General features: G+C 42.5%; 3 protein-coding genes across 3 annotated transcripts; all 3 read left to right on the plus strand.

Moving 5' to 3' along the window:
- Nucleotides 1–15,349: 15,349 nt before the first annotated feature.
- On the plus strand, nt 15,350–71,704 carry LOC121478774. Its single transcript, XM_041734069.1, has 14 exons — nt 15,350–15,744; nt 17,298–17,424; nt 24,648–24,743; nt 28,261–29,846; nt 38,438–38,594; nt 43,342–43,594; nt 43,901–44,092; nt 44,428–44,566; nt 45,285–45,433; nt 46,418–46,592; nt 50,669–50,836; nt 52,245–52,371; nt 60,043–60,138; nt 66,969–71,704. Exons 1-14 carry the CDS (start codon nt 15,715–15,717, stop codon nt 68,576–68,578), a joined length of 4,905 nt encoding a protein of 1,634 aa, XP_041590003.1. The 5' UTR covers nt 15,350–15,714; the 3' UTR covers nt 68,579–71,704.
- Nucleotides 24,649–47,042, plus strand: AURKC (aurora kinase C). Its single transcript, XM_041743780.1, has 7 exons — nt 24,649–24,743; nt 43,680–43,773; nt 43,901–44,092; nt 44,428–44,566; nt 45,285–45,433; nt 46,418–46,592; nt 46,768–47,042. The coding sequence occupies exons 2-7, from the start codon at nt 43,751–43,753 to the stop codon at nt 46,936–46,938; spliced, it is 849 nt and encodes a 282-aa protein (XP_041599714.1). The 5' UTR covers nt 24,649–24,743; nt 43,680–43,750; the 3' UTR covers nt 46,939–47,042.
- Nucleotides 71,705–83,251: 11,547 nt separating the features above from the next.
- Nucleotides 83,252–98,985, plus strand: ZNF543 (zinc finger protein 543). The gene is given in 10 exon segments (XM_041743759.1): nt 83,252–83,303; nt 83,748–83,892; nt 85,778–85,904; nt 90,944–91,039; nt 96,449–96,532; nt 96,535–96,747; nt 96,750–97,121; nt 97,124–97,212; nt 97,214–97,370; nt 97,373–98,985. Coding segments are annotated over 8 exon segments (1,536 nt in total). The 5' UTR covers nt 83,252–83,303; nt 83,748–83,892; the 3' UTR covers nt 97,771–98,985.
- Nucleotides 98,986–125,964: the final 26,979 nt, after the last annotated feature.

Below are 125,964 nucleotides of genomic sequence, written 5' to 3' on the forward strand. Positions count from 1 at the left end.
GAAAGTTTTTTAATCTAGAGAATAATATACTTATTGGGAAACTTTTATACCATATTCATGTAAAACAGTGATACCTTGTATATTACTCACCTCTGTATATTAAATCTTTTCCACTATTTTTTCCATCAAATTTGTCTGGAAACATAGAGCACAATTTTCTGCCATTTGTATTTATTAATATTTCTATTTTTGATACATGTTTTCATGTATACCTATTTGGGTTTAAATATCATAACTTGTATGATTTGTTAAGGAATATAAATTAAATATGTTATTAAATATTATGTTATACTTACTCCAATTAAATATTGTATTTATTTTAAAATATATATTTTAAATTTATACTCAAAACTTTGAGTATAAATTTAGTATAAATTTAAAATTTACTAAAAATTTTGACTATAAATTTTGAGTATAAATTTAGTATAAATTTAAAATATATGTGGCATCTAAAAAGCCACCCAGTGTGATGTTTGAAAAAAGAAAAATAAATGCAAAATGGATCAAAAATGTAAGAAGCAGTTGTAAGTTTAACTAGAAAAAATGTAAAACCACTGAAAATTATATGTCCAACATTGACATTGTTAAAGCAGAATTGTCACCAAATTCAGAATTAACTAAATAATGTTTTTCTCAAGTGAGGAAAATAATGAAGAAATAAAAATACTAGAATTTCAGGAACTACTAAACATAAAATATAAGTAAGAAGATATTATTTGAAATAAATTTTAATAATTTTCCATTACAGCTTCCAATCCCCAATAAATATAAATGATTTTAACAGAAATGTATCTGACCCAGGACAAGATGCAGATTTTTAGAGAAGCTACTTTACATGATGGCCACCAATTTCCAAAAAACTGTTGTTTTATAGATGTTCTAAGACAAGCTACTTTGTCATGACTGGTTCATATATATTCCTAAGAATCCTTGCCTTTATTTTGTTTTCCATTTGCAATTGAAATTCATCACAATTTCTAATTTTTCTACAATATTATGTATCACCTATGTAATAAAAGTGAAGAGTATTGGGAATCTGTAAAATCTCCTACAAATAAGAATAAGACATACAACCAGATAGGAAAATGGGCAAAAATATATAAACAGTCATTCATTCATACATTTCACATACATTTCTTGAGTTTCATCAGATGATGAAGAAAAAACATATTTCAGAGTAAAACATATGTAGTATATATATATTCAGAGTAAAAATTAAAGAAAATGTGCAAAATTGAGCAAAGAGTCAACATCTAATAAGTCTATATATCTAATATATATATATATAGTCTACCCATTGTCAAAGATCAATGAAGCTGAACATTAAAGCAGTGAAAACATTTTGTTCACTAAATACAAACAATAGGATAAAGAGCTGAGCTCAATTCTGATTTGCAAGGAGATGACTGGATGTTTTAAAGGGAGAACTAAGGGATCCCTGGGTGGCGCAGTGGTTCGGCGCCTGCCTTTGGCCCAGGGCGCGATCCTGGAGACCCGGGATCGAATCCCACATCGGGCTCCCGGTGCATGGAGCCTGCTTCTCCCTCTGCCTGTCTCTCTCTCTCTGTGACTATCATAAATAAATAATAAAAAAAAAAAAGTTAAAAAAAAAAAATAAAGGGAGAACTAAAAGAGTAAGGAGAGGACCAAGCAGGACTCAAGTAGATCAGGGAAGTGACAAATGACAAAGATGGTTTGTGCAAATGTGATTAAACCATCAGCCTCCATAATAATATGAGCAATCCCTCATAATAAATATCTTTCTATATATTTTTATTTTTTTATTGTTTCTCTGGAGAGCCCTAATTAATATAGGTTTGGGTACCAAGAGTGGTTTCTAGAGGAATGGAATTTTAAGGATGAGTTTCCTGAATTGATTCTGGGGCTTCTGGAATTTGCTCTCAAATATGATTAGATTTAAATACACTAGTGATTCTATTTCCAGTAGTAAACAAAGCACTGACAGCATGGGGTGAACTGTTTATGGAGATACGTAAAATACCTGCATTGGATGCTCCTAATCAATCACCTTTACGAGCAAGGTACTAAGTGATTCTGTATATGATACTTCCAAATACTTTTGGAAAATTAAGGAACGTAATGATGTTGGTTGGTTTCTCCTAATGCTGCTTGACAAAGTGGTGAAAGAAAAGAAGGAGTTCAGGAATTTGAATTCCCAGCTCAACACACCACGTAAATAATCCAAGGGCTTCCCTGTGTGCTCTGTAGGAGACCCTTATCTCCTGTAGACACAGGGCTAAAACTGACAAAAATCAAATGTAAAACCTCATCCTGTGATTGGCTGAGTTAGAACACAAGTTGAACTCTCAGCCTCACAGTTGTCCTCTCTTAGAGTAAGAGCATTGATAGGGAAATAATGGGATCATATAAGTTGGAATGTGGATATGTAGGAAAACCTTGATGAAAATGAGGTCACTGAGATCCTAAATTCTGATGAGTCTTTGCCATTGGTAGAGATCTTTCTTCTCTAGTAGAAGTAGCCTCCCAACACCCAGGGGTATCTACCTCTGAGGGAATTAACACAGCATTGCCTAAGGAAATGTTGACAGCCTTTCCTGAGGCGTTGCCATGAAAAACAATGCTGATTTTCCTCAGGACCTACCTCTTTGCTTTTAGACTTACAACTAGACTCGAGAGTCATCAAGCTCCTAAAGGTGAGATAACAGAATGTCACCTAGCAGGAGATACATTACACTTCCAAAGAACTGCTTGAGTTTTCTAAATTATACAAGCAGAAATCTGGGGAACAGGTGTGGGAATGGAAACTAAGAGTGTAGAATAATGGTGGAAGGAATATAAATTTGTGCCACATAGAATTTATTGATATGGGCCCATAAAGCAGATTCTACATCTAATTGTTTCTGAGTTGCATTTGCAATTCAAGGAGTTAGCCCTTAACAGTTTGTTTGGTTTGTTGGTTGAACCATGAACCAAAAAGTGGCTCACCAAAAGAGAACTGGAAATACTCAACTTCCAGGGTTTACTTACTGAAGAGGAAGGGATTCAAAGGCTTAGGAACATTTGAATGTTAAAGTGTATTTGTTGGGGATCCCTGGGTGGCTCAGCGGTTTGGCACCTGCCTGTGGCCCAGGGCATGGTCCTGGGGTCCCAGGATCAAGTTCCACGTCGGGTTTCTGTGTGGAGCCTGCTTCTCTCTCTCTCTCTCTCTCTCTCTCTCTCTCATGAATAAATAAATAAAATCTTTTTTTTTTTTTTAAGTGTATTTGTCATTTAGGACCTATTTAGCCATACTAGGAGGAGGGTCTATAAGATATACCTTTTACCAATACTTTGAGAAATAAATTAATGAGAGAATCCCCAATATCCTTGAAGAGCTCCATGGTTGTTTTTGTAGGCCACACCTTACAGTGGAAACTGCAGCCACTCAATTAGAAAACCTAAATGTAGTGAAAGTAATTGGATCTTGGGATGGCAGGGGCAAAGAGGAGTGGGGAGAACAAGCAGGGATCAAGTAGAGCAGGGAAGTGAAAAATTATAAAAGTTGGTCAGGCCAACTGTGTCTGATACCTGCTAGTTATCAAAGTTAGAATTCTGTCCTCCCACAGAGAGTGGGAGACAGAGGTCCCTGAAGATAACATTTCAAAGAAATGGCTTTCATATCCTTGAGAAAGACACCCCAGAATTGTAGGAGGTACATAAAAATCTCAAAGGGAGAGAGGAAGAATTCACAATTATAAGTCCTTTTTAGTAAATGCTCTAAGAAAGGGAGATTAAGGGCCTGTCTCAGCTATTGGCCTGTTGTGTTTTGTTAGGCAGGCATTTTAAGGGGAATCTGGGGTCACGTTGAGGACGTAGCCCTAAGCTACAAGAAGCTATGTAAAGAGTTTGGTCGAGTATCTTGGTGCAGAGGTTTGTATAGAGTTATTATTTGCTGAGTTCTTTAAAAAAAAAAAAAAGATTTTATTTATTTATTCATGAGAGACACAGAGAGAGAGAGAGAAAGAGAGAGAGAGAGAAGAGGCAGACACAGGCAGGGGGAGAAGCAGGCTCCATGCAGGGAGCCCGACGTGAGACTTGATCCAAGTCCCCAGGATCACACCCTGGGCCAAAGGTGGTGCTAAATCACTGGGCCACCAGGGCTGCCCTATTTGCTGAGTTCTGTAGTTCTTACCAGATATGTATATACAGTTTGCTAAGCTATTTTTCATGTATCAACATATTGACACCCTTCTTATAAATAAATGTATATACAATATTAATAGCTTTCTTACAATAATATGTATTTCTACAATGTTATTAGCTTTCTTATAAAACTAGTTCACAATAGGGATGCCTAGATGGCTCAGTTGGTTAAGTGTCTGACTCTTAATTTCAGATCAGGTCATTATCTCAGGGCGGTAAGATCAAGCCCTGTGTCATCGGGCTCTGTGCTTAGCAGGAAGTCTGTTTCTTTTCCTCTCTCTCTCCCTTTCCCTCTGCCTCTCCCCCCAACATGCTTGCTCACTCTCCCTCTATCTCAAATAGGTAAATCATAAATTAAAAAAACCTAGTTCAAATATACCACATAAAAACAGATCCCATTCACATAATAGTAATTTTTTTAATTCTTGGAATTTAAAGATAAAAATAAAATATTTTACACATATGGAAAAATATTTGCCACATCAGGTAGACAATATAGTAAAGTGGTTATGAATATAGATCCTGGGGATCCCTGGGTGGCGCAGCGGTTTGGCGCCTGCCTTTGGCCCAGGGCGCGATCCTGGAGACCCAGGATCGAATCCCACACCGGGCTCCCGGTGCATGGAGCCTGCTTCTCCCTCTGCCTGTGTCTCTGCCTCTCTCTCTGTGACTATCATAAATAAATAAAAATTAAAAAAAAAATGAATATAGATCCTGGAACCAGATACATGATTCTAAATATTAGCTTTATACTTAAGTTCTGTATGACTTTGGAAAAATTACTGAACCTTTCTGATAAGCCTTCTGAAAAGCATCACTGATTAAAAGGTCAATTTGAATATATTTTTAAAAATATTTATTTTAGAAAGCATCATCATGAAACATGGAATTTTCACCATCACATAGTTTTAAAACTATTCCAATTTTTAAAGATTTATTTATTTATTTATTTATTTATTTATGAGAGAGAGCGCACGCGCAGATGGGAAGGGACAGATAGAGAGGAAAAGAGAATACCAAGCAGACTATATGCTGAGCTTGGAACCCAACACAGGGCTCCATCTCACAATCTGAGATCACACCCAGAGCCAAAACCAAGACTTGGAGGCTCAGCCAACTGCGCCACCCAGACACCCTTCAATTATTCCAATTTTTAAAACCTTATTTGAGATGAAAATGTTTGATTCTTTTGCATTACTACTGAAATGTATTCACAAAAAATGAAAAAAGATAAATATTCTTTGGAATAAGTGAGCCAGTCATGACCAATTGATTTGACATCAGCACATTTAAAACAAACAAACAAATATACTTTTGAAAATCCTAAACCTAAAAAAAAAAAATAGAACTGCCCTACAACCCAGCAATTGCACTGCTGGGGATTTACCCCAAAGATACACATGCAGTGAAACACCAAAACACCTGCACCCCAATGTTTATAGCAGCAATGTCCACAGTAGCCAAACTGTGGAACGAATCTTGGTGTCCATCGAAAGATGAATGGATAAAGAAGCTGTGGTATATGTATACAATGGAATATTACTCAGCCATTACAAACAACAAATACCCACCATTTGCTTCGACGTGGATGGAACTAGAGGGTATTACGCTGAGTGAAATAAGTCAATTGGAGAAGGACAACATTATATGGTCTCATTCATTTGGGAAATATAAAAAATAGTGAATGGGAATAAAGGGGAAAGGAGTGAAAATACCAGTGAGAGTGACAGAACATGAGAGACTCCTAACTCTGGGAAACGAACAACGAGTACTGGAAAGGGAGGTGGGAGGGGGGTTGAGGTGACTGGGTGATGGACACTGAGGGGGGCACTTGACTTGATGAACACTGGGTGACATGCTATATGTTGGTAAATTGAACTCCAATAAAAGAAAAAGAAAAAGAAAAGAAACTAAAAAAAAGAAAATCATTGGCCATTGTGAAAAAGATTTTCTCAAACTTTTGTCAATGAAAATCTTTGAGTTTGTGGAGATTACATTACATTTTAGAATAGAGGAAACACAATTAGGAAAGATGAGGAGATTCTCAACCTCATCAGTATCTGGGACAAGAAATCATAACTTCTATTAAATTCTATTTTATACTTATTTCATTGGCAAAATATGAGAAGTTTGACGATTCCAAGTATTGAATAAGGTTTGAATTAATAACATCTCTTATGTCTTTCCAAAAATTTTGAAAAAAAAAAAAACAACTTGGCATGATCTTTAAAAACTGAAAATCTGTGGACTCTCCCCTGATGTAGCAATTTCCATCTTGATTACACACAAAACAAAACTTTTCCACATGTTCACTGCAGCACAGTTCCTTTTTTCAAGATTTTATTTATTTATTTGAGAGAAAGTGAGAGAAAGAGAGCATGCACACAGTGGGGTTGAGATGCAGAGGGAGAGGAAGAAGCAGACTTCTCGATGAGCAGGGAACCCAATGTAGGACTCAATCCCAGGACCCTGGGATAATGACCTGAGCTGAAGGCAGATACTTAATGGACTGAACCACCCAGGTGCCCCTGCAGCTCTGTTCTTAACAGCAAAAAAATCTGCAAACAATCCAAGTGTCCATTGAAAGTGGACTGGTCATAATGCATCGCGATATATTCATATGACAGGAAATCATATAGCTATGAAAACAAATAGATAAATCAGGGTAACATAATGTTGAATCAAAAAGCAAGGTCCAGGGATCCCTGGGTGGGCAGCGGTTTGGCGCCTGCCTTTGGCCCAGGGCACGATCCTGGAGACCCGGGATCGAATCCCATGTCGGGCTCCCAGTGCATGGAGCCTGCTTCTCCCTCTGCCTGTGTCTCTGGCTCTGTCTCTGCCTGTGTCTCTGGCTCTGTCTCTCCTTCTATCTCTCAAGAATAAATAAATTTAAAAAAATCTTTAAAAAAGGGATCCCTGGGTGGCGCAGTGGTTTGGCGCTTGCCTTTGGCCCAGGGCGCGATCCTGGAGACCCGGGATCGAATCCCACATCGGGCTCCCGGTGCATGGAGCCTGCTTCTCCCTCTGCCTGTGTCTCTGCCCCTCTCTCTCTCTCTCTCTGTGACTATCATAAATAAATAGAAATTTAAAAAAAAAATCTTTAAAAACAAACAAACAAACAAACAAAAAAAACAAAAAGCAAGGTCCAGGGACCCCTGGGTGGCGCAGCGGTTTGGCGCCTGCCTTTGGCCCAGGGCGCGATCCTGGAGACCCCGGATCGAATCCCATGTCGGGCTCCCAGTGCATGGAGCTTGCTTCTCCCTCTGCCTATGTCTCTGCCTCTCTCTCTCTCTGTGTGTGACTATCATAAATAAATAAAAATTTAAAAAAAAAGCAAGGTCCATATATCTCACTTTTATTGTTCCAAATCAAGTAAACCAAACTCTCGTCTAGGCACACACGTGTATACATATGTAATTTAAAAAAATAAATAAATAATCCACACAAAATCTATGGCAGTGATTATCTCTCAGCTATATTTGATACAAATGATTGGTAGTGTTCTAATTTATGATTCAGATGGTAAATTCACTGATGATCTTTACAGATGTATTAAATTTTATTAAATGTAATGGGTCATGAAAGAACAAAAACAATGATGACAATGTATCATAAATCAGTGATTATGATTTATCAAATTCTATGTCCTTGAGGCTATATTAAAAAGGATAAACTATTATTACCACTTGAAGCAAGGATTTTTTCTTCCATTTTGTCATAGGACGTCTCCTTGCCAATATTTTAACTTTTTGCTGAAATATAATACAAATGTTGGAAGTACACATATCATAAGTACAAAGCTTGGAGAATTTTTACAAACTGAACTCCCCTATCACCAGGTGCCAGATTGGTATTTTTTTTCCAACATATTGTTATATTCGTTGTTTTTGGCTTTTATTTTATTTTATTTTTAAGATTTTATTTATTTACTCGTGAGAGACACAGAGAGAGATACACACACACAGAGAGACACAGGCAGAGGGATAAGCAGGCTCCATGTAGGGAACCGGACGTGGGACTTGATCCCAGGATTCCAGGATCACACCCTGGGCCGAAGGCAGGTGCTAAACTACTGAGCTACCCAGGGATCCCCTGTTTTTGGCTTTTAATTTAAATTTTCACATATAATTTCAGGAAAAAATGTAATATGAAACTTCCATTTTATTCATATTTTTTCTCTCAAACCTATTCACACACTACATAATCAATCTTTTATTCTTTTTTAAAGATTTTATTTATTTATTCATGAGACACCCAGAGAGAGAGAGGCAGAGACACAGGCAGAGGGAGAAGCAAGCTCCATGCAGGAGCCTGATGTGGGACTCGATCCCAGGATTCCAGGATCATGCCCTGGGCTGAAGGCAGGCACTAAACCGCTGAACCACCCAGGTGTCCCTATAATCAATCTTTTAATCACTGTAAATCTAATCCTGGAAACAATGATATCTCATTGCTCTATTTTTTTTATTTGAGTATTAATGTGTTTGAACACTTTTAACTAAATATATTGGTCATATTTTATTTTTTTGTTTCCTTGATTATCTTTTCAGATTCTTGGCTTATGTAGAAGAGGCAAAATTTTACCTCTACCCTCTTAGGATCACTGGATGGGCCTGAGATTTAAATTGACATAAGGCAGATTAACACAAAAGTTTATAGACAGATAAGACAGAAGTTTATACATTTATTTAATGTATGTTTTACCTGCTACACAAGGCTTCATAAGGAAATGAAGATCTAAAGAAGTAGTAAAACCTAAGTGCTTATGTATTAGGTAGAGCAAAGAGAGGCAATTGTACAAAAGTAGCTAAAATATATAGGAAGACTAAAGGAAGATAAAAGTTATTTAACAGGGTCTATTTGTATGGACTTTTTTTTATTTAAAGGATTTTATTGGGCAGCCCTGGTGGCTCAGCAGTTTAGCGCTGCCTCCAGCCCAGGGCAACTGTATTGAAAAATTGAAAGAAAATGGAATCCCGCTATTCATTAAAATAGAAACAACAACAAAAAAAATAAATACATGTTAAAAAAAAACCTGTCAGGGTTTGTTTTTATACTTGTGTATTGGGCACATAATGGCTGGTTAACCATAATAACTATAAGCTGGTTAATGATAAGCCTAATTTTTGAAAATGGAGAACAAGATGCAATGAGTTTTATTTATTATTCCAGGTACTAATATTATTCCCATATTTTTAATGTGTGAGGAAACAGACCCAGGAGGAGAGATAATCTGCCCAAGGTCAAGCAGTCAATAAATTTGGAGTTTTGGGAACCATGTTTTAAATTTTGAAAAATTTATACATATTCCAAAATTTCTTTTTTTTTTTTTTAAGATTTATTTTAGAGAGGGAGCAGGGGCAGAGGGAGAGAATTTCAAGCAGACTCTTCTCTGAGCACAGAGCCTGACTCAAGGCTTGACTTCATGACCCTGAGATCATGACCTGACCCTAAATCAAGAGTCAGATGCTTAACTGACTGAGCCACCTAGGCACCCCAATAAGTTGGTACTCTTTGTAAAGAAATTTTCTCATCCTGTCCTTTTTAAATTAGTTAATTCTCTTAGAAGACACATGGACTCAAGAATCCTTCAGGATTCTTGTTTTATATGGCATATTACCATCCTTATTTTATCTAGTGTGTTATAATCCATTCCTGTCATCATTTTCTACTCATTATCCAGAGTTAACCTTTCCAAGCTAAAGTGGGCTTGGCTATGGCAGCAGTAAGGCAGGCCAAGCATTAGGGGGAGTGAGGGATGAATAATAGGTAGAGCATGGAAGGTTTAGTTAGGGCAGCAAAACTATTCTGTATGATATTATAATGGTGGATACATGTGTTTAAACATTTATTAAACCCATGAAATATACACCAAGAGTAGACCCTATTGTAAGCTATGGATGTTGGGTGATGATAATTTGTACATTCATCATTTATAACATGTACCACTGTGGTGTGGGTGTGTTTGTAGGAGGGGTTTTGCATGTGTGGGGATAGTGCACATGGGAACACTGTACTTTCCATTTATGGTATGAACCTAAAATTCCTCTAAAAACACAAGTTGGTTAATTTTTTCAAAAAAAGGGAATTGGGAGCACCTGGGTGGCTCAGTCATTTAAGTGTCTGCCTTCAGCTCAGGTCATGATCCCAGGGGCCTGGGATTGAGCCCTATGTCAGGCTCTTGGCTTAGTGAGGACTCTGCTTCTTCCTCTCCCCCAAGGCTTGTGCACTCTTTGTCTCTCTTGCTCTTGCTCTCTCTCAAACAAATAAATAAATAAAGTATTTTTTAAAAAAAAGGAATTGAAGGTCTAGAGAAAAGAAAGAGCACGGCAAATTGTAGAACCCAAAAGATGTTTGCTCTTCACTTAAATGAACAGGAATGGTCATGGTCTTCATTTATCTGAGCAATCTGCAGATTCATTTTTTTGTATTGGCTATGTACAAGTGAAATGCCATGACTGCACTTCTAGCTAACAAATTGATTAGGGCTTTATATCTTTAAGAAAAGAAAAATAAATTCTATTACCATATCCAGGATTATTAAGTAGGGAAATCAACCAGTACAACAGACCTTTCAGAAGTCAGGGGTTACTTTTCCAATACATATATATGAATTGTAAATTCATATGTAACTCTTTTCTAAGCATTTGCTTCTGTAAAGTTAGATGACTATATCAGCTTCCCTTGCAGGTACGGGGAACCAGAGAATATTGTCTTCTTTTTTTTTTTTAATTATTTATTTTTGATAGTCATACAGAGAGAGAGAGAGAGAGAGAGGCAGAGACACAGGCAGAGGGAGAAGCAGGCTCCATGCACCGGGAGCCGACGTGGGATTCGATCCCGGGTCTCCAGGATCGCGCCCTGGGCCAAAGGCAGGCGCCAAACCGCTGCGCCACCCAGGGATCCCGAGAATATTGTCTTCTTATCTTGCAGACTCCATTTGCAGAAGTTTAAAGGGCCTATAGCTTTTAAAAACAATGTGGACACCCTTCATGTGCTGGTATGGAAATATCTCTGGGATATAGTGTTAAGTAAAAAATATATAAAGTCCAAGGCTCTGAGTATGTCATGCTACCCTTTGGTTAATACAGAGGGAAAATCTTTTTTAAAAGCTTTATTTATTTAGAGAGAACAAGTGGAGTGAGGGCAGAGGGAGAGGGAGAGAAATCCTCAAGCAGACTCACTGCTGAAGGAGGAGCAAGACGTGAGAATCAATCCAAGGACCCTGAGATCATAACCTGAGCCAAAATCAATAGTTGAACCAACTGAACCACCCAGGTGTCCTGAAGGAGGAAAATTCTAATGTATTTATTTATCTTTCCTTAAAGAAAAGCCACTCTGGCAGCCCGGTGGCTCAGTGGTTTAATGCCGCCTTCAGCCCAGGGTGTGATGTGATCCTGGAGTCCCAGGATCAAGTCCTGCATCAGGCTCCCTGCATGGATCCTGCTTCTCCCTCTGCCTGTATCTCTGCCTCTCCCTCTCTCTCTCAATCTGCGTCTCTCATGAATAAGTAAATAAAAATATATATATATAAAAAAGAAAATCCACTCAATTGCTTACTTGTGAGTAAAAGAATAGGTAGGAAAGAAGCTTCCCATTGCTATTCTTATATCATTTTGGTTTTGTACCATATGCATTCATTTCCTATTCAAAAAAATTTTTAGTTTTGGAGTGCCTGGGTTGCTTAGGTGGTTGAGCCTCCAACTTTTGATTTTGGCACAGATCATGATCTCAAGGTCTTGGGATTGAGCCCCTCTTGGGGTCTACACTGGGCTTGGAGCCTGCTTAAGATTCTGCCCCTCCACTCAGTTGCTGTCTCTAAAAAAAAAAAAAAAAAATTGCAAGATCAACTACATTGCTTAAAAAGACATAACTATTCAATATTGTGAACCAGTGTTCCATTCTATCTTACTGAAATATCTATAGTGTGTCTGCTTTGTGTGAGATATTTTTAAAATTTGGGGGGATACAGCAGTGATCAGGAACAAAAAAAGACCTTTGCCCTCATGGAGCAATACCTGGAAAGGAAAACAGAAAATAAACAATAGTTATAATAAGTAAAGTATCAGAAGTTAATCAGTGATACATACACAAACATATACTTATTTGTAAATAATTTAAAAATTACAGAAAAGTTTCTAGACTAGCACCAAGAAACTGTATATCCTTCACACAAATTTACCAATTCCCATTTTTGTCACATTTTTTCTATCACTTTTTCCTTCCTATTATTCATCAATTTATATTTTCCTGAACCATTTAAGAGCTTCATACTTCATGTCTCATATTTTTTGTATTTTCTGAGAGCAAAGATATTATCTTACACAACCAGAGGACAATTTCTAATGTCATAGAATTTAACATTATTGGATCAAACACTAATTTAGGGTTGCTGTGAAGATATTTTATCAATATGCTTACCACCTACAATTGATTGGCTTTAAACCAAGGATTTTATTTTTTTTAACATGGGTGGGCCTTATCCAATCAGTGAAAGGGCTTGAAGGGTTTAAATAAGAGTTCCTTGAGAAAGAAATTCAGTGTCAAGACTACAGCATTAGCTTTGTCAGGAGGCTTTCCAGCCCATTAGCCTACCCTCTACCTTATGGATACGGTAAAATTTGCCATGCCTCACAATCACATAAGTGAATTTCTTGAAACAAATCTCAGATACATATTACACCTACATATGTATATGCAGTACACACACACATATATATATCATACATATAGTTATAAAAGATATGCACATGTGTTTATAAAACTTACATATCTTACTAGTTCTCTGCAGAACTCTTAATACATTCTTCATTCCTTGATGTAATTAATAACTTATCACTATGAATCTCTCTCATCTTAGAAATATTAAATCTCAAAGGCTTTTTTCTCTTAAGATTTTATTTATTCTTGAGAGTCACAGAGAGAGAGGCAGAGACATAGGCAGAGGGAGAAGCAGGCTCCCCACAGGGAGCCTGATGTGGGACTAGATCCTAGACCCTGGGATCACAACCTGAGCCAAAGGCAGATGCTCAACCACTGAGCCCCAAGGGCATTTCTATACTCCCCAATTCCAGTGCTCAGTCTGTATGCATCCTGAAATCATCAAAGATGTATTTGATTCTCTTAGCTTCACAGTTATGAAAAAAAAAATCACCAATGCTAACTTCTAAAATGTACCTCTGGGTGGACATTAGAACCCCTAATGTGAATTTGTTGGTTTCTTGACATAAACCAATTAACAAAGTCAGGCTGGTCCAGAGTTCATGCTCTGTCCATTCTCTTCAATGTACATTCATTCCTCTTAAGGTCTTACCTTGTATCATGATTTGAAATAGCAGTATATGCCAACAATTCCCAAATATATGGGAGTGTCTATACAAAATAAACAAACCTTTTTTAAATTTTAAAGAGAAAGGAAGAGAGTTTTATTTAAGCTCAAATTAGGAGAGCTGTGCAATATATACAATCTTAACAACGAAAAAAATGCTCTGCGTAAAAAAACATTCAGTGCAAGGTTATATATGGCTTTTTGTGTTTTTTTGTTTTGTTTTGTTTTGTTTTTTTACATAAAAAGTTACAAATCAGGACACGTGGATGGCTCAGTTGGTTAAGTGTCTGCCTTTGGCTCATGTCATGATCCTAGGGTCCTGGGATGGACCCCCACTTGGGGCTCCCTGCTACGTGGGGAGTCTGCTCCCTCTCCCTCTCCCCCTGCTTGTGCTCTCTCTCTTTCTCAAATAAAAATCTTTTTAAAGATATATTTATTTAGATAGACATAGAGAGAGAGAGGCAGAAACACAGGAGGGAGAAGCAGGCTCCATGCCGGGAGCCCCATGCGGGACTCGAGGATCGCGCCCTGGGCCAAAGGCAGGCGCCAACCCGCTGAGCCACCCAGGGATCCCTTCAAATAAAAATCTTTAAAAGAAGTTTCAAATTATCATGACCAAGGACATTCCAGAAAGTTATAGACTTTGTCTTATGTTCTTATGTGCTAAACTGTATAACTTTAATCTTATGGGAACCAGAGAGGGATTTTTTTCCCCCTTTTCTTACCTCTATATCTGGAATGCTCCTTTTTAGTTATTTTTTTCAACGAAGCAGATGTGCAATGTATGCTTGGGGTAGAAATAGAGCCCATGCTTTGAGGTTTTGCCAAGTCATTTTGACCTTGGTAAATGTTAAAGTATAGCTTCCCTGGGAGCCCAAGAGCAGAGCCCACAAACATGAAAAGTTGAAAATTTCCTTTATTTTATCAAGGCTGAACTCTCTTCCAAAGTTCAGTCATTGGTTGAAATGCCTATGTAACACATGCCTTGTGGTCTCATTGCCATTTTTTTTTTTCAAGATTTTATTTCTTTATTCATAAGAGACAGAAAGAGAGGCAGAAACATAGGCAGAAGAAGAAGCAGGCTCCCTGTGGGGAGCCCAATGCAGCACTTGATCCCAGGACCCCCAGATCATGACCTGAGCCAAAGGCAGACGCTTAAATGAGCCACCCAGGCGCCCCTCATCAACATTTCAAATTGACACTGCTGGTAACCTGAGTCTTTGAGTTTTCCTCCAAGCTTCCTCTACCTGCTCCTCCCTACCTCACAGAATGGCAAATATATTTTTTAGTAATCTGGGCCCATTACAAGAGAAAGAAGTTCATTCATTATATGAAAAAGGTCCTGAGCCAAAAAAGAAAAAAAAGGGGGGGGGGGCAGGAGAGTGTGCCATTCGTGAAAGGGACCTCCTTGGGAGGATTTTTTTTTTTTCCTTTGGGAGGATTTTTAAACTACTTTTTTGTCTGCTCCCTGAGAAGAGGATCCGGGAAGGTGGCACCAAAAAGGGGAAGTCCCCAGGCCAGCCTCGAGTGGAGGGCGAGTTCTGTTCTTTGTATTGATCTCCATCCTGATAAACATTCCTGCCTCCCGAGCCTGAATTTCCCAGGCACAGAATGGAGGCTCTCGCTCCTCCCCACTGGTGCTAATGAATGGTGCCCACTATTAAAAGGCAGCTAGGGTTGCTCAGTTGCTTGTGCTCCTTTCCCTGAGAGGAAGACTCCCCCTGAAGACCCGCCTTGCGAGGTGAGTTACAGAGGAGGGAAACCACATTACCCAGAAGGCACCTGAGGCGGCGCAGGCCAAGACAGCCCCGGGCAGGAGTGTTTCCTTCCGCGCACGTGGGCGGGACTTCCGAGTGTTTCCCTGCCGCCGCCATTTCCCTCGGCGGATCGCACTGGGACGGCCTTGACTTGCTGAGGACTGGGCGGGTACCGCTTCTTCGGCCTTTCGTGGGTAGCGAGCCGGCAAGAAGGCTAGGACTCGCCTTCGCGTTCTGTAGGCTCCGTGACCCTGTGTAGCGGGGGTGCCTCTCCCCGGCCTCTCGCCAGGCCACGGCCCTTGCAGCGCCCTCATCACCGCGGTTGCCACGGGCGGCGCCCCGAGTCGCGGTGCCTGTTACCTCGGGGGCGCTGCCGCTGGACTGCCACCAGTCGCCAAGTCTCCGGGGCACGCGGAGCAGAGGTGGGGCTAGCAGCGACCCCGGCGCTTGACCCCAGGGCCCGCGATGGCGGCGCCGCCGACCGGCCAGGCCCAGGTAAGTGGACGTCGCTTTCAGGGTTGCTGCTGCTCTGCGAGGGCGGAGGCCGGCCTGCAGGGGCCTGGCGTCCAGACTTCCCGCGACGCGTCTCCGCAGTCGTGTGTTGTGGCGTGCGGGGCTGGCGTGCCACCTGACCGACCTCCACGTCTGTGAGGGGGTTGGTCTCTCATTGCTCAGTAAGTTGTGGGAATGAATGATGCTTCTGCCGTTCTTAGAGTGAATTCCACCCCCTACCGCGACGCTGTTCCACCTGACCTCCAGCGGGCGACCTTGGGCGTCAGGGGGGGACAGCTTTGCAGACACAGAGAAGTGCATGGACAGAGGCCGACTTCGGTGGTTGTTTAGGGGTCTGGGAGGGCTGAGAGGTTGCCCTGGGTCCTCTCAGCCGCGGAGCCCCGTTGGAAAGGCGAGATCCTGCGGGTGGTTTGCAGGAGGCTCCACTCACCCTTAGCCAACAAACTTTGTGGTCAACTCCCCTGTTATATGTAGCCTTTTGTGCTCCCCCTCCCTGAGGTATCCTGGCCTCAGGGGGAAGTGGTGTCAGAGCTCAGGAAGGAAAAAGATGCCAGTGGTTCATTGTGGCACCTCCCCTTAGCTTGGGAGACCCAGGGGACATCACTGCCCGCCATTTACCCAAGGAACTGCCACCCCCTCAGATGCCTTACCTGTGAGGAGAGTGATGAGGGCGATGCTCCTCTGTCCATGTTCACAAATATATTGGGGGTAGAAGCTTTATAAACTCCTTACTTTAATCACTCTGATTTTGGAGGAGTACCTCGATTACTCTTAAGTCTGTGCTAATTTGTGCTAATCTAAATCTCACCTCTGGTTTGTAAGATGCAAGACGTTGGGTGAATTGGTGGAGCACCCTTAGCCTATCATTGACTAGTATGGAGGTGATGAAATGTTTACCTCACAGGCTGTGGAAGAAACAATGAAAATCCCAGAACATGCAGAGCACTGAGTATTTTTTGTCTAAATCTCACAACTGTTATTGGTGAAGTGGGAACTATTATTGTATTGATCCAGAAACTGAGGCTCAGAGAAATGAAGTGATGTCTTCAAGGTAACACAGCTGGCAGAGTCGGGTTTCAAGAGTTTGGATGCAAGCCACAGGAGACTGACTTAAGAACTGAGGACTTGTAGTCCCTGTAACCAGGATGTGAAACCCTCAGCATGGGGCAGGCAGCTAGCAGGACCACTGAGGCTCAGGTACTGCTGTTGTTACTGATACCGTTACTATCATTATTCACTCACTCCTCTGATGTCGTAGAGCCCTTGCTGTCTGCATCTCCCAGTCCTCGCGTCATTTCCATTGTGTTGTGTGGCCTTCCAGTGGCTCCCAGGGAGGAGGTTCCTCCCATACGTTCCTATATTACATCCAGAGCATTGCCCACCTCCCCCTTGAGCCCTGCACAGAGTTTGGCCCTCAGGAGGTACTCGGTGATTTGAGCCTTGATCACTGCATCTTTACCAGGGATGTAGAGAGGAGCTGTGATCCCAGGCAACAGCCCCCAGGCCAACGCTGCTACCTCTGTTTGACTTTCCAGGTATCTGTGACCTTTGATGATGTGGCCGTGATATTTACCCAGGAGGAGTGGGGGCAGCTGGACCCGGCCCAGAGGACCCTGTACCAGGAGGTGATGCTGGAAAACTGTGGACTCCTGGTGTCTCTGGGTAAGTCCACCCGACTCCTCCATGGGGGTCCTGCCACCTCCTTGTCAGAGCACCCTGTGGCACCAGGCCTGGCTGGTCAAGAAGGCCTCTGGAGCCTTCCCCTGCCTCCTGCCTGCAGCTTCAGTCATTTTCTAGACTTATCTCTTTGTGCCTGCTCTCCTGTGTCTCTTTGGGCAAGAAATGGTTCTTCTTTGGCTCCTAGAAAGTAATGGGAGGAAAGGGGGCTGTTGGCAGAAGCCAAAGCCAGGATTCCAGCTGGGCCCTCTGAGGGGCTGATAGAGGAACTAGGAACCACCATGATTAGGTCCTGGCTTCTGGTCTCTTGTCCTGGCTTCTGTCTCTGGCTCTCTCTGCTCACAGCACTATACACAGAAAGGTCTTTTCTGCCTCATCAGGTTGTGCCAGGACTGGCCCCCAGATTCCTCGTTTCCGCATCTTTGCATGCTTATGTTGTTCTCTTTCTCTGTCTGCTGCTGGGCTGTGTGGGGTGTCCTTGAGACAGGGATGGCCGCCCGAGCCGGTACTTGTCAGGACTTCCCACCCCAGTGCTTGGTACACACTGGCCTCTGTCTGAGGTTCTTATTTCACATTCCAGAGAGGGAGCTGACTGTGTGAGCCTGATTGGCTCAGGTGTCCTTAGCAGGGCTGTGAGTGATGGGATATTCTCCAAGAAGAGAGTGAGTCAGGCAGGCCTCCAGAAGGCCTTTGCCTTCAGTGCCAACAGGTATTATTCTAAACAACGTGATCTCTTAGAAAAGTTGGATAGGTTAGTATTTCGTCACAAAATGTTTAAGAATAAAGAGGCCCCTCTGTCTTCTGCTGACCTCATCACTCACCTTCAGTGTTTTCCCTGGGCTCACTCTGCCCTGGCCATGCTGGGCGTCTAGTGATTTCCCCACACACGGACCAGCCTCTGGCCTCTGCTTGCTGTTGTGTCTGCCTGGTTGGTGTTCTTGGGCATTTCAGCCACTCACAAGGTCGCCCCTTCTGTGTAAAATGAACACCTCGCCAGCTGTGTCCTGACCACCAGATCTCGTAGAGGCCCCTCCCCGATCCCTCTCACTTTCTCTCGTCATTCTGATTATAACTCTCTGTGCCCCTGGTTGTCATCCCGGGATGATGTCATCCCCCAGGGACACTGGGGCAGTGTTGTCACAGGTGGGACAGAGGTGTGCCTGGCACCTAGTGGGTGGAGACCTGGAATGCTGCCAGACATCCTTCAAATGCTCAGGACAGTTTCCTCCCTGCTTTCCTAGCAAAGCATTATCTTGACCTAAGTAATCATGCCCATGTAACCCGAATAGTTACGCCAGGTTGAGAAACTTGTTTCAGAGAGGTAGGAACACTTCATCAACTGGCATTGAGGGACACCCTGACATAATCGTTTCCTGCCTTCTGATTGTTTTTGATGACAAGTCTGGATTTAGTGCTGAACCTTCTTCCCTCTCCTTCCCTCCAATGGTTGGTACTTTTCCCTTTAAAACAGTAGCCTTGAGTTTGCAGCCCCGAATAGGCAGTATGTGCTCACTGGGACTTAACATTTGTATTCCATTGCCGAGTTTTCGTGGTGACCTGCTACCAAAGGAAGTGACTCTACGTTTCCCATTTACTGGACTGATGCAAGATTTCTTCTTTGAAGAAAATAAGAAAAATTAAATATGGGTCATGTTAGAAAGCAGTTCGTAATCATCAGCACAGCTGAGATACCCTGAGCACTGACTAAGCAGGACTGTTTGGGCTTATTGGTGCTCTACTCATTTAAATTCCCACAGTATCCCACCTGTATGAGTTTGCACTTCTAAGGTTTTAATTTGTAGAGATGACTTAGGGACAGGCAATACAGGGAGATTAATGCTAGTGTACGTTTTACATATTTGTATGTATGTATTTAGCGTACGTACATATTTTGTGTGTGTACACACACGCACTCGCTTGAGCACACCTGTACATACATGCCTGTGTATGTGTGGTAGTTGTATGTATAAGACAAAAATGTTTTTCCTCTACTCGGCAACAGTTCTTGATATCAAAATCTTGTTTTCCGCACCATGAGTTGTGACATAACTACCTGGAGTTAGCACAGATCCCACAGGTTGGGGCTCAGTCTCCTAGGACAGCACCCCCACAGGCACCCCCGCACAGTCCACTTCAGATGCCAGGTTGTCACCTGTCCTGATCAACTGGCTGTAAATCAGAGATATGACCCCCTCCTCGGGGTTGATAATTTGTTAGGGTGGCTCACAAAACTTAAGAAAGCACTTCAGTATTATCTGTTAATGGGACGCCTGAGTGGCTCAGCGGTTGAGCATCTGCCTTCAGCTCAGGACATGGTCCTCGGTCTGGGGATGGAGTTCCGCATCGGGCTCCCTGCAGGGAGTCTGCTTCTCCCTCTGCCTGTGTCTCTGCCTCTCTCTCTCTCTCTCTCTGCGTGTCTCTCATGAATAAATAAGTAAAATCTTTAAAAAAAAGCATATTCCCTGTTTTTTTAAAGGATTAAATTCAGAAACAGCCAAATGCAAGAGATGCAAAGGACAAGGTATGTAGAACAGCACACTGAGTTTCCATGGCCTCTTGGCTTGTCACTCTTGTGCCATCATGATGCGTTAACCAATCTGGCAAGCCACTGAAGCACTTTACTTGGGGCTTCTTGTGAAAGCTCCTTACAGGGGCCTGACTGATGAAATCATTGGCCGTTGATGACTGAACTCCATCTCCAGCCCTTCTTGCCTCCACAGAGGTTAAGGGATGGAACAGATTTTCTAGCGTTCTAATCACATGATTGCTTTCCCCGGCCCCTCCTCCTCAGGAGTTTTTTAAAAGTCACCTCAGGAACAAAATAGGATTCCTAATGCAAGAAAGCAAAAAGGTCCTGTGTCTAATTTCGTCTTAGGAGAGGCCATCCATGGACATCTGCTGGGGTTGAAAGTTTTAGCCAGAGGGGGTGGAGTTGTCTTCACCATGAGGTGCCAGTGTGGGACCATGTTGTCTGGTTGTGTGACCATGGTATCCTTTGCAAGTTGATGGGGTCCTCAGCTTTTGCCATGTTTGGTTGAAACAGTGTGTTAATGTGAGGTGTGAGTTGGCCAAGAGGCTTCTTACTAAGGCAAGAGAGAGACCCATTTAGGGGTTTCTCATATTGGAATTTGGAAAGGAGTTATTTGAAGCAACCCTTATGTCTTTTACTTAAACCAGGTTTTGGAGGCATGTTTGGGGCATGAAAGTTCTGTGGAATATCTCTTCCCAGAGCCTAGCCTTGCATAATTCGAGAAATGAAATGTGTGTGTCTTACAGTATTGTCTGCAACTCTGAAGGGAGTAAGGAATACAAGTGCCTTGTATTGTGGCCCTTTTATGTGTAGAGATGTGTGGTTTTGATTTTTGTTTGGGGTGTCTGTGAGACAAGAGAGTCTTAAGAGTTCTTTATCCCAAAGGAGACCATTTTTAGGCAGTGACTCAACAGTTTATAATGAATTTGGAGATGGGACCATTTGTTCATCAGTGCTAAGATACCCCTCCCCCCCGCCTCCCCCGAAGTTTGGCCAAGTAATGTTTCTCAAGTAATGTGTGATGGATAGTGGCATCCTTCTTATGGTTCATGAACTCCTGTAACTGTTCTCTCTGTTAAACTCAAAGGGCTTTCCAGATAGCCAAAGGGCCTGGAGGAGGGCTGGCCCTCTCCAACACCAAAGCATCTGGCAAGGGACAGAGGATGGGAGAAGCTGCCACCTCCTACAAGTGGAGTTCTGCCAGAGGGCCCAGATTGGGTTCCGTCCTGTCTTACAGAGTCCTCAGTAGCTGTGCTGAGCTCGTGCTGTTCACAATATTTTGAGTAGACCTTAGTCTTTGTTGGCAAGAACCCCATTTAAGGTGGACTGATTTGTAACTAACAGTACCAGTGAGATAAAATTTATAAACGAGCCCCCAAATAATACTAAGTGTAGTATTAGCTGAAACTAAACTATCTCTAATATTAGTACTAGAGATGTTGGATTTGTATGTCCGTAATGAATGTGTGGAATGAATTTCCTCGGACACGGTTGTCATCGATGTGCCGTCATAGCTGTGCTACTGGAGGAAGGTGGGTGCAGTGAAGATCTTGTCTGCAGAGATCATGTGCAGCGGCAGAGCTGTGGAGCCACGCTCACAGGCAGCCTGGGGAAGAAGTGTTCACCTTCGGGGTAGAGGCTGGCTGGCTGAGAAGTTGTCCAAACAGGTGCTGAACAGAACAGGGTCAGCCAGATCTGTAAGCTCAGAACAGTCACCGGGTTGTTGATTGGATAATGTTATTGATTTATTCATATGGGGTATTGGGTGTGTGGACTGTGTGAATCAGCTCTGGCTGCTTAAACAACAGCTTTGTTTTCACGTCATTCTGGAGACTGGAAGTCTCAGACCCAAGGTGCTGGCAGACAGATGATGATTTCTTCCTGGCTGCCACCTTTGTGCTGTGTCCTCACATGGCCTTTCCTCTGGCTTTTAAGGTCACCAGTCCTACCAGATTGGGGCCACATCCCCGTGACCTCATTTAACGTTAATTACCTCCCTACAGGCCCTTTCTCCATGTGTGAGCACATAGTAATGACACCTAGGGGCAGGCACACTCAGTGCAGCAGGAGCCCTCCTGGATGGGCCACCCTGTTAAGATTGTTGGAACCCACTGTGAAGTGCTTTTATTGGCCCCGGGGATCATTACAGACACAACTAGGCTGTCAAACAGAGAAGTAGTGTGGCAGTCATTCCTTTTCTGATTAGCTTTTATGTGAAGTTTTACTCTCTGGAGTCTCTTTTCCAGCTTCCATTGGGCCTATCACTATCTTAACTGGTTTTTGTGGGTCCCATTGTACCGAGTCCAATTAAGCACCAAAAATTTACTTAATTGTGTCAGAGCATCCTTGCCCAAAGTGGGGTATTTTAGGACAGTGGTACTCTGAGTAGTGGAAGTATAGGTGAGTCTATAGTTAGAGTGAGACATACCTATTTTTCCCCTGTATTTAGCTACTTTTTCAGTTTGGGCAGAGCAGTATTTAAGTTTAGCGGAATCTCCAGGTATAACTATGATTTGAGCCCCAGTTTTGATTAAATTTATGAAGTTTTGTCAGTTGGTACAATTTAGCAAATTCTGAAGTTAATTCAGAACCTGTATTGTGGAGTCAGAGAAGTCCGTCAGTGCCGTGTTTTGTTTTGGTGATACAATTTTTTTTGGAATATAAGTTTTGTTATGCTGTACATAGTTATTATATGTAATTTATCATATATGTTTTTAATATATAAATTTTGCATTTCCCATTGGGTCAAATTATAGACAGTGTTTTATTTTATTTATTTTTTTGTATATTTTTTTATTGGAGTTAGATTTGCCAACATACAGTATAACACTCAGTGCTCATCCCGTCAAGTGCCCCCCTCAGTGCCCATCACCCAGTCACCCCATCCCCCCGCCCACGTCCCCTTCCACTACCCCTTGTTCGTTTCCCAGAGTTAGGAGTCTCTCATGTTTTTATAGACAGTGTTTTTAGTTCTATGTCTTACTTTGTTCTCTTTTATTTTTTCCTCTCTTTCTAGGAGTTTGTTTTTATTACTATTTTTAAGTCATTAAATAGTTTAGAATGAGTATTATATTTTCTAGGCCTGGTATTTCTTTGGTACATAAGTTCTAAAGTAGACCCCCCTCCTTTTTCTCTTGGGGCTTTAGCTTCCTGAAGCCCCATACTGACTTTGTCTCCTGCTGGTGAGAGGAGTGGGGGAGGTCCTGGGGCCTCTGGGCAGCAGCCTCCCTGAGATGGGCCCTGGTCTACAGCATAATTGTTTTTGTCACCTCTCTTGTCTCTGGTCATTTTCCTTTTCTTTGGATATTTACCTGATAAGCTTCTGGCAGTCCCAGGGGCTGGAGCTTACCTCTAGGGCAGCGGTGGTGGTGGCATCAGTATCCTGATTGTGTCAGTTTGGTTTTAAGGAGGAGACGCGTGACGTGCCAGTGGGCAGCAGCAGTCAGGAGTCCCCAAACTCATTGGCCAGGGGTTGTAAAGCCTGGAAACATCCTGAGGTATCTTAAGAGGGAGCAGGAACAAGATATTCCAAAACGTTTTTTCCTCCATTTTATATTGAACCCCGGGTCTCCACGAATGGGGTCTTTTATTCCTTGCTGGATTGAGAGTCACACTACAACAGTTAGGTAAGCAACAAATGGGAGATTTGTCCTCGAAGCAATTTAAGCCTGTTGTGCCATGGCATCTGAGGAGGGTGCCCCACACTCTGTTGGCAGTAGGTCCCTTATATCACAGGGAGCATGACTCCTGATGGCTGAAGGGAGAGCTTACTCCCTTTCCACTGCCTTATCACCAGACCCTGTCCTGAGTGGGTAGCAGATGTGAGCGAGATTTGCTCAGTGACAACTGATAATCTTGGGCTGTGGTTCAGGATCTTCCAGAGCAGCCTTCTGTGGGTCCTGGTGCCTCTACCCTTGACTCCTTGCAGAGTGCTGTGTCGTCTTCCCCTGCATCTGTGTTTGGCTACATGTGACAGAGCAGCTCAGTCTTCATCCTGAAGGAAATTTATTATCTCACATTGGTGGGTGATAACCCAGCTGTGGGTTTCTTTACTTCCTCTCTGTGTTCTAGATCTTATAGGCAGGTTCCCTCACAAAAGTCCTGGGATGCTGCCAGACTACAGGAGCAGCAGATCCCCTTACTCAGCCATCCTGGAATAAAGCTTTCTAAAGTTGCATACCTCTAACTGTTGGTGATTGAGGAATGCCACTTGCAGGTTGGTAGAGACTGGTTTGTAAATCTTCCTTTAACGCCAGAATCATGTGGGGAGGTTTTAAAATCTACCGATATCCAGGCCTCACCAGAAATTTCCTTTCAGTTGGACGTGAACCCGACATCCCAGGAGATGTTGATGCACACATGGTTTGAGACTCACTTACCTGGGTTAATTAGAAAATATTTTCTGGGAGGGGAGGGGGTCATATTCCCTGGGATTCTGTGTGCTGGCAGTCAAAGGGAATAGGTGCTGTCTACACAGCCAGCACTACTGTCTAAAGTCTTTGAATCCCAGCACTGGACTTTGTGCCTGTTTCCAGGTGATAGGTTAGTATTTTGTTTGTGTGGATGGGGGTAGCTTCATTCCGGGTCATATCCACATTCTGAAATCCCAGACTAGATTGAGAGGTTTTATTTCTTTTTCACAAAAATCCTAGTGTCGTCTTTCTTTGTCTGTGAACAGGGTGTCCTGTTCCTAGACCTGAGCTGATCTACCAGCTGGAGCTCGGGCAGGAGCTATGGATGGTGAAGAAAGACCTGTGTCAAAGCACCTATCCAGGTAGGAGCCAAGATGTGGGCAGATGGGAGACCCTGCAGGCTGGAGACTGGGAGGAGACCACCAGCCCTGGTCCCCTGGGGAAGCTTCCTGTTCTGGCCTCTTTGGTGGTTTGGAAGCCATGGAGCCCTTTAACCCAGAGTCGTCAGCGTGCCCAGTAAGGGACCATAATGTTGGTCGTTCCTTCCACCTCCCAAGTTTCAGTGAATGGTCCTGCCACTCAAGCAGGTTAGAGGCTGGATACAGCCTCAGAGAATTCCTTACACCTCCACCTCCCTCAGTCCCTCATCCAGCCATTCCCCAGATCCTGTCCGTTTCACATCCTGTACATCTCCTGAATGCATCAGTTGCACTACCTCCATCAGAGCCATCCCCATACTCGACCCACGCTCCCATCTTCTCTCTGGGGGATGCTGCTAGTCTCCTAACCTGTCTCTGCATCTGCTTGGTGCCTCTAGTCAGCTCCGTGTCTTGCATGAGCTAGCCCAGGTGCTCAGACTTTGTCCCAGATGCTTACCCAGTCGTGGATGTCTCCGTATATGACCCCTAAGGTGTCAGCAGGTCTTTATGTTGAAAGCACAGTCCACCACCTCTATTGTTTGATCCTCCACCCCACCACCCTCATTCGGGCTCTCGTGTCTGCAGCTTCCCCTTCCATCTAGCGGGAGGGGTCTTGCTCCTGGCCCTGGCCAGTCCCTTAACCAGAGTCTAGAGCACACCTTTTCAGGAAAATGTTTTCTTCATTCATACTCTTATTTCTTGTGTAATGTAACTTCATCCTTTCTCCACTCAACCTGCATGCTCTTGATTGTAGGGATTTTTTTTTTTTTTTGTATCTTCCTTATATTTACCTCATCAGTTAATAGGTGCTGCAGATATAATTTTCTACTTTTCTTTTTTTTTTTTTTTTTTAAGATTTTATTTATTTATTCTTGAGAGATAGATGGAGAGACAGAGCCAGAGACACAGGCAGAGACAGAGCCAGAGACACAGGCAGAGGGAGAAGCAGGCTCCATGCACCAGGAGCCCAACGTGGGATTCGATCCCGCGTCTCCAGCATCGCGCCCTGGGCCAAAGGCAGGCGCCAAACCGCTGCGCCACCCAGGGATCCCATTTTCTACTTTTCAATATTGTTTTTTCACTCCTTTAAAGTACGTTTTATTGAATAGAGGTCTTATTTCAGTGTAATTTATGCCATTTCTTATATAAATAATGTTTTTGTCTTGTATAAAAATCTTGCTTTATCCCCGACATCAAAAAGATACTGTTGAGGGGATTCCTGGGTGGCTCAGAGGTTTAGCTCCTGTCTTTGGCCCAGGGCACAATCCTAGAGTCCTAGGATCAAAGCCTGCATCAGCCTCCTGCATGGAACCTGCTTCTCCCTCTGCCTGTGTCTCTTCCTGTTTCTCTCATTCATAAGTGAATGAATGAATGAATGAATATTTTAAAACAAACAAAAAGATACTGTTGTTTATTTTATGCTAATAATTTTTAAACTTTGGTTTTGTTGAGGAATGATTGACATACATGCAGGTTTCCCCACTATGAGAAAGTAGAGCATCCTGTTAAACTTCTCGTTAGCAGAAATGGCATTAAAGTTTAGAAGAAATTACCATTAATTTAAATGGAAAATGTTCTGACCATTTGTGGACTCAAAATAATTTTTCTTAGAGTTTTCTGATACCTTTCATCATCTTGCTAACATATTCACAAAATAAATTGAAATGAAAGTTCAGATGCTCACACAGTTCAAATCTGTGGTGGCTTGATGTTGAGTGTAGTTTTGGTGAAAGAGCTTCCCCAGGTACATGCTGCCTCTAACAACTTGCTGCAAAACAGATAATGATAATAATGCTGAGCCTTATTTTTGTTTTTTGTGGTTTTTCATAAAAGTGAAAATCCTCTAATTTCTTTCAGTTGTAAAAACAGGTACTTATGTAGGTCTAAAGAAGAAAATTAAAAAGGAAAAAATTGGTCTTGTGAGAACTGTAATGATTTACTCTCTTCACTCTCTTGCACATCGTAACAGCAATGTTAGCTTGTGTTCCTTGTGTTGTTTATTACATTCCTAGTTCTGGAGTGTAACTGGAAGTTTATACTTTTCAGCTCACTTTTCTCCAACTCCCCTATCTGCCACATTAAATTCTTCATTGATATAGTTCTTCTTTGATGTCTTTTAGTATTCTCATTTTCTTGTCTAGATCATGTGTATTTTGTGAGTTTTTTCATCAGAGTGCTCCTCAGGCAAACCAGACTCATTATGTCTAGTCCAGTCCTGCTCACCTCCTGCTTATGAGCCTTGTCCTGGGAGGTCTCACTGTCACTCCCATCAGAACCTTAGGAATTCTGTTCCCTTCTCTCCTACCCATTCCTGAATCCTTATTAGTATCCTCTTCATGTGGTCAGTCTCTTTGTACATTCTGTCTCCTTAGGCTACTCTGCCCTTTGTACTTTCTCTTTTGTAGCAGTTCCTTTTATACCAGTGGAAGTCGTCACATCATAGGCACCTCCTATTGGAAAACTCTTTGATCACTTTCTACACAGTTCGCCAGGCAAACTCAAGGCTAAGAACACAGAACTCCAAAGACTGTCAGGTCTGCCCAGGTCATCCAGAACCACTGAAATTTCAGAGATTTCCCAAAACTACTCTCAGGTAGAGAAACTCAAAAAACTTCTTAAAGTCTATTAAAGTATATACTCTCAATCATGTTTGTTATAGACAAAGGTACAACTTAGAAGAGGGGCCAGAAGTATTCAAAATAGAAGATTCCCATGTCTTTGGTGACTTGTTACGTGCTGGCTGGCATCCATGTGTGACAATAAGTGCATGGATATTACCAACCCAGGAAATTGGCCAGAGCCTCAGTATCTAGACTTAATGAGCTTTCATTGCATAAGCGTGACTGATTGAATCATTGCCAATGGGACTCCGTCTCTAACCCTTTTTTTCCTTTCTATAGGTGCAGGTGATATCTCGTGGCTCAAAGCCCCAACTTTCTAATTATACAGTTGGTTTTTCTGATGTGGCCAGACCTTACTCTGAATCATCTTCTTTAATATAAACTGTATAGCCATGATGAGTTATGTGTTGTCATGAATTATCAGATATATTCCTACATGCCCACCGTAAATAATAAAGATGATATATCTATTACTCTGGAAGTATGCAGGGTATAGAGGTTATTTCCTTAGAGCTGGTACAAAGACCAAACTTCTTTTAGGGGAGAATTAATCTTGGATTACTTTCTCTCTTCTATCAGGGCTACATTAGGCCCTTTCCTACTGTTCTTATAGCAGTGTCCTCGCCCACAGGAAGTAAAACATACCCTTTCATGGTATCAGCAGTCCAAGGTTCAGGGCATAAAAAGAAATTGGAATCCTTAGATTCAGAGGTAATAATACATAACAGACAGGCACTATTTTCACCTATATTTTTCTCACTGAAATGCTGATTTTGTTTTTGTTATTTTTTTCTGTTTTCATAACTAACAGGCCATTTTGTGTATTGGGTTTCTTTCAGGTGACAAGGGAAAACCCAAGACCATAGAACTTACCACTTGTGAACCAGCCCTGAATAAGTCCCCTGAGGGGCCCTTATTCCAGGAACTAAAACAGGGAGACCCAGGGAACTTCCAGCTGAGCCAAACCAAGGATCAGGGTGGCCCATCAGAAATGCAGGAAGGACACTTGAGACCAGGGTTAGAACCCCAGAGGGAGAAGCTCCCTGAGAAAACAAGCCCTGAACATGATGGTTTAGGGATAGCTGATGGTGTATGTATTGTCCATAAACGTGACTCATGTGAATCAGGTAAAGATTCCATGATTCAGGAAGAGGAAAATACGTTTAAGTGCAATGAATGTGGGAAAACTTTTAATAAGAAGCACCTTCTTGCCGGACATGAAAAGATTCACTCTGGAGTAAAGCCCTATGAATGCACTGAGTGTGGGAAAACATTTATTAAGAGCACTCACCTCCTCCAGCACCACATGATCCACACAGGGGAGAGGCCCTACGAGTGCATGGAGTGTGGGAAGGCCTTCAACCGCAAGTCCTACCTTACACAACACCAGCGGATTCACAGTGGAGAGAAGCCTTATAAGTGTAATGAATGTGGAAAGGCCTTCACCCACCGCTCCAATTTTGTCTTGCATAAGAGGAGACACAGTGGAGAGAAATCCTTTGTGTGCAAAGAATGTGGGCAAGTCTTTCGACATAGGCCAGGATTCCTTCGACATCACATCATCCACAGTGCCGAGAATCCCTATGAATGCTTTGAGTGTGGCAAGGTCTTCAAACATAAGTCATACCTTGTGTGGCACCAGCAGACTCACACCGGAGAGAAGCCCTATGAATGCAGTGAGTGTGGGAAAGCCTTCTGTGAGAGTGCAGCCCTCATTCACCACTATGTCATCCACACTGGGGAGAAGCCCTTTGAGTGCCTAGAGTGTGGGAAAGCCTTCAACCACAGGTCCTACCTCAAGAGGCATCAGAGAATTCACACTGGGGAGAAGCCTTTTGTGTGCACTGAATGTGGAAGGGCCTTCACCCACTGCTCTACTTTCATCCTGCATAAAAGGGCCCACACTGGAGAAAAACCCTTTGAGTGCAAAGAGTGTGGGAAAGCCTTTAGCACTAGAAAAGACCTCATTCGACACTTTAGTATCCACACTGGGGAGAAGCCCTTTGAGTGCTCAGAGTGTGGAAAGGCCTTCAACCGCCGCTCAGGGCTCACAAGGCACCAGCGGATTCACAGTGGAGAGAAGCCCTATGAGTGCATGGAATGTGGGAAATCCTTCTGCTGGAGCACAAACCTCATTCGACATGCTATTATCCACACTGGGGAGAAGCCCTATAAGTGCAGTGAGTGTGGAAAAGCCTTTAGTCGCAGCTCCTCCCTCACTCAGCATCAGAGGATTCATACTGGGAGAAAGCCTGTCAGTGCAACAGAAGTGGGAAGACCCTTCACAAGTGGGCAATCCTCAGTCACCCTACGAGAACTGCTTTTGGGGAAGGACTTCTTGAACGTAACCACTGAGGGGAACCTTTTGCCAGAGAAAACATCAACTACAGCATCTGATCGGACATACCAAAGAGAAACCCCCCAAGTATCTTCACTTTGAGAAGATCTTCCATCCCAGACCATCAGTAGTCCTGTAGAGATGCATTTTAGAGGTTGACCCAGCCCAGAGCCTTACTGTACATCTGAGAATTCATTTGTGAGGGAGAGAGCAGTGTTTATTGTGCACGGAGTAAAACCTTCAGCTACATGTTTCTCCTTAGTTTACACTGCAGTAATATCTCAGGAATTTTTGTTAGAAGAAGGTGGAGATGTAGAACAGCAAATGAAATGAAAAACTTTTGAGATTTCTCTGTCAAGCTTATAGCACTTTGTCATGGATTCTTTAGTTTACTTGGGGTCAGGGGATGTTTCAGAGGCAGTGAGCCTTGACCACCCTGTATGTGTCATGTATATACATTCATTGCTGTCCAGTGTCAGAAGAGTTAGACAATTGCAGACAGGTATTAAAATGATAAGTATACATATAAAAACACATTGCATTAGTTAAGACTTTAAAGCTTACATATTCAGAAAACAAACTGTTCTTTATATGGTTTTAAACATGAAACAGACTTTTCCAGAATTGTTTTTGATCCAATTTATTTAATTTCTGTAGCTATATGGTAAATCTCAAAATTGGGTAAAGTGATTCCTCTCTCTTTATTCTTATTTAAATTGATTTAGTTTTCTGTAGTTCCTTTGACTACTCTTATAAATCATAGGATGCAAAAAATCTTGCATTTTTATAGGAATTGGTTGAAATCTGTAGATCTGTTTGTTGAAAAGCAGCATCATGAACACTGAAAAATTATATACACTTCAGTTATTTAAGTAATTCTTGATATTTCACTACTGTTTTATAATTTTTAACATACAGAGCCTGTACATTTTTGTTAAGAGTTCTATCTAGGGTTTTTTTGTTTTTTTGTTTTTTGTTTTTGTTTTGAGTGATGGTGTTGATTTTTACACTTATTTTTCCATATGGTCTTTAGTAGTACACAGATAATTGTTTTTTGGAGTGATATTTTGGCATCCTGCAACCATACTGAACTCACATTATTTATAGCCATTTCTTTGGGTAGAATCCTCAGGCTTTTCTGCAAAGATATGTCAGCTGCATTAAAGTCTTACTTCTTCTTCCTTCCCATCTGTATTCTGTTACTTTCTTTTCTTTCTGCACTAGTGGGCCTTCCAACATGATGTTGAATAGGAGTAATAAGAAAGAATGCCCTTGACTGATCCCTCATATTAGGAGGAAAATGTTCAGGTTTTCATTAGGTAGATATGATGTTAGTTGAAGTATTTTTTTCCGAAGTTTTCTTATCAAGTTTAGAAAATTTCCATCTATTCTTAATTTGCTGAGATTTTTGTTATTATGAATGTTAGATGTTGTCAAATACTTTGCCTCCATCAATTGATGTGATCATCTGATTTCTATAGCTTGTTGATAAAATGTATTATATTGACTAGTTTTGAATATTGAACCAGCCTTGCATCCTTGGAATAAATCCCATTTGGTTGAAGTGTATGAATTTTTTTTGTATATCATATATTAAAACATTCCATTTGATTGTATTTTGTTGAGGAAGTTTTCCTCTAATTTCTCTCTTTTTTTTTTTTAAGATTTTGTTTATTTATTCGTGAGAGGCAGAGACATAGGCAGAGGGAGAAGCAAGCACCTCACGGGGAGCCCGATGCAGACTCGATCCTGGACCCCTGGGATCATGCCCCAAGCTGAAGGCAGACGCTCAACCACTGTGCCACACAGGCGTCCTTCTAATTTCTTGAATTCAGAATAATTTTGATGTTGGATACATTTGATAGTTTGAACTTTGTCCTGTTCGAGGAATTGTTCCATTTCATCTAAATTTTCTGGTTAGTTAATAAACTTGTTTGAAATATTTCCTTATTACCATTTTAATGGGAGCAGTATCTGTACTTATAATATCCCATTTGATTCCTGATTTTGGAAATATGTTCACTCTTTGTTTTATTTTTGCCCATTTTCTTTGGCATTTATCAATCGTACTAATCATTTTGGAGAACTAGCACTTTATTTCATTTATTCTTTTGTTCCCTATTGCTGTTGATAATTTCACTAATTTCTGTTCTGATCTTTATATCTTCTCCTTTACCTTGGTTGTATTCTAACGTAAGCATTTAGTACAATAATGTTTCCTCACAGCATTGTGACTTCATCCTGCAAATTTTCATTACAGTTTATTCAGCTCTAATGATTCTTGATTTCTTTAGAAACTCTAATGGGTTCATAGATTATTGTTTAGTTTTCTAGTGTTCTGGAGTATTTTCCTTATCTTTTGATTTCTAGTTTATTTTATGTTTGGTATGTTTAAATTTGTTAAAGTATTTATGACCTAAGATATAGCCTAATTTATTGAATATCCTAAAAGACCTCCTGAAAAGAATGTGTGTTCTGCTATCATTGAGTGGAATTTCTGTCAATGTCTGTGTTGTGCCCAAGATTGTGGAGAAACCACCAAGGAGCCGACACCGATGCAAATGCACGAGGGTTTATTTACAAGCTCGAGCTTGGGTCCAAGTATACCCGACACAACAGACCATGGGCTTGGACCCAAGGTTAAGAGGCATAGCAGTTTTATAGAGGCCAGTGGCCAATGAGGATTATAACATACAGAAAGTTACATGGTCATGTCGGTCCACAAGCAGGTGACCAATTGAATTACAATTCACCCCCTAGAGTCCGTTTGAACTAGCCTGTTACTCTGGTCAGAATTGGCACACGAGTTTGGTGGGCAAAGGGCGGGGTTTATATTCTTTGGTGGTTGGGTGTTCCACATTCCTATATGAGCCGGTGGCTTGTCTAGAGTGGGGGAGTGGTTTCTTCCTGTAACAGGGATGGTGTCCAGTTCTTGGTCTGAGATGGCTGACAAAGTATAATATTAAACCCAACGGCCCCAGTTTCTCAGCCTTCACAGTCTGGACAGTCCTCTTGGTAGTAGTCAAATTTTCTATATCCTTACTGACCTAAACTGTTTAGTATTTTTGTCAATTCCAAAGAGAGGGATGATGAAGTTCTGATGTATAGCTGTCCTGAAGTATAACTGTTCATCTTTTGAATTCTATCATTTTCTATTTCGGGTATTTTATTACTATTTTTTAAAGATTTTATTTATTCATGATAGAGAGAGAGAGAGGCAGAGACACAGGCAGAGGGAGATGCAGGCTCCATGCTGGGAGCCTGATGCGGGACTTGATCCCGGGTCTCCAGGATCACGCCCTGGGCCAAAGGCAGGCGCTAAACCACTGAGCACCCAGGGATCCCTGTTTCAGGTATTTTAAAGCTCTGTTGTTTGGTGCACTAAATGGTTCACATTTAATATTGGTATGTTAACCCTTTCATTAAGTAATATCCTTTTTGTACCTGTTCATTTTCTTGCCTTTGAAGCATACTTTGAGTGATTAATATGGTCCCTACTGCATGTTTTGATTAATATTTTGCATGGCTTATATCTTTATAATTTTCAACCTTATCTGTATCATTATATTTGAAGTAGTTTCTTATAACAGCATATAGTTGGGTCATACTTTACTTTTTAATCCATTCTTGCTTCTTTCTATCTTTTAATTGGTAGGTTTACTTGAAATTTGTTTTTTGTTTGTGTTCCCTTTATATTGTACGTCTTGTTTTCTGGTTGTTTTTGTTATTTTGCTTTTCTGTTTTGTCTTTGTTATTTTGCTTTCCTGTAGGTTACTTCAGCATTTTTTAGATTTCCATTTGATATATCTATAACATTTTTGAGTGTTGTCTTAATTTTTATATTCTAAGTATTATACATAACTTACCACAGTTTAATATCAGCATTTTAGCACCTTGATGTATAGAAACCCTAATTCCATTAGATTCCTTAACATTTTCCATTTTTAATTATTCTAAGTACAAAAAAAAATTATTCTAAGTATTTTCTCTTTATACATGGAGCACTATGTTGGATGTTATAATTTGTGCACCACCTGTCAAAAGATTTTCTACAAAATTCATGAAGTATATGGTCTGTTTACCTCTATTATTAACCATTCCTTTCTTTCTCCCTTCCTGAAGACCCAGGCCTTCTGTTAACATTTCCCTGCAAATTTCCTGTACCCTTTCTTCTGAGGTAGGTCTGCTGTTGACAAAGGACTTTGTTTTCCTTTATCTAAAAAGGTTTCTATGTCCCCTTCATCCCTGAAGGATGTTTTTTGTGGGATAAAAGACTTGGGGTTTACAGTTCTTATAATAGAAGAGAAACATGTTACCTCCCTCTGTCCTCCTGGTTTCAGATGAGAAACCTATTGCTATTCACCATTGTTACCCTGTCTGTAATGCATCCTTCTGTCAAGGACTTTTATGGTGTTTTTATCTATAGATTTTATCAGTTTTATGTGTTGTGCTTTTGGCTTTCCAGTAAGGTCTTTTTCTTTTCTTTTTAATTTGAGAGAGTGCAAGCACATGAGTGAGGGGAGGGGCAGAAGGAGAAGTAGATGCTCTTGCTGAGCAAGGAGCCCAACATGGGGCCCTATCTCAGGACTCTGGGATCATAATCTGAACCAAAGGCAGACACTTAACTGATTGAAGCATCCCAGTTTTTTTCTCAGTTTAAATTCTACTTATTTCTTTTTTACATTTTCTATTTCCTTGTCTAGTATCTAGTGTATAATTCCAAAGAAGGACTCTTAAAAAACAGGCTATACTGTGTAGTCCAAAGTTGTGATTCTCTAGTGGTTTATCTTGATGTTGGAATAGAAGTCCTAACATATCTGGAGAAATGAAGATCCTGTTATCCACAAATATTTCTAAAACTGATCTTAAAACTGAAAACTGCAGATTATTCAGGGTGTTAGTCTCCATGGGAAATTGTGTGTAAAATTCCCCAGGTCTCTAAGCCTTGTTACAGTCCCAGAGGAGGTTTTCAAGGGTCACTCTTGCTCGATGCCGTTGGACAAATATCTCCAATCTCTGATTTTTCTAGGACCTATTTTATAACCTCACTGCTTGGTCTTTAACTTCTTCTTAATCCTCTTCTATCCTCTTTTTTTTTTTTTTTTAATCTTTTTTTAAAATTTTTTTAATTTATGATAGTCACACACAGAGAGAGAGAGAGAGGCAGAGACACAGGCAGAGGGAGAAGCAGGCTCCATGTACCGGGAGCCTGATGTGGGATTCGATCCCGGGTCTCCAGGATCGCGCCCTGGGCCAAAGGCAGGCGCCAAACCGCTGTGCCACCCAGGGATCCCCTCTTCTATCCTCTTAATCTATACTTGTGTACTGGTCTCTAGTGTCACCCCAGGTGCTTTCTGCCCCACATGCCCAGTGAGCTCTGCCCTTCTCTCTCCTAGACACACCCTGTGTAACTGTTCTGTCCACTGTCTGTCCCCACCTTCTCATGTCCCTTCACCCCACTGACGACTAAACCATGGTCTCCACCACTGTCACTGGACTTAAGCAAGTCTCACAAAGTTCCCTCTTGTCCCCCCCACTCCCCTCCACCCAATACACACACTCTGGACCTTTTTACTGCTGCCCACCTCTTTGACTTGAAAGAGGGACTTTCCTGGTTTCTGTGAGCTCCTGCCCTACTTCAGAGGGTCTGCATCGTCTTCTATCTATTGCTAAACAGTTGTGCTGCTCAGAATCTGTCACCCTTGCTCTCTCATTTGTAAGGTGTTCCATGACTGAGTTAATTCCCTCCTTGAGGCATTTTATGCTCAGTGAAATACAGAGTTCCCCAAATGCTTGTCTCCAGGTTGACTGTTTCTCTCTGGTCATCCTTCCACGCCTTGTCAGTATTCTTACATACTGAGCCTGTATGCATGTGTCATGTGGTCACAGCCATCACCTTGAGGATGCACCCCTAATAATCATGGGAGCAAGCAGATATGGTATGTTATTATGTTTCCCTCATTGTTTTGAATGCTCTACACCTTTATATACATTAATTCTTTTAAATTTTGTGATAATTCTATGTGGCAGATTATGTTATCCCTATCTTACAGCTCAGAAAACTAAGGCACAAAGAAGTGAAAAGCGTGTGTCGAAGGTTTCATAGTTGATTAGGAAGTGTGGGATTTGGGATTGGAGGTCAGGTAGACAGGCTGCAGAATCCATGTCCTTACCACTTTACTGCCTCTACCAGGGCAGGTCTATGCACTCCTTCAAAACAGAATAGATTGCTGTCTTTGTCTGCAAATTATTATTCTCATTTGCCAGTATATCTTGACTATCCCTATACGTTGGATAAATCAAACTCTTTAACAGCTGCATAATCTGTTACAACTGTGCAGAAAGTACAGAGGAGAGCTTGAGGTGGCAGTGAGGTAGAGAGAAGCTAAGGCATGCATTTGGTTTTTAGTGTTGTTTGAGGTGTTCAAAATCTCAGTGAATGTTACCGTCTTCTGCCTTGTTGCCCAAGTCAGACACTTTGCACCCATTTTTGGTCATCCCCACTTCTAGCCATTGTCTCATTGTGTTGTTCATTTTACCTCTGCCCCCCCTCCCCTTGTAGACTCAGTATGTGTGACTTAACGATGGTGACACAGCACAGGGTGTTTTTTATTTTATCGTAATGTTTGGGTCTCTCACAGACTGTTCACACAAAGCTGTTTGTATAGTTGGCACAGTAAATAACCTGTTGACCTCAAAGAGAATCTGCACAGGCCTGTATGGCCATATTAGTAAAATTTTAGAAATCCCAGTGAATGCTTGTGTCAGGAATCTTCAAGATCATCCCCAGTTGCAGTGATTTACTAGGAAGACTCATAGGACTTGACATTTTATCAGACTCAATGGCTATGACTTATTATAGCAAAAGGAGAGAAAGCAAACACAGCCAAGAGATGAGATACAAGGACTGAGGAAGGCCAGAGGACATGAGACAAGCATCCAGAGTCCTGTCTCCGGGAAGTCACACAGGACAGGCTTAATTTGAGTTCCATCAAAGAGTTACGACCAGGAAAAAAAAAAAAAAAGGAGTTACGACCAGGATTTTAAAAGTCTTCTAGGGGAGCTCATAAGACAGTACCCAGGTTTTTTGTAGGGGTGGGGCTCTCCTATCATGTAACAAGCTCTAGATTTCCAAAGGGATGGCAGGCGTTCAATGTAAACCACATTGTTTACCCCAGAAACTTGGGCACACTGAGATACTCCTGTCCCGGCTGCTGGGAAACCTACTGATACCTAAGTTCTCAAACCTCAGCCAAGGGCAAACCTTACAAACTCAGAGGAGAGTTGTTCTCTGACCTGCAGTGTTCCTTCCTTATACAGACTGAAATGGTTTAAAAAAGAAAAGCTGGGCAGCCCCGGTGGCGCAGTGGTTTAGTGCCACCTGCAGCCCAGGGTGTGATCCTGGAGACCCGGGATCAAGTCCCACATCAGGCTCCCTGCATGGAGCCTGCTTCTCCCTTTGCCTGTGTCTCTGCCTGCCTCTCTGTATGTCTCTCATGAATAAATAAAATCTTAAAAAAAAAAAAAAGCTGATTAAATTTCTGTAACAACACAAAGGCAGTTCTTACAGCACCAAGTAAGAGTCATATATTTGGAGGCTTATGAGCATAACACACCAAAACCAAAAAAACAGACACAGTCGAACTTAGAAACAAGCCAGGATTTAAACTAGTGAACACAAGGTACAGGGAAATCTGGTGAGAAAGGACTTTATTTCTTACAAATACTGATTGTGTGTATACGCACCACTAATGACTATATACACACATATGTATGCACCTGAGATGTATGTTACATGTATGTGTGTGTATATATGGCTTCAAGTGGCCTGACTTCCAAGTATACCCATTTATTACCTTTATAAAAATAAGCCAGATTGATGTGATGTGTTTTCTATAGTACATGTCAGCAATAATCTCATTTCTTTGTTCCTGCTGCTCATACTCCACCTCTGACTTTAACAAACAATACCAAATATGTGTATCACTTGAGATTAGTGTGTTGCAGGCATCATCAAGTTGATGGATCCTTCAGTGTGACTGGGAGGGAGTGGAAGCATTGGGCTCCAGCTGAGAGGGCCCTCCACAGAGACATGATGCAGGAAACCTGTGGGAGTCTGGCCTCTGGGAATCTGCAGCTCCCTCTCCTCACACCCTGGCCCACAGACAGCCTTCCCTGTCTCAGTTGTGGCATGCAGGGATGCATCAGGAATGCTCAGTGATGTCATCCTTGAGTTTTGAGAGTCAACGACCTGTAATCTTACAGACAGGTTACACGTCTCACAGTTGAATGGTTTGAACTAAATAGTAAATAGGCAGCTCTTTTTGCCTTTCTTGTAGCAGTGGAGCATTAAGAGCATGGGCCCCCTCGTCAGACTGCCTGGACATACTTCCTGGCTTGTTGTTAGCTGCTGGATGACTTTTATTTTTTTTTTTAATTTTTTAATTTTTTATTTTTTATGATAGTCACACAGAGAGAGAGAGAGAGAGAGAGAGGCAGAGACACAGGCAGAGGGAGAAGCAGGCTCCATGCACCAAGAGCCCGATGTGGGATTCGATCCCGGGTCTCCAGGATCGCGCCCTGGGCCAAAGGCAGGCGCCAAACCGCTGCGCCACCCAGGGATCCCTGGATGACTTTTAAAAGTCCGTTTATTCTGCTTCTATTTCTGTGTCAAACAGGTGTTTTCCCACTGTGACCTTGCTGCCATGCATCCACTGCCATCTCCCTGGTCCATCCAGACATCATCTAACACCTCAGCTTCTACTTTACCTTCCACTTTTATCCTCAAGTTGATTCTCCACCCGGAAGCCAGAGATAGGGCTCAGACTTGGTCGTGTAGGGCTCACCCCCAGCCCTTTTCCCCAACATGTTTCATGACTTCCCTTCACTCTGGGGAGAAAAACCAAATCCTTCACATGGCCCATCCATAAAGCCTTACTGGGGTGAGATGTGCCTAATTTACTACCTTTTCTCTTGCAAGACTCTGGTCTCCACTTCCTGCTTCCCTTTCCTTCATTTTTGCACCTGCTATGGCCTTTTTCCCTTTGCCTGCTGCACATTTAGTGCACATTCATCCCTCCCATATAATCTCAAATGGCATTTCATCAGGGAACCTTGACCAGAACACCCATCTAGATCATAATCATGTACACATAGGGTTCTTTGCTCCCTTAAACCACCTTCCTGCTTGATGGTGTGCTAGGTGGATTCGCTCGACTCAGAACTGCTTTTACATTCACAGTTATGTCTGCTACAGCACAGGGACACAGGTCAAGGTCACCAAGGTCAAGGTCACACAGGGTAAAAAGTCCAGGGGAAACCAAGCACAAGCTGCCAGGTGTTCCTTCCCAGTGCAGTTGTACAGGGGTTTGCTGAAGTCTTTGGCAAAGATGTGTGACATTATGTGCAAATATCACCGATGAGGGAAAGCCACACAAGCTTCAGTGTCCAGGGATTCTTGCTGAGGCATGCAGTACCTTCATGACTGAACACAGATGCTCAGTGGGGTCGCAGAAGGCAAAGATACAGAGGCTCAGGCATACAAACTGGATAAATCTGGTCAAACTGATGCAGCGGGGCTTGCAGATAACAGTAACAGCCATAAAGTCACTCCTAACCCATCAAGATACTACAAGGACTCAGGTTGTCTTCCTGGAGCTGCTCAAGGTCCAGTCCTTTGGAATGTGTAGCATTTGAGCCACCAAAGCCTGTTCAATTAACACTTCCTGCACAGTCCACCTTGGCCCTTGGTCTAGGCTCTGTGACAGAACAGTGATCTCTGCATGGTGTTTCTGTAGTAAAGCATTTCTATGAAGGTAACTGTAGTATCAGAAATCTTATTTTTGAAGGGGGCAGTGTGGAGTATGGGTAGAGCTAAATAACAACCATATTGCAGAATAATTACATATATATTCATAAGTTTTGTACTAATTTGATTATTTGTCTCTTTTGATCAACTGATATTTGTACTTTGTGATAGACCACCTCCCCTGTCTGAATCTTAATTTAAATCCTCATCCTCACCCATCTGGAAAATAGCCTAATAGATCTTCCCTTTTCATGCCCCTTCTATGGTTTAATTTCCACACAATACCCGGATTGATCTTTTAAGTGACATGAACCAGATTCCATTACCATTCAGCTCAAACCTCCCCCCCCCCCCCCGCCCCCAGGATGGTTATCTATTTCACAGTGTACTAACTATATATTTTTATTTCTCTGTGGTCTGGCATCTGGAGCCTTTCTGCCTGGGGAGACACTATCCCATTCCCCCCACTCCCACCTCTCCCCATCCCCCACCAGGACTAGCTAACAGCTTTTCCAGGACCTCACTATTCATATGCAAACTACCTACCTCTCCCAGGCTCCCAAACTCCAGGAGGCAATATTCCTCTGCCCTGAAACTCCAGGACCAGGTACTAGACAGGAAGTGACACATGCTCTAAAGTCCCTCCAGTATTATTCAAATAAGTCAGTCCTAAACTGTTTACCTGTCTTGCCTTACCTTTCCTGCCAAAACAAAACAAAAAACCTACACATAATAAATGTGCTTTCTACATCACTGCTGTCGCCTCCTGACCCACCCTGGTGCTTCTCCATACCACCTTGTGTGGTATGCCTGATAAAAAAGACAGATGAGCTGGAGGCAAGGATGGTCACAACATCCTGCCTATGGCTTCCAACACCCCAGGGCTGACAGATCTCGAGCCACGGGTGCAGAGCCCGTGCTCTCCTCTTCCACCAGTACACTAGGGTAACCCCTAGGGTCATTATAATGCATTTGCATTGCAGTTTTGTCCCCTTCTCCCCCATGAGAGAAGGTTGCCAAAAGGGTTCTGATACAAATCTCCTAGGGTCGGGATCCCTGGGTGGCTCCGCGGTTTGGAGCCTACCTTTGGCCCAGGGCATGATCCTGGAGTCCTGGGATCCAGTCCCGCATCAGGCTCCCTCTATGGAGCCTGCTTCTCCCTCTGCCTGTGTCTTTGCCTCTCTCTCTCTGTCTCTCATGAATAAATACATAAAATCTTAAAAAAAGAAAAAATCTTGTAGGGTAGAAATCTCTCCCTCCTAACCAGTGGGAGGAATCTCCCAAATGATTGGAAGTAGAGACCACTCCCTCCCTGAGCCATGACCCCCATTTACTTAAGAAGATCCCTGTAGCGTTGGGAGTGGTCACCTCTGGACCTGCCTGCTCTCCCACCTTGACAGTGTACTGTCCTTAATAAACTGCTTTGTGCTTGCTCCCTTCCTTCTTCCTGTCTTTATCTGAGAGTAGATCCCCAAGTAAAACTTTTGTGGGGAATCCAAGAACTGAGATCTCCACATATACAACACAGAATCTCCTACCAGTAACATGCCCTAACTCTTATTTGTGAGGGATGTGGGAGCATAAACTTCCTTCATGACAACTACTTCTAGGTCTGCTGCCTTACTATATCTGATTAAACAAATCACAGGTACATTTTAGATAACATTCTGGAGCATTTACAACCTCCTTACAAAGGCTGATATGTTTCTGCACAATTTGTCTCCATTTATCTCTCTAACTCATGTAATCCCAGTTGAACCCCTGCAGTTGCAGCTCTAGACACTAGCCTTCTGGCTTTTCCTCAGGCACCCTGTGCTCTCCCAAACCAAGAATGTCTTTCTCAAAAGACTTAGGAGCTATCTCTTTGAAATGCAGACATCATGGGAGAGAGAATCCCTATCTCCCAGTTCCTCTGGGAAGGTAGATACCTAACTTTGGTGGGCACCTTGCTCCAAGTTGCAAAACAAGATCAATCAACCCTGCAACTCTGCCAATGAGAAACTGTCATCACCTTGAATTGTTGCTTTTCTCCAATGGGTTTTGTTCAAAACAACTGTCCCAACTTCCTCTTCCTTCATAAAATAACTTTTCTGTTAGGTTTGCCTATGGTTTTACCATAGCTTGCATGTTTCTAGTTGCAATTCTATGCTATTTCCAAATAACCTCATTTTTTGCTGGTAAAATAACTTTTTAAGGTTAACACTACCTTCTACCCTCAGGTAATGAGAAGTTTGTTTTCCCTTATAGAAAGCCAATGTAGCAGCCAATTTACCCCAATTTTGAGGTAAATTGAGGATGAATTATGTATAACAAATGGTGCTGTCATGTTTTCCTACTTGAGAGGACTAATTATTGTCTATGTTGAAAATATGTAATGGGAGACATTGAGAAAGCCGGTGTCTGCTTGGATGTATGAAAGGGTATCTTTCTGACTTTGCCATCTCTCAGCAATAATTTGTGATATGGCATCACATTCTGGTTTAAAGCTATTTCAGTAATAAACTTTTTTACTTGTCTACTATCTTTGTGGAGTTTTCTGGGTTGGAAAAATATTTTTTTTCTTTTTAAGTTATATTTCTCCAGCAACTTCTATTGTTATCTAAAAGAATTCCATTTAAAACTTTTTGAAACTTCTGTGTTTGCCAAACAAATAAACATGTGGGCTGATTTTACTATTTGAGACCCCAAATTAAAACTGATTACACGGTCTGTGAAAATTAATAAAAGGAAATTTCACTAAAATGGAGTCAGGAGGCCAGAGCAGAAGCTCTCACATGTGGCCTACGGATGTCAATCACAGACCCCAACAGAAAAATCCACAAAAGGAAAAAATCATCAATAATAAGCCCCAAGAAGAAAAGATTGCATTTTCTATAAGAAGTCAACCCCCACCCTCACCCCTTGCAACTCGAACAATGAGAAACTGCCTTTTACTAAAGTGTTTGTTGCTTTTCTCCAACGGACTTTCCTTCAAAACAACTCCCAAATTTCCTTCTCCATAATATGTGTTCCTTTCCTAGGTTTGAGGGACTAGCCTATGGTTTTTGTTATAGCTTCCTTGTCTCTAATTGTAATAGTTTGTTATTTCCAAATAACCCCCATCCTTTTTCTTTTTGCTGGTAAAATATTTCTGCTGGTCCAACACACACGGAGGCAAGGGGTGAATTGTGCGTCATCGCGCTGAATGAGCCTGTAGTCCTGGGATGGGGGTGGGGGGCTGGCCTCGGGGGTTGGGGGTGAACTGGACAGAGTAAGAGCTGCAGGACATTCGGGGAGGAGGCAGAAATATTGGGAAGCGTGATGGAGAAGGGCCCTGGAGAACAACCCCCGAGTCGGACACGTGGGGGCCGTGAGGGCGGCGCACACGTGGTTTGAGGGTTTGCAGACGCCACGTGGGCACCCCGGCAACTTCTTGCAGTTGGTGTCTACTCATTCACACGTGCACCGTGTCAGTTCATTAATGCATTCGTGCTTTCATGGAGTCCACCATGTAGGCCTCATCCAACGAGACCATTGGCAACGTACCCTCTCCGTGGCCCTCAATTCTTTCGTTTTCTGAGGCTCCTGAAGCCCCAGCTTCCGGTGTCCCCCCGCCCCCCGCCGGTCTCTTCGCTAAGCTTGAGCTGAAGCTCCCATTCCTGCCTCCTCTATTGGAGACGCTGCCTAAGCGCTCATAAGCCTCCACCAATGGGAGTCGGCCAGGAACTGTCGGCTCAGCCAATGAGTGGGACGCTGGGATAAAAGCCCACCGGCGCCATCCTCCGGGTATCCTAGGCGTTGGTGGATCCAGGGACCCTCCTCCGGGGAGCCTCCTGGGGTGCCTTCTGTGGGAGCACGCAGGCCGCGTGGAGCAGGAGCAGGGTGGCGTCCGAGGAGCCTCGCGCTCAGTGCCACCTCCCCTGCGCCTTTCCACGAAGGCGTCCTGCGCCCTCGCCTTTTCCCCTCGGGAGTCGCCCGGACACCGTGATGCTGTCGGGCAGCGCTCAGCCCGCAAGCGAAGGCGAGAAGACCCAGGAACAGAGCAAAGGTTGAGAAGGGCTGCTGTCAGTTGTTGGGGTGGAGGGTGCCCAGAAGGAAGTGCTGACTTCTGTCTGTTCGTCTGTCTCACGTAGATGCAGCAGGCCACGTGGAGCTCCGCGCCCCGCCCGGGTGAGAGACTGGAGAGGGAAGGTGGAGCAAAGAAATGAAGAGCTGGCGGCACGTGTGGTGTGTGGGCTTCTGGCCTGAGCGCTGTGCCCCGAGAAGGGCAAGGGGCAGGGGCGGGGCCGGGGGAGACTCCCCGCTTGCCCTCCACCCACCTCCTAAACAGGCTCCTTTCTTCCACTCCTCTCAGGCGGCGCCTCACCATCGATGACTTTGAAATCGGGCGCCCTCTTGGCAAGGGAAAATTTGGGAACGTGTACCTGGCTCGGCTCAAGGAAAGCCACTTCATTGTGGCCCTGAAAGTCCTCTTCAAGTCCCAGATAGAAAAGGAAGGACTGGAGCACCAGCTGCGCAGGGAAATTGAAATCCAGGCGCATCTACAGTAGGACAGTCTGCATGAGAATCTGGCACTGGCTTCCCACTCTTCTGTTCTCTCTTCCATCTCTGGAGTCTGAACCCATTTCCCCCAAACGACCCTCAAATAGGCCACCTTGATTCCACCTTGAAGATTTGTTTCTGCATTTCATTCCACTTATACCACGTATCTTCCGTTTCAGATGCCAAAATCTTGATGTGTGCTCCGGTTGTCTCACACACTCGAGTATCAAACTGCTATTACTCTGGTCCCAGCAGTTTGCCCCTTGTGTGACCAGTCACTTGTAATAGCATCAGGAGTTGGGTCTTACAAATCTGACCTTTCCTCTGTCCCTTCTCCAGACACCCCAATATCCTACGCCTGTACAACTACTTCCATGATGCACGCCGCGTGTACCTGATTCTGGAATATGCTCCAAGGGGTGAGCTCTATAAGGAGCTGCAAAAGAGCCACACATTAGATGAACAGCACACAGCCACGGTGAGGTGGAGGCCTGCGGGCTTTGGGGCCCATGAGTTTACTGTGGACTAGTGTGTGTGGGGGGGGGCGCATCACTACTTGTGGTTGTCATTAGTGTCCAGTGTTTTTTTTTTCCTTTATTTCTGAATTCTATACCTTTGATATAATGATACATATATCCCATAACTTCAAATTTTGATACTCTAATTACCCCAGAATATTAATAATTAGTGTGTATGAATTTGGATTCTTTGGTTGTAAGCAAGACAATCTAATTCACTACTTTATGCAGAAAAGAATGTTGAAAGCCTATGGAGGATTTCACTGAATAAGTGAGTGGAGCCGGCTTAGAATAGGAAGCAAGAGATTTCTAGAGGGCTCCAGATGGGAAATCAGCAACAATTATCCCAGCAGATGGGTTGGGTCAACTTGCTATCTGAATATTCTTGCAGTTTTCCTCCTGTTTTTGTATCATTTCTTCAGGCCTCAGGACCTGTGTCTAGCTACTTGCTGTGGTAGGGCAAAAGGGAGGTTCTGTATACTTTAGCATATATCCTATAAGACTTCATAAAATGAGATGAATCCCTTCCCCACCAATAATTGTGGTGCCATTAAGGAAGTAATGGTTGGTAAGCAGGAAATAAAAAGATTCCATTACAACTATAAAATGCATGTGAGTATTTTATCTCATGGAAATTGTGGCTGGCTTCATTTCTCGACTTTTTCTTTGCTCACTCAGATAATGGAGGAATTGGCAGATGCTCTGACTTACTGCCACGAGAAAAAGGTGATTCACCGGGATATTAAACCAGAGAACCTACTGCTCGGGTTCAAGGGTGAGGTGAAAATTGCAGACTTTGGCTGGTCTGTGCACACACCATCTCTGAGGTAGGTCAGGTGATGGCATGGGCCCTGGGTGCCAGTTAGGAATGATCCAATTTAATTTATTCCACGTATAAGACACAGATACAAAGTTAGGTTTGTATTTGAGTACTGCCTTTTACTTTTTTTTTTTTTTTTAGTACTGCCTTTTTCATATGCGTATATTTAATGTACATTTGTAGATTGAAAGAATGTGACTCAACCTTATCTTTTACCTTTTGTTCTGTTAACATAGAATTTTCCCAGTTAGCTTCCATGTAAATAAGAATCATTGCTCCATAATTCCAGGAATTTTACTTGGTCCCTCTTGATGTATCATGAGTTTGTTCAAAATCTCTATTGATGCCCAGAATATTCTGAAAATATTCCGGATCATGAGCATATGATCATAACTATATGAATAATTCCAAAATATGAAATTGATAGGTCCCAGTATTTTCCTCTCCTAAAACTTGACCCTTATTATTATTTTTAAAGATTTTATTTATTCATGAGAGACAGAGAGAGAGGCAGAGACACAGGCAGAGAGAGAAGCAGGCTCTCTGCAGGGAGCCTGATGCAGGACTTGATCCCAGGACCCCAGGATCATGACCTGAGCTGAAGACAGACGCTCAACCGCTGAGCCACCTAGGAGTCCCCCTTGATCCTTATAAAAACTTGGTGTTTCCAGGGACACCTTGGTGGTTCAGCATTTGAGTGTCTGCCTTGGGCTCAGGGCATGATCCCAAGGGACAGGGGCTCAAGTCCTGCATTAGGCTCCTTACAGGGAGCCTGCTTCTCCCTCTGCCTGTGTCTCTGCCTCTCTCTGTGTGTCTCTCATGAATAAATAAAATCTTTAAAAAAAAAAAAATCATAGTATTTCCAAATTCCTATGCACAGGAAGGGACTGCTTGGACTTTTTAGGGTCTCCCGTCTCACCAGAATCTAGAAAAGGAGGGTTACCCTTGTTCTGGGCCTCTGCACAATGGTCCCTTCTCTGCTGTCTTCTAGGAGAAAGACAATGTGTGGGACTCTGGACTACTTGCCCCCGGAAATGATTGAGAGGAGAACATACAATGAGAAGGTTGACCTGTGGTGCATTGGAGTACTTTGCTATGAGCTGTTGGTAGGATATCCACCCTTTGAGAGCCCTTCCCATAATGAGACCTACAGACGCATCCTCAAGGTAGGAAGTCTACACGCTGGGCATTCACTGGGTAGCCAAGACTGCAGGGCCTGGGGTGCACACAAAAGTTGTCTAATAAGATCCAGAACAGTGCCTTGAATGGTCTCAAGGAATGGAGAAAACACACAGCACACGAATTAACCACATTCTCTTCTGTCTTCTCTGGCCTCATCAGGTAGACCTACGATTTCCCCCATCATTACCTTTGGGGGCCCAGGACTTAGTCTCCAAGCTTCTCAGATACCAGCCTTTGGAAAGGCTACCCTTGGCCCAGATCATGGAGCACCCCTGGGTCAGGGCCCACTCGAGGAGGGTGTTGCCTCCATCTGTTCAAATGGCTTCTTGAGGCCTGTCTGCACCTGTTTCATTGTGTTTGTTCAGAGCTTTGCTGGCTCTCTTATCTTTTGTTTCTTCTAAGATGCTAATTAATAAAAGCTGAATCATTTTGTACTAGTTGTGTATAGTTATTTGAGTTGGCGTGTGACTGGGCAAAAACCTTATTTCTTGTAGAAACTCTTTCCCATGAGAGTGTCCCAAGATGATGTCCCTCCTGGCCCCCAGGGATGGTGACTCAATTATTCACCTTAAAAACTAGTAACTATTTTGTACAGATAACCACTCTGGTGGTATATAACATACTACCTGTTACATTGGCTTCTAGACTTAATTTACTATACCCCATATTTTCAGGAGTATGCCATTTGTAAAACAGGACTCTGATTAATCCAGAGGTCCACCCTCTTTATACTGACATTCAGCATGCTACCATCCCTGAGATAAAATGTTTCACTGCACAACAATGCCACTCAATTCTCGAATTCACTAGCACCTCCATGGTGTGTCATATTCTGATTGCATGAAATAAATCATCTCCTAACTTAAAAATAGTTTATATGGAGTTAATGTTACTTCCTTCACCATATTCTACATGGTTTCCTCAATGTGAAATGTCCAGCACATGCAGGACCACATCTCTGTGTATGACCAGACCCAGTAATATAAGTCAGCTACTTAACTCTCAGATGGACAGCCCCGCTATTGTAGATCTGTAATTTAAATGCTCCAGGATGCTGGCTCATGAGTTTTCATCTGCACCTCCAATGCCCATATTTCTGTGCTCTCTAGCTTTGTCCTATCAGTGCTCTTTAATGAATATTTCAGTTAAACACCTGGAAATTCCTAATTAACTGGTTTGTTCATAGGTACCTGCAATATTACTCAGTTTGGTGCTGGACATCACTGGGCACATTTTTGGGAGGTAGATACACAAAGAAAAGTCAACTAGGGCTTCCACATTGACTATCAGGTGATTTATGTCTAAATTATGAAAACTCTCAGACATGCTTTACAATAGGGATTTCAAAGTTTCTCCAATAGCTACATAGTTTTCCTCACCACTGATTCCGGACATTATGCCTCCTATGACACAGAATATAAAAATCTTAACTTTGCTATCTGATGTACATCCTTTCCTCAAACCATTTAATTAAACCGTGTCAGCCACATGTGAAAAAAGTCTTTTTCAATTTGGTCAAATTACTATGGCCAATGATGGATCACACTGTTCCTTGTGTGCTGATTAAGTCACATTTCTCCACGACCTCCTTTTATAAAAAGCGTCTTCTAGGAAATTAACTCCATCCCAATCCTTGATTCAGTCACTATGCTTTTTTCTACTTTTAAAATTGTCTTTTTTTTTTTTTAAATTCCAGCTAACATACAGAGTAATATTAGTTTCAGGTGTACAACATAGTGATTGAATACTTCCATACATCACGTGGTGCTCATCACAAGTGCACTCCTTCAACCTCATCACCTACTTAACCCATTCCCCACCCACCTCTCCTCTCTATAGTTTGTTCTCTATAGTTAAGAGTGTTTCTTCGTTTTCCTCTTTTTTTTCCCCCTAAGATCACTTGTTTTGGTTCTTAAATTCCACATATGAGTGAAATCATATTTCTTTCTCTACTTATTTTGTTTCAGAAAATACACTCTATTTCTATTCATGTCATTACAAATGGTAAAATTTCATTCTTTCTCATGGTTGAGTAATACTCCATAAAATTACATCTCCACATTTTCTGTATATTGTTTCCATTTTCATAACCATATGTATTCTCAACTCATTAGAAGTGAGATTTTTTTTTTTTTTAAGATTTTATTTATTGGGCAGCCTGGGTGGTTCAGTGGTTTAGCGCCTGCCTTCCGCCCAGGGCATGATCCTGAAGACCTGGGATCGAGTCCCACATCGGGCTCCCTGCATGGAGCCTGCTTCTCCGTCTGCCTGTGTCTCTGCCTCTCTCTCTCTCTCTCTCTCATGAATAAATAAATAGTCTTAAAAAAAAGATTTTATTTATTTATTATTGAGAGACAGAGAGGAGAGAGAGAGAGAGAGAGAGGCAGAGGGAGAATCAGGCTCCATGCAGGGAGCCTGATGTGCCAGTTGATCCCAGGTCTCCAGGATCACGCCCTGGGCTGAAGGCAGATGCTCAACTGCTGAACCACCTGGGCTGCCCTAGAAGATTTTTTAATGATGATCACTTTATTATTTTTTTTTAGAAAAGTTTATTCTTAATTGTACAACAAAATGTAAGACAACACTTCATTCCAGCCATAAGTGGGAACAGATGCTATGACAAGGAATCCAGATGTTTTGTTTTTTTGTTTTTTTTTTTTTTTGAATCCAGATGTTTAAACAGAAATGGAATTAAGGATCACCAATGCCTTGGGCACAAGGAGATTTCTGTCAGATTTCTTTTTTTTTCTGCCAGATTTCTTAATTCCACCTGTGGCCAGAGGGCCTTTTCTCTGCAGCCATTGCTTTTAGCTCTTCCAGTTTCTTCCGCCCCTCTGTTTCTGCTTGAATGCCTTATCTTCTTTGTCCATTTCCTTGGCCTGCTTCTTGACTACTTCAGAGGCTTTTTCTTGCCATCATTTCAGCCGGACACACCGCCTGCTGCCCCTTCCTCAGACCCTGCCCAGAAGTGGTATTTCATTCTCTTACTTTCATAGTCCTGAGAAGAAAGCAAAAGAAGTCACTGATGGTGACTTTTAAGACTTTACCAATATAATTCTGAAAGGATTTTTAGGATTCCTAACATGACTTTGTTGATTTCTCGTCTAAAACTACCTAATGCCGGGTGGGTTCAGGGTTCACCGTGTCCATTCCTTCCTCCATCTATTCTCTCTGGTGGAGACCTGAGGTTGCAGTACACGCCAATAGTTCCCCAATCTCCATATCCACGCACGACCCTTCTGCCAGCACTCAGACACAGGTCCAAGTAAGTGCCCACGTCAAACAGACACTCACAACTGCCCCTGCTACACACAGGAGTTCTGACCGCCCCCAGCCTTGCTTACGCTCGGCCTTCCCACCGGGTTCACACATGGATCCTCCAGTCCTCGGTTGCCTACTCCCCAAGTGGAAGCCCTGCAGCACAAGACGCTGGTGCCCTGGCAGAGGATGCCCCAGAGGGGTTGGGCGATGCGCATGCGCCAAGGTGCAGGGGCTTCCCCGTCCTGGTCCTTGCGGTCACCCTGCCACCAGAGCATCCGTCCTCGCGAGGCACACGGGGAAGTCAGAAGCCAAGCTAGGGCCTGGTTATAGGACCCGGCAAATGCCTTGACCCGGCTCCTGAGCCTCGACTTCCCCGGACAGGCGAGGGACTGCCTCGCCCTTTCTCAGTACTCGCGAGTTGTGTTCGCTGTGAAGAGATGGGTCTGACAGCGAGCTCTGGGCCTGATAATTCTTTTATTTTTATTTTTATTTTTTTATTTTTTCTGATAATTCTTTGAGGCTGAGGAAGACAGGCCCTGGAACACAATCTTCGGCTCCTTTGTAGAACAAAAAATACATTGCCCAGAAGGCTGTGCGCCGGGCGTCCCTCTTGGTGGGGGCGGGGCTTCCGGTCTTCCGGTGGCGTACGTCATTAGTGTGCGACGGTTCCGTCCACGCCAGCTGTGGGGAGGGGGATTGCTGTTCTGTGGCCACTTCCAGGGAGGCTCTTTGAAGAAGAGCAGAAAGGAGGCTACGACTCACCTCCGCGCCTGTGAAGGAGCGGTGAGCCTCGTGGTGATCCGAGGGTGCGAAAATCAGCCGAGGCCACTCCTCCCGGGGCAGGGGAGGAGTGGCGGTCGGTCGAGCCCGCGGGACCCGCCTCTGTGGCCGCCCCCCCCCCCCCGCCCCGGTCCTGTACGGGGGACGGGGTCCCATGATGGCGGCGGCCTGGATGGACCCTGCGCAGGTGAGTGGAGGATGCTCTGGGCGCTTCTCCGTCTCTGCTGCGGGACGGGAACGGGGGGCGGCTCCTGGGCAGGCTGGAGGTCGAGAGAGGCCCTCGACTTCTCTTCGAGGTGTGTTCGCGTTAAGACGGGTGGAGCAGGCTTGTCACTTACTCGATCTCCAGCCTCAGAACAGGAGATATTGAACGTATAGGTGGACAGTTGGCAGGCCGCATATAAAGTAGAACTCTGACCCAGAGAAGCTAATCCCTTATCGACCGTAAGCGACCCAGAAAACCAGTCCGCTCTGACCCTCTTCCCGGAAGCCAGATTACTAGCGCTACTCACAGTCCTGGAAGCTAAAAGGGACTCCGTAGGAGTGATGGCCCCAGATGGCAGGATTTGGTGAATAACTGACCCTCCTTATTTTTCCTCCCATTGTCCACTTAAGACCGACCACAAAAACCCGTCTCTGCATCCCCATTCCTTCATCTATGATGCTTGGTGAGTGCATGTCAGAGTTCTCATAATTTACACATATACCACCAGGTAGTCAAATGGAGGCCCTCCTTGACTTTTCTGTTTATCTATCTGTCGAAAATGTGCCTGGCAATGGGAGTTTATCGAGCACCAGAACTGAGTAATATTGCAGGGTTCCTATGTAAGAACCAGTTCATCAGGAATTTCCAGGGGTTAAATTGAAATAAAATTCTAGAACACTATTAGGACAAAGCAAGAAAGTGAATATGAAACACCATGAGCCAGTGTCTTGGAGCATTTAAATTACACATCTATGGTACTGGGGCTGCCCATCTAACAGTGGAGTAGCTGAGTTTACTTATAGTTACCCCTGGGTCTAATCACATGTGGGGATGTGGTCCTCCATGTGCTGGACATTTCACATTGGAAAACTGCAGAATATAAGGAGGAGGTACAACAAACAAAACAAAACATATATGAAGTTTTTTTAAATCAGAAGGCAACACTAGTGGAAACCTAAGATAACTTAAGAACTGAGGACTTGTGGTCCCTGTAACCAGGATGTGAAACCCTCAGCATGGGGCAGGCAGCTAGCAGGACCACTGAGGCTCAGGTATTGCTGTTGTTACTGATACCGTTACTATCATTATTCACTCACTCCTCTGATGTCGTAGAGCCCTTGCTGTCTGCATCTCCCAGTCCTCGCGTCATTTCCATTGTGTTGTGTGGCCTTCCAGTGGCTCCCAGGGAGGAGGTTCCTCCCATACGTTCCTATATTACATCCAGAGCATTGCCCACCTCGCCCTTGAGCCCTGCACAGAGTTTGGCCCTCAGGAGGTACTCGGTGATTCGAGCCTTGATCACTGCATCTTTACCAGGGATGTAGAGAGGAGCTGTGATCCCAGGCAACAGCCCCTAGGCCAACTCTGCTACCTCTGTTTGACTTTCCAGGTATCTGTGACCTTTGATGATGTGGCCGTGATATTTACCCAGGAGGAGTGGGGGCAGCTGGACCCGGCCCAGAGGACCCTGTACCAGGAGGTGATGCTGGAAAACTGTGGACTCCTGGTGTCTCTGGGTAAGTCCACCCGACTCCTCCATGGGGGTCCTGCCACCTCCTTGTCAGAGCACCCTGTGGCACCAGGCCTGGCTGGTCAAGAAGGCCTCTGGAGCCTTCCCCTGCCTCCTGCCTGCAGCTTCAGTCATTTTCTAGACTTATCTCTTTGTGCCTGCTCTCCTGTGTCTCTTTGGGCAAGAAATGGTTCTTCTTTGGCTCCTAGAAAGTAATGGGAGGAAAGGGGGCTGTTGGCAGAAGCCAAAGCCAGGATTCCAGCTGGGCCCTCTGAGGGGCTGATAGAGGAACTAGAAACCACCATGATTAGGTCCTGGCTTCTGGTCTCTTGTCCTGGCTTCTGTCTCTGGCTCTCTCTGCTCACAGCACTGTACACAGAAAGGTCTTTTCTGCCTCATCAGGTTGTGCCAGGACTGGCCCCCAGATTCCTCGTTTCCGCATCTTTGCATGCTTATGTTGTTCTCTTTCTCTGTCTGCTGCTGGGCTGTGTGGGGTGTCCTTGAGACAGGGATGGCCGCCCGAGCCGGTACTTGTCAGGACCTCCCACCCCAGTGCTTGGTACACACTGGCCTCTGTCTGAGGTTCTTATTTCACATTCCAGAGAGGGAGCTTACTGTGTGAGCCTGATTGGCTCAAGTGTCCTTAGCAGGGCTGTGAGTGATGGGATATTCTCCAAGAAGAGAGTGAGTCAGGCAGGCCTCCAGAAGGCCTTTGCCTTCAGTGCCAACAGGTATTATTCTAAACAAGGTGATCTCGGTTATGGTGCTTCTTTGTGTTTGTGTACCTTCGTCATTGTCACTTGTTTCCAGGGCCAAGGTCCTCTGCCAGTGCAAGAGAGAAGGTAGAGTACTACTTCCCAGCACTTGGCAGTTTTGCCCCCAGGACACATTTGGCACTGTTTGCAGCCACTTTGGGTTGTCCTGCCTGGAGTGTAGGTGGTATTGGCTTCTAGTGGTTAGAGTCCAAAGGTGCCACACATATCCTTGGATGGACAAGACAGCCCCCTCACTGAAGAATTGTCCCCGCTGCAGAATCCAGAGTGCCATAGTTGAGAAACACCAGCTTAGATGCTTCTCTGCTTGAAGATAATCACCACAAGGCCCTTCAGTTGGAGGGAAAGGAGGGCTGTAATTCCAGAGCTTAGGATGAGACCTGCCTATTTTGGGAGAAATAGAATCACGTCTGTCAGTGAGAAGAAAAAGAGCAAGATTAGAAAAGTTGGATAGGTTAGTATTTCGTCACAAACTGTTTAAAGAGGCCCCTTTGTCTTCTGCTGACCTCATCACTCACCTTCAGTGTTTTCCCTGGGCTCACTCTGCCCTGGCCATGCTGGGCGTCTAGTGATTTCCCCACACACGGACCAGCCTCTGGCCTCTGCTTGCTGTTGTGTCTGCCTGGTTGGTGTTCTTGGGCATTTCAGCCACTCACAAGGTCGCCCCTTCTGTGTAAAATGAACACCTCGCCAGCTGTGTCCTGACCACCAGATCTCGTAGAGGCCCCTCCCCGATCCCCTCTCACTTTCTCTCGTCATTCCGATTATAACTCTCTGTGCCCCTGGTTGTCATCCCGGGATGATGTCATCCCCCAGGGACACTGGGGCAGTGTTGTCACAGGTGGGACAGAGGTGTGCCTGGCACCTAGTGGGTGGAGACCTGGAATGCTGCCAGACATCCTTCAAATGCTCAGGACAGTTTCCTCCCTGCTTTCCTAGCAAAGCATTATCTTGACCTAAGTAATCATGCCCATGTAACCCGAATAGTTACGCCAGGTTGAGAAACTTGTTTCAGAGAGGTAGGAACACTTCATCAACTGGCATTGAGGGACACCCTGACATAATCGTTTCCTGCCTTCTGATTGTTTTTGATGACAAGTCTGGATTTAGTGCTGAACCTTCTTCACTCCTCCTTCCCTCCAGTGGTTGGTACTTTTCCCTTTAAAACAGTAGCCTTGAGTTTGCAGCCCCGAATAGGCAGTATGTGCTCACTGGGACTTAACATTTGTATTCCATTGCCGAGTTTTCGTGGTGACCTGCTACCAAAGGAAGTGACTCTACGTTTCCCATTTACTGGACTGATGCAAGATTTCTTCTTTGAAGAAAATAAGAAAAATTAAATATGGGTCATGTTAGAAAGCAGTTCGTAATCATCAGCACAGCTGAGATACCCTGAGCACTGACTAAGCAGGACTGTTTGGGCTTATTGGTGCTCTACTCATTTAAATTCCCACAGTATCCCACCTGTATGAGTTTGCACTTCTAAGGTTTTAATTTGTAGAGATGACTTAGGGACAGGCAATACAGGGAGATTAATGCTAGTGTACGTTTTACATATTTGTATGTATGTCTTTAGCGTACGTACATATTTTGTGTGTGTACACACACGCACACGCTTGAGCACACCTGTACATACATGCCTGTGTATGTGTGGTAGTTGTATGTATAAGACAAAAATGTTTTTCCTCTACTCGGCAACAGTTCTTGATATCAAAAATCTTGTTTTCCGCACCATGAGTTGTGACATAACTACCTGGAGTTAGCACAGATCCCACAGGTTGGGGCTCAGTCTCCTAGGACAGCACCCCCACAGGCACCCCCGCACAGTCCATTTCAGATGCCAGGTTGTCACCTGTCCTGATCAACTGGCTGTAAATCAGAGATATGACCCCCTCCTCGGGGTTGATAATTTGTTAGGGTGGCTCACAAAACTTAAGAAAGCACTTCAGTATTATCTGTTAATGGGACGCCTGAGTGGCTCAGCGGTTGAGCATCTGCCTTCAGCTCAGGACATGGTCCTCGGTCTGGGGATGGAGTTCCGCATCGGGCTCCCTGCAGGGAGTCTGCTTCTCCCTCTGCCTGTGTCTCTGCCTCTCTCTCTGTGTGTGTCTCTCATGAATAAATAAGTAAAATCTTTTAAAAAAAGCATATTCCCTGTTTATTTAAAGGATTAAATTCAGAAACAGCCAAATGCAAGAGATGCAAAGGACAAGGTATGTAGAACAGCACACTGAGTTTCCATGGCCTCTTGGCTTGTCACTCTTGTGCCATCATGATGCGTTAACCAATCTGGCAAGCCACTGAAGCACTTTACTTGGGGCTTCTTGTTAAAGCTCCTTACAGGGGCCTGACTGATGAAATCATTGGCCGTTGATGACTGAACTCCATCTCCAGCCCTTCTTGCCTCCACAGAGGTTAAGGGATGGAACAGATTTTCTAGCGTTGTAATCACATGATTGCTTTCCCCGGCCCCTCCTCCTCAGGAGTTTTTTAAAAGTCACCTCAGGAACAAAATAGGATTCCTAATGCAAGAAAGCAAAAAGGTCCTGTGTCTAATTTCGTCTTAGGAGAGGCCATCCATGGACATCTGCTGGGGTTGAAAGTTTTAGCCAGAGGGGGTGGAGTTGTCTTCACCATGAGGTGCCAGTGTGGGACCATGTTGTCTGGTTGTGTGACCATGGTATCCTTTGCAAGTTGATGGGGTCCTCAGCTTTTGCCATGTTTGGTTGAAACAGAGTGTTAATGTGAGGTGTGAGTTGGCCAAGAGGCTTCTTACTAAGGCAAGAGAGAGACCCATTTAGGGGTTTGTCATACTGGAATTTGGAAAGGAGTTATTTGAAGCAACCCTTATGTCTTTTACTTAAACCAGGTTTTGGAGGCATGTTTGGGGCATGAAAGTTCTGTGGAATATCTCTTCCCAGAGCCTAGCCTTGCATAATTCGAGAAGTGAAATGTGTGTGTCTTACAGTATTGTCTGCAACTCTGAAGGGAGTAAGGAATACAAGTGCCTTGTATTGTGGCCCTTTTATGTGTAGAGATGTGTGGTTTTGATTTTTGTTTGGGGTGTCTGTGAGACAAGAGAGTCTTAAGAGTTCTTTATCCCAAAGGAGACCATTTTTAGGCAGTGGCTCAACAGTTTATAATGAATTTGGAGATGGGACCATTTGTTCATCAGTGCTAAGATACCCCTCCCCCCCGCCTCCCCCGAAGTTTGGCCAAGTAATGTTTCTCAAGTAATGTGTGATGGATAGTGGCATCCTTCTTATGGTTCATGAACTCCTGTAACTGTTCTCTCTGTTAAACTCAAAGGGCTTTCCAGGTAGCCAAAGGGCCTGGAGGAGGGCTGGCCCTCTCCAACACCAAAGCATCTGGCAAGGGACAGAGGATGGGAGAAGCTGCCACCTCCTACAAGTGGAGTTCTGCCAGAGGGCCCAGATTGGGTTCCGTCCTGTCTTACAGAGTCCTCAGTAGCTGTGCTGAGCTCGTGCTGTTCACAATATTTTGAGTAGACCTTAGTCTTTGTTGGCAAGAACCCCATTTAAGGTGGACTGATTTGTAACTAACAGTACCAGTGAGATAAAATTTATAAACGAGCCCCCAAATAATACTAAGTGTAGTATTAGCTGAAACTAAACTATCTCTAATATTAGTACTAGAGATGTTGGATTTGTATGTCCGTAATGAATGTGTGGAATGAATTTCCTCGGACACGGTTGTCATCGATGTGCCGTCATAGCTGTGCTACTGGAGGAAGGTGGGTGCAGTGAAGATCTTGTCGGCAGAGATCTTGTGCAGCGGCAGAGCTGTGGAGCCACGCTCACAGGCAGCCTGGGGAAGAAGTGTTCACCTTCGGGGTAGAGGCTGGCTGGCTGAGAAGTTGTCCAAACAGGTGCTGAACAGAACAGGGTCAGCCAGATCTGTAAGCTCAGAACAGTCACCGGGTTGTTGATTGGATAATGTTATTGATTTATTCATATGGGGTATTGGGTGTGTGGACTGTGTGAATCAGCTCTGGCTGCTTAAACAACAGCTTTGTTTTCACGTCATTCTGGAGACTGGAAGTCTCAGACCCAAGGTGCTGGCAGACAGATGATGATTTCTTCCTGGCTGCCACCTTTGTGCTGTGTCCTCACATGGCCTTTCCTCTGGCTTTTAAGGTCACCAGTCCTACCAGATTGGGGCCACATCCCCGTGACCTCATTTAACGTTAATTACCTCCCTACAGGCCCTTTCTCCATGTGTGAGCACATAGTAATGACACCTAGGGGCAGGCACACTCAGTGCAGCAGGAGCCCTCCTGGATGGGCCACCCTGTTAAGATTGTTGGAACCCACTGTGAAGTGCTTTTATTGGCCCCGGGGATCATTAGAGACACAACTAGGCTGTCAAACGGAGAAGTAGTGTGGCAGTCATTCCTTTTCTGATTAGCTTTTATGTGAAGTTTTACTCTCTGGAGTCTCTTTTCCAGCTTCCATTGGGCCTATCACTATCTTAACTGGTTTTTGTGGGTCCCATTGTACCGAGTCCAATTAAGCACCAAAAATTTACTTAATTGTGTCAGAGCATCCTTGCCCAAAGTGGGGTATTTTAGGACAGTGGTACTCTGAGTAGTGGAAGTATAGGTGAGTCTATAGTTAGAGTGAGACATACCTATTTTTCCCCTGTATTTAGCTACTTTTTTCAGTTTGGGCAGAGCAGTATTTAAGTTTAGCGGAATCTCCAGGTATAACTATGATTTGAGCCCCAGTTTTGATTAAATTTATGAAGTTTTGTCAGTTGGTACAATTTAGCAAATTCTGAAGTTAATTCAGAACCTGTATTGTGGAGTCAGAGAAGTCCGTCAGTGCCGTGTTTTGTTTTGGTGATACAATTTTTTTTGGAATATAAGTTTTGTTATGCTGTACATAGTTATTATATGTAATTTATCATATATGTTTTTAATATATAAATTTTGCATTTCCCATTGGGTCAAATTATAGACAGTGTTTTATTTTATTTATTTTTTTGTATATTTTTTTATTGGAGTTAGATTTGCCAACATACAGTATAACACTCAGTGCTCATCCCGTCAAGTGCCCCCCTCAGTGCCCATCACCCAGTCACCCCATCCCCCCGCCCACGTCCCCTTCCACTACCCCTTGTTCGTTTCCCAGAGTTAGGAGTCTCTCATGTTTTTATAGACAGTGTTTTTAGTTCTATGTCTTACTTTGTTCTCTTTTATTTTTTCCTCTCTTTCTAGGAGTTTGTTTTTATTACTATTTTTAAGTCATTAAATAGTTTAGAATGAGTATTATATTTTCTAGGCCTGGTATTTCTTTGGTACATAAGTTCTAAAGTAGACCCCCCTCCTTTTTCTCTTGGGGCTTTAGCTTCCTGAAGCCCCATACTGACTTTGTCTCCTGCTGGTGAGAGGAGTGGGGGAGGTCCTGGGGCCTCTGGGCAGCAGCCTCCCTGAGATGGGCCCTGGTCTACAGCATAATTGTTTTTGTCACCTCTCTTGTCTCTGGTCATTTTCCTTTTCTTTGGATATTTACCTGATAAGCTTCTGGCAGTCCCAGGGGCTGGAGCTTACCTCTAGGGCAGCGGTGGTGGTGGCATCAGTATCCTGATTGTGTCAGTTTGGTTTTAAGGAGGAGACGCGTGACGTGCCAGTGGGCAGCAGCAGTCAGGAGTCCCCAAACTCATTGGCCAGGGGTTGTAAAGCCTGGAAACATCCTGAGGTATCTTAAGAGGGAGCAGGAACAAGATATTCCAAAACGTTTTTTCCTCCATTTTATATTGAACCCCGGGTCTCCACGAATGGGGTCTTTTATTCCTTGCTGGATTGAGAGTCACACTACAACAGTTAGGTAAGCAACAAATGGGAGATTTGTCCTCGAAGCAATTTAAGCCTGTTGTGCCATGGCATCTGAGGAGGGTGCCCCACACTCTGTTGGCAGTAGGTCCCTTAAATCACAGGGAGCATGACTCCTGATGGCTGAAGGGAGAGCTTACTCCCTTTCCACTGCCTTATCACCAGACCCTGTCCTGAGTGGGTAGCAGATGTGAGCGAGATTTGCTCAGTGACAACTGATAATCTTGGGCTGTGGTTCAGGATCTTCCAGAGCAGCCTTCTGTGGGTCCTGGTGCCTCTACCCTTGACTCCTTGCAGAGTGCTGTGTCGTCTTCCCCTGCATCTGTGTTTGGCTACATGTGACAGAGCAGCTCAGTCTTCATCCTGAAGGAAATTTATTATCTCACATTGGTGGGTGATAACCCAGCTGTGGGTTTCTTTACTTCCTCTCTGTGTTCTAGATCTTATAGGCAGGTTCCCTCACAAAAGTCCTGGGATGCTGCCAGACTACAGGAGCAGCAGATCCCCTTACTCAGCCATCCTGGAATAAAGCTTTCTAAAGTTGCATACCTCTAACTGTTGGTGATTGAGGAATGCCACTTGCAGGTTGGTAGAGACTGGTTTGTAAATCTTCCTTTAACGCCAGAATCATGTGGGGAGGTTTTAAAATCTACCGATATCCAGGCCTCACCAGAAATTTCCTTTCAGTTGGACGTGAACCCGACATCCCAGGAGATGTTGATGCACACATGGTTTGAGACTCACTTACCTGGGTTAATTAGAAAATATTTTCTGGGAGGGGAGGGGGTCATATTCCCTGGGATTCTGTGTGCTGGCAGTCAAAGGGAATAGGTGCTGTCTACACAGCCAGCACTACTGTCTAAAGTCTTTGAATCCCAACACTGCTGGACTTTGTGCCTGTTTCCAGGTGATAGGTTAGTATTTTGTTTGTGTGGATGGGGGTAGCTTCATTCCCGGGTCATATCCACATTCTGAAATCCCAGACTAGATTGAGAGGTTTTATTTCTTTTTCACAAAAATCCTAGTGTCGTCTTTCTTTGTCTGTGAACAGGGTGTCCTGTTCCTAGACCTGAGCTGATCTACCAGCTGGAGCACGGGCAGGAGCTATGGATGGTGAAGAAAGACCTGTGTCAAAGCACCTATCCAGGTAGGAGCCAAGATGTGGGCAGATGGGAGACCCTGCAGGCTGGAGACTGGGAGGAGACCACCAGCCCTGGTCCCCTGGGGAAGCTTCCTGTTCTGGCCTCTTTGGTGGTTTGGAAGCCATGGAGCCCTTTAACCCAGAGTCGTCAGCGTGCCCAGTAAGGGACCATAATGTTGGTCGTTCCTTCCACCTCCCAAGTTTCAGTGAATGGTCCTGCCACTCAAGCAGGTTAGAGGCTGGATACAGCCTCAGAGAATTCCTTACACCTCCACCTCCCTCAGTCCCTCATCCAGCCATTCCCCAGATCCTGTCCGTTTCACATCCTGTACATCTCCTGAATGCATCAGTTGCACTACCTCCATCAGAGCCATCCCCATACTCAACCCACGCTCCCATCTTCTCTCTGGGGGATGCTGCTAGTCTCCTAACCTGTCTCTGCATCTGCTTGGTGCCTCTAGTCAGCTCCGTGTCTTGCATGAGCTAGCCCAGGTGCTCAGACTTTGTCTCAGATGCTTACCCAGTCGTGGATGTCTCCGTATATGACCCCTAAGGTGTCAGCAGGTCTTTATGTTGAAAGCACAGTCCACCACCTCTATTGTTTGATCCTCCACCCCACCACCCTCATTCGGGCTCTCGTGTCTGCAGCTTCCCCTTCCATCTAGCGGGAGGGGTCTTGCTCCTGGCCCTGGCCAGTCCCTTAACCAGAGTCTAGAGCACACCTTTTCAGGAAAATGTTTTCTTCAATTCATACTCTTATTTCTTGTAATGTAACCTCATCCTTTCTCCTCTCAATGTAAAAATATGCTGAGATACCTTACCCTCAAAGAAAAATCAATAAGAGAGTTCCTGTCTCACATTGTATTCATCCACTTTGTGTGTATTCAGTTATTCACATTTTTTACCCTCATAAATGGTGTTGTCAGGAGCAGTCCTGTATGGGTCATCTTGCACCAATATGGTGTCTTTGATGTTTCTTGAGTGAAATTGTTGGGTTATAAGCTATGTAAGCTTTCAAGTTTACTAGATCATTGCCATTGTGTTCTAAAGGACATGTACCTATTTACACTTTCACCGGAAAGCATGGAAGTTCCTTCAACCTGTAACTTTGCCCAATACTTGCTACTCTAAGCATCCTGAATCATTGACAATCAAATGAACCCAAAACTGTATCTCATGTGGTCTTGATTTGCTTTTCCTTCATTGCTGAGAAGCTTTAGTACCTGATCATATGGTTATTGGTCAGTCTGTAAGTTTTCCTTTGACATGTCATTTTATGGGGATCCCTGGATGGCTCAGTGGTTTACTGCCTGCCTTCCGTCCAGGGCGTGACCCTGGGGTCCCAGGATCAGGTCTTACATCGGGCTCCCAGCATCCATGCTTCTCCCTCTGCCTCCTGTGTCTCTGCCTCTCTCTGTCTGTCTCTCATGAATAAATAAATAAAATCTTAAAAAAAAAAAAGTAATTTCCTGTTAATACCTATTTTTCTATTAACTCATACGCTTTTGATTTGTAGGGTTTCTTTGTATATTTCCTGTGTTATTTTTTTCATGGTAAAATATTCATAGTATAAAACATCATTTTATCCGTTTGAAGTATAGTTGAGTGATATTAAATATGTTCATAATGCCATGCAACTATCACCACCATATACCCCCAAGGCACTTCATTCTGTAAAATTGAAACTCAATATCCACTATACAGTAACCCCCCCAATCTCCCTGCCCTAGACCCTCATGACCACAATTTTACTTTCTCTGTCTATGGTTTTGACTACTCTAAGAACTTCATATTAGTGGAATGATGCAGTATTTATGTGTTTTTTTATAACTGGCTTTATTTCACTTAGCATAATGTCCTCAGGTTTTATCCATAGTGTAGCATATGTCAACATTTCCTTCCTTTCTAAGGCTCCATAATATTCCACATACCACACATACCAAGTATCCATTCATCCTTCAATGGATACTTCGATTGTTCGCATGTTTTTCCTGTTGTGAATAGTACCACTGTGAAGATGGTATACAAATATATATGAGAACCTGATTTCAATTCTTTTGGGCATATAACAAGAAATGAAATTGCTGGATCATCTCATAATTTTTAACTTTTTGAGGGACTGCCATATTGTTTACAACAGAGACTATATCATTTTACATTCCCACCAGCAGTGTACAAGAGTTCCCACTGCTCTACATCCTCAGGTATTTGTTATTTTCTGATTTTTTGATAGCCATCCTAATGGATGTGAGAGGATACCTCTTTGTAGTTTTGATTTACATTTCTCTAATGATAAGTGATAGTAATAGTGGTATTGAACATCTTGTGCTTATTGATGATTTGTATGTCATCTTTGGTGAAAAGTCTATTCAAGTCTTTTTCCCATTTTTGTATTGTGATTTTTTATTGTTGAGTTTTAGTTCTCTATATATTCTGAATATTAATCCTTTATTAGAAATATGATTTGCAGAAATGTCCTATTCTTTGAGTTATTGCCTTGCTCTGTTGATAATAACTTGATGCACAGTTTTTTAATTGTTATGACTAAAATTTATTTTTTCTTTTGTTGCTTATGCCTTTGGTGTCATATCTCAGAAGTCATAGTCAAATCCAGTGACATAGAGGTTTTGCTCTATGTTTTCTAAGGATTTTATATTTTAGAAGTCTTAAGTCTTACATTTAATTAAGTCTTTGATCCATTTGAGTTCTTTTTTTTTTTTTTTTTTGAAATTATTACTTATTTATTCAATAGAGACACAGAGAGAGAGAGATATAGAGACATAGGCAGAGGGAGAAGCAAGCTCCATGCAGGGAGCCCAATGCAGGACTTGATCCCAGGAACCCAGGATCATGCCCTGATCCAAAGGCAGACCCAACCGCTGAGCCACCCAGGTGTCCCTAAGTTCATTTTTTTATATGATGTTAGATAAGTGTTCAGTTTAATTCTTTGACATGTAGATATTTAGTTTTCCCCAGCACTATTTCTTATAAACACTGTCTTTTTCTCTGTTACATGGCCTTGGCAACCTTGTCAAAAATGATTTGATGATATATGTTAGAGTTCATTACTGGGTTCTTGATTATATTCCCTTGGTCTATATTTCTTTACGCCAGTACCACACTATTTTGATTTCTGTAGCTTTGTTTTGTTTTTTGATTCCTGGAGTTTTGTAGGAAGTTTTGAAATCAGGAATTTTGAGTCATCTAGGTTTGTTCTTCTTTCTCAAGATGTTTCAGCTACTCAGGATCTATTCTGATACCATATGGATGTTACCGTGGATTTTTCTATTTCTGCAGAAAGTGTCTTTGGGATTTTGATAGGGATTGCATTGAATCTGTGGATCATTGTGCACTATCAATATTTTAGCAGTATGAAGACTTCCAATCCAAGAGTATGGTATATGTTTACATTTATTTACATCTTTAATTTCTTTTAGCAATGATTTATAGTTTCCATTGTCTAAGTTTTTTTTTTTTTTTTGAACATTTTATTTATTTATTCATGAGAGATAGAGACAGAGAGAGAGAGAGAGAGAAAGGCAGAGACATAGGCAGAGGGAGAAGCAGACTCCATGCAGGGAGCCCAATGTGGGACTCGATCCCGGGACTCCAGGTCATGCCCTGGACCAAAAGCAGGCTCTAAACCACTGAGCCACCCAGGTGTCCCTTTTTTAGTAGATTTATTCAAGGCTCCAGTTTTGTTTTGTTTTGTTTTGTTTTGTTTTTTAAGACTTTATTTATTCATGAGAGACACAGAGACATAGGCAGAGGGAGAAGAAGCAGGCTTCTCTCAGGGAACCTGCTGCAGGACTTGATCCCTGGACCTGTCATCATGCCCTGAGCCTAAGGCAAAAGCTCAACCACTGAGCCACCCTGGCATCCCCCTCCTTGAGAAGAATTTAAATGCTGTTGTTGTTGGGTAGAATATTATGTATATGTCTATTATGTCTGGTTGGTTTATTTTGTTAAGTCTTCTACTTCATTACTTATTTTTTGTCTGGTTGTGCTGTCCATTATTGAGAATGGGGTATTGGAGTTTCCATCTATTACCTTAGCATTGTGTTTTTCTTCCTTCATTGTGTCACTCTTTGCTTCATGTATTTTGATAGTCTGTCCTTAAGTACATGTTGACAATTGTTATAATTTTTTGATGTATTACACCTTTTATTAAATACAATATTCTTCATTGCTTTTTGTAATCTTTGACTTAACGTCTATTTTATTTGATATTAACAAAGCCACCCCTGCTCTCTTTTGGTTAGTATTTACATGGAATATCTTTTTTCCTTTCTTTCACTTTTAACTATTTGTGCCTTTGGATCTATAGTAAGTATCTTGTAGATGCGTATGGTTGGATCATGTAATTTATCAATATGCCAGTCTCTTGTTTTTTATTTTATTTTATTTTATTTGTTTTATTTTTAAAAGATTTTTATTTATTTATTCATGAGAGACACACAGAGAGAGGCAGAGACATAGGCAGAGGGAGAAGCAGGCTCCATGCAGGAAGCCCATTGTGGGACTCAATCCCGGGATCATGCCCTGAGCTAAAGGCAGACACTCAGCTGCTGAGCCACCCAGGTGTCCCAGTCTCTGTTTTTCAATTTGAGAGTTTAATCCATTTACATTTAAAGTAATTTCTGATAGGAGGAGACTTCTATCATTTTGATATTTGCTTTCTGTATACATTATAGATTTGTTTCTCATTTCCTTCCTTCCTGTTTTGTGTTTAGCTGACCTTTTTAAAAATATTTTATTTTTTTCAGAGAGAGCACGCATGAGAGAGGGGGAGAGGCAGAGGGAAAGGGAGGAACAAATTCCTCACTGAGCAGGAAGCCCATCGAGGGGTTCAGTCCCAGGACCCGGGATCATGACCTGAGCCAAAGGCAAATGTGTAAACCACTGAGCCACTCAGGTGCTGCTTAGCTGATTTTTTGTAGTGGAATGTTTAATTCTTCTCATTTCCTTTTGTGTATATTCTATAGCTATTTTTTTGTTGTTACCATGGGGATTACATTTAGCATCTTAAGTTTATAACACTAATTTGATTTTATACTAGCCTACCTTCAACACATAAAAGAATTCTCCTTTACATTCCTGTTCTCACCTCCTGAGTTGTTCATGTTGCATGAGTATATCTATGTATATTGTGTGCCCTTCAACTTATACTAGTAACTATTTTAAGTGCATTAGTCTTTCAAATTATGTAACAAATAACATGTGGAGTTATAACCTGCACTTAATATAACACTCGCTTTTAGATTAGTATAGTTTTTTTTAATTAGTCTCCTAAGTCACATAAAAAAACAAAGTAGAATTATAAAGCAGTTAAAATTTTTATAATTGTGCATTTACTTTTATTGTGGTCTTTATTTTTTTATATGCCTTTGAATTACTGTGTAGTGTCTTTCATCTCACCCTGCAGGATTTCCTTGAGAATTTTTTGCAGGGCAGTTCTAGTGATAACAGAATTCCTCCTGTTTTACATATGGTACTGTCTTAATTTCCCCCTCACTCTTGAAAGATTCTTGGTTGACAGTTTTTTTTCTTTTACCCTTGAATATACTGACCCTGTCTTTTGGCCTCCCAAAAGGACAGTGAATAATGGATACCTGGATAATGGATACTTGGATAATGAAACCAAGTTTCATATGAGAATTCTGCTGATAATCTTACTGAGAATTTCTTGAGTTGCCTCAAACTTGCTGTTAAGATACTGTTTATGTTTGGCTTTCAAAAGTTTGATTGTAGGTTTTTTATTGGTGTGAATCTATTTTAGTCCATCTTTCTTGGAACGTGCTGATATTCTTGGATGTTTATATTGATGTCTTTCATCTAATTGGGGACATTTTCAGCCATTTATTCAAATGCTTTTTTTGACCATTTCTCTTTTTGATAATCCCACAATGAGTAGTATATCGGTTCCTTTAGTGCTGTATTACAGGCCCATTAGGGTATGTTCTATTACATTTTTTTTTTTCTGTTCTTTGGATGTAATTTCCAATTCCTATATTTAAGTATTCTAATTCTTTCTTCATCCTACTGAAATCTTTCTTTGAATCCTCGTAATGAATTTTTCATTTCAGTTATTACACTTTTCTTTTTGGTTTGTTTTTAGGTTTCTGGCTTTTGTTGATATTTCCATTTTGTTTATACATAGTCTTCTTGACCTTCTCCATATCTTACTTTAGCTCTCTGAGCTTCTTTAGCATGGTTGTTGTAAAGTCATGTCCAGTAAGTCTGCATCAGGTATTTTTTAGAAACAGTTTTTGGAGGGATTGCATACATTAGCTACCTTATCCTCGGGAACTAGTTACCCTTCTGTCATTGATGTGTAACAGTACATGCAGAAAGTATTGGTAACCTAAGATTTTTACCTGCCTTGAGTATCCAAAGTTTTATTGACTGTCATTATATAAGCACAATTGATTGAATGGTTTCCTACATGACTCCTGCCCCTCCCCCATCTCTTTCCAGAAGCCTACTTGCTATCTTATAGCTGAAAGTACCAACCTTCTAATTACATGTGGTCAAGCATTGCCCTGAGTCACCTTTTAAGTGTGAACTTTCTGGGAGCCTAATGAGTTACCTATTTGCATAAATATCCAGTCTGGAATTGACTGTGTCTTTGTCCTCTAACCTAATCACTCCCCTGGTTCCCCTTTCATGGTGTCAGCAGTTCTAGGACCAGGAAAGAAAGATACTATTACCTGGGATTTCGAGGTAGCAAGACACTATTTTCATCTTATCTCCCCCTCTTCATTTCACTGAAGTGCTCATTTTTATTCTATGTTGGCATTATAGACAGACCTTTTTATGTATTGGATATCTTTCAGGTGACAAAGGAAAACCCAAGATCACAGAATTTACCATTAATGAGCCAGCCCTGTCTGAGGGAGTCGCCCTCCAGGAACAACTAACACAAAGAGTTCCAGGGGATTCCCAGGTGGGCCGAACTAAGGATCAGGATGGATCATTGGAAATGCAAGAAGGACGCTGGAGATCAGAGATAAACCCCCAGAAGGAGAAACCCCCTGGGAAATCAAACTCTGAACATGGCAACATAGGAACAGCTAATAATGTGCGTTCAAGGACTATACAGGAGCCAGTCCCTCTGGGAAGTGCTGTCCGTGACCATGACTCATGTGGATCAGATAAAGATCCCATGATTCAGGAAGAAAATATCTTTAAATGCAATGAATGTGAGAAAGTTTTTAACAAGAAACGCCTCCTTGCTCGACATGAGAGGATTCATTCTGGAGTGAAGCCCTATGAGTGCACCGAGTGTGGGAAAACATTTAGTAAAAGCACTTATCTCCTTCAACACCACATGGTCCACACAGGGGAGAAGCCCTATAAGTGTATGGAGTGTGGGAAGGCCTTCAACCGTAAGTCACACCTTACACAACACCAACGGATTCACAGTGGAGAGAAGCCTTATAAGTGCAATGAATGTGGAAAGGCCTTCACCCATCGCTCCACTTTTGTCTTGCATAACAGGAGCCACACTGGAGAAAAACCCTTTGTGTGCAAAGAATGTGGAAAAGCTTTCCGAGATAGGCCAGGTTTCATTCGACACTACATAATCCACAGTGGTGAGAATCCTTATGAATGCTTTGAGTGTGGCAAGGTATTTAAACACAGATCATACCTCATGTGGCATCAGCAGACTCACACCGGGGAGAAGCCCTATGAGTGCAGTGAGTGTGGTAAAGCCTTCTGTGAGAGTGCAGCCCTCATTCACCACTATGTCATCCACACTGGGGAAAAGCCCTTTGAGTGCCTAGAGTGTGGGAAAGCCTTCAACCACAGGTCCTACCTCAAGAGGCATCAGAGAATTCACACTGGGGAGAAGCCCTATGTGTGCAGTGAGTGTGGAAAGGCCTTCACCCACTGCTCTACTTTCATCCTGCATAAAAGGGCCCACACTGGAGAAAAACCTTTTGAGTGCAAAGAGTGTGGGAAAGCCTTTAGCAATCGTGCAGACCTCATTCGACACTTTAGCATCCACACTGGAGAGAAGCCCTATGAGTGCATGGAGTGTGGAAAGGCCTTCAACCGCCGCTCAGGGCTCACAAGGCACCAGCGGATTCACAGTGGAGAGAAGCCCTACGAATGCATGGAGTGTGGAAAAACCTTCTGCTGGAGCACAAACCTCATCCGACACTCTATTATCCACACTGGAGAGAAGCCCTATGAGTGCAGTGCATGTGGAAAAGCCTTTAGTCGCAGCTCCTCCCTCACTCAGCATCAGAGGATTCATACTGGGAGAAAGCCTGTCAGTGCAACGGAAGTGGGAAGACCCTTCACAAGTGGGCAGTCGTCAGTCAACCTCCAAGACCTTCTCTTGGGGAAAGATTTCTTGAATGTAACCACTGAGGAAACCTCTTACTCAGAATCTGATCATTCATACCAAAAAGAAACTCCTCAGTTTCCTTCCCTATGAGAAACCCTTCTGTTGCAAGATATCATTTGTCATCTAAGGAGTCATACTGAAAATTTACCCAGTCTAGAGCCTTATTCTACATCTGAGAACTCATCCAGAGAGAGACTCAGTGATTATATGCACATAGGAAAACCTTCAGCTACATATTTTTCCTTAATTTACACTGCAGTATTATCTCAGGAATTTTTTTTTTTTTTTTTTTTTTTTTTTTTTTTTTAAAGAAAGGAGACTTAGAATGAATGGCAAACAAACACTTTTATTTTTCCCCCCCAGATTTCCTTGCCAAGCCTTTGGCACTTTGTCATGGAGTCTCTAGTTTACTTTGCAGGAGGAGGGTTTTGTTTTAGCAGTAAAGGACCTAGACTTTTATGTGTTGTGTATATGCATTCATTGTTTTCCAGTGTCAGGAGAGTTAGACAATTGAGGGCAGATTTGGAAACTTTTATGAACATCTTCTTTGTTCTAAAACATTGTCTCTGTTTAAGGAGCTTAATTTTTGTTGAGAACTATAAAGGCTGGACCCATCAAACACCTTTACATTTGAGGACATAAAAATACACATATGAATGCGAGCCCATTTTATTGCACCATTTAAGACTCTTTAAGGCTCTTTTTTTTAAATCTTCATGTGGTTTTAAAGAGATTATACTTAGACTTTTTCTTGTCCTTTACGATTGGTTTCCTTGATTGTTGTAATTAAGTGTAAATCCTCCAGCTGTATAAAATGATTTCTCTCTATTTTTTTTAATTTAAACCTAATTTAGCACTCTGTATTACTTTGAACTTCACATAAAGTTTTGGAGAAGCCTATTTTTATGAGGAAAATCTATGGAATTTCTATAGAAATTGGGTTAAATTGTCAGATCGGTTGAGAATTGGCATCTTTACAGTGTTAACTCTTCAATTTATGAACACAGGATGTCTCTAAGTATTGCTTGATTTACTTCATCACTGTTTTATAGATTTCAATAATAGGTCTTGTATGAATTTTATAAGATTTGCATCTAAATGTTTTTTCTTTTATTATAAATGGCATTGACTTTTAAACTTTCAATTTCCACATAAGTTTTGGTAGTATACAGAAATGTAATTAAATTTTGGATGTCATTATGGTATCTTGCAACCTTGCTGAACTGTAGGCATTTATTTGTTTTGGTAGAATGCTTGGGGTTATAAAACTTAAAAATATCATCTGCAAATAGTTCTTTTTTTCCCTCATCATATATATATATATATATATACCTAGTATTGTCTTTTCTTGTCTGCTAGCTAGGATTTCCAAATGTTGATCAGTAGTAGTAAGAAAGAATATCCTTGTCTGTTTTCTGATAGTGGGAAAACACTCACTTTTTCATCAAGTATGATGTTAGTATAAGGTTTTTTTTCTTTATAGAATTTTCTTACCAAGTTTAGTAAGTTTCCCATATTCCTAATTTGCTATGTTTTTTTTCTGTTATTGTGAATGGGTGTTGAATATTACCATTTACTACTTCTTTACCAATTGATAGTGTTTTTTCTTCTGTAGCTTGTTGATATATTACATTGATTTGAGTTTTGAATGTGGAACCAGCTTTGTGTTCTTGAAATAAGCCCTACATGGTTGTAGAATATAATTACTTTTATATATTGTGTTACAGTATTTAATATGCTAGCATGTTGTTGAGGAAATCTTCCTCTAATTTCATGAGTGGTAATGATATGTAGTTTCCTTTCTTTTGTTCTTTTTTGTTTGTCTTTTATCTTTGTTTCGTACTGTCATTGGTTTTGGTGTCTAGGTGATAGTGGCCTCCAAGTATGTATTGGGAGTGTTCTATAATGTGGAAGATAGTGTCTAGAATTGCTTTCATTTGTTTTATAAATATTTGGTAGCATCCTCCAGTGAGTCATGTATGCCCGGAGATTTTTCTTTTGAATGCTTTTTAATTATGTATTTATTTTATTTAATATGTATAGAACTGTTCAGAATATCTATTTCATATTGGATGAATTTTCATAGTTGTCCTTTTTTAGGAATTGTTCCATTTCATCTAAATGTTTTTATTTGTTTCAAGTATTCCTTTAATATACTGTTTATGATGGAAGAATCTGTACTTATATCTCCAGTTAGATTCCTGATATTAGAAGTGTGTCAATTCTCTTTTTATCTTTGTCAGTCTTCTTATTTATCCTTTTTTTTTTTTTTTTTGGATCTTTTTAAAGAAGCAGCACTTTACACCACTGTTTTTTCTCTGTTACCTTTTTTTCCTAATTTCACTGATACCTGTATTGACCTGTATTATATTTGTCCTTCCACCTGCTTTTGTGGTATTTTCCTCTGTAGTTTCTTGGGATGGATGCTTAGAATTTGAGATTTTTTTTACTTTTCTAATGTAAGCATTATATTCTATAAATTTTCGTCACAGCACTTTCCTCACAAGTTGTAATACATTTTAATTACATTTAATTTGGTTCTAAAAATTTATTTATTCAAGACTTCCTCTCTAACCCATAAGTCATTTAGAAGTATATTGCTTAATTTCCTAGTGTTTGGAGTGTTTCATGTTCTAGTTAATGACTTCTAGTTTGTTTTGTATTTGATCTGGTTGTCTAAATTTGTTGAGGTTTGCTTTATGACCCAAAATGGTCTATCCTGATGAATGTTTGGTTTCTTGAAAAGAATGTGTATTCTACTGTTGGATGGAGTTTGTGTAAATGTCCACATGATCCTGTTGATTGATGATGTTATTCAGATTTTCTGCATCCTTGCTGATTTTCTGTTTAGCATGTCAAGTGCTGAGAGAGGGATTTTGAAGACTGCAGTATAATCTGGAATTGTCTGTTTCTTCTTTTAAGTTCTATCAGTTTTTGCTTTGAGTATTTCGAAGCTCTGTTGTAGGTGTGTACACATTGAGGATTGCTCGTTCATCTTGGTGTGTTGACCTTTTTATCATTATGTAATGTACCTTTTTGTCTCTAAATTTTCGTTGGAGTATAGTTATCTGTTATTAATATAGCCACTGTTGCAGTTTTTGGTTAATATTTTGCATTTCTTGGTTTATATTTTTGGTCGTGCTTTGTTTTTAGCCATTTGGCTGATTTCTTTTTTCTTTTCTTTTCTTTCTTTTCTTTTCTTTTTTTTTTTTTTAAGATTTTATTCATTTATTCATGGGAGACAGAGAGAGAGAAAGAAAAGCAGGCTTCATGCAGGGAGCCCAATGTGGGACTCAATCCCAGGACTCCAGGATGATGCTCTGGGCCAAAGGCAGTTGCCCAACTGCTGAGACACCCAGGCATCCCCATTTTGCTGATTTCTTTTAAAATTGTTATATTTAGATCATTTGAGTTTAAAATAATTATTGATGTGTTAGGTTTGTCTGTTTATGATTTGTTTTTTCTTTGTTCCCTGTTTATTTTTCCTCTATTGTTTTGGGGGGTTTTGTTTGTTATTTTTTATTTTGCCTTCCTGTGGGTTACTTTAATTTTTAGAATTCCATTCGATATATCTGTGATGTTTTTGAGTATACCTCTTTGTATTTTACTGATTATTTTAGGTATTGCTTTATACATCTATAATTTATCACAGCCTATGGTATCAGCACTTTGATATGTAGAAGCCTTCCTTTCATTGGATCCTTTCACATTCCCCACTCTTTAATAATTGTGTTAAGTATTTTTTCTTTATACACTGAGCATCATATTGGTTGACATTTTTGTTTTAACTATCAAGCAATTTTTACAAAACCTGTGAGAAGTGTAGTGTTTACTTTTTCCATTCTGTTCTTTGTTTGAAATTTCAAGATTTTTTTTTCTGTTAACATTTTCTTTTTTTGCAAACTCATACAGCTCTTCCTTGACTTATGATGGAGTTATGTGTCGATAAACTAACCCATTGTAAATTGAACATATCGTGGTCAAAAATGCATTTAGTACACCTAACCTACTGAACATCATGGTTTAGCCTAGCCTATGTTAAGCATACTCAGAACACTTGCATTAGTTTACAGTTGGGCAGAGCCATCTGACACAAAACCTATTTTATAATAAAGTATTGAATATCTCATGTAATTTATTGAATACTATTCTGAAAGTGAAAAACTATGATTGTGTGGGTACTTATCATTAACATACACAGCCAAGCCTAAAGAATGTTTGAAATGGTGAACTAAAATTAATTGCTGGATAATGGGGATGCTACAATGATAGGATCATCAGTTTATTATGATGAGGATCAGGAATAGCTGGTAGAAGGCCCTAGGGCATCAACACTTGTTGATAGTTTAGCCATGTAGTGTTCTTTAGGAAGGTACCAACTTTTGTGCAGTTTGTTTTTTCTTTCTATATATTTTGTTTTTTCTTATTATATATTTTTCTGTAGCAAGCATCCTGTATCTGCCCATCAGCTCTTGTTAATGACTTGTGACTGACGTGTGTTTCTTCTAACATCTAAATGCCGCTGCTGATAGTAGCAGATTCCTCTGTTAGTTTGTTTGCTGTGACCTTTCTTGGTACTTCATGTGCAACTTCTTCTCTGTCAGCTTCTTTATTTTTTTGCTCTTCTAGTTTGACTAGCTCCTTAATAGAATGCTTTCAGCTTCAATGCAACAAGCTCAGGAATATCCTCATCACTAATGTCCAATTCTGGCTGTTTCCCAAGCACTAATATCTTGTTACCTACTGTTTTATCAACAGCAAGTCTTTGCTAAAGCCTTTGAATGTGTTCACATATATCTTCAAAACTTTCTTCCATCATGCATTGCTACATGACTTCTCATTCTGTAGATCTACTCTGGATAGCATTTAGAATGTGAAAATCTTTCTAAAACTTTTAGCATTTGGCTAGATTCAGTCACTTCAATGGCCTGCATGAATGACATAAATAGTATGCTCTGAATATAGCTATTGTACCTTGGTCCATTGATTGAATGAGTACAGTTGTGTTTTTTGGCAACTGTACAGCCTTTACATCAGGATGCATGTCCCTCAAATGCTGTGGATGCCCTGAAGCATTATCTCAGATAAGAAGAATCTTGAATGAGACGTCTTGACTACAATAGTCTCTGCCTGTGGAATAAAACAGTTCGAAAACCAGTGTTTTAACAGTGCTAATGTCATCATTATGGTAATAATAAATAGGAACCATATACTTGTTCACATTCTTGAATACTCTAGGGTTCTCTGGTAGTAGAGCAGAAAGGACTTTCATTTGAACTCTGCCACATTTCCACTCAAGAGCAGTATTATATGGTCTTTCAGTGCTTCAAATCCTGACACTGTCTTGGACTCTTGACGGATGTATGAATACCCCAGCATACACTTCCAGAACAAGCTTCCTTTATTGACATTAAATATTTGTTCTGGCAAATATTTCTCATCCACAATTACCCTATGTAGCTCTTCCTTAAAAGCTTCAGTACCTTCAGTATTGGCACTTTGTTTCTCACTGCTGGCCTTCACATTATGAAAATTATGGTGCTTATGAAGCATTGGAATCACTTCAACTTTTTTTTTATACGACTTTCTATAAACATTTGTGTATGTAGAGGATCATCAGCATGCTCTTTTAGTATATCAAAAAGACTTCTTTCCTTAGCCTGGATTGTCAGTGGCTAAGCAGTATGCCCTTCTGTATTGTCTGATATCCATGTGACAGGTAATTTCTCCATGTCATCAATTGGCCCATCTCTTTTCTTAATGAGGACAGTAGATTTATCCAATACTGGCCATTAATATGGTTGATTGTTGATTAAGAAAGTCCTAACTCACACGTGATGGGCATTATTAGCTTGCTGCCTTCCATGCTAGGTAATTGTCTTGAGTTTGTTCACAAGAATAATTGCCTTTGTTTTTCACACCAGAAGTGAGAGACACAGATGGGTGTTTTGTAGACATGATGGGATGTGAAAACACAAAACAATATCCAAAAATGATGGCAACATAGTACGTTGTGGAGCATCAGTAGTTTACCCTTGTGATTGCCCAGGTGCCTGGGAGATGTGCTGCCCCTCACATCACACAAGAGAGTATCACATTGCATATTGCTAGTATGAGACAAAAATCAAAATCAGATTTTGAAGTATGGTTTCTGCGGAATGCATATCACTTTTACAGTCATATGGTCATCATAAGGTCAAAAAAATCATAAAATCATTCTAAGTCGGATCATCTGTAGTCTTATGGGGAAGGTCTTCTAGGTAACAAATGTTTTTGTTTTCCTTTACTTAAAAATTACGCCTCCTTCATTCTGTAGGGATATTTTTGTGGGATCTAGTATTTGGGGTCAGCAGTTCTCTTCCTAGTACTTGAAAAGCATGTCATTTCCTTCTGTTCTCAGTTTCAGATGAGAAGTCTGCCATTTGACCCATTGTTTTTCTATCTGTAGTACACTTTTCTGTCAAGCTGTTTTTCAAGTGGTTTTTTTATTGTATATGGATAGAGTTTGGAGTTTGATTATGATAGAGCCTGGCATGAAATTTTGGGGGTTTATCCTGTTGGGCATTTGCTTAGCTTTTTGGATCTGTTGATGTATATTTTAGATAGTCTTCAAGTATTTTTTCAGCCCCACACTTTTTCCTCCCTTTCAGGACTCTAGTAATGTGAGTGGTAGATCTTTTCTTTTTATCCCAGAGGGTCCTTGGACTCCCACTTCTCCCTCTTACCCCAGTCTGTTTTCTCCTATTGCTTAGAGTGATTAATTTCCATTGATTTCTCTTGAGCCCACTGAACCTTTTCTCTTGTACCTAATCCATTGAGCTCACCCAGTGAGTTTTCATTTTGGTTTTCAAATTTTTCAGTTGTTTACTTTCTATTTGTTTCTTTGTGCATCTTTTTCTCTGTCTAGTTTGTAATGCCAAAGAAGGGCTCTGAGAAAACAGGCAATACTATGTAGTCCAAAGTAATATTTTCTGTGGTTTATCTTGATGTTGGAATAGAAGTCCTAGATTATATGGAGGAATGGAAGGACTGCAGTCTTCTGTGTTGGTATCCATGTATATTTCTTTTTTTTTTTTTTAATTTTTATTTATTTATGATAGTCACAGAGAGAGAGAGCGAGAGAGGCAGAGACATAGGCAGAGGGAGAAGCAGGCCCCATGCACCGGGAGCCCGGCGTGGGACTCGATCCCGGGTCTCCAGGATCGTGTCCTGGGCCAAAGGCAGGCGCCAAACTGCTGTGCCACCCAGGGATCCCTCCATGTATATTTCTAAGAACAGACATTAGAACTGAGAGTGATCTGCAGAATGTTCAGAGTATTATATTCCAGGAAAGATTTCTGTGTAAAATTCCCCAGCTCTCTATACTCTGCTATCCTATTGGAAAGTAGAGCATTTCTTTAAAAATTTTCCTAAGTGGAAATGGCATAAAGCAAAGAAACAATTACATTAATTTATATGGAAAAAATTTGTTAGCATCCCCAGACTCAAAAAATAACCTTTTATAGGCTTTTCTGATACCTTTGGACATCTTGGCAACAGATGCACAAAATAAGCCAAGATAAATCCCAGATGCTCACAAAGTTCAAAGCTATGGTGGCTTGATGCTGAGATTCTGAATTGTTCCTGGGAAAGGACCTTGGCAGTTCTAGTCTTGCTGCTTGGGATGTACACTGCCTCTATAACAGCTTGCTACAAAACATGGTGAACTCTGTTTTTGCTTCTCAACTTTTTTGGTAAAAGCGAAAATCCTTCTCAGATTTCTTTCAGTTAGTGAAAGCACGTACTAATATAGGTCTTTTATAAAAGCAAAGTGGTGTAAACAAAGGAAATACCTGTATAGCGTCAAAAAAGAAAGAGGTCCCTCCTCTTCATGGATTACTCTTACTCTTTGTGGTTGGACACTCGTGTCCTAAATCCCTGATTTGTCTAGGACCTATTTTATACCCTCACTGCTTGGTCTTTAACTTCTTCTTAATCCCCTTCTATCCTCTTAATCTATACTTGTGTACTGGTCTCTAGTGTCACCCCAGGTGCTTTCTGCCCCACATGCCCAGTGAGCTCTGCCCTTCTCTCTTCTAGACACACCCTGTGTAACTGTTCGGTCCACTGTCCCCACCTTCTTATGTCCCTTCACCCCACTGATGACTAAACCATGGTCTCCACCACTGTCACTGGACTTAAGCAAGTCTCACAAAGTTCCCTCTTGTCCCCCCACTCCCCTCCACCCAACACGCACACTCTGATTGGAACTTTGTACTGCTGCCCACCTCTGACTTGAAAGAGAGACTTTCCTGGTTTCTGTGAGCTCCTGCCCTACTTCAGAGGGTCTGCATCGTCTTCCATCTATTATTAAACAGTTGTGCTGTTCAGAATCTGTCACCCTTGCTCTCTCGTTTGTGAGGTGTTCCATGACTGAGTTAATTTCCCCCTTGAGGCATTTTATGCTTAGCAAAATACAGAGTTCCCCAAATGCTTGTCTCCAGGTTGACTGTTTCTCTCTGGTCATCCTTCCACGCCTTGTCAGTATTCATACATACTGAGCCTGTATGCATATGTCATGTGGTCAGTCATCACCTTGAGGATGTGCCCCTAATAATCATGAGAGCAACCAGACATGGTATGTTACTGTGTTTCAGTCATTATTTTAAATGTTTTATACACATCAACTCTTAATCTTTGCAACTAGCCTGTGTTAGGTAATGTTATCCCCATTTTACAAATCCGGAAACTGAGGAACAGAAAGGGTAAGGAATTAACAGAGTTGTACGTTGAACCAGGAAGTATGATTAGGGATTTGAGGCCAGTTAGGGTAGCTGCAGGATTCATGTCCGTATCCTTTCCTATATTCCCTCTCATAGGATAATATCATTTTTGTTTTCCTGGTCACCATTTTTATTAAAATGGATCAAATTATGTTCATTTAGCTATAATCCCCTTTTTTCATTGGACTATATACCTTGATCATTCCTTCAGGATGAGTGAAGTAAACCAAATGTACTTTTTAACTGCTACATAATCTGTTATAATGTAGAAAATTACAGAAAATCTCTGGATTTGAGGTGGTAGGAAGGTAAAAGAGGGATACAGGAGGCATTTGGTTTTACACACAGTGTTCGAGGTGCCTGAGAAACATCTCACTAAAGTCCATTATGTTCTGTCTTGTTGCCTGAGCTGGATACTTTACAGCCATGTTTTTTTTCACCCCCATATCCAGCCAGTGTCTCATTCTGTTGTCTTTACATTTTCTTTTCCTTAGTAGACACTTAATATATGTGTGTCTTAGTAAATGGCCATACACAGCAGTGTATTTTAATGTTTGGGTCCCTCACAGAGTTTACATAAAGCTGTGATATAATCGGCACAGTAAAGAGCATATGTTGACCTCAGAAATCACACAGGCTTTTATGGCCAGATCTCTAAGACTTGAAAAGTCATAATGAATGGTGGTATTGAGAGTCCTCAAGACTACCCCAGATTTAATGATTTACTAAGGCAACTCGAAGGACTCAGCATATACTTAACAACTATGATTTATTACAACAAAAGGATACAAACAAATTCAGGCAAGGGAAAAGGCAGAAGGACTGAAGTTCTTCAGGAGTTTTGAGTGCTTAAGGTCCGTCAATGAATTATGACAGCATTTGTGAAATGTTTACCAGGGAAGCACATTAGAAACTGTGTCCAGGGGATCCCTGGGTGGCGCAGTGGTTTGGCACCTGCCTTTGGCCCAGGGCGCGATCCTGGAGACCCGGGATCGAATCCCACATCAGGCTCCCGGTGCATGGAGCCTGCTTCTCCCTCTGCCTGTGTCTCTGCCTCTCTCTCTTTCTCTCTGTATGACTATCATAAATTTAAAAAAAAAAATTTATATATAAAAAAAAAGAAACTGTGTCCAGGGTTTTTATTAGGCACTCTTTCTCTAAAATCAAATTCTAGACCTCCAGAAGGATAGCAGGTCACCAGCATAAGCCACATTGTTGACACAATAGGCACACTGAGCCATTTGTCATTTCTGGGAATTACGGGAAACCTGAAATATAAAGTCCCAAGCTCCAGCCAAGGCAAACTTTGAAGCCCAAAGGATAGCAGTCTCAGGCCTGTTACATCAGCTCTTCACAGTGACTTGAATGGTACTAAAAGGTTGAGTAAATTCAAATATCTTTTACAAGCATTAAACAGAGCTGCAATGAAAAAAATCCTAGCTTTGAGGTGACGGCTTATATACACGTAAACCATTGTAACTAAATCAATTAGGCCACAGTGGATATTCTTCCAAAGTAGGGTATAATTTAATGGTGACAAAGTACAGAGAGTGGTGAGACAGGCTCTTTCTGGCTCTTTTATTTCAGGAGACAATATTCTGTACTGACCATCCCAGGTCCTAGCACCAGACCAATAGGGACAGCCCCTCTCCTTTAAAGCGTACCAATAGCATTCAAACTGGTCAATCCTAAGCTGTCTCCCCTGCCCTGCCTCACCTTTCCTGTGTTAAATACAAAAGTTCTGGACCATTTTTTTGTCATCCACTGCTGCCTCCTGACTCATCCTGGTTTTCACGTGGCCTTGCATTGTGTGCCCTGCATCCTGAGTCTAGGGATCTATAAGAATAAATTTTGTCCTCCATGATAGTCATTTCCTTCCTCAGAGTCTGTACTCAGATAATGAGTCACCCAGCCCAGTAGCTATCCAAAGGAACTGTGTCACACAGAAAATACCTAGGACAATGAAACACGTGGGGAGAGCACTGAGTGCCCGAAGAAGGGCAAGAAGGCCAGTGTCCAGTCTGTAGGGGTTGAAGTTGGACAAAATGAGACAGATAAATGGAGACATTGTTTAGTACTTTGTAGGCTATTAGCTGGAGGGTGGAATGTTTCCAGTATGCTCTAAAATGTACCCAGGAGAAAAAAGTTAATGTATTCAGGAGTTGGTTGGCCTGATATGACTCATTAGACTTGTCCCAGCCACGTTTCTTAGTACTGTAAAACTGCTTTCATTCTACTCTCTCACTATTTCTCATCTGCTCTACTTTTTCCTATCTCCACAGCACTCCCTACTTTTAAATCTATATTGTTTAGGGTTTTCATTGCTCTTGTTTTTAAATTATTGGTTGTTAGGATGAAAGATCCTCTAGAGCAGGAATGCATTCTTTTTTTTTTTTTTTTTGTATATATGTGTCCCCATTGTTGAGTGCAGTGCCTGTGAAAAGATGGCATTCAATAAATACTGAACAAATAAATATAAATATATTTTAAATAATTATGAGTGACAAAAGAAAAATGGAAAAGTGTGTTGGGTTGGAGGAATACTTTAAAATTGATAGGTCTGGAGAGACCTCTGCAAGGAGGGAATGTTTGACATAAACTCAGTCTCATCACCGACCACTTGTTTGCAATCTAAGTACACATGACTCAACACTATATCCTCCATAGCACTTGCAAAGTGCCTGCCCTCAGCTGCTCTAGAAGTATTTGTAGGGTTAACATTGAGTGCATTTTACCATAAGGGTCCTAAATGCTCCTGGTCTCTTGGTACCATTCTTATTAGGACTGTTTGTTGTTCATCTACTAGTTCCCTGTTTCTGCTTCCAGTAAGTAGCATATGACTCCGTGGAGAACCACAGTCCCTGGATGACAGTCATTGTTTGGGATTAGGATATGTTTGTGCTCCTGGTTCCGAAAGAATGGGAGAGATTTTTACAAGGAATGGAAGGAAGAACTGACTGGAGCTGATACCTGTTAGAGGGTGACCTCCCTCCCCCAAGTGACACAGGCTGAACACAAAGCAGATTATAGAATTCCAGGGTTATGACCCATTTAACACATTCCTGGCCAGAGAGAATTTAGGAGTTGGTGAATTTTTCCACTTACAGAGAACTGAAGAGACCAGGGGTTTGAGGAGAGAGTTCCAGAATTATATTGCTTTCAACAAATTTCTGGGGCAAATTGATCCACAGCCTGAACCAAAAATATTCAAGCTTCTTGGGTTCCTATGGTGTTTGATATTTGTTCTGCCCCAGGCAGTGTACTCCCAAATTGTCTTCTCACATTCTCTGCTTCCTCCAAGCATTATTACTGAGCCAGTGCTCTTGAATTGAGAGTGGGGACATGACACCCGCATTTTGGAGGCTTAAGGATCAGTGGAGTGGGTGGGAGTTAACTTCAAGTCTTTTCAGCTGCCCACAGCGTGGAAATACTTCCTTTCAGCTTGGGCAAAAATGATAGTATACTAGTATTCTCAGCAGAATGGTGCCCAAAGTGGAGTTTCGACCCAGAAGTAGTAGTGACTTGGTTGAAGAAGAGGCCTCTGGAATCACATTGGCCAGGAATTCAACCTTAGCAGCAAGTGAATAGCTGGGAGCAAGGATGAGGAACACAGACCTCCTACCCCTCCCAGGAAGGTAACTATCCAACTGGGAGTTGGTAGTGAGGGATCCTGTGCTCTCATCTGCACCACTGTATAGTGGATTTTCTATCTTGAATTGGGCAGGCTGAAGGAGAATGAATGTCTCAGTTCAAATATCACAGACTCTCATTGTTTTTACAGAATTATAGATCATCTTGAATAAATGTTCATTTGTTGCATATCCTTAGGAACATTTCCAGAGATGTTAAATCTTGTATTTTGTTTTTGCTTGTTTTAAAATTTTCTTCACCAGTTTCACTAGGGAATGAGTCCACATAACTACTCATGTTGTCAAGCTAGAAGTCCCTCCATGCTCTTTAGTTTAAATTTTTTATTTTTACAGTTTTAGATTTAGTATAAAGTGGCAAATACAGAGTTCCCATGTAACTTCTACCTAGCTTCACCTCATATTAATATTTTACAGATATATGGTACATTTGTCAAAGCTAAGAAATTAACATTGATATAATACTGTTTACCTTAGAAATGATTTGAATTTTATTGTTTTTTCCACACTAACATCCTTGTATTGCAGGATCCCATTCCAGGACATTAAGTTGCATTTAAACATCTTTTCTCTAGTTTAATTCTCTCATTTCTGACAATTGCTCCATCATTTCTTGTCTTTCATGATCCAGACACTTTTGATGAGTATTCATCAAGTATCTTATACAATGTTTCTCAATTTGTATTTATATATATATATATTTTTTAATGAGTGAAGTGAGTTTTGGGGAAGGACATCATAGTGGTGAACAGTTTTGTTCATCATACTGGTGAACAGCATCATACTATGTGGTACATGGTATCACCATGACATTATTAATGATGTACTTGGTAAGGGTGGTGTCTGCTAGTTTCCTCTCCTTTCAAGTTAATCTTTTTCTCTTTCCATACTTAGTCACTAGATCTGGCCAATTCAAGGGAATCAAATTCCACCACCTAAAATAAGAGTATCTATGTATTACTTGGAATTCTTTAGGAAGAGTTCTCTTACTTCCCTCTATTCATTTACATGAGAGCACTATTCTTTTTTTTAATTGAATAAATATAAGTTCTTATAAGAAATATGCATGTTGTGATTCCCATTTTATACACAGGGGGAGAAGGGCACCTGGGTGGTTGAGCATCTGCCTTTGGCTCAGGTCGTGATCCTAGGGTCCCAGGATGGAGTCCTATATTAGGCTCCCTGCAGGGAGCCTGCTCCTCTATGTCTCTGCCTCTCTCCATACAGAGAATAAATGAATAAATAATACACAATGAATAAATAAACACACAAACACACGGGGAGAAAAAGCGGAGGTGTACTCTTTTGTGATGTGTTTAACAATTGTGACAGGAGAGCTGGGTTAAATGCACTCCCTGTTTCCACTTTTTACAACTGTATGTATCTCAAGTCATTGGAAGCTGTACTTTATTTTCTCACCTTGGCCTGAAAGGGGGGGGGGGGGCAGCAAAGAAGTAATTGATGATGACTTCTAAGAAATTTTGTAATACATTCTTGAAGGATTGTTGGGGTTCCTAACATGACTTTGTTGGTTTCTTGACAACTACTTAATGCCAGGTTGGTTCAGGGTTCACCCTGCCCATTCCTTCCTCCATCTAATCTCTCTGGTGGAGACCTGAACTTGCAATGCACGGCAACAGCACCCCAGTCTCCATATCCACGCACGACCACTCTGCCAACGCTTACAGGTCCAAGTGCCTACGTCAGACACATCTACCCTGCTGCACAAGGGAGTCCTGACTTCCCTAGCCTCGCTCGCGCGTGGCCTCCCCATCTCCGGGCTCGCACATGGATCCTCCAGCCCCGGGGTGCTCACTCCTCGCGTTGAGGCCCCATAGCACGTGGCGCTGGTGCTAAGTTTAAGAAGGCCCCAGAGGGGTTGGGCGATGTGCATGCACCGCGGTGCAGGGGCTTCCGGCGTCCCGGTCCTGGCAGTCACTTTGCAGCTCGAGCATCCGTCCTCGCTCCAGGAGGATCGCTAGGAAGTGAGGTGCACGGGGAAGTTATGAGTCGAGCCAGGGCCTGGTTATGGGACCTGGCACGTGCCCTGACTAGCCTCCTGAGACTCAACTTTTCCGGGCATATTAGGGACGGTCTCGTCCCTGCCCCTTGATCCCACTGTGAAGACGGTCTGAGGCGGCTCCGAGGCGTTTCCCTGGGTCTCGCGCACTCTTCTGGAACGTTCCCCACCGTCGGTTGTTCAAAGGGAGAAAATTACATTACCCAGAAGGCTGTGCTCCGCGCGTCTGGGCCAATTACAGCCCAGGATAGGGGCATTTCTGGCGGCCTGCGCCGGCGGGCGGGACTTCCGGTCCCTGTGAGGGGTCTGTCTTTTACCAGTGTTGGGCGGGTTCTCCGGGCGGTGGCGGGTGTTCTGTCCGAGGCCGGAGCAGAGAAGATACCTTGGTGAGGACTGTAGGTCCCACCTCTGTATTTTTGCGAGCCTGAGACCCATCCCTCAACTTCCGTAACGGATGTCCCGTGAGCGCCCGCGGGAGCGCAGGTCGCTGTCTCCTCAGCCGTGACGCGACGCCGTGGTCTGCGGGTGCATTTGCACGGGGAAACTGAGGCTCGGAGTGTGACAGTCCGCCGGGGTCACCCTGCTATGGGTAGAAAGGGTGGCGGTCGGCCGCGTCCGGCAGGCCCCTCGGCCGCCGCCCCTGCGGGTCCTGCCCCGGGCACGGGGTCCCGTGATGGCGGCAGTGTGGATGGAGCCGGTACCGTTGAGTGGACTTTGCTCTGGGCGCTGCTGCCTCTGCTGTGGGTGCCTGTGCTGCCGGGGTGTGCCTCCTGGGCAGGCTGGAGGCCGGAACTGCCGTCCAATTTCTCCTCCCTATCGTTTGTTTCCAGCAAGTGGCGCGGGCTTGTCACTTCATCCCAGTCCTACAGCTGTGGCGGGTCTCTGGCAGGTGTCCAGTCACTGCACGAAGGATGGAAGGTGCCTCCTGCCAAGGGCTCCCACAGCTACAGATCCAGCCCCTGCCCTGACCTGCAGGTATCTGCCCGGTTCTCCTGCCGACCTCCTCTGGCCTTGTCTTCTTCCCAGATGCACCAGCCTGACCACAGCCTTGGTCCTTGCACTGGCCTTTGCCTGGGCTACTGCCCTTGTGACTTTGCAGGGCCTCTGATCCTTCTGCCCTGTGCTCTGATATCACTCATTCGGAGAGAACTTTCCTAGCAGTTCAGTTCAAAATGGCCCCTTTCCTACTTGCCCATCATCTGGTATTTTTGTGCAGGGAACCTGGTAGAATTAAGCATGGTTATTGAGCTTGTCTAGGACATTGTCGGAATAAAGAGAAAACCGTAACAAAAAGGAATGTGATAGCTGGTGTTAGCTAGTTTTTGTGGTGGACTGACAGGCAAGCATAACATCTCACCTCATTTAATCCTCAACTCCTCTGAGTTGTGTTATTATCACTGTTTTGCACAAGAACAACTTGAGGCTTGGAGAGCTTTCGTTACCTGCTCAAAATTACTGCAGCTCTGAAGTAGTGGAAACAACCAGTGTGTCAATCATCATAGTCTGTATTTTTACTCCTTTCTCTACAAAAAGCAGATAGGGAAGCCTGGAGGCACACCTGAAGTAATCTTAGTAAGCCAAGCAGGCTTCCTTACGGTAAGTGGCCTTAGACATGAGGTGGGGATGTGGCATTTTAGCAAGTGGAAGTATATGGACAATAAAAGGTACATTGGTGGGATCCCTGGGTGGCGCAGCGGTTTGGCGCCTGCCTTTGGCCCAGGGCGCGATCCTGGAGACCCAGGATCGAATCCCGCGTCGGGCTCCCGGTGCATGGAGCCTGCTTCTCCCTCTGCCTGTGTCTCTGCCTCTCTCTCTCTCTGTGTGACTATCATAAATAAATAAAAATTTAAAATAAAATAAAATTGGGAAAACTAAAAAAAAAAAAAAAAAAAAGGTACATTGGTTGTTGAAGTAGTCTCCAGAGGACCTGTGTGGTTTCTGTGGCCCCTGTATCCCCATCTGTTGAGACGTACCCTGGGAGGGCCAGACTTTGTGGTCATTTGCTGAATGTTCCATCATATTCTCAGCAAGGACAGACGCTGTGACAAATCAAAGGCTGTTATGGCCACAGCCTGCGTTGTCCTCAGCAGCTTCTATCCTCTGGGCCTGAAGTATTCTTTCCTCAAGGATACCTGCTGTTGAGACTAGGTGGGCCAGTTTGAGTTGCCTCAGAGTTACTAAAGGGAGTGAAGGGAAGAGGTAGGAAAAAACGATGGCTCATTGTGGATTCTCCCACCCAGTCTCTGAGGAGCAGAAGGCTTTGGGACCCCATCCAGGCCCTGCCACTTCCCAAGCAGGTACCACCACTTCATCATCACCCAGGATAATCAGTGAGTCTCAGCTGCTGTTGCTGTAATTATTATTGTTGCTGTTTTCATTATCTTTGTTACTTTTTCTCATTCCTGTGGCATCTTAAAGTCCTTACTGTTCTATGCCTCACAGTCCACATAGGGAGGTCCTGACCTCATGGCATTCTCCATTGGCTCCCACATAGGAGGCTCTGTCTCTCTTTTTTAAAAGATTTTATTTATTTATGAGAGACAGAGAGAGGCAGAGACACAAGCAGAGGGAGAAGCAGGCTCTATGCAGGGATCCTGCCGTGGGACTTGATCCCGGGTCTCCAGAATCAGGCCCTGGGCTGAAGGCAGCGCTAAACCGCTGAGCCACCTGGGCTGCCCAGGAGGCTCTGTTTCTTATGCTGCTATATTCCAGGCAAAACAGCATCTCTGCCTCTTTAAGTCCAGCGCAGAGCTCAGCCCTCACAGGGTATTTGGTTACTCTGCTCCCTTGCCATCAAGAGAGATGGACTCTGATTCCTATCAGTAGCCCCAAGACCAACACACTGCCTCTGACTTTTCAGATGCCTGTGACCTTTGATTATGTGGCGGTGACTTTTACCCAGGAGGAGTGGGGGCAGCTGGATCTGGCCCAGAGGACCCTGTATGAGGAGGTGATGCTGGAGACCTCCAGGCTCCTGGTGTCTCTGGGTAAGGCTTCCCTAACTCTGCCATATGGGAAATCTGTAACCTCCTCCACTCCACTCTCTGGCTTCAGGCCTGGCTACTTATGAAGGCTGCTGTAGCCATCCTGTCCTCCTCCCCACTTCAGTCATTTTCTAGACTCCTCTTTTCCTGCCTACTCTCCTGTGTCTTAAGGAGGGTTAGGCAAGAAACATAGTTTGCTTTTGGTCACAACCAAAGGAGAAGGATGTGCTGGGAGAAGATGGAGGTATCTCACAGAACCTAAAGGCAGGAATTCCAGCTGGGTCCCTGGGGGACTGATACAGGAACTTATAAACGCACAGTTATGCCCTGGCTACTGGGGCTTTCGTCCTGGCTTCTCTCTGGTTTGCTTGTGTCTGTCTTTTCACAATGAGTTTTTCTACCACTGCTATTTTGTAGCAGGAAGTGGCTGCCCAGTCCTTGCTGTGTAAAGGCCCCATGTTCCTTGTCTTTACTTCTTTCTGTATGCTGATACTGTTCCTCTTCACTCATTCAATACTCCCAACATGCCATCCTTGGCAAATGAGGAAAATGGGGCCACTATGTGAGTCCCTCATAAAGCTTAATCTGTTCAATTTAAAAGACACATCTTCATTGTGAAAAGCTCTCCTCTGCAGTTTTTGGTGGTACAAGTCCTTTCTTTTCTGAAATGTTGGCCAGAATAGATGGTGTTTTCTATTTGTGCACATGTCTCTATTTGACCAAATTGCTAAGTGTGATTCCCAGTTTTTTCTTCTTAGTGGTTCATAAAATGGTGTCACCAAGTCTGCTTCTCCCCCTGACCCCCGTCTCCTGAGGATTGAATCCTCCTGCTCACATCCCCCTCTCACTGTTTCAGCCTCCTTGGACTCAGGTTGCTGGCCCCACACAGGAGTGTTTGCTGTTTTCTTCTTGCTATAGTGTTTAGGAGATCAGGGTCTTTTGTTTCTCCATATAAACTTGAGAATCAGTTTGTTGATATCTACAAAATGACTTGCTGGTATTTTGACTGGGATTGCATTGAATCTACAGATCAAATTGGGAAGAACTGACATCTCAATAATATTGAGCCCTTCTATCCATCTACATGAAATATCGCTCCATTTATTTTGTTCTTTGATTTTGTTTATCAGAGTTTTGTAGCTTTCCTCATGTAGATCTTGTATATATTTTTTAGATTCATACCTAAGTATTTCATTTGGGGAGTAATGTAAATGGTAATGTGTTTTTAATTTTAACTTCTTTTTTTTTTAAAGATTTTATTTATTTATTCATGAGAGACACAGATAGAGAGAGAGGCAGAGACACAGGCAGAGGGAGAAGCAGGCTTCCTGTGGGGAGCCTGATGTGGGACTTGATCCTGGGTCTCCAGGATCACGCCCTGGGCGGAAGGCAGGCACTAAACCACTGAGCCAACCAGGGATCCCCAATTTTAACTTCTATTTGTTAATTGCTGGTATATATGAATGCATTTTGTACATTAATCTTGTATCCTACAATTTTTCTATAATTGCTTATTAGTCCTAGAGGTCTTTTTTCTTTTTATTCTGTTGGATTTTCCATGTAGGTGATCATGTCATCTACAAATGAAGAATTTTGTTTCTTCCTTCTCAATCTGTATACCTTTTTCTTGTTGTATTAATTGGTGCTTTCAACTTAATGTTGAAATATGGTTAGAGAGAACATCCTGCCTTTTTCCTGACCTTAGTGGGAAAACTCCAAGTTTTTCACCTTAAAGTAGGATGTTAGCTATAGGTATTTTTGTAGATACTCTTTATCAAGTTGAAAACATTTGCCTCTATTCCTATTTTGCCAAGATTTCTCTCTATCTCTCTCTCTTTAAATGAATGGATGTTGGGTTTTATCAATGCTTTTCTGCATCTATCAATATAATTGTGTGGTTTTCTTTAGCCTGTTGATATGATGGATTATATTAATTGATTGTTAAATTTTTATCCAGGTTTGTATATCTGGGGTAAATCCCACTTGGTTGTGGTATATAGTCTTATACATTGATGGGTTTGATTTGTTAATATTTTGTGGGGGACTCTTTTTATGTCTATGTTCATGAGAGATACTGTGTATACTTTTCTGTTATGTGTTTAGTTTTGATATTAAGGTAATGCTGGCCTTATAGATTGAGTTAGTAAATATCCCCTCTGCTTCTATCTCTGGGAGAAAATGTAGAGACTTGGTATAATTTCTTCCTTCAGTGTTTGGTAGATGTCACCAGTGAACCCAGCTGGGCCTGGTGCTTTATGTTTTGGAAGGGTTTTTGTTTTGTTTTGTTTTGTTTTGTTTTGTTTTTTAAGATTTACCAGTTTATTCACGAGAGACACAGACTGAGAGAGAGAGGCAGAGGCACAGGCAGAGGGAGAAGTAGGCTCCCCAAGCAGGGAGCTCAATGCGGGACTCGATCTTGGATCCCAGGAACACGACCTGAGCCAAAGGCAGGTGCCCAACCACTGAGCCACCCAGGCGTCCCTATTTTTTGGAAGGTTAACTATTGTGTTTTTTTTTTTGTTTGTTTGTTTTTTATGATAGTCATAGAGAGAGAGAGAGGCAGAGACACAGGCGGAGGGAGAAGCAGGCTCCATGCACCCGGAGCCCGATGTGGGATTCGATCCCGGGTCTCCAGGATCGCACCCTGGGCCAAAGGCAGGTGCCAAACCGCTGCGCCACCCAGGGATCCCGGAAGGTTAACTATTGATTCAATTTCCTTAATAGATATAGGCCTATTTAGATTATCTGTTTCTTCTTGTGTGTGTTTTAGCAAATTGTGTCTTTCAAGTAATTGGTTCCTTCATCTCAGTTATCAAATTTGTGAGGATAAAATTGTTAATAGTATTCCTTTAATTTCCTTTTAATGTCTATGGGATCTGTAGTGATGTCCTCTGTTCTATTTCTGATACTAGTAATTTGTGTCATTTCTTATTTTTTCTTAGCCTGACTAGAAGCTTATTGATTTTATTGATTTTTTTTTTTTTTTTTTTTTTTACAGAACTAGATTTTGGTTTTGTTGATTTTTCTCTATTTTCTGTTTTCAATTTCACTGATTTCTGCTCTAATTCTTATTTCTTTTGTTGTGCTTATTTGGCATTTAATTTACTCTTGTTCTTAGTTGCCTAAGGTAGAAATTTATTTAATTAACTATAGATCTTTCCTTTAAAAAATATGCATTCTGTGTTATAAATTTCCTGCTAAGCACTGTTTTGCTCCTTCCCACAAATTTTGTTAAGTTGTATTTTTGGCTTTTTAGTTAGTTTGTTTAAAGTTTTCTTTTTTTAGAATTTCTGCACCCAACGTGGGGCTCAAACTCATGATCTCAAGATCAAGAGTCACATGCTCTTCCAATTGAGCTAGCCAGGCACCCTATATTTTTGTTTTCATTTAATTCAAAATATTTTTTACTTTCTTGAGATTGCTTCTTAGACCCATGTGTTATTTAAAAGTGTAAGTTTAATCTTTACCTATTTGGAGATTTTTCAGTTATTTTTCTGTTATTAATTTCCAGTTAATTACTTTATGGTCAGGGGAACAGATATTTTATGATTTCTATTCTTTGTAAAATTTGTTAAAGTGTGTTTTTATGACCCAGAATATGATCTATCATGGTGAATGTTCCCTGTGAGTTTGAGAAGAATGTGTATTCTGTTTTTGAAGTAATCTGTAGATGTCAGTTATATCCAGTTAATGGATGGTATTTTTGAGTTCAGCTACATCATTACTAACTTTCTGTCTGGATCTGTCCATTTCAAAAGAGGGATAGTGTGGTCTCCAACTTTGATAGTTTAGTCATCTATTTCTCCTTGTCATTTTATCAGTTTTTGTGTCACATAGTTTGAGATACGTTGCCAGACATATACAGATTAAGGATTTTTATGTCTTCTTTGCAAATTAACCTCTTTATCATTATATAATGCCTTCTTTATCTGTGGTAACTTTCCTTCCTTTGAAGTCTGCTCTGTCTGAAATTGTATAGGTATACTTCCTTTCTTTTGATTAGTAGTAGCATGTTTTATTAACATATTAGTGTATTTTTCTCCATTCATTTACTTTCAACATGTACATGTCTTTATATTTACAGTGGATTTCTTATAGACAACCTCTAGTTGGGCTTATTGTGTGTGTGTTTTTTTAAAGATTTATTCATTTATTTTAGAAAGAAAACAGTGGGAAGGGCAGAGAGAGAGAGAATTTCAAGCAGACTGAAATCCTGAGATCACAACCTGAGCCAAACCCAAGAGTTGAACACTTAACTGACTACACCACCTAGGCACCCCTGGTTCTTGTTATTTGATTCATTCTGACATCATTTCTTAGCCTGGCTAGAAGCTTACAGATTTTATTTTATTTTACTTTTTTACAGAACTAGATTTTGGTCTCTGTCTTATAATTGGAGCATTTAGAAGAACATTGATGTTCCAAGTGATGTTGATTTTCTGGGATTAGTATTACCATGTTTGTCACTGTTTTCTATTTGTTGTCCTTATTCCTTTTTTTGTCTTCCAGCCTTTCTGCCTGGAATAAACCCTTCTCTTTACTCAGAGTACCCAGCCACTCTGCCTACCTCAGACTATCAATGATCAGGGATTTCATTTGTGAAATGATGAAAACCAGGTGGGGTGCCATCACCTATGGAGTATTTAAAATCTCCTGATGTCCAGACTTCACCCCAGAGATATTGTGTAAATTAGTCTGTGGTGGCAACCAAGTGAACCAGATATGGCTGATGTGTGGAATATCAAGCCCCTGATTGGATTCATTAGAAAGCACCTTTAGGAGTTAGGTCCGAATAATGTTCGGATTCTACAGGATGTAGATCAAAGGGAATTGGTGGTTATCTATGGAGCCAACACTAATGTCTACAGTTTTGGGGGCCCAACTATGGTGTTTTATGTGCTGGTTTCCAAGTCACATCACTTTGTTTTCATGGATGGGAGCAGCTTCTCTGTGAGGCCTTCTCCAAATCCTAAAGTTCCAATCTAGATTGAGAGGTTTCTTCTCACCAGAATTTCTTGTCCTTTCTCTTTCTCCATTAACAGGCTGTCCTTTGCCCAAACCAAAGCTGATCTACCCATTGGAGCACAGCCCAGATTTATGGACATTAAAGTGAGGCCTCTCCCCTAACTCCTGCCCAGGTAGGTGCCAACAGTTGGCCAGATCGGGGTTGTGGCAGCTTGTAGATAGCACAGTGCTTACAGCCTCTGGAATTTGTGGAAGTTGTATTATTGTGGCCTCTCTAGAGGCTTAGGATCCATTGAGCCATTTAACCACCAGTCTTTTTGTGCTCCCCAGTCTCCAGTGCTCCTGTGGGCATGTAGGACCTATTAGATAATGAGTTCAGGTTCTCAGCTCCAGCTGGTTGGGCTTAAAAACTAGCTGTGACACACAGCAGCCTTGTGGCCTGCGGAAGGTACATGATCTCACTGTGCCTTTATATATAAATTCAGACAATGTAAATCTAGCTGCTCTAACAGGCATATTCCAGAATCTTGGTGGCTCAGCATATGAAAAGTACTTTTCTTACCCAGGGACCATGTAGGTCAGTTTGGAGCTGTGTACTACATAGTTATTGGGGAACCAGGTACCTCCCATCATCAGTGTAAGACTTGCACATTGTCCTGGCATCTTCTAGCTAGCACAGGGGAAATGAGAGAAGAAAGGAGGATGTCATACCCACTTCTATACACACTATTTCTCCTCACATTCCACTAAAAAGACATCTGGGGCTGGGAAATGAGGCTGAGCTATGTGTCCAAGGAAAGGAACAAATGGTTCTGTGAGTGTAGTCTGCTATACTCTGTCTCTAAATGAGTCATTGAGTTTTTTGAGGATGTACCAGATTGTTCATGAACTGGTTCACACTGGCCCTGGCCCATAGTGAGTGAATGGCTCAGCAAAAGTAAGCTGCTAGTGTTATTCACATAATACTATTAGTCCTAATGAATAATGACAGTATCTCACATTTCCTTCTGAACTACAAGGAAACAAACTATATTCTGCATCCCACCCTTTCTCACCTTCTCCATACACCCATTCTCCAGATGTCAGGCCCTCAGAAGCACTCCCTTGCTCCATGTCTTCATGCCCCCCTTGTTTGCTTAAACTTCAAGGTAACATTTTGCCTTCTATTCCCCTAATCTGGGCTGCTGAGGCACTGGGGATGTCAGGCATGGTAACTGGTGCCACTGCAGAGTCATACTGTCTCCCCTGTGGTGGTCCGTTGGGCTCTCATCCCAAGCATGTGTCTGTTCAGCCCCTCAGAGTCTGTTCCAAATCTTCACCCTTGTCCCCAGGCTCACATCTGTGAATGTGGAAAAGACACTTCACTCTCAACATGCCTAAGAAGGAGCTCATGATTTTGCCTGCTCCTCCTTCCTCCATGCATGTTAGAAGGGCTGGATGCAACTTCAGATAATTCCTCAACACCTCCATCTCTACCAACTCCTGCATTCCGACATCCTGTCCATATCACATGAACATCTCCATCACTGCCTCTACTACCTGAGACCCACCCCTACACTCATGACTCTACGTTTTCAACTTTTGCCTAGGTGGTAGCTGGTCTCCCCACATCTCCTGTGTGCCTCTGATCTGTCCTGTCTCCCACACTGACTCCTTCACTGGCTCCTGATTTGAGAGCTTGTTCCAGAACTTTACCACACCCCCCAGCCACTGATGTCTAAGCACATTTTCCTGTAAAAATAGTCTGTACTTGGGATGTCTGGGTGGCTCAGCGGTTGAGCATCTGCCTTTGGCTCAGGGTGTGATCCTGGGATCCCAGGAATCGAGTCCCGCATCAGGCTCCCTACATGGAGCCTGCTTCTCCCTCTGCCTGTGTCTCTGCCTCTCTCTCTCTCCTTGTGTCTCTCATTAATAAATAGATCTTAAAAAAAAAAAAAGAAAAGAAAATAGTCTGCACTCTTGTGTTGCTTGATTGTCAACCATTACACATTGATCTGAATCTCTCATGTGTGGCTTCCCTTCTCACCACCCCCCCAGAGGAAGCCTTGCCCCCCAACCATGGCAAACTCCTGCACTAAAGCCCAGATCACACCTTTTCAGGGCGAACTGGCTTCTTCTTTTCTGCCTCTTCTGTTACTTTATCCATTCTCTGCTCAACATAAAAATATGCCTGGTTGCATCACATTAGGGGGAAGTAAATTAAAAAGGCTTATGGCTCTCCAGTGTCTGCACACTGGCATCAACTCTGCTTTCCCTGTATAACCAATCTTGGAAAAGTTGTCTCATTCTTGCAAGAGATTTCTACACTCGTGTTCCATTCTCCCATTTACTATTATTTTCTTGCACTTTTTTTTTAAAGATTTATTTTTATTTATTTATGATAGACATAGAGAGAGAGAGAGAGAGAGAGGCAGAGACACAGGCAGATAAAGAAGCAGGCTCCATGCTGGGAGCCCGACGCGGGACCCGATCCTAGGACTCCAGGATCGCGCCCTGGGCCAAAGGCAGGCATGAAACCGCTGAACCACCCAGGGATCCCCATTTTCTTGCACTTTTTGAATGAGCTGTAACTCATATTCTCTATTGTGCAAAAATCTTAAGAGGTCAGCTTGATGAATCTTTGTATATGTGTAAACCAATATAACCACCACCTATGTTAATATTTAATATATGCCATAGTGCCCCCTTATTTGTGGTTTTGCTTTCTGTGATTTCAGTTACCCAATGTCAACTACAGTCCAGAAGCAGATGATCGTCCTTCTGATGTATCATTAGAAGGTCACCAGTAGCCTCATGCTATGTCACAGGCCTGTGTCATTCACTTCATTTCATTGTGTAGGCATTTTATCATCTCACAGCATCACAAGAAGGATGAGTGCCATATAATAAAATATTTTGAGAGAGAGACCACATTTGCGTAACTTTTATTACAGTCTTTGTTATAATTATTTTATTATTAGTTACTTTTGTTAATCTCTTATGTGCCACATATATAAATTAAACTTTACTATAGGTGTGTATATATAGAAAAAAAACATTGTATATATAGGGTTGATACTACTTGCACTTTCAGGGATCCACTGGGGGTCTTGGAACATATCCCCCACAGATAAAGGGGACCGCTGTACAATATTTCCAGCAGCTCGTCAAGGTCTTGTGCCTTCAGTAGCCCCTTCTGCTAGGTAATCCCTATTGAGACCATCAGCATGAATTTGCTTTGACTATTGATTGTTTCATCTGTATTTCTGTCTCCTTTTAACCATTGTTATGTCTGTGAGATTCTTTTCATGTGGTTGCATGTAGTTGGAGTTTGTTCACTCTCAAGCTAGTGTAATACCTCATTGTGTTGAAAACTGCCATTTACTTATCCCTTCCCCTCTGGGCAGGCATTCCTGTGGTTTTCAACTTAATGCTGCTGAGAATATTCTTGTTACGTGTTTTGGTGCAGATAACCACTGATTTCTGTTAGGAGTGGATTCTTTCTTTTTTTTCTTTTTGAAATTTTTTTTAAAGATTTTATTTATTTATTCATGAGAGAGAGAGAGAGAGAGAGAGAGAGAGAGAGGCAAAGACACAGGCAGAGGGAGGAGCAGGCTCCATGCGGAAGCCTGATGTGGGTGGGACTCGATCCCAGGTCTCTTGGATCATGCCCTGGGCTGAAGGTGGCGCTAAACTGCTGAGCCACCCAGGCAGCCCCAGGAGTGGATTCTGTGTGTTTCCAGGACAGGTTGGCTTTGTTGGAAACTGCCAAGCAATTTTCCCAGTTTCACATGTGAAAGTGGTAACATCGTTCTCTTTGTGCTTTGAGGCCCTGTGAGGGGGTTCCTCTGTACCACAGCCCTGAAAGTTTTCCATATAGTCACTGCTTTGCTCCTCATTTTCAAATACAGCAGTGACCATAGTGATAATGCGTGATGGCCTGCAGTTTACTGAATGGTCCTCCAGTGGCTGGCACTATGTGACCACTTCACAGGCACTTTCTTATTTAACCTCCAGGACATTCTGTGAGGCAGAGACTGAGAGTCTCTCAGTTTTTCAGACAGAGAAATTGAGTTGGGAAGAGCTAAGTAATTTGTTGAGTATGAGCTCACTTGGGACAGGCAGAGTTTGTGCCAAGTGTTCTGGCTCCAGCTGATACTCTTCACCTCCATGCTGTGTGAATTCATAATGCAGCAGTCTTTTCAGATTGTGTCATAAGCATCTGGTCCTCTTGGAGTCTCTGCCCCTAATCTCCCAGGACCTTCCTTGTCTTCTTATTCTGGTTGGCTCTAATGTTGGCTCATCAGGCATCTCATGGACTGTTCTTTTTACTCTTCAATACTCTTCAAGATTAATCCACATATTCTGACATTGTCAATTTATATGCTTCCTAATTAGGTCCCAGGTGTGTATTATTTAACCCCATTATGGGATTAACCCATAAATAACCCCAGTGTCTGGCATCATACTGAATGTGGTTCATATAGTGAACATGGTAAATGCAGGATTTCATTTCATCCTCAGAGTCCTACAGGCCAGGCTCTATTTTTAGCTTTCCTTTTTAGAAGACAAAAGGAGGGCTTCTGGAATTTGAGTGCCTTGACAGGTGCCACAGGGCTAATCTTGAGTTCTTGTGGAGCATGGGCCTAGGGTTTCGGTGGTTAGACACCATGATCTTAACCATAATTTTGCTGTGACCTCTAACTTTTGTTTAGTGGACCTCAGGTACAAATTTTGATCATAAACCTTGGTTTATGACAGATTGTCATCAGTGATTCACAAATGACCTTAGTTAATTGCTGTATTTACTAAGTTATTTACTCATTCATTTCTTTTTGAAAATAATACACTTAACATCACTGAACTCAAGAATGAGACCTTTAGTCATACCAACTGTCTAGTCAGTCTGGACTGCTATAACAAGAATGCCACAGTTCTGGAGACCTGAAGTTTAAGACTCAGGTGCTTGCAGATCTGGTGTCTGGTTGGGGAGCTCTTCCTGGTGTGCAGATATGAGTCTCTTCTTCCATCCTTAGGTGGCACTGAGAAGACGCAAATGCTTTTGTGTTTCTTGTGAGAACACCAATCCCAAGTCGGGGTCACACTCTTACCAGTCCCATCCTCTTTTGCACTGTAGGTTCCCTGAGTCTTGGAAGACTCTGCCTTTGTTCATTCTGTTAACTAAGGCTGAAATGGCTTTCTTGTTTTATCTTTACAGCAACTTCTTGTACTCCCTCTCTGGGAACCCTCCTTGATTTCTTCCTGGCTGCTGTGCAGGCTGCATCAGGTGCCCCTTCACTAGCCTCTTACAGCATCTGGAGATGTTCTTGCTTTGAGCAAACCCAACACATGCAGTGTCATTACCCTGTGTACTTGTCCCTCGTTGCCAGTATGTCTCTCACCTCTCCTCTGACTCTGGTTTCCCCTCAAAGGTTTCAAGAATTCAAGATCCAAAAAGAAATTTCAAACTGGATTTCAGAGATTTGAAAACATGGCAGGCATGGAGCCACTGTTTTCATCTTCTTATTCCTACTGAAATGGAAATTTTACTTTTCTGTGTTGCCATCTGTAATAAGCCCTGCTGTATCTTGTGTTCCTTTCAGGTTATGGTACAAAACCCCAGACCACAGAGTTTTCTCATTCTCACCTTGCCTTGTCTGAGGAAGTCTCCCCACAGGATCAACTGACTCGGCAAACTCTGGGGGATAGCTGAGGCAAGGCAAGAATCAGGATAGGCTATCAGAAGTGCTGGAAGGCCAGTTGAAACCAGGGATAGACCCCCAAACGGAGAAGCTCCCTGGGAACATGAAGCCTGAACATGATGGTTTAGGGACAGATGATGGTATACACTCAAGGACTGTGCAGGATCTGATCCCCCCAGAACACGTTCTGCACAAATGTGACCGCAAGGATGACTGAAAGATCTCTTCATTCATGAAAGGAAATGTCCCTATAAGTGTAAGGAATTTGGGAAAGTGTCTACGAAGAATTGCTTTCTAGTTCAACATAAGCAGATGCCCACTGGAGTAAGGCCCTATGAATGCACTGAATGTGGAAAAACTTTCAGCAAGAGCACACACCTTCTCCAGCACCACATCATTCACACGGGGAAGAGGCCCTACGAGTGCAAGGAGTGTGGAAAGGCCTTCAACTGCATGTCACGCCTTACACAACACTAACGGATTCACACTGGAGAGAAGCCTTATAAGTGCAGTGAATGTAGAAAGGCCTTCACCCACTGCTCCAATTTAGTCTTGCATAACAGAAGCCACACTGGAGAAAACCCTTTGTGTGCAAAGAATGTAGGAAAGCCTTCTGTGATAAGACGGGTTTCCTTAGACACTACATCATCCATATGGGAGAGAAGCCCTTTTGAGTGCATGTAGTGTGGGAAGGCCTTCAACTGTAGGTCACACCTCACCTGGCACCAGCAGGTTCACAATGGAGTGAGGCCCCTTAAATGTAATGAATATGGGAACGCCTTTTGTGACAGCATGGACCTCATTCAGCACTACAGCATCCACACAGAGAGAAGCCATTCAAGTGCCTCGAATGTGGGAAGGCCTTCTACTGCCAGTCACACCTCAAGCATCACCAGTGGAGTCACACTGGGGAGAAGCCCTATATATGCAGTGAGTATGGAAAGGCCTTTACCCATTGCTCTACTTTCATCCTGCATAAAAGGGCCCACACTGGAGAAAAACCCTACGAATGCAAAGTGTGGGAAATTTTTAGCAATTGATCAGATCTCATCTGGCACTTCAGCATCCACACTGAGGAGAAGCTCTATGAGTGCATGGAGTGTTGTAAGGCCTTCAATCGCCAGTCATACCTCACGAGACACCAGTGGATCCATAGTGGTGAGAAGCCCTATGAACACATGGAGTGTGGCAAAGCCTTTTGCCAGAGAGCAAACCTCATTTGACATGCCATTATCCACACTGGGGAGAAGCCCTGTGTGTGCAATGAGTGTGGAAAGGCCTTTACATACTGCTACACTTTCATCTTGCATAAAAGGGCTCATATTGGAGAAAAACATTTTGAGTGCAAAGAGTGTGGGAAAGCCTTTAGCATGAGGAAAGACCTCATTCGACATCAGCATTTATGCTGGAGAGAAGCCCTATGAGTCCATGGAGTGTGGGGAGGCCTTCAGTCGCCACTCAGGGCTCACAAGGCACCAGCAGATTCACAGTGGAAAGAAGCCCTACGAATGCATGGAGTGTGAGAAATCCTCTGCTGGCGCACAAGCCTCAGCTGACACTCCATTATCCACACTGGAGAGAAGCCCTATGAGTGCAGTGCATGTGGAAAAGCCTTCAGTTGCAGCTCCTCCCTCACTGAGCATTAGAGGATTCATACTGGGAGAAACTCTGTTAGTGCGATGGAAGTAGGAAGACCCTTCACAAATCGGCAGTCCTTAGTCACTCCCTGATAGCTTCTATTGGGGAAAGATTCTTGAATGTAACTACTGAGGAAACCTCTTACTCAGAATCTGATCGTTCATATCAAAGAGAAATTCCTCTATTTCCTTCCGTACAAAAAACCCTTCGGTTGCAAGATATCATTTGTCATCTAAGGAGTCATACTGGAAATCTACCCCAGTCTAGAGCCTTATTCTACATCTGAAAATTTATCCAGGAGTGTGATCCAGTCATTCTTATGCACTTCACATAACCATCAGCCACATCTTTCTCCTCAGTGTACACTGAAAAACTATCTCAGGGATATTTAAACAGAGGAGGAGAAGACATAAAAGAGAAAGAAATGTAAGAATGTTTTTTTTTCAGACTTCTGTGACAAGCCTATAGCAGTTTGTTGTTCCTTATCTTATTTGATGGGAGAGAGTGTTGTTTCAGAGATGAGAGAGCTTTGTACACTTTATCTTACATATATTTTCACTGCTGTCCATTGCCAGGACAGTTGGACATTTAGGATGTGTCTGAAAACATTCATTGAAAGTCTTTGTTCTGTGGCATCATCTCTACCCTTGAGTAGCATGAGTCTTAACAAGAAATATGAAGGCTTCACTTATGAAATACTGTTATATTTCAGGAGATACAATGGGCCTATGTACCACACTCTTAAACCTGATTTTTTATTTTTTTTTATTTTTATTTTTTAATTTTTTATGATAGGCACACAGTGAGAGAGAGAGAAGCAGAGACATAGGCAGAGGGAGAAGCAGGCTCCATGCACCGGGAGCCCGACGTGGGATTCGATCCCAGGTCTCCAGGATCGCGCCCCGGGCCAAAGGCAGGCGCCAAACCGCTGCGCCACCCAGGGATCCCCTTAAACCTGATTTTTTAAAATAAAATATTTTTTCACGTGTATTTAACTACCCACCACTTATATACTTGCTCTTAATCTACTTGTTTTTTCTGTGTAATGAGAATGGCAGTGTAGCTGTGTGAACTTCCCAGATGAATGTGAATTCTTCCTTCTGATTGCAATTCCTAAGCTTCTCCAATCCTCCTTAGAGAGGCTTCTCCCAAGTCCATGTCAGTTGTCTTCTAGGGGTTGAATGAGAGCCAAAATAAAATAAAGCTCATAGCTAAATTAAGCTTAAAAAAAAAAAAAGATAAACTGAGAAAAAGCACAGAGAAGGAATCGCATTTTTAATCTTGCAAAAGATTGCATGAAGATTCACTAATGAGGAAATTGACTAGAATTTTAAGGATGAAATGGGCACGTGCACATGCAGGTATCTGTGAGTTTCACAGTTGTTACCATGGCCTTAGTCCTGGTATAACAACTGACTAGTACCCTTTATCAGGGTCTTTTGGAATTCCTTCCTTGGTATTTTTTTGAGCTACACATGATAGTATTACCTCACATTAAGAAATATGCTGTGGGGATCCCTGGGTGACACAGCGGTTTGGCGCCTGCCTTTGGCCCAGGGCGCGATCCTGGAGACCCAGGATCGAATCCCACATTGGGCTCCCAGTGCATGGAGCCTGCTTCTCCCTCTGCCTGTGTCTCTGCCTCTCTCTCTCTCTCTCTCTGTGACTATCATAAATAAATAAAAATTTAAAAAAAAAGAAATATGCTGTGAAGAAATATGTTAAAATAATCATGCATTCACTTTGAACCCTCCTCAGGGCCTTTTAAATCACCACATGTGTACTTTTGTATTGCCATTGTAGGCCAAGCCACTTTTGTTACATTGATTCATGGCATTATTGTGAAACAGTCTCTTATTCCTTTTCATGTCATGTGTAAGAAGTCTTTTTTAAAAAAAAAATTTTTTTATTTATTCATGAGAAACCCAGAAAGAGACAGAGAGGGAGGCAGAGACACAGGCAGAGGGAGAAGCAGGCTCCATGCAGGGAGCCTGACATGAGACTTGATCCTGGAACTCCAGGATCACACCCTGGGCCCAAGGCAGGCGCCAAACCGCTGAGCTACACAGGCGTCCCCCTCTTGCTGGTATTTTAATAGACATACATTAGTCTATGGATCATTTTGGTGATAATTTGGCATCTTTATTATGTTGATTCTTTCAGTCCATGAACATGGTATGTCTCTTCATTTATTGAGATCCTTTTTTATTGTGTCAGTATCTTATAATTTTCCACTTGTAGATCTGGATCATATTTTGTTATTTTCTAGGCACTGTTTTTTAGAGTCGTTATACCTCACATTGAGGGTTGGTTTTTTTTTTCTTTTTTTTTTTTTTTTACAATTTTATTTATTCATGAGACAGAGAGAAAGAGGCAGAGACATAGGCAGAGGGAGAAGCAGGCTCCATGCAGGGAGCCCAATGTGGGACTTGATCCCAGTACTCCAGGATCATGCCCTGAGCCAAAGGCAGGTGCTCAACCACTGAGCCACCCAGGCATCCCTCATATTGAGTTTTTAATGTCAGTTTGCACATGATCACTACTGTTAACAGAGAAATATGACTAGTTTGCTATGTTGCCCTTATTTTCTTCAACCTTGCTGAAATCACTTATTCTAGCAGACTTTTTTATGGATTCCTGAGGATTTTCTTCTTAAACAATAACGTTATCAGCAAATACCTTTAGCTTTCTTCCTAATCTGTATCTCTTTCATTCCCTTTCCCTATCTTTATTGTACAAGCTAGAACTTGCAGTGCAATGTTGAATACAAGTGGCAAAAGAGGACATACTTGCTTTGTTAATAACGTCAAGGAGAAAGCATTCCTTGTTGACCATTAAATACAATGATAACTGTGGTTTATTTTGTTTTACTTTTTAAAAAAATTTAACTCCAGTATAGTTAACATGCAGCATTATATTAGTTTCAGGTATACAATATAGTGAGTCAGCAGTTCCGTATATTACTCTTTGTTCATCAAGATTAGTGTACTCTTAATCTCCTTCACCTAATTCACCCATTCCCGCCTCCCCCCATCACCTCTCTTCTGATAACCATCTATTTCTTATTTATAGTTAGTCTGTTTTTTGGTTTGTCTCTTTATATAGATATTCTTTATCTAGTTTGGAAAGTTACCCTCTTAATTTGCTAGGAGCTTTCATTTTGAATGGATGTTGAATTTTGCCAAATGCTTTTTCTATTTTGGTTGATGTGATTTTTCTTCTGTAGCCTGTTAATATGATGGATTCCTTTGGCTAGATTTGAATGTTGAACTGGCCTTTCCTTCCTGCAATAAACTGTACCAGGTCATGGAATATTATTATAATATATCAATAGTCTATTTATGATATCTAGTTGAAGAATTTTGTGCCTAAAATCATGAGCATATTGGTGTATAGTTTAATTTCTTTGTATTGGTATTGATGTCTGACCACTTCTTGCTTCCCAGAATGAACTAGAAAGTGTTCCTCTTTTCTTTCTTCCTTTCTTTTCTTCTTCCTCTTTCTCCTCCTCCTACTCCTCCTCTTCTTCATCTTTCTCCTCCTCCGCCTTCTTCTTCTTCTTCCTCTTCCTCTTCTTCCTCTTCTTCTTCCTTTTCTCTTCTCCCTTCTTCCTTCTTTTTTCCTGGATTAGATTTTGTAGAACTGGTGTTATTTCTTATTTAAATATTTGATAGAATTTTCCAGTGAAATCATCTGGGCCTGGAGATTCCTCTTTGGGATATTTTGGGGGGGATATTTTAATCATATATTGAATCAGCCTAATTGGTATAGGACTATTAAGAGTATCTACTTTATACTGATAGAATGCCCTTCTAGAGAAGTTGTTCCATTTCATCTAAGCTTCTAATTAAATTGTGAAATTCTTTGAAGTATGCCTTTATTATTCTTTTCATGATAGGAATATCTGTGCTTATATCTCCTGTTTTATTCTTTATATTGGAAATGCTTTTTATTTTTTATTAATCTTAGATTTTTATCAATTTTATTGACTATTTCAAAGAACTAGTTTTTTATGTAATTGATTTCCTTTATTTCTATTCTCAATTTCTTCTGCTCTCTAGTTTTATTTAGCACTCTGTAGTTTCTTGAGATGTAGATTAGATTATTAACTTGAGTTTTCCTTTTCTTTTCTAATGTAAGAAGCATTTGGTTCTATGAATTTCTCTCTCAGCACTGTTGAAGTTCCATCCTGCAAACTTTCATTTGTTTTGAATTCACTTTCATTCAGTTAAAAAAATTCTTGATTCCATTTGAGACTCCCTCTCTGATCCATGGGTTATTTAGAAGCGTGCACCTTCTAAGTGTTTTGGAATATTTTTTATTTTTCTGTTATTTTCAGTTTCATTTGTGGTCTTAGTACATGCTCTGTGTGATTTCAAAACGTTTACATATGTTGAGACTTGTTTTATGATCTGTAAACAAATGAACCATAAACAACATCCTTATAGAATGTTCCATGGATGCTTGAAAAAGATTTATATTCTGTTGTTGAGTGGAGTGTTCGATAAATGTGAGATTCTGCTGGTAGTGTACAGATTTTCTGTATCCTTGCTGATTTTGTGCCTAGTGTTTCTATCAATCACTGAACAAGGACTGTCAAAATCCTCAACTAGAATTGTGGGATTGTCTGTTTCTTTCTGTTCTATTACCTTTTGTGCTTTGTGTGTTTGAATGTTTTCTTGTTTGGTGCATATGCATTTATGATTGCTATATCTTTTTAGTGCATTGACTTTTATCATTATGTAACTAATATTCCTCTTTGTGCCTGTTAATGTTCATGGCTCTGAAATATACTTTATTTAATATTTATATAGCCACTGCTGGATTCTTTATTACTAAAAGGTTTATCTTTGTCCATCTCTCATTTTAACCTATGTGTATTGTTATATTGGTAAATTATTTGTGGGTAGTATATAGAGTGGTCCTGCTTTTTTCCCCTCACACTCTGACAGTGTGTCTTTTAATTGATATATTAGACCTTTCATATTTGAAGTAGTTATTGATATGTTGGGAATAGATAATGTTATTTTTCTTCTTTGATTTTTAATTTTTTCACTGTTTCTTGTTCTTGTTTTTCTGTTTTGTTTTTTGTGGGAGTGAGGGAAGGGGGTTTCCTTGCCTTCTTTTCAGTCTTTGGACATTTTTTATAATTCAGTTTTGATTCACGTATAGGGTTTGGGGGTATATTTTTTTCCTTTTTCTTTTTAAGTTGCTGTTGTAGGTATTAAAATATGCATGTGCAATTATCACAATCTCCTGTCAATAGTATTTCAGCAATTTAAGTGCAGTGTAGAAACCTTACTTCTATTAGGTTCCTTTACACACTCACTATTCTTTTAATACAATTGGCTTGGGTGTTTACCCTTCATATGTTGAGGACCATATCGAATGACGTGGCTTTTGTTTCAATTGTCAGACATTTTTAAAAGCTTATGAGAAGAAGGGTAGTCAATTTACCTCTTTAAAAAGAGGCGCTGGGGAAGTGAGAAGTATCTTGCACCAGTGATGGGGGGAATGCCGTGACCTCCCGTGACCCCGGGGGCAGGAAGCCCTTCGGGGTTGTGGGAGTCCCCAAGTCTTCTGTACATCCCGGTTTTGCCGTCTCTCAGACACTGTCCTTCTGAAAGTTCACACATACCCGTATTCTGTTGAAATCTTGAAGCTTTAAAAAACGTAGACTCTCCTCCCGGGCTTCCGATCCTTGTGCTCTTTGCCATCACTCCCCACCAGAACCAGCTTCTGTTGAAATCCCCTAATCCAGGCGTTCTCTGTGCGCCCCAGAAGCAGAGGCGAGCTCGGAGTCGCCGGAGTCGCCGGAGTCGCCGGAGTCACCGCTCTTCTCCAGCAGGTCAGGGCTCCTTCGTGTCTTTTGGCTCTCGTGCCTTCCCTCCATTCTTTCACACCGGAGACAACTCTAGAATTAATGGTCTTAGGTGGTGAGTGAGGGCAGATTGTGAGCTGTTCTTACCACCTTGATGGGGGCTTTTTGGTTTTGTTCTGACAAGGTTTCTCTCCACTTAAGTCCCACACCAGTGTGTGGTTTGGGGGGGGGTGGTTGAGGGTTTGGAGGGGGTTTTTAAGCTTCCCTTGAGAGAACAAATGATAATGGGGAGAACCTAACCAGGGCCTGGTTTCTGCTGCAACACAGTAGCTTCACTTGCCTGCTTTTATGTGCACCTTTGTACTGTCCGCCCAGGAGCTGGCATCCTGAGGGGTGAACCACCCCCCTCTTGTTGGCAAGCCCCCCTGCCATCGGTCCTGCTCAGCCCCTGCCCGGCAGTACGGTGAGCGGGGTGGGAGTCTGCAGCAGAGCTAAGGAATCCTTTACCCTGTGGACAGAAAAGACTTACCAAGTGGAGGGACTTTAAATAATTGGCTTAGATTGGCCGGTAGCCAGGAAGTGGCTTTTAGAGAGATACCCAAGGCTGAAAGGGTTTGGTTGGTTGGGTTTTTTTTTTTTTTTTTTGGTTTTTTTAACCATTGAAAAGGTAGATTTTGCCCTCTTCAGGTCTATTTCCAAATGGTTGTATCAAAAAAAAAAAAAAAAACCTGTTTTTCTTTCCCACTCCCCACCTGTCCCCCTGTTGCCACAGAAGCAGGGGCCCTGTCCCGCTCCCTAATACGTGTAAAATTTATACAAAATATCTTCTATGAAAATGATTTGTAATCTGTAGACTTAATACCTGGGAGATGTCTTGAGATGTAAAATCCCATCCTTTGGGTTGTGGGGTTTTTGTTTTCTCCAAATAAATCTGATCTTTAAAGTTTACCTTAATGCTGAAAAAAAAAATTACCTCTGTTTCTTAACCTTTTCCATTGAAATTTCAAGCCTTTTTGCTATCATTTCCTTTCTGTTGGAGAACTTCCTGTAGCCATCCTTTCAGGGTAGGTCTCCTTGTGACAATGTTCTTTGTTTTCATAGGAGAATGGCTTTATTTCCTCATCCTTGAAGGAAATTTTGATGCAATATAGTGTTCATGGTTGGCAGTTCTCTCTTAATACTTGAAAAAGGTTATGTCACTTCCCTTAGGCCTCTGTGATTTCAAGTGAGAAATCTGCCATTCAAACCATTGTTCCCCTACAGATAAGATGTTATTTCCCTCTATCTGCTTTTTAAAATATATGTTTGGGGCAGCCCAGGTGGCTTGGCAGTTTGGTGCCGCCTTCAGCCCAGGGCCTAATCCTGCACACCCGGGATCGAGTCCTGCATCGGGCTCCCTACATGGAGCCTGCTTGTCCCTCTGCCTGTGTCTCTGCCTCTCTCTCTGTCTCTCATGAATAAATAAATAAAATCTTAAAAAAAAAAAATAAAATATATGTTTGTCTTTAGTTTCTAGAAATGTTATTATTCTGTGGCCTGATTTAGAATTTTTTTGTTTATCCTGTTTGGAGTTTGTTTAGGTTCTTGAAACTGCAGGTGTACGCCTTTAGTCAGTTTGGAGAAATTTTCAACCTTTATTTCTTCCAGTATTATTTTTAGATCGACCTTCTTTCTCTTTCTGTTCTGAGACTTCAGTAACATGAATGTTAGATCTTTAATTGTCCCATGGGTCCCAATGACTGTTCTTTTTAAAGTTTTTTTTCCCAGTCTGTTTTATATCTGTTTAGATTGAGTAGTTGCTATCACAGAGGGACCAGGGAGTGGAGTGCCAACTACCTAACTACTTTCATTGCTTCTGGATGTGGTTGGAAGATTAGCTCCTCCCCTGATCCTTTGTGACACTATCCTGAAGTGAAAGCAGAATTCTGCCTTGGATATCCTCCTGCGTTAGTACCACGTGAGGGTGGGCATTTAGCTCTCCTACCTGTACAAAGGGAAGGAGCATGTGGGCTTTTTTATGAGGTTCCCCAAACAAGGGGCAGAAGGGGGAGGTGATATTGAAAGCGGGCAACAACCAAACATTGAAAGTGGAATCAGACTCTTGTCCCTTTGGTTGGCTGGTTGAATCGGAAGAACCCAGGTCTTGGTTATAGATGAGCACCTTGCTGTTTGTGGGGTAGGCTGCAAATGAACTGCTGATGCATCACATCTCCCCTAGAGTGGCCCTGAAGGACACCAGTGTGGAGAAATCCTCTCTGTGGCCAGATCTTGGACCAGTACAATTGGGCATCGTTTTTGTTTTAGGAGAGGTGGCCTGATGTAAGGATATATGTGTACTTTTGTGGCAAATAACTTGTCCAGTTGTTCAGAAGCACTAAAGAATCAAAATTGGCAGATCAGTGATAAGTTTATGTGGAACAGGAGCATGTGGTTAGTAGAGGAAGTGCAAAGTGAATGGCTATGTGTGTCTCCCATCAGTGCCTACAGTTACCCATCATGGAGGAGAAGGGAAGGGGAGCAGAGTAGTTGAGGTTAGCCAGGCTCAGTCTTCAGCCTTCCCTGTCTTTGCACTCGAGAGCTATAGATAGTATTAGCTACGGTGGCAGAAATGGGGGTTTTAGGTGAGCCCCACAGCATGGCATCCCTCTCTCCCCAGTTGAAGTAGCCACTTCGCTTACTGAAAGTCTAACAGGCCAGTTGCAAAGACCAACACTAAGATCATGATCCAGTACATTATTTTAAAGGAGACCAAACTGCCACTGGGTAGCAGATTGTTTTGTTTTAAGATTTTATTTATTCATGAGAGACAGAGAGAGAGGCAGAGACACAGGCAGAGGGAGAAGCAGGCCCCATGCAGGGAGCCCAATGTGGGACTCGATCCTGGGACCCCAGGATCATGCCCCAAGCCAAAGGCAGATGCCCAACTGCTGAGCCACCCAGGCGTCCCAGTGGCAGTTTGTTTATATCAGATCTGTTCCCTTCTGGAGGGGGAAATGATCCATCCTTATTGGGATTGATACTATTTCTGGATATGGTATTAACTTCCCTGCCAACAGGGCCTCTGCAGGCACTATTGGAACAGAGTGTATTGACTATTTGATCTGCCAACACTAGCTGGCCATTACACTGAAGATGCCATCATAGTATAGACACAAATGGATTGAGGTCTTGCAAAGGAGTTTCTCTAGCCAGCACTGTTGATATCCTACACTCTGTATATCCACTTTCCCACAAGTCTTATTGGAGGATCCCCAGCAAGATGGAGCCAGACTTGCCCATCTCAAACTTCCCCACCTGCCTGTTGTCATTTCTGTGCATCCTAAGTTCATTTCTCAGATAAATGCCCCAGGCCCCAGGATTTATCTCACAATTTTCTGCTATAAAGTATCTGAAGAAGTTCTGTTTTCACATTTTCTTTCCATCCCCAGCTGCCGCTAGTTCTCCTTTTCCCACTCTCACTTGTAGATATTACTTCATGCTCCTTTGAAAGCTCCCCCTTTGGCCCCATGTTGTGGAACTTGCCATACATGGCCCTAAATCAAGAGTATTCATAAGCCCTTTTCTGAGCTGATTCAGGTTGTGGGGGATTTCTGAAGAAAACTGGATCCCCACCTCCACCACCCCATAAACCTGTGCCTACCCTTCATTTCCAAGTATATTCATATTTTCATCATCATTTTAGCCTTCCCTCTGGGTTCTAATTTTTATACCTACAGCTTAAACATACCTGCCTTTATCATCATGTTTTCTGATCCATTTTCTTTTTTTATAATAAATTTATTTTTTATTGTGTTCAGTTTACCAACATACAGAATAACACCCAGTTCTCATCCCGTCAAGTGGCCCCCTCAGTGCCCGTCAACCATTCGCCCCAACCCCCCACCCTCCTCCCCTTCCACCACCCCTAGTTCGTTTCCCAGAGTTAGGAGTCTTTATGTTCTGTCTCCCTTTCTGGTATTTCCCACACATTTCTTCTCTCTTCCCTTATATTCCCTTTCACTATTATTTATATTCCCCAAATGAATGAGAACATATAATGTTTATCCTTTTCTGATTGACTTACTTCACTCAGCATAATACCCTCCAGTTCCATCCACACTGAAGCAAATGGTGGGTATTTGTCGTTTCTAATGGCTGAGTAATATTCCATTGTATACATAAACCACATCTTCTTTATCCATTCATCTTTCGATGGACACCGAGGCTCCTTCCATGGTTTGGCTATTGTGGACATTGCTGCTATAAACATCGGGGTGCAGGTGTCCCAGCGTTTCATTGCATCTGTTTAAGCAGCACTTCTCTACACAGATGAAATCCTAGATGTTCATAAAATAAACTAAATATATGGAGAATTCAGTTACTCAGAGGAACAGTATTTTCTGACTTTGTTGTCACCATTTCTGGAACTCCACTGCTCCTCACTGATTAACGGAACTTCATGAAGTTTTATGTGTTACTCTTCCAAAATCACAGCAACCCCAGTGTACTCATGAGTTGTGTACTACCTGCCCGCTGTGGCTCTCTACAGCTTTTGCCTTGTGATATTAATACTTTCAGCCTATAAAATGACTGATATGCCAGATATTCTCTAAGTCTTTCTCTCAAAGTTTTCACCTAGTTTAAAATATTCAAAATTTGTATTGCTTTCTTGCATATTTTCTTTACATTCCTTCCTTGTTCTTTTGGACAAATCTAGGGAATTATCTAAAGTGCATCAAATTATCTTAAACTTTAATTAAATATTCCTTATTTATTTAAAAAATGTATTGAAGCAAAAAATGTATTGAGGAATAATTTCCATTTAGTAATCTCACTTTTAAGAATATATCTTTATTTGGGGGCACCTGGGTGGCTGGCTCAGTCTCGGCTCAGGTCATGATCCCAGGGTCCAGGGATCAAGCCCCACATCAGGCTCGCCACAGGGAGCCTGCTTCTCCCTTTGCCTATGTCTCTGCCTCTGTGTGTCTCATGAATAAAGAAATAAAAATATTTTTTAAAATAATATGTCTATTAATTTTGAAATAGATGTATCACATCTATTGTGGTACACAATTTTGTGGCCACTATCACCATCAAAATGTGAAGTATTTGGGGTACCTGGGTGGTTCAGTTGGTGAAGCATCTACCTTCAGCCCAGATTATGATCCCAGGGTCCTGGGGTCAGACTCCCTGCTCCATGGGGAGTCTGCTTCTCTCTCTCTCCCTCTGCCCCACACCTCTGTTCATACTCTTCCTCTCTGAAAGAAAGAAAGAAAGAAAGAAGAAGAAAGAAAAGAAAGAAAGAAAAGAAAAGAAAAGAAAAGAAAAGAAAGAAAAGAAAAGAAAAGAAAAGAAAAGAAAAGAAAAGAAAAGAAAGAAGAAAAAGAAAAGATAAAGAAAAGATAAAGAAAGATAGAAAGATGCCGGGCTCAGCGGTTTAGCGCCACCTTCAGCCCAGGGCCTGATCTTGGAGACCCAAGATCGAGTCCCACATCAGGCTCCCTGCATGGAGCCTGCTTCTCCCTCTGCCTGAGTCTTTGCCTGTGTGTGTGTCTCTAATGAATAAATAAATAAATAAAATATTTTTAAAAAAAGATGTGAAATATTTGCATTCCTCCAAAATGTTCCTTTGTGGCATCAAATTCTTCTCCCAAGCCCCAGACTTAGGAACCACTGACTTATTCTTTTAGAATGTCAAATAAATAGAATCGTTTAATGTGTCGTCTTTTTTTTTTTTTTTTTCAGGTATTTTGCATAATGATTTTGAGATTTGGTCATGTTGTTCTTTGTCTCTTTTTATATAAAGCCAAGAAATATTTTGTTTTCTGTGTGTGCTCCAATTTGTTCATTCATTAACCAGTTCATGGACAGCATTTCCAAGTTTATGGCAGTCCATAAAACTGCCCTGAATATTTCACCAGATTATAGGAGACATTGTCACTTATCTTGTGTAAATATGTAGGAGGAGATTGCTGTGTCCTGTAGCATGTGTCTACTTACCTATGTAGGAAACTACCAAATTGTTTTCTAAAATGGCTGTACCAGTTTGCACTCTCACCAATAATGCCTGGGAGTTCTGGTTGCTATGCATCCTCATCAGTGCTTTGTATTGTCAGTCTTTTTAATTTTAGCAATTCTAGCAGGTGTATAATTATTGTTATAGTTTTAAGTGGCATTGCCAGAGTGACTAATGATATTGAGTATATGACATATGATATTCATATGTTCATTGGTCATTCAAGATCTTTGGTTACTTGATCAAATCCTTTGCCCATATACAATTCTTTTCCTAACATGATTTGTAAGGATTTGTTCAGTTAACATCCTGGATGCTAGTCCTTTATCAGATGTGTATTTTGCAAATAGTTTCTCTCAGTCAGTGGTTTATCTCTTTACTATTTTAGTAGTGTCTTTTGAATAAAAGATGTTTTTAATCTTGATGTAATCTGAAATTCAGTTTTTAAGAAGATTTTATTTATTTGAGAGACAGATAGCAAGAGAGAGTAGAGTAGGAGAGGGGCAGAGAGAGAAACAGACTCCTCCCTGATCAGGAAGTGTGACATGGGGTTCAATCCTAGGACCCTAGGATCATGACCTGAGCCAGAGGTAGATGCTTAAGCCACTGAGCCACCCAGGTTCCCCCAAAATTCATTTTTTCTTTTATGTCTTCTTTCTGTGTACTCTCTAATTGCAGCTTGTCCAACCCAAGATTGCATAGCTTTGAATTATGCTTTCTTCTAGATATTTTGTGGTTTTAGTAATTACATTAAGGTCTAGACCCATTTTTGATTTAATATTTATATATGGTCTGAAGTAAAGATTTGGTATTACTTCTAAACATTTTATAACCAAGCGAATCACTTTGGGGGCATACCAACATACAAATACACAAAAGTTTATAATAATTTCATAGTAACCAAGAACTGGAAATAATTCAGATGACAGTCATCTATGAGGTGCTTAATTTCTACCATTCATTCAGTGGAATGAAACATACTTCCTGCTCTTTCTTGAAAACTACTATCTTCTATTTTGTGGTGTATAGAAATCTATGTGGACAATTACTTTTTAGCACTTTCACTGTGTCATTCCACGTGTTCCAGAGCCACCATATACTGGATATGAATGGAAGCAATTTACTTTGTGCTGATAGTCTCCTGGTGTTAAGGAACAGTATTTGAACCTGAGGCAAACAACACATTCAAGAGATTGTAACGGTAGGATGGCCTCAGTAACTAGATGGGGTTTTGGTTGTTGGAAGAATAATAAAAAAAAAGAGTGACAATGTAGAATGCAAAGAAGAAATAATAAAATATACATCTGGTGACCATACTGATGGATTGTGACATAAGGTGGCTAGATGCTTACTAATCCCATTTTCTCTGTCTGGACACCTGGGCAGACAGCATGTCTCAGCTGTCCTTACACTTATTTTAGGACCACATGAATGAGCTGATGAATGGTCATTCATCAACTGTGGTCAGATGGTCAACTGAATATAGGCAGAAGTGATGGTGAAATTGTGCCTTAATTGTTCTCACATTTGTGCACAATTTTGGGGATGTCCTCAGTGGTTCTAGATTTCACACCTCCCCCAAGACTTAGTATTCCTTTGGGGGCTGCAAGTTCAGGTGATGGGCTGATGGTGACAGTGTTTTGATAAGAACAGGGCATGATGATCTAAAACCTCTGAGCTTCATGATCACATATCTGTACCTGTGCCTACCAGCTGTAAGTGTCAGAAGGGCAGGACCATGAGTGGAGATGAAGGTCCTGGTTACTGTGATGTAGATGACAGGTCATGTCACAAACTTGAGACAGCTCTACTCTGCACTTAGCCCTGAAAGCAGTTAATCATAATGCTGCCAAGATCTGAATCTTGTGGCCATGCATGTGTTGGGCATCGTGCCTCCCTGTAGTTTTAAGAAACTCTCCTATCACACTGTTTAAGAAATAACTAAATAACCCAAATACTTCAAACCTGTGCTTTTAGGTGAAATTTTAATTATTTATTTTTAAAGATTTTATTTATTTATTCATGAGAGACACACAGAGAGAAGCAGAGACATAGGCAGAGGATGAGGCAGGCTCCATGCAGGAAGCCAGATGTGGGACTCAATCTGGGACTATCGGATCATGCCCTGAGCCAAAGGCAGATGCTCAACCCCTGAGCCACCCAGGCATCCCTAGGTGAAATTTTTAATCAATACCTGTGAGGCTACTTTCTGGTCAAGGAGTCATCATTACTCAGCTATCAGAAAGGATGAATACCTACCATTTACTTTGACGTGGATAGAACTGGAGGGTATTATGCTGAGTGAAGTAAGTCAATCGGAGAAAGACAATTATCAAATAGTTTCACTCACATGTGGAATATAAGAAATAGTGAAAGGGAGCATAAGGGAGGGAGGGGAAACTGGAAAAATCAGAGGAAGGCAAACCATGAGACACTCAATTCTGGCAAACAAACTAAGGGTTCAGAAGGGGAGGGGGTTGGGGGACGGGGTAACTGGGTGACATAGGAGGGCACATGATGAGATGAGCACTGGGTGTAATATGTTGGCAAAACAAATTTAGATAACATTTTAAAAAAAGAAGTCACTGTATTTTGTTTTGATAAATAATCCCCAAGTCTCCTGCAGAGGCAACCCTGACTTTGCCTCCCCCAGCACATCATGTTAATGCTAACAGCAGTGCTAATACTGGTTACTTACTGAGAAGTAACCACTTAGCTCCCGTTCTAGTCACAGTAGAGCCCTGGTTCCGACACCTGGGAGCAGCGGCAGGATTCCTTACAACAGGCTGAGCTCCCCTCCGCAGTTCCCGGTTCACCGGGTGGGGGCGAGCCGCAGAGGTCCCCAGGTCCCCAGGTCCCGCGACGCCTAGCTTCTGAGGGTGAAGCCTCGGCTCTCACCCACAGGACTGGGATTCTAGTTCCCGGCGCGTTCCGGCTGACCTTGGCCGTTCCCATGGAGACGGGAACTGACGCAAGTGCTTGGGCGCCGGCGCGCGTACAATACACTACCCAGAAGGGGGTACTATGAGCTTCCGCCCGATAGACGCGCAGCAGACCGCCCCGGAGGGGCGTTTCCTGCGGGGCGGGACTACCGGCCTCACGGCAGGAGCATATCCCTGGGTGAGCCGCGGCTGGTTGGGCGGGGAACACGTGGAGTGGAGCTCCCGGGCCGCTCTGGCCGCGCGGGGCGGGAGAGTGACGTGACGGGGACCGCCTCCGTGCCCTGGGCGAGCCGTGACACCCTGGCGTCGGCCCCATCTCCTCGAGACTCTGCTCGGCTGTGGGACGGGCGCCACTCGTACCTTCTCCCGGGTCCGCCAAGGCGGCTGTCTGGGTCTTGTGGGCACCGTACACAATCTTCTAGCGAGGCTTGGAGCGGGGCAGGAAGCCGCAGGCGACCCTCGGCACCCATTCTGGTCGCCCGCCTCTCGGGGCCCATTCAGCCCACCCAATCCCCTAGCTGTGGCAGGGGCGGCAGCACGGATGAATCCGGCGCAGGTGAGTGGAGGGTCAACCAGCATTCCCCACCCCCACTCTTCCGCCCACCGTCTCACCAGGATGGTCACCGTCCTCTTTATGGTCGGTGGTGGTGGTGGGGCTGTGCTATCTCCCCTTTTCTCCGTCATGGAGTCACTGGGGGAAGTGACTTCTGCCCCAGGATCAGATACTATATGAGTATGTTCCCGTTGGGGGCGACCCTGGAATAACACTCGGAAGAGTTAGCCAGTCACGGGCACAGGCACGTGCCAACACTTGGAGGTGAGATTGAGTTGGTAGTCACCAGGGTCTCCGTTGCGTCTTATGGAGCAGCCCGGACGCTTGGCCTCCTCAAAGTTTGGAGCTGAGGATAGAAGTGGTTTGACACAGATCTCACTCACTCTCCTTCCCCTGGCTACAGAGTAGCGACTATGGAAGTGAGGGAGGAGGTAGGGAGACTCGGGAGGAATGTGAACTGAGAGGTTTAAGGTCCTAGTACTGGAGCACACAAACCACAAGTGTGGTTGTGTCTGGGAGGCATGGACACCAGGAGAACTGGCCAGCCAGAGAGTGGTGCCCTCATGGCCGACCCATAGCTTTCACAGTATCTATCTGCTCACTTGCCTGGCTCTGGGCTGCACTTATGGATCAGAGAGACATGAGGAGAGAGCAGGCACTAGTGGTGCCAAGGCCCGATGTCTCTGAGCTGAGGGCTGGGAGGAGAGGGACCAGAGGTGGTTGTGTGAGTGGATAGACTGGGGATTCCTGTTGCCTGTGGCCTCAACTTTCCCCCATCATGATAGGGCTGTGTAACCTTTGAGGATGTGTTCGTGTACTTCTCCCGGGAAGAGTGGGAGCTCCTTGAGGAAGCTCAGAGACTCCTGTACCGTGATGTGATGCTGGAGAACTTTGCACTCGTGTCCTCACTGGGTAAGGCCCTGCTTTAGTTATCTGTTGCTACATGGCAAATTATCCCAAAGCTCAGTGGGATGAAGATAAGCACTTATTATCTTACAGTTTGTGTGGGTCGAGAATCAGGCATATCTTATTTGGGTACCTCTAGTTCAAGGTCTTTCATAATCTTGCTGGCAAGCTGTTCAAGTTTGCTGTCTCATCTGAAGGCTCAACTGGAGATAAGTCCCCTTTCAAGGTTATGCACATGAACAGGAAGCTGTTGGGCTAACTAGTCATTTTCTTGCTAGCTTTTGGCCAGAGCCCTCCCTCAGTCTCTTGCCATGTTGTCTTCTCCATAAGCAGATTGCATCAAGGCAGCTGATCTTCGCAAGATTGAGCAAGAGACAGCATCCAACACAGAGGCTGACATTTTTGTAATTTATTCTCAGAAGTGACATCCTATCATTTTTGCCATATTCTGCTCATTAAAAAGGAGTGCTTAGGTTTAGCCCACATTCAGCTGGCAGGACTTACCAAGGACATGGATACCGGGGCATAGGTTTGAATCCTAATTTCCTAGGCTGAGTTTTGTTCTTCCCTTTTCTCCCAAAGGGCTGCTCATTGTCTGACAGTACTGTCATGGAATGACTCCTTTCCTTAGCTTCCTGGTGTAGGTGGTGTGGGTCCCTGGGCTGGGCAGGGGGCACTGGCTCCTCTTCTACAGCAGCCCCAACCTCTCCTATCCCAAAGCTTTAAAATGAAGGATTTGGGGGTCAGGAGTCTTGCAGTCTGCCCAACAGATCCCAGAGGCCTGGCCACACCTTGACCGGGTGACTCTCCAAAACCCTGGTCTCTGCCCACATTCTCACCTCTTCTTCTAATTGACATTTCCTGGGGCCTGACTGTTACAGGAATTTCAGACACTGAGGTGACCATTACTTGTGAAGAACAGCAAGCTGTTCTTGCAAGACCCTTTTCCAAGATTCTTTTTTAAATATTTAATTTCCTCCTCTGTGGAGAGGGTTGCCGAGGGGTGCCTGCTGCCAGCCACTCAGCAGCTCTACTTTCCCCTTAGGACTTGCTGTTTCCAGGTCCCATGTAGTTACCCAAATGGAGCCCGAAGGGAGCCCAGGGTGCCTGAGAAGGTAGACACAGCTCCAACTCCAGCAAAGAAGACCTGAAGGAGACTGGGCCCTGGTGAGTAGAAGCCATGGGATTGGTCACATCAGGGCTGGCTTCACATTATACCAGCAACCCGTGCTGTATCTCCTAGTGTTATGCTATCAGTACCTGGCTGACCTCATCCCACTTTTCCTTCCCCATCTGGATGCTTTACCCACTGTCATTTCTACTGTGATCTCAGTTGCCTGTTAGTCCTCCCCACCCCCTTCTCATCTCTGCATCTTTCCTTCTCTTGGTACTCTGCGGCATTGGGTTTCATTTAACATGTCGTGAGTTGTACTCACATCCTTTGATTTTCCTTGAAAACTTAAGTATTCCATTCCAACCAGATTTTTCTGGCCCTGGAAAGACCTTTTTTGCACAGGATGCACCTATCAGGGCAGCCCGTGTGGCTCAGCGGTTTAGCACTGCCTTCAGCCCGGGGCCTGATCCTGGAGACCCAGGTGACTGGGCTGGGCTCCCTGCATGGAGCCTGGTTCTCCCTCTGCCTCTGCCTCTGCCTCTGCTTCTGCCTCTGCCTCTGTCTCTGCCTATCTCTCTTTTTCTCTCTCTCTGTGTGTCTCATGAATAAATAAATAAAATCTTAAAAAAAAAAAAAAAAAGGATGCATCTATTTCAAAGGACAAGGCCTTTGCTGGGAGACCACTGGCAGAGGAGTGATTTGGAGACCCCACCTCTTCTTATACTGTACTCCATCCTCATCCCCTCTCCCTCTGAGGTCTCCTTCATTCTCTGACCTTTAGAGCCCTGCAGTGTGCAGCTGCTCTTCCTCATCCTGATTCTAGCTCCCATGTTGTGCGAGCAGTCCCATGGATCCATTCTTGGTTGCATGAGACACGCATTTGTGAGGGCATGCCACTTGCCTCCAATTAAACATGCACTTCAGCATTTATCTTCCTTCAGGTTGTTGGCATGGAGTGAAGGATGAGGCCACACCTTCGGAGCAGGCTGTTTCTATGAGGGTCACAGATGAGAACTCCCATTGCAGGTCTTTCCACCTAAAAGGCTCATCCCTGTGACATGTGTGACCCAGTCTGGAAAGACATCTTTGCACCTGGTTGAGCAACAGGGGACACCATCTGAGCAGCACCCAAACACCAATAACATGTGAACTGCTGTAGGAGAGACTTCTGGTGTAGTCTAAACCTTGACCAGATGCAGAAGCAGCAGAGTGGAGAAAATGTCTTCAGCAGGGAAAGGAACCCGGCCTGATTTGTGAAAATATACAGATCTCATGTGTGGGGAAAGCCTTTACTTGCAGGGAGGATGGGAAGAACTTTATGGTCAGCTCTGGATTTGTGCAGTGCCAGGCCTCTCACAGTGGGGAGAAAGCACACAGGGGCCCTGAGTGTACGGAGGCCTTTCATGGATCACATTTTCTTTAGGCGTGAAAGCACAGCCTGAGGCCATAAAGCCTTCCACTTGTTGGAGCAGCCTCCTTCCAGGGTTGATTGACTCAGCGCATCTCAAGGGACTCTTGGTTGTGGGGACCTGGGGAACGACAAGGGCCATTGGAGATGCACTTGAGTCTGGGATACTTTCCCACAAGGAAAGTGTCCCCAGGAAGGTGAACTTTAAGCATGGTGGTGTGGGGACAGCTAATCTGCATTTGAGGCTTTCACAGGAGCGAGTCTCAGGGAGGAGGGTGCTCTCCATGAACCACTCAGACCACAGAAAGGTTCCAGGGTCTATGCGAAGAATTTCTACAAGTGGAAGGTTTAACAAACGGCATTGGTTGTTCAACATAAGCAGGTCATGCTGAAGGGGAAGCCTTTCTTGGGAGGTTAGGCCTAGGTCAACACATGAGGATTTACGAGGAGTGCTTCCAAGTGTGGGAAGGCCTTCAGCTGCAGGTTAGAGCTCATGCAACACTAGCAGATTCACAGTGGGAGAAGCCTTATGTATGCAAGGAATGAGGAAACGTCTGGGACGGCTATGCTTTTGTCCAAAATAATTCCACCACCCTAGAGAAAGTCTCTTTAAGTACAAAGTATGTGTGTAAGCCTTTTGTGACAGCTGTTTTCTCACACATCTCTTAAGGGTTTTCCCAGGAGAGAAGGCCTGAGTGCAGTGATGTGGGAAGGCCTTCATTCACCATTTTTATTTCTGACATTAATAGGATCCATACTGGAGGAAAACACTTTGAGTGTAAAGATCAGAGAGCCTTTTGTGACTGCTCTTCCCTAACTCTACGGGGAGTAACAGTGAGGAGAAACCGTTTGGATACAGTGAGTGTGGACACACTTTCAGGCTTCATTCATCCCTCACCCACCACCTAAGTATTCATACTGTGGAAAAACTCTGTGAGTATAAGGGATGTGGGAAAGCATATTGCAAGTGGACTTACCTCAGTCAACACCAGAGAACTCATATTGGGGAGAATGCAACTCCTGAGGAAAATTTTTGCCAGAGGAAGCATCTTGCTCGGCGTCTGAGAAATTATACCAAAGAGAAACCCTGTAAATGTTATCGTTGTGAGAAAATCTTCTGAAACAGATCCTCACTTACTGTCTCCTAAAAGATCCTATTGGAAGTTGACTCAGCTAGGACCTCACTCTACAAATGAACTTAAAAAGAAGAGAAAAATAGTGGTTAATTGTGCAGTTAACAAAACCTTCAGCTACGGCTCAGTCTCAGTATGTGCTGAAAAGCAATCATGGAATTTTTTTAAAAAGAGAAAAGGCCTAAGGGAGGAGGAGAGAAAGAAGTAGATTTAACAGAAAAAGGAATACATTCTTGGTTTCTTTCAGATTTCCCTGACAAACCTATGACAATTTATTTTCAGTTGTTTCTGTTTGGGGTGGCAGGTGGGAGCAGTGTTTGAGAGGTGAAGGGACGGCATCCCTTCAGGCGACTTACTATACACTGCTGTTCTGTGTCAGGAGAGCTGGACACCTGACAGCAGCTCTGCAGGTATTTGTCAAAATCCTTCTTTGTTGAAAAACACTGACTCGCCATTAGAGGTCGTAAGTCTTTGTGATAAATGTGAAGTCTTGATTTATGAAGCATTTAAAACTTAAAAGAAATTAGACCACTAAAAATATTGTTGCCTAAAATTATTTTATATCTAAGAAGCTAAGGACAAATATATGAATGGGTATATTTTCTGCACCGTTTAAGACTATCTAAGGTTTCAGTCACTTATGCACTTCTTTATTGAGATATAATTAACACATAACATCATGTGAGTTTAAGGTGTACAACATTGATTTTATGAATCTATGTTGCAGTGATTGCCACTGTAGCATTAACTAAACACCTGTATCCTAGTAGTATCCTGTATTCTGTGCTCCTAGTGCTAGGAACAGTTAAGATCGAGTCTCCTGCCAAGTTTAATGTTCGTGATATAGTTTTGTTCCTCATAATATCTGTACTGTGTATTGGATCATCAGGACTTATTTATCTGCTAGTTGCAAGTATGTACCCTTAAACAACATCCCCCCACCCAAGCCTTTGGTAACCATCATTCTCTCTATTTGAGTTCAGTTTTTTTGTTTTTCTCTTAAGAGTCCACATATAAAAATATGTAGTATTTGTCTTTCTCTGCTTAACTTATCTCCGCATAATGTCCTTAAGGGCATTCTGTATTACCGCAAATAACAGCATTTCCTTTTTCCTCATGACTGAATGATATTCCATTGTGTATATACCACATCTTCTTTATCCTTTGCTGGACACTTAAGTTGTTACCATATCTTGTCTCTTGTGTACAAAGCTACAATAAACATGGGAGTGCAGATATTTCTGAGATCCTGTTTTCATTTCCTTTGGATATGTATATACCCAGAAGTGGGACTGTTGGACCATATGGTGGTTCTATTTTTAATTTTTTGAAGAACTTCCATACTGCTCTCCAATATGACTAGACCAGTTTATCGTCCCACCAACAGTGCACAAATGTTCTGTTTTCTCCACATCCTTACCAATACTTATTTCTTATCTTTTTGATAAGAGCTATTCTGACAGATATGAGGTGATATCTCACTGTGGTTTTGATTTGCATTTCCCTGATAATGAGTAATACTGAGCACTTTTCCATTTGTTGGCCATTTGAATGTCTTTGGAAAGATATCTGTGTTTTTACTCTGTAGTTTAATCAGGTTGGATTTTTTTCTTGTCATTGAGTTGTATGAGTTCTTTATAAAGTTTGGGATATTAACCCCATATCTGATAACGTGGTTTGCAAATATTCTCTCCTATTCCATAGGTTGTCTTTTTATTTTTTAAAATAATTTCTTTTGCAATGCAGAAGCTTTTAAGTTTGATGTAGTCCCACTTGTTGGTTTTTTCTTTTGCTTGTGTCTTTGGTCTTATATCCAAAAAATCATTGCCAAAACCACTGTCTTGGAGCTTCCCTTGTTTTCTTCGAGGAGTTTTATAGCATCAGGTCTATGTTTAAGTCTTTGATCCATTCCAAGTTAATTTTTTGAGTGGTATAAGATAGGGGTCTGATTTCATTTCTCTGCATGGGGTTATCTAGTTTTCCAACATTATTTGTTGGAGACACTCTTCTCCATTTGATGTCCTTGGATCTCATCAAATACGAGCTAATTGTATATGTGGGGTTTTAATTCCAGCTCTTTATTCTGTTCCATTGGTCTGTGTCTATTTTTCATGCCAGTACGATACTGTTTTGGTTACTATAGCTTTGTAGTATAGTCAAAATCAGGCAATGTGGTGCTACCTGTTCTTTCTCATGGTTGCTTTGGCTATTAGGGGTCTTGTGGTTCCATATACATTTTAAGGTTGTTTCTTCTATTCCTGAAAAGTGCCATTGGAATTTTGATAGGGATTGTGTTGAATCTGTAGATTGCTTTGCATAGCATGGATATTTTAACAGTAGTAGTTCTCCTCCAATCTATGAACACAAGGTATCCTTCCGTTTGTTTGTGTCATATTTCCCCCAACAGAATCTTATATTTTTCTTTGTACAGATCTTTCACTTCCTTGGTTAAATTCATTCCTAGGTATTTTGTTGTTTTTTATGCTATTTTGAATGAGATAGTTGTATTTTTTCCCCCAGATGTTTCATTGTTAGTGTATAGAAATGCAATTGATTTGTGTGTGTAGACTTCATATCCTACAACTTTACTGAATTCACTGATTAGCTCCAACAGCTCTTAGTTGAGTCTTTTGGATTTTCAATTTATAAGAATATATCATCTGCAAATAATGACAGTTTTACTTCTTTCTTTTTAATTTGGATACCTTTTAATTTTTTTTTAAATTTTTTTTATTGAGCACTTCCTGGTGCAAAGCTCTTGGGGAAACGATGAATTATGACTGACGTCGCAGAAAGCTCTTGGCCTAATAGAGTATGTATGCAAGTAGCTACGATGCTAGGTGAAAATAAGAAATACAGGGAAAGTGCTAGATTCATTCGAGGGAAGAAACCATGACTTTGATTCAGGAAAATCTGGAAGATGGAGGGGCACAAAGATAGGCCTTGAGAATGTTGAGGTTTGGGTCTGGACACCGTGTGAGGGAAGGGCTGTTGAGATTCAGAAAAGGTGTTGGAGTGGGGGCGGGGGCGAAGGGGTGGGCGGTTTGGTTAGGGAAGACCAGAGGAGTTCCTGGGCTTGGAGGCAGGTACAGCTGAAAGACAGCAGCAGGAAGTTAAATTGTCTTGCTTAATTGCTCCAGCTAGGACATCTAGGACTATGTGGAGTAAGAATGGAAGAAAAGCCTTCAATTTAAAAAAAAAAGCCTTTTTTCATGTCATTTTAAACATCCAGCCTGCTCACTTTTCCTTGATCCAGATCTGCATTTTTCTTTATTTTCTCTGAGCCATCATAGTGATCATGTAGCTGTGCAGTCTTCCCAGGTGGGTCTTAAACTTCCCTCTGATTGGGTTTTTCACTTTTTTAAATATCTTGAGGATCTTCTCCAACTCCACCTCAGTAGTTTTCTAGGGGTCAAATTAGGGCCAAAACAAACAGTAAAACACATTCAAGGTAAATTCATGATAAACTCTGAAAAAACAAACATGGATAAAGAAGCCCATCCTTTAATCTTAGGAGAATGTGTGAAGTATTGTTATAAAGAAAAGTGATTGGGGGGTGCCTGGGTGGCTCAATGGTTGAGCATCTGGCTTTGGCTCAGGTTGTGATCCCGGGGTCACGGGATCGGTTCCCACATCAGGCTCCCTGCAGGGAGCTTGCTTCTCCCTCTGCCTATGTCTCTGCCTCTCTCATGAATAAATAAATAAAATCTTAAGAAAAAAAAAAAAAAAAGAAAGAAAAGTGGAATTTACCTGTGGGTGAAGAGGTATACATACATGTACAGGTACATGTACTTTCCCATTTTCCCCTGTGGACTTAATAACTTCCTTTGTGTTCTCATCAGGCAGGGCATTTGGGAATATTCGCCTTCCTTTGGGACTGTCTTTGAGGACAAATGTTGAACTATATGAGGTGATCATTGTTCCCTCATGATAAAGAAAATTGCATAATTTTTAATATAAATATCATTCTCACTTTGAGCCTCCTCAAAACCTCATCAATGACCTTAGGCACAGTTCTGCATCACAATTGTGGGCTGAACCCCTTCTGTGGTGCCTTACCACATTTCATCATTCATGTGCTTCCCCGTGAGTCAGTCATCACAATAGTAACAATCTTTCAATGACAGCATGTATAGTTTTCTGTTACTTGGAAAAAAAAGTTGTGTTTCTCTGTCCTCTCTCGGGGGAGCTTGTCTATGCAGTGACCGTAGCTCTGTCACTGAGCTCCTAGGTATGTAAGGGTTGAAGAAACACTCCAGGGTGTTTCCCCACCCGGGAGCTCTTTGGTACAAGGCACATTCTGAAGCCTGGGCCTTTGTTTGTCCCAAAGCAGTTGTGACATGCTGTCCAGTGGATCGCGACTGAGGTTTGTACTCTCACCTCCTTTTTCTCACCATCAGACCTTTGCTTACGTGTTCAGTCAGAGAGCTCCCTGTGGCAAGAATGAGACCACGTGCATCCATCGTTGCACACCACGGGGGGTTAGGACACGTGGATGACTGAGTCATTGGTCCCGCCCTAGAGTTCACATGTGACATACATTAAACCGGTGAAACAAAGGATTTCTTGCACTGACATCAATCTGTCTGGGAACCCTGGCAGTATAAGCGGATTGTAATGGGGATGTGAGGACAACTGTGGAGCACCAGAGCGGCATAGGTGTTAAGAGCTTGAAATTGCAATTGGTTGGGATTCCAGCCTGTCTGCACCATGCCCATCCCCAGCCACATGATGTTGGTCCTGTCACTGATCCCTGGAGTTCCTTGTTCTTGTAGAAAATGGGAAGATGAGCATTGAGGTAAAGCACACAAAGCAAAGCAGACCCTGAAAGGATGCAGGACACTCAGGCAGGGTTGGAGCTGGAGAACATCTGCCAAGTAACAGCGCATGTCAAGATGTAGGACTGATGAGTGGTAACCAGAGGAGGGCCACTGTGGCTAAGGTGGGAAGTGGGGAGTAGGACAGGGCAACATCAGGAATTGTGGTTTGTACTTACTTGTGAGATTTCTATTAGATATCTAAGAGGAGGTATTGATATCTAGCTGGGTATGCAAGCCCGGAGTTCAGAGAAGTGTTTGGGTCTATGGGTACTTGGTGCCAGTGCCACCTGGCACCAGAAATGCACCTGACACCTGTAGTGGAACAGAGTGAGGTGTATTGGTACACTGCAATATAAGATATCGCACTCATGGAAATGTGCAACCCTCAGGAAGAGGGTATTAGGATGTCTTCCAGGCTCTGGGTTTGTGCTCAGTGATTTGTAAGAGGGTTTAAGAAAGTGGAGATTTGGTCTGAATTGGATGTTGTTGGGAAGTGGGGTTGATCTATGATTGGATATCCTGAAATATTTTATCTACAAAGCAGGGGCTGGAAGTGGCACCACAGCATCAGTTGGTAGGTGATGTAGCTGTCACTGAGTCACCCAGGAGAGGTAGATACCTGGTCATTTCCATTGTTTGCACAGAGTTCTTGTTTTGTCTGTGCTCTGATATGATGATGGGATGGTTTTGTCTCTGTCTCAGTTTGTTATGGTCACTGAATGCCCTGGACTGAGGTTGGTGTTCTGTAAACTTGTTATGTTCAACAGGAGAATCCCAGGGTTTGGAGCTGAGTGCCAGACCAGCTACTAATGCCATGACCTGGCCCTCAAGATCCTCCTGACCTTCTCTTTCCCTTTCCAATCATGTCCCCTCCTGTGCCAAATTTCCACCTGTAATACAGATAGAAATTAGCCCTACACAGAGTTCTGGGAAGAGGAAACATCATACACAAAGCTCTGAGTGGGTAAGCATCCTGTGCATTGAAGAAAATGGAAGTTCAGCATGGGGAGATTTGAGGCCAGGGCCTGGGTATCAGACTAACTGAGAGGCTGGCCAGAGAGGCCTCCCAGAGGTGGTGAATTCTGACTTGAGACGAGCTGAGGGCACAAATATCCCAGTGGGGACATTGTTCTAGAGTGCCTGAGTGGTATTCAGAGATCCCCTTAGAGGTGACTGGGCTGTGGCAGAGCAAGGGACCTGGCTCTAGTTTGGGCAGTTGGTCAGGGGCACCTGGAAGCAGATGCAGGCAGAGCACACTCAGACACGCCACGGAACATACACACTTAGGGAGCCAACTCTACTACACCATCACACACACAACTACCAAAACTGTATTGGTGGATGTGCACACCCAGAGGGAGAGGGGAGCACACAAGTTGGGGAGGGGCAGGCAGAGAAGCAGACTCCCCACTGAGCAGGGAGTCTGATGCAGGGCTCTGTCCCAGGACCCTAGGATCATGATCTGAGCCAAAGGCAGAGATTTAACTGACTGAACCACCCAGGCGCCACTCCCTTATGATTTTCTTAATAGCATTTTCTTTTCTCTAGCTTACTTTATTGTAAAGATACAGGAGGTAACATACAAAATATATGTTAATCAACTGTTTAGGCTCTCAGTAAGACTTCTGGTCAATAGTAGACTATTATTAAGTTTTGGGAGAGTCAGCAGTTATATATGGATTTTCAACTTTCAGTCAGCACACCTAACCCCCGTGTTGCTCAAGGGTATGAATCCTTAGGATTATAGATTTATAAGCGACATTATCAATAATAACCAAGAACCTAAAACTAGTCACACAGCTATCCATGGGAACGTGCCTAAATAAATTATATGGTCATAAAATGGAAAAAAACACAGCAATGAAAACTACTGCTTCATGCAACAGTGTGGATGAATCTCCCAGAAAAAGACAGTGAGTGACAGTGATACAAGTCAGAGACCAAGTAGTACATGCTATAACCTTGTAGAAAGGTTAAAAAACAGGTGAACCTAATATATGGTGAGAAAGGACAATAATGGTCATCTTTGCAGGGCTGTTGGAAATGTCCTGTGACTTTGTATGGGTGGGGCTTATATGCGTGTTGACAGGCAAATAAATACCTATCAAGCCATATACCTAAGATTTGTCCATTTTATCTTATTGAAATTACACATACAGAAAAAAAGATAAATATCAATGTACAACACACAGCATATAAAAGAGCATAGCAAGATTAGAATGTTTTATGAACCTCACAGATTACCAATCCCATTTTATACCTTAGAGGAATTCTCTATCTAGGAATTTTGCTTTACTAACTCTTTTTTTAAAGATTTTATTTATTTATTCATGAGGGACACACAGAAAGAGGCAGACGGAGAAGCAGATTCCCTGCAGGGAGCCTGATGTGGGACTTGATCCCAGGATCCCAGGATCATGACCTGAGTCAAAAGCAGATGCTCAACCACTAAGCCACCCAGGTGCCCCAATTCTCTTTTTAATTCATAGTTTAACACCTTACATATGTACCACTAATTATAAGTACATTTTATGCTTGATTTTGAAATCTATATGAATGCAATCAGTATGCTTTCCTCTACTGTGGATTTTTTTTTAAAGATTTTATTTATTTATTCAAGAAGGACAGAGAAAGAGAGAGAGAGGCAGAGACACAGGCAGAGGGAGATGCAGGCTCCATGCAGGGAGCCTGACGTGGGACTCGATCCCGGGTCTCCAGGATCAGGCCCTGGACTGAAGGCAGCGCTAAACAGCTGAGCCATCCGGGCTGCCCTCTACTGTGGATTTTTTTAAAGCATTTGTGAGATGAATGTATCACTTGTTAATTATCATCCTTTATTTGTAATATATGTGTTTTATTTTTTTAAACATTATTTATTATTTTTTTTAAATTTTATTTATTTATGAGAGACGTAGAGAGAAAGAACAGAGACATGGGTAGAGAGAGAAGCAGGCTCCATGCAGAGAGCCAGTGTGGGACTCAATCTCGGGATCCCAGGATCACACCATGGGCCAAAGGCAGACGCTCAACTGCTGAGCCACACAAACGTCTCAATATATGTGTTTTAAACTATTAATGCACCTATAG

The sequence above is a fragment of the Vulpes lagopus genome, chromosome 2 (genome assembly GCF_018345385.1).
Source record: "Vulpes lagopus strain Blue_001 chromosome 2, ASM1834538v1, whole genome shotgun sequence".
NCBI classification, from domain to species: Eukaryota; Metazoa; Chordata; class Mammalia; order Carnivora; family Canidae; genus Vulpes; species Vulpes lagopus.

Coding starts and splice junctions, on each gene's coding strand:
- LOC121478774 (XM_041734069.1), top strand. CDS start 15,715: ATGGCGGCGCCGCCGACCGGCCAGGCCCAG. Junction 17,425..24,647: donor TGGACTCCTGGTGTCTCTGG/GTAAGTCCACCC, acceptor GTCTGTGAACAG/GGTGTCCTGTTCCTAGACCT. Junction 46,593..50,668: donor CCTACAGACGCATCCTCAAG/GTAGGAAGTCTA, acceptor GCCTCGTGGTGA/TCCGAGGGTGCGAAAATCAG.
- AURKC (XM_041743780.1), top strand. CDS start 43,751: ATGAAGAGCTGGCGGCACGTGTG. Junction 43,774..43,900: donor AAGAGCTGGCGGCACGTGTG/GTGTGTGGGCTT, acceptor CACTCCTCTCAG/GCGGCGCCTCACCATCGATG. Junction 46,593..46,767: donor CCTACAGACGCATCCTCAAG/GTAGGAAGTCTA, acceptor TGGCCTCATCAG/GTAGACCTACGATTTCCCCC.